The 144,179-nt window shown below is 35.2% G+C and overlaps 2 protein-coding genes across 5 annotated transcripts in view; both read right to left on the bottom strand.

Moving 5' to 3' along the window:
* LOC149555766 (uncharacterized) overlaps positions 1 to 5,229 on the bottom strand; it is a 5,420-nt gene extending 191 nt beyond the window's left edge. Inside the window, exons 1-2 of the mRNA XM_089829520.1 lie at positions 3,978 to 5,229; positions 1 to 3,780 (exon numbers count right to left, since the gene is read on the bottom strand). The exon at positions 1 to 3,780 is cut by the window's left edge and continues 191 nt beyond it. Of these exons, the coding sequence (XP_089685646.1) occupies positions 1 to 3,780; positions 3,978 to 5,229 (5,032 nt within the window). The remainder of the gene's footprint in view (positions 3,781 to 3,977) is intronic.
* Positions 5,230 to 41,548: 36,319 nt separating this feature from the next.
* Positions 41,549 to 119,489, bottom strand: LOC149555765 (alpha-soluble NSF attachment protein 2-like). 4 transcript variants are annotated; one of them, XM_089829917.1, is made up of 10 exons: positions 119,388 to 119,489; positions 101,228 to 101,382; positions 54,197 to 54,246; positions 54,024 to 54,096; positions 52,062 to 52,141; positions 51,662 to 51,813; positions 43,242 to 43,401; positions 43,056 to 43,103; positions 42,799 to 42,879; positions 41,549 to 42,017 (listed from the first exon to the last, which is right to left on the bottom strand). In XM_089829917.1, exons 2-10 carry the CDS (start codon positions 101,370 to 101,372, stop codon positions 41,937 to 41,939), a joined length of 870 nt encoding a protein of 289 aa, XP_089686043.1. In that variant the 5' UTR covers positions 101,373 to 101,382; positions 119,388 to 119,489; the 3' UTR covers positions 41,549 to 41,936. The 4 variants fall into 4 exon arrangements, with proteins under 4 accessions (XP_089686043.1, XP_089686045.1, XP_089686042.1 ...); XM_089829919.1 differs by lacking the exon at positions 119,388 to 119,489 and adding an exon at positions 119,011 to 119,221; XM_089829916.1 differs by lacking the exon at positions 119,388 to 119,489 and adding an exon at positions 117,130 to 117,264.
* Between the last annotated feature and the right edge of the window lie 24,690 nt (positions 119,490 to 144,179).

The following is a 144,179-nucleotide window of genomic DNA, read 5'->3' as shown; positions in this document are numbered from 1 at the left end:
CACTAATCTGTAAGATCTGTTGCACTATTAAAGACAATTGCCAACTAACATTCAAACTCTTCCTCTCAAGGAGAAGATTCACCAAAACCTGAGAATCAGATTCGCAAATCACCTTACGCCACCCAATGGCATACGCCCGCTTCAAAGCATAAAGAATAGCCAAACCTTCCATACTGTTAACAGTCTGCATTCCTTTATTGACTGAGAAAATAAAAGCCACCAAACCAGAAGAATCCCTACCAATCCCACCTATTCCAGCCGGCCCCGGATTTCCCCTGGACGAACCATCAGTATTAATTTTGAGAATGCCAGCAGGAGGAGCCATCCATTTCCCCATCCTTTGCACTTTTTGCTTCGTTTTTCTACCCCTCCTAACACAGGAAGACACTGGAGATATTCCTTTTATTCCGAGCCTATCAACCATCGCAGCATCATCACACTTAAGTGGCAACATTATCTCACTCTTAGCCAAGACTGTTTCCTGAATCATTCCCAAAATTCTATTCCAAACTTGATGAATTTCCAAAGTTTCTCCCCGGAAAATTCTACGATTACGTTCCAGCCAGACTTGCCATAGCAAAAAGATAGGCCCAGCGTACCAAACCTCTTGCAGGAAGGGGGCCATAGAAGGAGGCCTCCCCAAACTCATCCAAAAATCTGCCAGGGAGGAGGCATGAATGCATGGGTGTTTCCAAACATTCCACCAAAGATGCCATAACTGCAGGGTGAAAGAGCACCGGAAGAACAAATGAGAAGAGTCTTCCTCCTCGCTACTGCAAAGGACACATCTCGAAGGGCCTGAGAAACCCCTTTTGCGAATATTGTCCCAAGTCAGGCATCTGTTCCGGACCAGAGTCCAAATGAAATAGTTACATTTAGGCCAAGAAAACCTACTCCAAGCTTTCTTCCACCATGGAACCTCCTCCCCCACCAGCTGTTGGGAGAGCAACTCCTGATACCCGGAGGAAACAGTATAAGCACCCTTGGGATTAGGGGACCAAGCCAACACATCATCTCCCATCAGAGCACTACAACTTCTCCTAGAAAGAATGTACAGGAGCTCAGCACGCTCCACTTCAAAACCAGGAATAGGCCATTCCCTGGGGTTCTTCCAACTTGCCTCCACCAGTTGGCCATGAAGGGAAAAAGACTTAAAGTCTCGCACCCTTGACCAACCAGCATCACAAAATCTCTGAGCCAAAATGTGCAAATGAGGATATTGAGTGACAATGGGAGGATAGCCATCCCAAGCATCATACCAGAACTGTGCCTCTGAGCCACCTTTGCAAATCCAAAATAAGCCACCCTTAATAAGAGCAGCTCCTCTCTTGAGAGTATTCCAAATCATCGAACCTTTCCCACCCAAACTATACCGTGGGATATCTTTTTGAGGGATACCAGGAAGATACTTCTGAGTCAAAATTCTGGCCCAAACCTGGTCTTGTTCCACACACCAACGCCAAAATAATTTGGCAGCCAGGGCAGTACCAGTAAGTAGCGATTGTCGTAAACCAAGACCACCAAATTGTTTTGGTCTACAGACAACCTCCCATCTAACAAGGCTCCATTTAGTCGAAGATAAATTACCAGCCCACAAAAATTGTCTTGCAAGGGAGTCCAAGTCCTTGACAAAGCTCATCGGTGCCACCTGAACCATACTCCTATAAAGCGGAAGAGCCTGAATCATAGATTGAAGAAGCTGGACCCGACCAGCAAAGGAAAGCCAGCGGTGGGTCCAATGAGTAACTTTGACACGGAACTTGTCCAAAATATCCTGCCAGGATTCTCGAGACTGCCTACCCCTTGAGATCGGAATGCCAAGGTAGAGCAAAGGAAGACTTCCGATTTGGAATCTAAGAATACGAGTGATTCGCCTTTGGATAGAAAGCGGAGTGTTGAAGAAAAAAATGGATGATTTTCCTTCATTAATCAACTGTCCAGAAGCGGCCAGATAAACATCCAAAACCTTACGAATATTAGAAGCTTCACAGATGGTAGCCATGCCCATCAAAGCTGTATCATCCACAAACTGTAGGTGAGATTGCACAGGAAGACTTCCTCCCCATTGCCATCCCTGAAGGATGCCCCTTTCAACATTCTTTTTTATCAAATGACCCAAACCTTCAGCCAAAAGAAGAAACAAATAGGGAGAAAGGGGGTCACCTTGCCGTAATCCCCGAGAAGCAACAAAAAGATCAGAGTGTTCTCCATTAATCAAGACTGAAAAAGAGGTTGAATTCACACAACTCATAACCCACTGGATCCATTCCTCCGCAAAACCAAAAGCTCTCAAAACTTTTTGGAGAAATGACCAACAGACTCTATCATATGCCTTAGCCATATCCAGCTTAATGAACATTGCCTTATCTTTAGATTTGGCCATGGAATGAATAGTCTCAGTTGCCACGACCACACCATCCAATATCTGGCGGCCCGTCACAAATCCACTTTGTTCCTCAAAAATTAACAAGGGAAGCCACTTTTTTAATCTGTCGGCGATCAGCTTAGATATGATTTTATAAACAACATTGCAAAGGGAGATAGGGCGGAATTGACTTAACCGGTCAGCCCTTTCCCCTTTGGGAATGAGAGCAAGGAAGGTAGAGTTCAGGGCCCGAAGCATTTGCTTGTTCGTCTGAGATTCTTGAACAACTGCCAATAAATCTAACTTGATAATATCCCAAAATTCTTGGAAGAATTCAATCGGAAAGCCATCAGGACCCGGAGCTTTCCCTTTCTTCATCTGGAAAACAGTCCTCTCTAACTCCTCCAAAGATATGGCACTCATAAGATGCTCTTTCATTTCCAAAGAGACTAGAGAAGGGATACAAGAAAGGACTTGTGCCTCCTCAACTGAGACCCCCAGTTGTTCCTCCCTAAATAAAGAAGCAAAATATTGTACAGCTTCGCTGAAAATATCTTGAGATGAAGAGAGAACCTCACCACTATCAGTCACCAAAGTAGATATGAAATTACCATGACGCCTAGCCCTCACAGAATTGAAGAAGAAAGCAGTATTCTTATCACCTGCTTGAATCCAGTCAATCCTAGCTTTCTGTTTCCAATAGATTTCCTCTCTCAGCTCCCACTCCTCCAAGGTTTTCAGAGCACTAGCTTCTTCCCGCAATAAATACTCTGACACCCCATCCTCCCTAATCAACCTGGTAATATCATTCAACTTAGCTTGGGCCACATATTTTTCCTGAAACATATTTCCAAAGCTATACCTGTTCCATCGTTTAAGCTGATACTTGACATATTGAAGGAGTTTAGCAAAAATATACATAGCTGTACCAAAGGCAGGTCTGCCAACCCTCCACCACTCAGCCACACAACCATATAGATCTGGGTCCCTCAACCACATGAGCTGGAATTTAAAAGGAGACTTCTGAGGTGGCCGATTCGAAGAGATAGCTAACTTAATGGGCCAATGATCCGACCCTCTCCAATCTAATATCTCAGATTTGGATGACCACAATCCACCCACCCAAAAATAGGACACCATGAAACGGTCTAATCGTTCAGCAATGCAACTATCTCCTGTCCTTCTATTATTCCAGGTGAACTGGCCATTACTAGGCTTAATATCCACGAGATTGAGAGCCGAGATATTATCCCGTAGAAGCACAGAAGATGGCTCAAGTCTTGCAATACCCCCCCGTTTTTCAGAGAGATCCAAAATAGCATTAAAGTCACCAGCAATAATCCATGGCAGATAAGGAAAAAGGCCACGAACAAAATGAATATTATTCCATGTAAGAGTCTTACCTTGGAATTCAACTAGAGCATAAACATTGGAAAAAAGAACTGACTCACCCGACTCATGGCATAGAGAGACCAAGGATAAGGAGGACCTAAATTCTCCCCAATCATCTTAATCTTCTCTATGTCCTTCTTGCGCCCACCTTTGCCACTTTTCTCACAGACCCCCTTCTTGGCATCCTTCTAAAGAATACCCAAATGAGGAGAAGATTTACCACGCTTTTCCATTTCAGAGACAATGTTTCGGATTGGAAGGGCAGCCCCCACTTCTCCTTGACCCAAACCAGCATTTGATCCCAAAAGCACCTGAACCTCTGCCTGCCCCTCTGTGACCATAGGCATTGTGGGTTCCACCTGTGGAGCAAGTAGGGGAATGGTAGAACCAATCTCCAAGTCAGACTCCACACCAATATGGTCCATATTGGTAAGACCTGTAATGCCTTCATGCTGTCCCAATTCATCCAGGACCTCAAATCTGTTAAAGGTATCCTCCTCTTGTCTCTCCATCAGAGTTCTCTTCTGTCCTCTATTACGGTTCCTAGCCTTAACCTGAACAAAACCCTCAGCATCCTTACCCCCGCCAGAGGTTGGCTTCTTCCCCTTATCAACACTTGGAATGATGCGAGAAGGAGATGAAGGTTGCTGATCCATTGGTTTAGCCTTCGGACACCTACGCAGCAGGTGGTCGTACTCATGACACAGACGACATCGAAAAGGAAGGGTCTCATAATCCAACTGCTGCACCCAAGAATGTGAACCTGCATGCATCTCTATCGCATCTGGCAATGGTCTGCTCAAATCGAGCTCCACACAAATTCGAGCAAAGGTCATCACCCGCTTTCCCAGGGTTTGAGTTGAAGGCCCCACTGGTTTCCCCAACATCGATGCGAGCATATAAAGAACATCTTCCCGACAACACTCAATTGGAAATCTGGGAAGCCTAACCCACACTGGGACCCGATTTGGAAGCTCCTCAGAGGGGTTAAAACCTGCATGCCAAGGTTTGACGAATAGCCCAACCTGGTTGTAAAAATAGGGTCCGCCTTCAAAAACCCTATTCCGATCAGCCATGCAGGTGAATGTAACCATAAAAAAGTTATTTGCAAGCAGCGTGACCTCCATTTCCCCCTCTGGTTCCCAGACTCTTCGGGCCCAGTTCTCCAGAAATTGAAGGGATACTCTTAAGCCTAAGAATTTGCAATACAGCGAGTGCTTTGTATAATATTCGACGTCTTCCACAATCATTTCATATGGGATCAACAATTTAGGTCTTTCTTTGCATCGTTCAAGGCACCCGTTAATCTTCGTGATGCGAGATCCTCCAGACGGATTTGATTCTGTAGCCCCTGAGCTCTGAGAATATAGAACATTATCAAACATCCTTGCCCCTTGATTTGGCAGATGCATGTCCTCCACATCATGTAAAGTGGTATCAGGTGTAACCATAGATGGCTCACCCCGAGCCATGTCTTCGCAGACCTGGAATGGTCGTCGCTGTGGACCGCAGAACAGGCACCCCACGATTCAGTGCCCCACAGCCCGCAAGCAAATGAAAAATTCGGTCAACCTTCCAAAGACCCCCAATCCGCAACCAACCCTCCTCTACGCAGGCAAACAACCGTCCACCGCAGCTACACGCATAGAAAACAGAGGAACGAGCTAGGGCACGGCTGCCCTAGCTCGGCACCAAAACGCAGACGCACGCCATCCTCCACCACTGTTGACTCGTCAAAAATCTTCCTTAGAGGGCCTGGTTATCTTAGATTAATGTAACTAGTTAATTGTATTTTAGAAGAAGTTAACTTAGTAAACCTAGAATCCAACATATCTAACATTTAAGTTATAGAACTAACATAGTCAAACATCAGGTAGACCTAAACTAGAATTACTTAGTTGTTCAAACTTAGAACTAAAAGTTAACTAATTTCAAAAGATATAAATGTAAAATCTAGAGGACCAACCTAGTTGTTCAAATATATATACTAGAGTTAAGTTCCATCTCAACATCAAACCTAGAAAACGTGTTCAAATTAACTTAGTTGTTCAAACTAATGTTCAAATAGATGAGCTATACATTGTTGATATATATGTGTGTGTGTGTGTGTGTGTGTGTTTTAAAATGATCTAAAATTTTAAGTTGTTCAACTTAGATTTGGTTAAATAGTGCATATACACGATGGTACAATACCTATATGTTGTAAATTAAAACTTGATTATTTTTATTTAGGTTGTATGTATATGTGTACATATGTGCATGTGCAGATATATCTTTGTCATACTTGCATCTTAGCTTGATTTATAGACATACACATCTTTACATACATCATACATTATGACATCTAGTACTTGAGATGCACCTAGCTGCATCCTCAATGGAGGGTAGTGTTCACGGAGGGGGTGGTAGTGTTGAGTCTAGTACAACACGCAGAGTGACATCATCTATTGAGGAGAGAGCAGTTATTTAGAGATATCATTGTAAGGTTATCTCATTCTATTGAGGTCCTAGATTCTACACTCTTGACTTATACCACCCTCCCTAATAGGGAGTGACTTCTATCATATGATTCAAAAAATTGAATCATACAACCCATATGATGATATCAGCATTGAGTCTTTTTATTCTTCTCTTTCTCGCAATGTCACTTGAACTCTGAAGTATAGGTAGGTTGATATAGATGTCTCCACTACTTTGGTGAAGACCATGTTTCCCTTTTATATAAACATTAATAAGGGTTAGAGGTTACTGGCATATGAAGTGTATAAATGAGTTTGCTGCACCATTTATATATCCTCGCTAGATAGTTGCACATTAGAGATGGCCACATAAGGATCATTTCCCCCTATATTTATGCAAACATTTATTTACAAAATTTCATTTACACTATGATGTAGATTATACAAATTTTCTAGGTCATGTTGGGCAAGGCCTAGGTAGATTATTAGACATGTTTAGATTTGCGAACACCCATGCACCCATTTATAAATGGGAAATGGTGGGTCCAAACCTTTTGATTATGCCACAAGGTCTAGTGATGGCTGTTATAAGTTTGAGTGTTCTAGATGATATAGTTATGATTTAGATATATTTTATCATTTCCATAGTGGCTACACAGTTGTAGGAGATGTTGTTTGATCGATGTGGGAGATATATGTTGTGGTCTCATGGTACCATTTCAACAACTGCAACCTCTAGTATAGGACTTGATGATGCATACAAGATAACATACATACCTTCTCCACTAGAGGTTTGTTCTTTATCAGATATGGATGAATTGTGTCGTATGGCATCATATTTAGCTAGTGATCTTCTCGGTTCATATCAATCCTTATTGACATTCACAGGGATTCCTCTTAGTGGCATTGCTGGATACATCTACTACATTCTCTCACGTCCAATAGGATTATAGCGTTCACAGAGATAGGAGGATATTCATGCACCTTCTACAACACCTGCTCCTACTCAGGCCACTACAAAACCTCCTATAGTACCCCCCCTACTCATGGCCCTATAGTGCGTCCTACAACACCCCCCTCTACTCTAGCCCCTACAATACACTGATGTTTTTTTACCACTATGCTTACAAATGAGACAATCAATTTAGACACTAATCATGTTTTATCACTATACAATTCTAATATTAGTCAGATCGGCAGAGCATTACATGATGCTATAGTAAATATATATCTATGTTTAAGTTATTATTATTTTAATATACAATTATACTTATAGGTACTTGAGTTTAAATACATTTCATCTTCTTGAATCTCATCCTCTTCATGAACTTCAATATGTTGATTTAGCTTATGTTTTGTATGACCTTTCATTTTGTCATCTCTTATTCTATCATATTTCCTTAATCTAGCCTTTTTATGCCTGATTAAATGCTTTGATCTAATAAATATATTTTAATTTAAATTCCACTAAATAAAATTCAATGCTTCAATTTAGAGTACAAAAATAACTAGATGAAAAAAACATACCTTAAGGATGATCCTTTGTAATTTCCTTTCAACTCCATGAAAAAACTGATGAAAACTACTTCAAAAAATATTTATTTCCCAAACAATTGCTTAATTTTTTCGCTATTTATTTGATTTCCAAATTATGAGAAAAATACTCTTTTTTGATATGAAGTTGTCATGTAATCGCTGGCGGGTGTGTTAGGTCAGCTTGGGTTACGGTTGAAACCCTTTCAGTCATAATGGTTTCAGCCACAACTATCTATGTGGCATCTTATGTGGCAGCTACACAAGCAAAAACTGCAGTTTCTAAAAACCTCTCCCTTCCAAGGATTATTTCTCCATCTAAAATGAAGTTTCTCGAAAAAGTAAAAGTACCTTTTTGTAGAGCTTAGAGTCAAGATTATGGTCATATAAATTTTATAGTATTTTGAGTAGTTATAATATGTTATAATTTTTAAATATTACAAGTAGGTATTTTAAGATTCAGGAAGATGTCACTTCAAAAAAGGGAAAAATAGTAAATCGTGTTCAAAAACTTAAAATTTTATACGTACCTCTATAGGAGAGAGTGTTCTTCAAGAATATGTAATTTGTTTGCAAAAATATGTAGATTTTATGGAAAATTTTGGCAGGAAAAAAAGTTGTCAATTTCTAATAAGTTCAACTTTGAACACTTATAACTGAAAAAATATACATCAAAAATCAAATTTTTTATCCACTAGCTATACATGTCAACTATAACATAATACAAAATCAGAGCAAAATATTATTATTTGCATATATTTGTTTGGCGGGAATGAAACTCTATATTTTTAGCATTTAAAAAATAAATTAAATAGAATTTAAAAAAATTTAAATGCAAAAATTCTTTTTCAATTTTTTTTTTAAAGTACAGACATTAACTTCATCCAATTTTACACATTTCATCAGTTTACATCATCTTCAAATTCTAAACATAAATGCCACTTTTATGTTGTTAAAGTTGAACAATTTAAGTTACAATATCCTTTTCTTTATAAAAAGGTGACACAAGTTTGTGCTTTTACCCTCTAAAGATTATTTTCACTAGTATGTGTGACTCTTCTGGGTTGGCAAAAAATATGGCCACTATTTCAACTGGTTGTGTGATGTCCAGTCTATTGTGCACAATATGCAACAATTCATCAATCATAGATAGGTAAGTTATCTTATTCACTTCAAGGATTTCATCTTCTTTTAACAACTTACAACCAGTCACCATTAGGGTGCCCACCAGTTTTGTTTTCTCCATATTGAACATCTTCAAAATCTCCTTCACGTACTTTTCTTTCCCTATGATGATTCCTCCTTTCAATTGAGATAGTTGAAGTCCAACGAAGAATTTAGTCTCACTAATCATGGACAGTTCAAATTCTCTCTTCATGACTTCAAAAAAATTGACACTCGTCTTATCATCTCTTCCAAAGATGATATCATCTACAAATATGTCCAAATTGACAAACTAACTATCTTTAGTTTCTTTCTACAGATATATGTCATTGCTAGCACTTATTCTTAAAAACCCAATATTAATCAAGTATGAGTGTAGTCTCTCATACCATGCTCTAGGTGCCTATTTCAATCCATATAGGGCTTTAATCAGTTTGCACACTTAATTTTTACCTTCTTTGTTCTCAAACCCTTTCAATTATTCAATGTATAATTTAGACATTGATTTTGCATCCATTTGGTATGCTCTAAAGTTCTTGTATGTTGCAATTGCTAGGAGTACCCTGAATCCTTTCAATCTAGCTACTACTGCAAAGGTTTCTCCAGAGTCTATGCCTTCTTCTTGTGCATATCCTTTGCAAACAAGCCTAGCCTTATTTTTGGTCACTTCTACATCCTCGTTCATCTTGTTTTTGAACACCCACTTTGTTCAAATGACAATCTTATCTTCTAGTCGAGGCACCAAGGTCCATGTTTCATTATTTATTATTTGATCAATCTTTACCTCCATGGCCTTTCTCTAGTCTTCATCCTTGAGAGATTCCCTTTGTATCTTTGGGCTCCATGTATGAGAGAAAACATATTGTCTCTCTCAACTTTCTCATGATCATCTCTAGCATCTTTATCTTCAATGATCTGATTGGATGAGTGGTGTCTTCTTACATACTTTGCTAGCACTAGTTCTCCTTTAGGTGCTTTTGTTCTTTAATCTTTAGATTTAGCTATTTTTGCCTATTCCAATACAACTTATTGTATAGTGTGAACTTCTATTGGTACTCTTTCTATTGTATCATTCATTGGGATATATTCAAATTCTTTGTAGTCTTCTACTTTTTTCTTGATTCATTCTCTGTACTTCTAAGAGAAATCATCTACCTTCACATTGGTAGATTCCACAATCTTGTTTGGTCAGAGGTTTAGACATTGGTATGATTTTCTTTTGGTAGACTACCCCAAAAAGATATCTTCATCACTTTTTAGTGAAAACTTTCCTTGGTATTCAACTCTTTTGATGTAGCATTTGCTTCTGAGTACCTTGAAGTAACTAACATATGGTGAGTGACCAAACCAAAGTTCTTAGGGAGTCTTCTTTGTTCCCTTCTTCAGCTATACCCCATTCATGGTGTACATAGTTGTGCTAATAGTTTCTCTCCGATAGATTTTTGCAACATTAATTTGAATCATCAATGTTCTAGCATAATCTATGATTGTTTTGTTCCTTCTTTTACTAGCACCATTCTGTTATGGTGTCCTAGGAGCTGACATTTGTCTTGTGATTTTTTGCTCCTAATAGTAACTCTCAATTTCTTGTAAAGTGAACTCACCTCCCCTATCTAATCTCAATCATTTCAATGATCTATTGGTATCCCTTTCCATCTTTTCCCTATAGGATTTGAACATGTGAAAAGGTTTTTCTTCAAGTAAATAGTCCACATCATTCTAGAAAAATCATCGATAAACAACATAAAGTATCTACCACCAAATACACTCTTCATCCTCATAGGACCACACAAGCCAATATGAACTAGGTCTAAAACTCGTCCATAAGTAAATGACTTGCTAGAGAAACTAGAGGTTGCCAAATTTCCTAGATGATAGTCTTTATGCATAACATTTTCTAGTTTAGTAATAGGAGGCAAACCCCTTATGAAAATTTTCCTTCCTACCTTAACAATTCTTTCAAAGTTTACATGACATAATCTTCTATGTCACAACCAACTATTCTCATTGTTAGCTACCAAGCATTTATTTTTAGAAATATGAGGTAGAAAAGGCTACCACTTCTTTGTACTCCCGTAGATAAAAGGTTACTTGTCTTGTCAAATATTCTACAAGACCCTTTGTTAAATTCTAAAACTTATAACCTTTATCCCTTAGTTGAGCTATACTCTATTGGTTACATTTTAGACTTTCCACTAAATATACGTCTTCACAATTAGTGGATTCATTTGGGGCTACAATACCCTTACCTATTACTGTACATGGTGAGTTGTTGCCAAACTTTATCATTCCTCCATCATAGGCCTCCACCTCATGGAATTCACTCTTATCACCAAAAATGTGGTGAGAGAAATTGCTATCAATTATCTTGTTCTTTTGGATACTGGTGTTGGTTATTGAGACTTTTTTTTCCCTTTCTTATGTGATGGCAACAAAGGAATTTCACCCTCTTCCTCATCATCATCATTGGTTGACTCTTCATCACTCACACCCTCTTGGGAAATGTAGCATCACTTCTTCTCCTTCCCTTTGGAGTTTTCTCATTTTTTTATCAGTCTCCTTCTTAACATTCTTTGGACATCTAGCAATATAGTGTCATACCTTCTTGCAATTAAAGAATTTAAATGGAAGCTTTCTTATCTACCCCCCTTTCCCTTTGACTACTCTCTTTCTGAATAGAACCTCTAGCTCTTCTTGTTTGTCTTCTTCAGTGTAGAGATTCTTTAGTTCTCTATTGTATTTGGATGTGTTTTCCTCTTCCCTCTCTCTTTTGGTTGCAATCGGTGCAACTTAGGCTTTGACTACAGTTTCAACCTTAGGTTAATTGTTGGGATAGTTTCTTAGCTCAAACACAATGAGATTTTCTACCAAAGCATCAAGAGATACATCCATTTTGTCTATTATTCTTAGCTCCTACATGGTTGATATCCTTATGGCATACTTAGGTAGCAAGGTTCTTGGTATCTTTCTTACACATTAATCTTCTTGTAATGTGCCTCTAGCCACTCTAATGGTTAGCATCACATATTTCCCCAATTTTCCATGGGTTTTGACGTTCTATCCTTCCTACATCCTTGTGTCATCATATCTTCCTCTTAGGCTTACACCTTTATCCTTTTGGACATGTTTATCACCACCATAGATTATTTTGAGCTTTTACCACATCTCATATGTTGTTTCCAATTCTTCTATATATTTGTATTCAGAGTAAGACAAGGTATTGGCTAGAGCATCCATTGTGGTTGTGTGAGCTTCTTTCTCCTTTATCTAGTCTAGACTAAGTGGTGTAGCAAGTTCCACATATTTGACCTCTAAATGGGTCTAGTAAGCATCACTAAGAGTTCTCATATGCAATTGCATCTTTCTACACCATGAGCTATAGTTTTCCTTAGAAAACTTTGGTGCTTCTCTTTTAAACATCTTGATCTTTTCCCTAAGCTGTTAATCTCCTTACTTCAGAGGACATGGGATTTGATATCAATTGTTGGTCCAATCATAGGTTGGTATACTTTGGGGACGAGGGGATGAATTGGTATACTCTAGTAGTTTCAACTTTTCTTCTTTTGCCATGCTTCACACTATTCTACATGTTAGTGCTAGCTACAACTTAACTGGTTAGGATTAAGTAAAGAAAATAAATACAATCATAGCAACACATAACACAATATTTATCTTGTGAAAACCTAGGTATGGTAAAAACCATAGTGTGTGAATCTATCCTCACAAATCTTGCACTCACTTGAAGTGTGCCTAATTAAGAGCTTATTTTTGAATTTGAGAGTTGAATATTTAACAGAGTTATCTATTGATAATTTTTAAAGGGTACAATTTTTTGTAATGACCTCTAATAACTAATTCACCCCCCTCTCAATTATCCAACAATCTCTTTGTTTGGAAGAATGGTCTTTGATCTTCCTTTCTCTTTATGTTTTTTTGTTTATATTATCCAGTGCAATGTGTTGGGCATAATTCTTGGTGGGAAAGTTATCTTTTTGTTTCTCTCTAGGAACTAGAAGTATTGAGATTGACAACTGAAAGGATTGGAGAAAATAGTTTCATTGGAACCATGTGCAAGGATAACATTAAAATCCTCTTTAAAGAGAGTGTTTGACAAAGTAACAAACTTGACTTTTGGATGATCCAAGATATCATCAATAGGTGTACTCTTTTCATTTGAGGAAATAGCCTCATTCTTCTCTTAGTTAGACAAAGGGTGCTTATTAATTTCAACAATATATTCCTTCCTCAAAGGATTTACAAGCTCGCTTATCTCAATCATGACATTATAAGTTTTTTGAATAGTTTTCAAGGATGACCAATCCTTCCTTTTATGACCTTTGAGCTTAGAATCAAAGCAAGGTCCAATATTTCCAAGAAGCACAATTTTTCAATTGAAATTATTTTCTTCAATGTCAACAACGATCCTCTTAGGGAGTGGGGAGGGATCGGTACAATAGGTAAGCCATAATTTCAAACTGTGGATTTGATTATTTCAATCATTACTTTCAAAATAGATACGAAATAATTGTTGAAATAAAATAGAAGTAAATGCACAAATCAATCATAGAATCAACATACATAACACAATTGCTTTGGTATAATGGAAACCTTTTTTAGAAGGTGAAAACCATGGTGGGGATGGAACCTATGAACCTTTAATTTTAGTAAAAAAATATTCCATGTTAGGAGCTACAAGTACCCTTTCTAGGGGCTCACCCTATCTAGAGTGATTTGTACATTGTTAGCAATGCAAAAATATCTCTCGGGATATAATTTTTTTAAGTATTTAAAACTCCTTCTAAGATTCCACATTCTTAAAGGATTTGCATGAAGAGACTAGTTAAGGTCCACTGAGCTAAGGGATTTTCCTTGCTACAACTATTAGGAAACAACAAGTTAAATGATCTATCTATAGCAATGTTTGTCTATCATATCCTTTCTCCTCCATTCACTTTGTAGCTTCCCTCTGCTTAATCTTTTTTTCTCAACTTGATTGCACCCTCTATAATCATGAAATCTCTTACTGCAATATGCTTACCCTCATTATTTCCTTTTTAAATAACATCATTCAAATACTTAGTCTTTTTTTGCTTAATCTTTATCATCTATCAAATTACAAACTTGTTGCACTCATAACTTATTCATTTCACATATCCATGTATTCCTAACAAAGTTTCAATCACTGCCTTGATCAATATTAGGTTTTCTTTTGTGATTCCCTAGAATAGTCAAAATGTGCTTGACCTCCACAAGTTTCTTCTGGAATACTTACTTGGATCACACAATTGTCATCTCATAACTTATCCAACAATTAAGACATCATTATTCCTTCTATTCTGATTGCATCATTCATGTCAACCACCAACTGATAATCTACCACTGGAAGAATAAGAACTATTCTGCAATTACCTTTTGATACATAGAACCTTTCTCAATGGTCATCATATGCATTATGATTGTACACATGGTATGTATACACATCATAAAGTCACCACCTATGATGGTTCTAATTTATCTGTACAAAATCATGATTGCCACTAAAATATGCATCTTACTATTACTCCTCCTACATACTAGTTATGTCACTTAGTCATTTCCTACTCATTGATCACTAGTATTATGTCATTGATTGATCCTTCTTAATGTTGTGAATATGTTGTTATTAATTACAACCAAATACATCACCACATTTGACTACACTTCTCATCTCATCAATCTTCTCATGTAAATGCCAAAAATATCCCCCTTAACATTGACGAAAAAATTATATATTTGTTTTCTCCTTGTAGATGTAGTTTCTTCCCCTTTATGTTTGCATCCTTCTAGTTCACTTACTCAAATTACAAGTATTCTCTTCCTTGTAGTATTATCCACCTCATTTTCAAAAGTAGGTAGTACTACTTCTCCCCCTTTTGTCAACAATGACAAAGGTGACTTGTTATTTCCTTTCATGTGTAGGTACTCACAACCTGTCAAATACTTCTTCTTTTTTTCTTGGGTGACTCCACTGCTTCCTCCAATGACTTCTCCAAGTGTGGTGTAGTTACTATTTGTCTATGTAAGCTTGTTTCTAACTCTTCCATTGAATCCATAATGCTCCTGTCAGGTAAACCAAGTAGTCTTATAGCATTCCCAACACTTTGTTGCATGACCTCCATTGTAGGTGTTAGATAAGATTGCATTTCCTATAGGGCAATACTACTCTTTTCATGTTCAATTTGTATTTTATTTATCTAGTGGGTGATCAAGTTTACCTTTGTATTATACTCTATTTTTGAGCTTGAGATTGGATCAAATTTTTCAATCAAAGTGTTAAGTTCCTTTTGTGTCTCATTCTTACTCTTCTCCAAATTATATGTAAATTCTGATAGTTTTGACATTTTTATCAATAGTTATCCAACTTCTTTTAATGTGGTATTTAATTCATTAACCTATTATGAGAAAGTTACCCTATCTTTTTTAATTTTCTCCATCAGTTGTTTAGTCTTTTACTTCTCATAGTTATCTTCTTCCAACTTAATTGATGAGGTTTCTAATTTTGGAAGTTTTTGTGTAATTGTCTTGATAAATGTGTCCATTTGATAAATCATTTTTGCATCTATATTGCATCCAACATTAGGTAAAAATTCAACTAGAATGCCTCCAAATTCTCTCATAACTCTAGATTTATTCTTCTTTGCTCTCATTCTATCTCTTGTTTTCTTTCTCTCCAAGTTCTCAAAATACTCAAATAGCTTCTTAGGTTTTAGTTTTGTTATGTATCATCTTAAAATGGAATCACCCATTTTTTAAGACCTTTTAGCACTCGTCCCATATCAACTTCATGATCCATGGATGGATCCATGCCTAATGCACTCTTTCTCTTTTTTTCTTTTGATTTTCCCAATTTTGTCTACACTTCCTTTGAGACCTCTAGGAGCTCTTTCTAGGCCCTTCCCTAGGAATAGGTCAACCTCAAGTTGACCTATTCCAAGAAGAGGTGGATTTAGGGGCATAGGGCTCAAAGTGTCTTTAGATTCCAATTATTTAGTTTCCCTTTCTTATCATCTTGTATAGTTTTTTCTCCTAAAAACTACTATATAAGGAGGCTTGGAATATTCATTTTCACATCTAACTTCTAAGAAACTTCAAAAAATTCAAGATCACTTAAGGCATTTAAACATTCAAACATTGAAGCAAGCCTTCTTCAAAGCATTCTCAAGGATCCTTTGTGAGCATTTCCTCTTCAAGATCTAGCATTTTGTTGGCCATGAAGGAAGGAGATCTACATTAAGGCATTCACTTCCTTCTTCATTGATGCATATTTACATCCATGGTTCCATGATGTTGTTTTGGTAGATTCATTACAATTATAGAGATATCCTACATTCTACATACCAAACTCAACATCTACAACATACAACAAAACAAATCCTTATTGAAAAGCATTTTTACAAGCAAGATTAATATTTACATGTCTTATTTTGTTTACATACATTTACATTTCAATTCAATTTTGATTCCTCAATCTAGGGCTTGTCCAAGAAAATCCCTCATCCACCCAAAAACAAAAATCCAAATTTGTTTGTGCAGGAAAAGGGTAGCGAATTTGTTGTTGTAGATTTGGAAACTACTCTCCGAGACCTTTTAGAAAAAAGTTGAGTTGACTTGGTTATGTCGTCTTCAGAAGATGGTGACTTATGGAATGACATCTAGACACGTTTCCTGTAGGTCGACCTATTTTCTAGGTTCCTAGATTTTCCATTTCATTCAGGGATTCATAGACAAAATTTCAAAATCGGATCCAAATCCACACTGTTTGAAGAAAAAGTACACTTTCATCTACACATTTCAAGGTAAGTTCCTTATAATTCATTTCAATTCTTGGTTGGGTTGATTGCATACATTTGACATCTAGATCTACATTACATATCTCACTTAGTCAATTAATTCAATCTTGACTATACATTCACATATCACACACTAGACAAAGAGTATTTCCTTGCATCATATTCCTTTCCAAAATTATAATTCAGTATTTGCATCCTTTCCTTTACTTGGGTCTACTAATCTAATTTGAATTCAAGAAGGGGTTGTGTTTGAAAATTCACCTTTTCTCCACACACATATGTAATGCTTTTGTATGAAAAGTGGAGGCCTAGGTCCTATTTTACCCTCTTCTATTTTTAACCAAAACATTTTGGTGAACCCAAATTGTGCCTCTTTATTTTTGGAGTTAGATTATTTTATTTTGGGTGTTTACCTTCTTTTGGTGAGCTTGACCTCTTTCCTCTTCTTGTGGGTTTTTGAGTTAGATTTAGCTATATTTTGTGTTTGGTTAGCTCTTTCTTTTTATGCACCATCTTACATTGAATGTCATGTGGTTGGATCTCATTAGATATTCCCGATCTCCCCTTTTTATGAGATTAATTACATTAAGTATAGCCTATAACGTTCATATTAGGAGGTCGTAAATTCATGGACTCTTTTGATCATGATTCTTTTTTCCTTCCTAGGACCCATGATGACACTAATATTTTTCCTCATGATATGAATCCTATCACAAAGCGTAAAATTTCTTACTCATCCTATGATGAAGATGAATCCTTAAGATTATCTCCTTCTCAAGATGATAGGCTATCTCATGAGTTTTATAAATTGGAAAATTGGCTTGTGCAAGAGAACCAAAACCCCAATAGTGTTGTCATGACTGAGGCTATTAAGAATCTTATTAATCATGATGAAAATAACATATCTATCTTGTGTGGTATATCTCACCTTATTAATACTCATGCTAAGCCTTTGACATAATGTGCTTAAGACTTAGGATACACTCATTTGTCCACAATTGTGGAAGTCTTTATTCCTCTTCTTGTTAATCCTCCTAGTGTTCCTACGTATGTGCCACCTTTTATGATGACTTCTACCAAAGTCTCTGCTCCTCTAAGTGTTGGTCTTCCTAACCATTCACTTCTTATGAGTTCTCCTCATACTTCCATACCTTCTTTGTTACCTTCATATAATGTGATTCCTTTCACATATTCCAATCCCCTGCAGATTCCTACAAATATCTTTGCATTTTCCTTCTACTTCTTACAATTTTCCTAATGCATCCAATATGTCTCTGACATTATTCCATCTTCTAACCCCACCATTATAGCTTAGTTCAAACCATGTCAACTTTGCAACAACAAGTGGCTCAATTCACTCAATCTAAGTACAACATCCCTTTATGTGACATTGCTAATCCACTTTCCTTAGACATCCTTCATTTTGTTATACCACAACATGTTGAGACTCCTCATCTTGAGACTTACAATGGTAAGGGTTATCCATTTATTAATGTTAGGACTTTTCAAACTATTTGTATTGATTTTTCTCACAATTATAGGCTCATGGATAAGTTGTTTACAAGTACTTTTAGGGATAAAATCTTGCAATGGTATTGCTCTTTACCACCTTATTCTATTGATTCCTATTGAAGTTGATAAATGACCAACCCCACAACTCCCAAGAATCACCTACATGCAAATACCTATCACAAAAGAGAGAAGCAAAAAGCTATGGAGGTAAAAATTCCCAGATCCATAGATGAGACATTCTTGATGAGAAAAAAGAGATTGCTATAATCAAAAGTGAATGAATTATTACAAAGAGATAAATCCTTATAAAGGAGATCAAAACCCTAAAAGGTAACTAACCTAGATTGATAATAGTTAATAAAATAATTTATTATTATATGCCCAAAGTTTATCTTAAGCAAACTAGACATAATAAGTGGCTTAATAATTAAATCAATATATTTTAATTGATAAAAAAATACTTTATTACTCTAAAACCCACCTTAAGATAAACTTAGGAAGTAGCTAAAAACCTAGAAACTACTAATGAAAGTAAATTTGGGTCCCAACAACAAAGTCGGATGAGGTGCCCAAGCACAACCAAATCTTTGAAAGGAGGAAAAATAGAGACAACCACATGGGAAAACTCCTACTCCAAAAAGAGATGGAAATAACATAAAAAAGAACTAGTGAAGGACTGAAGATGCCTACAAACTAGGGAATGTCCCAGAAGATAGCTAAAAATCATGTAAAAGATACAAAGCTATGTCAAAAGTAGTTGATGGTCTGAAGAACCTCCATTGAAATAGAAACTAACTAGGTAGAGAAGACTATAATCTGCATGAGTTCTCTCAGAAGACACTACTTAAAACAGGAGGCAAATAAGGCAAACAATTGAACTTGAATATACAAATGGCTTAAAACACCAAAGCTTGAAGAGTTGATCAATTGAACATGGAAGGCTGGAACCAAAGTAGGAACAAAATGAAAAGTGTCTATATGGTAAATGATCCATCTCACCAAAATGCATAGGTATTCAACCAATGCATCCACCTAGTACATAGGAACATATGTTGAATACATAGCTCACTCCATCAAACCAATGAAGCATGAGAAACAACCAAAGAACCCCCCCTAATACAGACTAGGGTGAGAAGATAAGCAAGTGGAAAAGTTGGCCAAAAGAATTGCATGTCAAGGAACCATGATCAAGATGCACAAAAGAATACATATGTGTGTATTAAGGTGATCAATCTCAAACACGTCATGTAGCTAATGTCACGGAAGGGACACTCACTAGACAAAGGAAGATGGAAAATAGAGATAAAACATCAATCCTGATGGCACTTTAATCATAGTAGTGCATGTACAATAAGGTACAAGATACAGTGAATCCCAAAAATACAATAATCTGAGCAAGTGTCCTTAGATGACACTACTCGATTTGGAAGGCCAAACAAGGCAAAACTATTAAAATGAAAATACATATGCAATATGGAAATTTATCTCAATGTGTTTGTAATAATGCATACAAATAAGGTCTACATAGACCAAAAGAGACATAGGACTAATACAATAGATAGTACAAACTATGATGAATTATCTAAAGCAACAAAATCGATCTCTAGACCTAAAATAACCAAGATATCCACCTAAAAAAAAAAGAAAGAATAGAATATGTCTGGAGTAGAATTTGGAAAAAACAACTAGCAAGAGTATAAAAAGATGTTTCCAACAATATAAAGATTTCCCAAATCAAAGATCAGATGCTCAAGATATGTCTCTCGAAGTACAAAATAGAACCCCTCACTTTGACAGCAAAAACATGTACCATTCTGGAAAAATTTACCACTAAAAATTGTAACAATGTGTCTGGCACAAAATCATCTTTTCAACAATATCTCATTGGAGTTGGTATGCTAGAGATATGAGAAAAAAATGAAGGTAGGTCCAAACAGAGTCAGAATGACAAGTAGAGGTGAAATGCCTCGGTTTCTATGCCAACATACCTCAGTTTCCAGTGTATTGGTTTATGTGTCAAAGTGTCTGGGTTCTTGTGCCAATATGTCTTGATTTTGGTACCAACTCACCTCAATTTCTACTCAAATGTGCCTCAATTTCTATGCCAATATGCATAGAGCACCTCAATTTCCTTGCCAACTCACCTCAATTTATGTGCAAAGTTTTTTTATTTAAGTGCAAATATGCCTCAATTTTTGTGCCAACATGCATACAGTTCCTCGATTGTCATGCCAAAAATCTCAATTTGTGTGCTAGAAAAATTGTGATTTGTGTGCTAGAATGCATAGATCACCTCGATTTATGTGTCAAGGCCTTACGGAGAATTTTTTTTCCTTATTTGTAACAGTGTCCAAATTAGACATGCCTTGTATGGAAGTAGGGGTTTTTGGATGCTCTGAGCTCAATGACGATGTTTGTTTGGGCTCAAGGTGACGTGAAAATCAGTGACCCCCTAGTTTTAAAAAAATTCTCATGAAGAACCAAAACCATCTAGAAAAAAAAACACAGATTTGAAAGTCAAACCAAACCTCTCATAAATAGAACAAGGACAAGAAGTTCTAGAGCTCTAATACCATGTTGAAGTTGATGAAAGATCAACCCCACAGCTCCCAAGAATCACCCACATGCAAACACCTATCACAAAAGAGAGAAGCAAGAAGCTATGAAGGTTGGAATTCCAGATCCATGGATGATACATTTTTATGAGCAAAAAGAGAGATTGTTATAATAAAAAGTGAATGAATTATTACAAAGAGATTGATCCTTATAAAGGAGATCAAAACCCTAAAAGGTAACTAACTTGGGTTGCATGATAATAATTAATAAAAGAATTAATTACTATATGCCCAAAGTTTAGCTTAATCAAACTAGAGATAATAAGTGACTTAATAATAAAGCATTCTAAAAAAATTTAAAATGGTGAGAAGAGCAAAAAATGTGAAAAATGCAAATAAAGCAGATTTTCACAAAAAGGAAATTCATGCAAATACAATATATGTCCTTGACAAGGAAACCTCTATGAAAAGATTTTTTCCTAGAAGGGCAAAAACATTCATTTGGATCCCATTGAGTCAAGCATAAGGAAAACTGAAAGGACGACAGGCGCACCCCTACTTCCAATCAGTAACAGATTTGATGTACTTGCAAATGAAAATCTGAAGGTGGACACTTTTAGTGCCATGGTCAAATTACATGAAGCAAGTGATAGGAAGATCATCACATCAAATAAAAACCTATGCTTGACCTCCAAGGAAGACAATGGCTTGAAACAATTAATATCAAGCAAGAATAGGAGGAGACAGTCGTCTCATAAAACTACAAACAACATAATGGAGGTGGAAGAACACACAAATAGATAGAAGCATTTCTTTGGAAAAACAAGATATGCAAAAACACAAGTTAGGAAGTTAGATCTAACTCCACTCGCAATTAAATTTGGCAAAGATAGTACTCATGAGATACCTAAACCTCTCAAAATCTTAGAAGTTAGTTGTATACCACTAGGTCAAAACTAGTAGCAAGTACCACTAGGAAAGGAAGTTAGGGACTCCATGCAAAATTGAAAAGTATATGTTCTACCGCATAAAAAAATAAAGGAAAAGATATACAGTATAGAAAAGGATTGTCTCCTATTATGGAGATGACATCTAATCATGATTTATTTTCTAATATACTAATTATAAGTGACAAACATGTAGAAGAAAAATGGAAGGATTGTGTAGAGCTAGGCCTCTATGCATTTTGGAGCGGCCCAAGCAAGTATCTACCAAATCTATCTAAACGAAAATCAAAGATTGGCAAACAATAGGTAAATATCAATAATTTTTCAAAAATGTCACTTTTCATTCAATGCAAAAATAAGGAAATTGGGAATAGATTAATTTCAATTTCACCTGAAATTAAACATCTTCAGACTCTAATAAAAATTGGTAAATCCTTAGGGAACTTATTAGTTATTGAAGTTGATTATACTCAGGCCAACAATATAAAAATTTTAGTATAAATAGAGGAGGGGCAGGAGGAATCAATTAAAAAAAACAAAAAAACAAACAAATCCATCTACAAGTTAGAGTTTACAAAGTATGAAGGGGTAATAACATGAATCATCAAACCTAATTTGTATATTGATTATAAGACATCAAACATAAAAGAAACTCTCAACAACATAAGGTTGCATAAAAAAAAGGAAAGATCAAAGTAATAAAAAATCAACAAGGAAAAGAAAGCAGGGGACAAAAAGGGAAAGCAGGAAGGACATAAAATAGTAAAGGAAGATATCGGTCAAAATACTCAGCCAATAGACATAGAAGAACAAAGCACATAATAGAGAGCTAAGGGGGAAAACAAGGTAATAGAAAAAGGTATATAACACCTAAAAAATACCCATAACATAATTTCCAGACTAAAAGAATGCAAGGTTTGTCAAGTAAAGAAAAAAGCACTGGAAGAAATAGAGGAAAGTATACATGAACTAAATAAAATGACTCATGACATTTTATTACTTCAAAATGATATTGAAGACCAAGTTTTGATTAGTGAACAATATCATCATGAGCATGGGGATGAAATACTAAAAGAAGATAAAGACATGATAAAAGAAGGATTAACAGATTTAGAACTAAAAAGGAATAATATAGAAGAAGTATCAGGGGAAATCAAAATAATAGAAATGCAACACCAGCAAGTGAGTATCCAAGAGAATATAAGCAAAGAAAGAGAAATAATATTTAATTAACATCAAGCTTTAACAAACAAGTATGTAATGACGCAGAAGAGAAAAGAGAACAAAAGGATGGTGACAACATAATTCCATCATTGGATTCAACTCATTGGAGCAACATTACAATTCGAAACAAATCAAAGAAAATGACCTACAAATTTTGGCAGACACCAGCAGATGAGAAAGACATATTTGGAGAAGAATTAAACTTTGATCTAAGTGGATCAAATGGAAATTTGATCCCCCTAGAAGTAGCAACCATAATAGAAGATCAAGAGCAAGAGAACAAACCTGTGCATGCAGAAGGAAGCTCAGATGTGGAGCATATTGGAAATAATCAGCACCAAGAAGAATTTGGAATAATGAATAATTCAATCAAAATTTAGGAAACTGGGAGGGATGACAAAGAAACTAAACAAGAGAATAATGAAAAGGATAATGCATTAGTTGAGTAGATAATTAAATAATTAATAGATGGATGAAGATCAAGAGGAAGAAGTTAATTTAAATATCATTTAGAAAACCACAGATAATTTGGGATTATCCATAAATCAAGAAGGATTCAGTACCAAAAATGCGGTAAACAAAAAACAAAGAGAGGAAGGAAAACACTTGAGGAATTAAGAGAAGCAGATGGACAAGCAAAGAAACAGGAAAAGATATTTGAAGTTCTAAATATAGGAAAGGGGAAGAACCTTCCCAATGATCAATGAGGATCACAACATGGAATGTTAAGGGCCTGAATACCCCTAGCAAGCAATGATTTCTAAAATGCAATCTAAGCTTATTCCAATCATACATAATTATGACACAAGAAACTAAGTTAAATAAAGAAGAAGGAGATAACTTAGGTAAAAGACTACGTAAATGGAAAGTAGAAATGAAAGAATCAATTGGTGCTTCAAGAGGTACAGGAATCTTATGGAATTCACGAACTACAAACATCAATATTATCGAATCCAATAATAATTGGATGGGAAGCAAGGTATCCATTAATAGACATAATCTTCAGCTTATAATTGTTAATGTATATGGACCAATACAAACAACATATAAGAAGAAAGTATGGAATGAAATTAGTACATTCATGAGATTGTACCCTGATGTTAACATGATAATTGGTGGAGATTTTAATGTCATTTTGGACATAGAAGAGAAATTTGGAGGAGCTCAAATAATTACAAAGGCAGTGATAGAATTCAAGGATTGGGACAGGGAAAACAAGCTATTAGAAATTCCAACCAGTAATGGTATTTTTACCTGGAATAATAGAAGGAAAGATTTTAATTATATACAAGAGAAATTGGACAAATTCTTCTTCAGTGGAGAACTAGCAAAGTTGGACCTAAATGTAACAGCTAATATATAGCCAATAACAGGTTCATACCACTATTTGGTTAAAATAGAATTCATAGAACCTAAGAAACCAATTAGGAACCCATTTAAATGTGAGAAAATGTGGTTCTTAGATTAAAATTTCATGGAAAATATCAAGCAATGGTGGGTAGAAGGTAATTTCATAGGATCTAAGATGTATTATTTTGTATCAAAGTTAAAATTCCTCAAAGAAAAAATACTAAAATGGAATTAAAAACACTTTAACATCTTCAAAGATAAATTGGATACTAAAAAAAAAAAAAACTCAAAAATTTAAACAACAAGGTGATTAAAAATGGTATAGATAATGAGAAATTTAACAAAGAAAAGAACTACTAGCTAAGCAAGAAGAGATTTTAGCAAAAGAAGAGATTTTTTGGAGGGAAAAATCTAGGGGAAAATGGCTTGCAGAAGGAGACAAAAACACAAAATTCTTTTATAACACCACTATCCATGACAGATCTATCAATTCTATTACACAAATCAAGGATAGAAAAGGTAATTTGGTAGATGGCCCGACTAAAATAGCAGAAACTTTTGTTTTATACTATGAAAACTTACTCAACAACTATGATTTCTCTCATCGAAATATATAGGAAAAAGTGCTTAAAATATACCCAAATTGGTAACAAATGCTAATAATATAGCTTTGAATAAACCTTTCACTAAAGAAGAAATTATATTAGCTCTTTTCAAACTTAGCCCAGAGAAATCTCCAAGGTCGGATGGTTTCTAGGCATTTTTCTTCCAAAAATGTTGGGACATTTTGGGAGAAGAATTATGGAAGGCAATCAAAGCTGCTAAAAATGGAGGATCCATTTTAATCGAAATCAATCACACATTCTTAGCTTTAATTCCCAAAAAACTAGTAGTAGATTTACCTTCAGATTTTAGACCTATAGCGCTCTATAACACTATCTATAAAATCTACTCTAAAGCTTTGGCAAATAGAACTAAAGCCCTGCTACCTAAGATTATTCTAGAAGAACAAATTGGATTTGTCCCAGGTAGATCTATATTGGATGGAATATCCATAATTTAGGAAACTATTCATTCGGTCATCAACAATAAGGAAGCATGCATGTTTATGAAACTAGATATCCAAAAAGCTTATGATGTAGCAGACTGGAGATTTGTTTGCAAATGCCTAGAAGCCTTTGGTTTCTCTCGATTATGGATTAATAGTATTTTTAATTGTATATCCACACCTAAGATATCTTTGTTAACCAATGGTACCCTAGAAGGATCCTTCAATATCTCAAGAGGAATTTGGCAAGGGGAGCCTATTTCACCGTTCCTACTCATCATCATGGTTGAAGCCTTTGGAAGGTCTATCCAAAAACCCCAAGTAGAAGGCAAAATTAAAGGTATTACGGTGACAAATAATATCTCTAATATCACTCACCAACAATTTGATGATGACACCATTCTTCCTACTGTTAATACTAGGGAAGAAACTCAAGATTTTAAACAAATTATTCTTGATTACACTGTAGCTTTTGGTCAGAAAGTGAATGCAGAAAAGTTAGAAATCTTCTTTCTAAACACATTAGGAGACATTGAAGAATATATTTGTAATCAGATGGGATATAGGAAAGGTTGCTTCCCTTGTAAATATTTAGGGATCCATTTAGAAAAAGGAGTAAGGAATAAAAAAGGACAGGATAATATTCTAAATAGAATTGATAAACAAATAGAAACATGGAAAGGTAAATGGTTAACCAAAGAAGGTAGAGCAACTAGAATTAGATCTATCCTTTCTGCCATACCTACCTATCAAATTTCATGTCCACCTCTACCCAAAAATATTAACAAATATTTGGAAGGGAAACTTAGGAACTTCTTTTGTAGTGGAATAGAATATAAAAAGAAAAAAGCATTAATCGAATGGGAAAAGATTTTTCACCCGAAAGACCAAGAGGGATTGGCAATAAAAGATTTCAGTTGGCAAAACAAAGCACTGGGAGCAAAATTAGTATGGAGAATGTATCGAGAAAGGAAAAACAAATGGGCCAAAATTATCTATAAAAAGTATCTAAACCTAGAAGATTCATCTTCATTATAATTAGGAACCCTTTAGCAGGTTCTGAAACATAGAATTTCATTGTAAAATATCGGTCATTGATTAGCGAGTATTTAACTAGGAATCTGGGTAGAGGTGAAGAGGCTCACTTTTGGGAAGACCTTGGGCAACCTCCTCTCCTCAATTCAAACATCCCCATAAATTTCATTAATGAGCTTACCAACTTATGGGGCTCGAAGGTCTTAGATTACAAAACTATTAAAAAGATTGATGGGGTAGACATCTAGGAATGGAAACCCTTAGAGAATGTAGATATTTCTCCTATAGAAAATTTATATTTAGAAAATATTCTCAAAGATTGAATGGTGAACTATAAAATTCGGGAAGATAAACTTATATGGGGTGCATCCAAAGATGGATCATACAAAGTTAAGCTAGGATATACTATAATTATCAATTTGAATAGATGCGATAACCTTAGAATTCCAAGACCATTTTACCAAAATGGGTTTTGAAGGACCCTCTAGATGTTGTCTCTGTAAGGCAAACTCTGAGACTTTAGAGCACCTCCTCTTTGAGTGTCCTTTTGCTCAATAAGTTGGTATTGGCTTAAAAATAAGCTCAATTGGACTGCTCCACTTCCTATGGATTTAACCAATCACCTCTGTGGTTGGCCAACCAAGAACAAAAATAGTATTTATGACAAATTGTTGAATATTTCTCTTGCCATCCTGACATGGGAAATTTGGAAAGAGAGAAATAGACGTATCTTCAGTAACTCTGAAGTTAACATGGAATCCTTTCTAAATAAATTCAAAGCATTTATAATAGAAATTATAAATAGTTATCTAAGAAAAACAACAAAAATAGAAGGATCATTTTCTGAATGGGATGGGAAAATGAAAAAGAAGTGGGAACACTTTATAAATCCTCCATTATTATATGAGAGGAAGGATCTTAAAGCTAGGAAAGAATGTGCATGGGAAGCTCCCCCAAAAGGATGGATGAAATTAAACTTTGATGGAGCATCCAAAGGGAACCTAGGGAAGGCTGGAATAGGATGTATAGTTAGATTAGATTCTGGACAATGGAACATCAAAAGAGCCAAAATCCTAGGAATCGCTACAACATCATAACAAAATTAGAAGCCCGTCAAGAAGGACTACATCTAAGTTTAAAAAATAGAATCACAAGATTAATTATTGAAGAAGATTCACAAATAATCATCAATGCTATTAGGAATCGACAGACACTGAATTGGGTGATGAATTCCAAAGTAGAAAGTGTCTTAAGTTTAATAGATCAATTTGAAGAGACTGGATTTCAACATATCTATCATGAAGGTAATACAGAGGTAGATAAATTATCAAATAAAGGAGTTGAGGGAAAAGACTCCATTCATTTTTATTTTTTTTTATTTTTTTTTTCTGAATTCCAGTTAGACTCAATATATTATAGTCTAGCTTCCTTTTTTAAGATATATAAAGTATCAATACATGTTGTTAATCTTTAATAAGATTCAATTATAGTTTTAAATAAGTTTAATATATATTAGGTGTATATCTCAATTAGTTAAGATATTAAAATTAATTTTAAATAAGAAAGAATTTTAATAGAAATACAACTAACTCTAGTTAGGAGATTGGTATATTAAACTATAAACTTTGTTAGAAAATGATTATAAACCCACTCTCGGTTAAGCAAAAATATTATAAGATTAATGAATTATGATTACAAATTTCATCATTAATCAATAATATTGAGGGGAACTGAGAACAATCTAAATTTTTAACATTTATGTGTCTATAGAGCTTTCTACTCTACTTTTATAAATGAGGCATCACTCTCTCATTTCGCTAGATGTCACTTTCTCCTCATAGTTTAGAGTTAGGTAATTTAGCTAAAATAGAGTCTACTATTGTAATTTATCATGCCCTAGAGCCTAGGACTATGGCCTTTAGGGGCAATGTCAAACCAAAGAGGTGGAATAAGATTCTAAACCCTATGGATGATTTATCCAAGGTCATAGTGAGTAGAATCTTAGGTGAGCAAGTCTTTAATTATGACTACACTTGGCACATGAATAGCTCAATTATTGGGGCACGTATAGCCTATCTAGCTAGGGAAAACATAGGGCAGGTAGAGATCATTAACCTAAGCCACAATATCTTTGATCTTACCTTGTTAATGGGGTTAGAGCATGTGGTTTTAAGCATTAATCAACATCAAAGGATCCCATTACCAGGGATCTACATGGGTCATACACTAGGAAGTGTGGTTCAAGCCAAGGTATTTAAGCGTCCAATTCTGAAAATCATAGATAATGTCTTGTTCTACCAAGCTTGGCTGAAGATGGAGGCCAACATCAACTTTTTGTTGTGTTGGAGAGGGATTGTGGAGGACTAGAATGTGGAATGGCTCCAAAGCTACTTAAATCGTTACTTGGCATATATAGAGCTGAAGGTTGATTTGAACAATCTGGAAAATATGGAATTCATCCTCCCCAACTCTTTCAAATCCAGTAAAGAAAAGGCAACTTTCATTTTCCCTCTTGGATGCTTGATGTTTGATATCAAGGAAGCTTCAGAAATCATCATGGTTTGTGTTAAGAAGGATGAGGTCTAGTTCTTGTGTCATGGTGTTTTGCTCTCTAGTTTCTTTGTATCTTTTGGTTTAGGTTTGGGTGTATTGGAACTATGCTAGGGCCTCTGTTGGTTTCTATTTTTTAGTATATTGGTCATTATTTTTCTATTCATCCTGATATAGTCTAGGTTTATAAAGATTTTGGTATAATATATTATATATAGTTTGACCTTATAGCTTTGTTTCAGTTTTTAGATGCTCAAAGCTTTTATCTGGAGAAGCTCAAAGATTTTGATATTATGATTTATTCGTCTTGTGATGTTGGTTAGTTTTTTAGATGTTCGAGCTCCTAAACATCTCTGGGTACACTCGAATGGTTTATAATTTATGTCTTGGGTGCAGCTGTTTTGATTGATGAATATTTAATATGATCATTGGTTAATTTGAGTCTCATTTTCCAGTTTGTTTGAGGCTTTTCTGATTTTTTATCATGGTTTCTTCATATAGCTCTATATTATGATTTAATCTTTTAGTAAGGGGTGCTATGGGAATCTTAAACATATAATGTAAAGTAGAAAACTCACAGAATCATATATAAACAGAACTGATGAAAGATTAACATTTATTTGAATTGGAATTAATCTTGGTATATTCGGGTTGGGATCCTTTCCTTAGATCAGGTTAAAGATTAATACAATGTAGGCATAGCTTCAACAAGTCTCAATTTTGAGTACAAGGCTTCTTAATTAAAACTATCAAAAGAGGGAATCAGAATAAATTGCATAGCTATCAGACTTATTTAGAGACTATTAAGCTAAAGTTTAAAACATAGGTATACTAGCAAGACTATACATATAAATTAATCTTGTAAATAGTAATCATAACCATAAATTTAAGTAAAGAAACTTGAAGGATCTCAGGGGATATTAAATACAGCGAATATAATTTTGATATTATTAACTAAGAGATCTAACGTTATTTTGTTGAGTTGTAACATTGATCAACAGGTAAGCAAGGTGTAACCTATCTATCCAAAATTGCAGAAGGGTCCTATGCAAACTAGTAAAGTTTTGGATGCTTTTATCACCTTTCACCCTTCCTTTACATAGCAAATCAAGATTGTCATTGAGATCATTGCAACCCACAAAATCTAGAGGAGGAAGCTAAACATTTATATTGTATTTCATAGCAAAAATTAGAAAGTGAAAATTGGGGTATGCCCCTTTTAATAATGTAATAATAAAGGACTATAGTCTCAGGCAAGACTAGAGGTTTTCTTCTTTGTTCTTTCCTACCAATGCCCATTTGAACAAAGAAACTCTATTGTATTTTATTAATTTAATATAATCAAAGGCTTCAGTCATTTACCCATAATAATAATAATAAGTGACTTAATAATTAAATCAATATGATTTAATTAATAAGAAATACTTTATTACTGTAACAATTCCTTTAAAAAAATTACGAACTCTTTCATCCAACAATTTCAAAAAAAAATTGGTCCTCAATTTTTTTTGAATGATTTAATGCATTGCAAACAAAATGTTAAAGGAAAAGTTAATGACTTTATTGGCAAAATTAAACAATTGTATGTTCAAATATCTTATCTTGTGCTTGATCATGATATTCAACACATCTTTATTTCTAATTTGCAAATAGACGTTAGAGATAAGATCCTTCTTATTGAGTATACCTCATTTTCAAATCTCTATGCAATGCTTCACCATTACTAGTTACAAGTGAGCCAACTTGAGAGATCCACTCCAATGGATCGTGTTACTAGAAATAAGAGTGATGCCAATGTTAATCAAAAATAATTTTTCCAATCCTAATCACTTCATCAAAATCAACAAGTCAACCAACACTATTGTTGATCACATAACTACTACTTCCAAAGCTATGACGAATTTTTCCTTTGTGTATCATCCTAATCATAAGTACACTCCTTTATCAAAAGCTTTACATAATGTGATGAGTAAATTGATTCATGTAGGTATTCTTCAACTTCCTCCTATCTGTCCTATTGACACTAGAAAAATAATGCCTAAGTCATGTGATTCAAATGCTTTTTGCCAATACCATTGTCAATTGCGTCATGACACTCAAAATTGTTATGCTTTGAAAAATGTTATTCAAGACCTTATTGATTCCAATTCTATATCTATTGAATCATACATTAAAAAAAGGAATAAATATGTTGCACCTCCTAATCAAAAAGTACAAATCTACACTAATCCTTTTCCTTCACATTCAACAAATTTCATTAATTAGCCTTCTTCTCTTAACACTAACATTAGCTAAGATGATAAGGTAGAAGAAGCTAATTGTGTGGTTAATCATGTTGAGCCTCAACCTCAACCTCTAATTTCACCTTTTCATGAACCTACACATTCACCTCATATCACCTTTATCTAGTTTGATATGTTTGAAGCACCTAATGGTCCTCTTTACATTACTTATAGAGTTTCTCATATCCCTTCCCATGACATTTTGATTAATCCTTCTTTTTATGTGAATGTTATCACTAAAGAGAATCATTTCAACAAAAGGTTGCATAAAGATACGTGCGATACTTCTAGTGTTTGGATTTAAGCTTCTAATGATTTTTTGTATCACCCTCAAGGTTCTATCAATCTTCATGTCACTCTTGTCGGTAGAGTTGTCCATATTACCTTTGTTGTCATTCTTACTTCCAAAAATTCAAGTTAAGCTTGGTATTATCTAGCTCTCTTCCATGAAAGTTGTAGCTTCTCTCATTCATAAGTGCATCAAATTCCCCCATAATGAAGAATTAGTCACCATTAATCATTATCTTTGTAAACCTTCACATCCTCAAGATTTTATTAGGTTTGATTTTTATTGGCCATCTCTCCCTCAAAAATGACCTAATCATCCTAATCATGTTTTATCAATCCTATCAAATAAATAAGGTAGACAAGATTCTTGAGATTAGCCTTCCTAAGGTTGATCCTTTTTTTGTTATCTTACCAACCCCATATGTTCCTCCAACTACTATTTTAGAGCATGTTGTTGTTCCTTCTTTGGATCCTATGGCAGTTGATCTTAATTCTTCAAGTTTATTTCATAAAACCAATCATAATCAACATGCTCATAAGCATCACAAGAATCATCAAGCTATGGCTAAGGCTTGCACTCTTACTTCTCAAACTACATCTTCATCTCAACCTTTACCTTCCTTTGGTCAACCCATGCTTGAACCTTTGGAACAAGTCGGTCAAAGTAACAATATGTAAATGGGTAAACATGATGATTCTATTCATATTTTAGATTCTACTAATCTGGATGGAAGATACTCTTGATGCTAATTCTAATGCACATGTTAGTAGTGAAGATGAATATATTGATACGTATTCTGATTTGCCTAATATGTTTCCTATGCAAAGTTACACTCAGTTCTAGTGAAGAGCACAATGATTCCCACTAGAGTCCTTCCTTGGATCTGGTTGTGGTTCCTATCATGTTAGATATTCCTCTCACAAGTTGTCATCCTTCCCCTAACATTTCAGACTAAGATGGGAGGGTGGGTGGGGGGAGGGTGCGCATGCGAAACACTTGAAGTGGACTTCTCTACCATGGTATTCTTTGTGTTTCCATGCCTCTTTTCCCCAATATTATTCCTTTTGTTATAAGTTTTGTATAGATTATTTTACATGATCCTTGTTGTTCTGTTGGTGCAAGAGGATAAAGTAATCAAACATGTCATAAACATTATTCAATCTATATTTATCTTCTTCTATATGTCATTAAATGTTATGTTGTATACATGCTATTATTCGTACATATGCCCTTGTATAGTCATCTTGGTTGCTTACGACATGGTAGCACCACTTATTTTTGGTATCAGTGATGTCGACCCAAAAAAACTGTCTTCATCCATTGTGTTGTAGTTCTACTTCCTTTGGAGAATGATGATATTACATACTTGATATAATTTTATATATTATCATATGATCATACTAACCCAAAAGTTGGTAGATCCATCCATGCTCTCTTTTTGTCATGTGTTTATTTTTCTTGATGTGCTCCCTCTTAGGGGCATCTCATAGAAGAAACATTCTTAGTAGATGCATTTATGTGTCTACTGAAGATATTTCTCCCATAATTTGTTCACAATTTCTTTAACATGGTGGCATACACTTTACTCACTTACGCACACATACACACACACACACACACCCCACCCACACACACACGTTGACAGTTTGATTTGCCTTATTAAGCTATTGATAGTTCATGGGGTCTTTTATTGTTCTCTTTGGATCTCTCTTTGAATACTAATAGTCTAGGAGGCATGATCCTTTCTTTAGATCCTTTTTTAGATTTCTGATAGTTTGGGAAGTCTAGTCTTGTTTTTTATCCCTCAAGGACAAACACATCCTTATGCTTGGGTCAGTTTTTCGATTCTTCTTTTTGGGACATGGAGCTCCCTTAAGATGGATTGACTAGCATAACACGCACACTTGCTAGACCATTCAATTCATCTTCGATGGATTGACTAGCATGACACACGCTAGACAATTCAATGACATCTCTTCTTGTAGTACACCTTTTTCTTTTTTCCTTTTTCTTGTGTGGTTTACAGTAAAGCACATAAACCTTATTAGGTGAGAGACTACACCCCTTTTCATAAACACATTTATCTTATTGTGGTTTTAGATATGATGTAGACTAAAGTCCATTGGGGGCTTGATGGTTTCTTTGTCTCCTCAGTCATGGTAAGATCAACTCTTTTCTTTTGATATACTTGACCATGAGTTTGAGGCAACTAATACTCCCACTAAAGTGGGGGATAAATATACCATCTTAAAATGGAAGTGCCAATCTCTTAAGAATTCTTAGCACTCGTCCCATAGTGACTTCATGACCAATGGATGGATCTATTCTTAATGTGCTCTTTCTCCTGATTTCTTATGCTTTTCTTGATTCTATTTACACTTCCTTTTAGACTTCTGGGAGCTCTTTCTAGGCCCTTCCCTAGGAATAGATCAACCTCATTGAACTATTCCAGAATAGGTTGACCTTAGGTCAACCTATTCCAGAAAGAGGTCAACTAGGTTTACCTATTCCCCGTAGATTTAGGGTGTGGGGCCTAAAGTGTCTCGAGGTTCCAATTATTTAATTTCCTTTCCTAGTTGTCTTGTATTATTTTCCTGTCCATAAAATAGTATATAAGGAGGCTTGGGATGTTCAAATTCACAAATAACATCTAAGATACTTCAAAAAATTCAATAGCACTTAAGGCATTAAAGCATTTGTGAAATCAAGTCTTCTTCAAAGCATTGAAGGATCCTTTGTAAGCATTTCCTCATTAATATCTAGAATTTTGTTGTTAATCAATAAAGGAGATCATTGGAGCATTCATTATCTTCTTCATTGATGCACATTTACATCCAAGGCTCCATGATGTGGTTTTGGTAGATCCATTGCAATTGTGGAGATATCCAAAATTCTACATACCGAATTTTACATCTACAACATACAATAACATAAATCCTTATTGACAAGGGTTTTTGCAAGCAAGGTGAATATTTAGATTTATCATGCCTCCTTTACATACATTTAAATTTCAATTCAAGGTTGATTCATCAATCTAGGGCTTGACCAAGGCAATCCCTCATCGACCCAAAAAAAAAAAAATCCAAATTTTATGTGTGTAGGAACAAGATAACAAATTTGTGGTTGTAAATTTGGAAACTACTCCCCAAGACCTTTTGAAAAAAGTTGGGTTGACTTGGTAATAGGGTCCTGGGAAGATGGTGACTTCATGGAATGACATCTATACCCTTTTCCTTTAGGTTGATCTATTCCCAAAGCTTCAACAGGAGAAACCATTTCTCAATTTTTCTATTTCATTCAGGAGTCCACAAATAGAATTTTACAATTAGGTCTAGATCTACACTTTTTAGAGAAAAAGTATACTTTCTTCTACACATTTTAAGGTGAGTTACTTATCATTCATTTCAATTCTTATTTTTAACACAATTCCATATCTTAATTGGATTGATTGCATACATTTGACATCTAGATGTATATTACATATCGTATTTAGTCAATTAGTTCAATCTTGCATTTACATTCACATATCACATATAGGACAAAGAGTATTTCCTTGCATTGTATTCCTTTACACAATTATAATTTAGTATTTCCATTCCTTTTTTTACTTGGGTCTCGCTAATTTAATATGAATTCAAAAAGGGGTTGTGTTTGAAAGTTCTTCTCCCACACACATATTTAATGTTTTTATATGAAAAGTGAAGCAGGGTCCTATTTCACCCTCTTCTATTTTTCACTAAAACATGTGATGTCTACATTCTTAATGCTTCGTCATATCGTTCTTCTTCCTCATTTGTACTAATCTTAATAGGTTTACTTCTCTTCCCTTCACTGATGTTGCTAAAACTTAGTTTTTTAATCATTGTTACTGATTCCTTTACAATCTTAACACTTTTGTCTTTTGGCCTAGTCATCGATTGACTAGGTTGTATCCTAGGAGTGTGATCAACCTCTTCATATGGAATGTACTCTGTAATCATGTATCTTCACCAGTTTTTTATGTTTCCTGCTTGACCTAACATCGTGTAGGTGAATCATATTTGACTTGGCAATTTACTTTTGATGGAATATAGGTTGGGATAGGATTGGTTTTCCTATTCTTCCTTTACTGGTTATATTCTTTTCCTTTTTCTCCTTTTCAATTTCCTCTCATGTAGTTGCCATTTTTTCCCATGCTTCAACTATCCCATTTTGTACAGTTTAAGTATATTCCAGTGAGGTTCTTACAATTCTATTCTTGATTTTTATGTCTTACACATGAGCTTTAAATGTTATCTCAATATCTGCATGATCTAATTATGTAGATATTTCCACAAGTACTCTTTACATGATCTCTCTACCCATCTTGAATGTTGTTCTCCATCTATCGTCAACTAGCTTGCAAAGTTCTTTAGGTAATATGCCATAAATTTCACTTAGAGTTTTGCAAAATTTATGTATAAACCATATTACTACTTCTATTATCTTCCTTTTGTCCTCATCCTTGCATAACTCATAATATTCTAACATGTCATCCAATCTCCCATTCTCCCTTATGTCTTTGACAATGAGCTCCACATCAAGGTCTATGGTCTTGTTAATTGCTTTTGATTCTTCTTGTTTATTTTCTAGTTCAACTTCTTCTGCAACTTCTTTACTAGTTTCCTATTGTTTTCTCTTCCATTTCCTATCTTCAATAGCTTCTTGGTCTTTTGATTTTTTGGTTGATCTTCTCTTGGGTGGTCCACATGATTTTCCTTTTCCTTTTCTATGATAGGCCTTCTCTACTAAATATATTTTATATTCTTCTTTATCACCAGTCAACTCAATAGGAGTTGATTGTTAAGATTCTTCAATAGCGAAACTTAGTGTGCTTGGTTCTACACTACCAAAATTTTATGTTAACATTCTAATCATTCTTCTTGACTTCCTTTGAATCATAGGTTTATTTAATTACAACATAATTTTTGAAAATGTTTTTTCATATGTTTCAAAGCTTGGTCCTATAAGATCTATAGGTCTAGAATTCATTTGAATATTCTCTCACTATATTATCGTCTACTTCATAACCCATATAGGGTAACCAGAATGTTCTTGGTTGAACCAATTGTAAGATACAAGTATTAATGTCAACAAGAAAGCATATATCATCCTTGTTTTCCTCAACCACATTAGCAGGAATTATTTTTCTTTTGTGCATTTTGGAATGGAAATCTTTGAAATATATCCACGACACTAAAGAAATTGTCTCCTAACTCTCTAATGAGATCATTCATTTGTACCATTACTGGTTTATTAGGTGACCATTGAACAATACCTTTACTTGGAAAGAAATTTTGCAACTAGAAAAAGATACATACCAAGGTTGCTCCAAACTTGAATGATTGTTTCTTGTCCCTCTTCACTTTATCTTTGTTTGCTAAAAGTTGGCTTCTCAAGATTTTACATAGATCATATACTATAACTTCTTTCATCATTGAGTAGGTTGCATCAACGGCTTCACTGAGCAAATTGGTCAATCAACTAGATCGGTAAACTCTATAACACATCACCATGGTTGCATACTTTACTTCTTTGTCTTCAATACCACTGAATCTCATGGCTCATGAATCAGATTTGGCTTCGGTTTAGAATGTGACCAAATTTCTAATTTTCGCTCCTAGGGTATATAGTTCGTCAACAACACATAGTCCAATGGCTACATGAATAATATCATTAGTAATTTGTATGTACTATCCAACCACAAAATATCTTCATGAAGTCTTCTCAATACACATCGAAACGGTGAAATTTATTTGGTATGTCAACCACATGCAGAACCTTTCACTACTAAATGCTTGTACTCATTTATCATCCTATTATTCTTCAAATGCTTTGTTGATTTCCTCTACTCCCAATTCTTCAATCTTGCAGTGGATATACAACCTAACATCTTCTACCAATAATAGTTCAAGAGGTATCAAGGATAAGGCTCCTATCATATCAATCTCACTTGATTTCATTGGATATAGCTTAAATAATGGACAAGGTTTCTCAATCATGTCTAATAGGATAGGAGTATCCACTATATGTGTCATGATTCAATCTGGATATAAAATGTGTAACCTTATCATTGTTCACAGAGATACTTCAAGTTTCATTGGTTAGCATTCTTGAAAATGATTCTAATTCACAATCCACCCTTACATGGTATCAGTCACAATGTTCACAATGGATAGATCCATTGATGTATTCCAAGTTAGTAATGTGATGAATGTACTCACTTAACCCTTATTTATCCTTGAAAGTGGTCATTACACCTTTTCCAAGGGTAGACAATACTTTTCATTGATTTCTACTATTAGTCATTATACCCTTCTCTTCTGCCAGTTAAAGTGCAATACTTAAAATGCTATCACTTCGCAATTGTTCTTTACCTTGATAGCTTAGCTCACTATGATCCAAACATCGTATTACATCTCATTATGCATATTTATATGACTGCTCATAGTTATAGGGGATTGACAAATAGTGTTCCTTTAAGTTTTCCCCCAAGTCATATACCAACTTAGTTTGATGAAGAATCCATCACACTTAAGATTGATGGCTCCTGATATGCTATCTTGACTTCTTCCTTGCCACCTTCTTTCTTTATCCACTTCTTACTGTTTCTACATCAACAACCCTCTTTCCTTTATTATCCTCTAACCAATTGGGAGACTATTTATTGAATCTGTAGTCTCTTGTAATTGTCCAATCTTTTGATAGATAAAACACACCATACTAGTTGATTTCCAAGGGCCAACTTTACCTCTTATTGTTCTTATTCTACAATTGTCCATAATGTCCACATACTGAACAAGCGACAGAGAACTATCATTCCCTTGCAAGTGTGATCATCTGTCTGAATGGGGACTAGGGAACCTATGCTTTTGACATGTAGTCTTAAACTTTAGGACCATACTTGTTGCATGCATAAGTGTGATCATCAGCTCTACTTCCACCAAATCTACTGCTTATACTAGATCTACATTCATATGCCATATAACCAAAAAATTTATAACTATAGAAATGATCATTGTGTTTGCATTATGATGATATGGAAAATTCATTATTCATATGCTTGGTTCTCATTGATGGAAACTACCATTGTGGCAACTATGTTAGTGATAACTAAATCTCTATATGATGCGTAAGGTAGAACAAAGATAGGATATGATTGATGAATAAGACTATAGTCGGTGACTACAACAAACCAATTGGCAACATAAACAACACCTTCGCAATGGTCAAGATAGAAGAGAAATCAAGAGATGCTATCACATTCATAGAATCCAAATGATTATCTCATTGCATAGTTACAACCACAACTTGATTGGTTGACTAGTGTAAAAGAGTTTGAATTGTCACAAATGTCAAGCAAAGGAGAACACTTGAAGATAGAAGATTTGAGATCATCAAAAGAAATAGCACTAGTGATCCTATTGGTTGAAGTGATAATAAAGAATGAAGGATATGAGATATTGAGTTCACATCAGTTGGATTGTTGGATAAATATAAGGCAATATTAAATTAGAAGATAAAATATTTGTTGATCCTTGAATAATCTTATGACTATAGAGGGGTGCTCCTACTCCTACACCATACTTCCTGGAACAGACAAAACTCAAGTCCCTTTAAACATTTGTTGATCCTTGAATAATCTTATGACTATAGAGGGGTACTCCTACTCCTACACCATAGTCCTTGGAATAGATAAAACTCAAGTCCCTTGACTTTCCAACTATTGCAAACTATTTCCCTGTTTCAATATATATGCTCCATTCATCCAAGTGGCTTCTGAATCTGGGACTCCTGCCCACTTAATTAAATGTTCTTTGTAGGTACCTCTCTTGGTTTATTTCATCACTTTAGTATCCAAGATGTACATCAAATGAACTGGTTTGCTTGGGGTTAGGTCCTTAACCTATTCCAGAACATCTTCCTTAGTCTCTTCCATGTTAGCTTCATCTATATCAATAAGTTCTCTACAAGGAAATGGCTCTAGAACATTGAAGATGAGAGAAATTCCTAATCTTGGTGGCAACTCTATTTCATATACATTTGGCCCAAACTGGTGTACAATTCTACAAAGTCCTATCTTTTTCATTAGCAATTTGGTGGGTTGTCCTTCTAGAAATATTTCCTTCTCGAGGAAGGCCATGAAAAAACATCCTTCCTTGTATTGAACATCTCTCCTTTTAAGGTCTTCTTTCTCCTTATACTTGGAAACACTCTACTCCAATGTATCTCCTTCATGGCACTAGACAAGTCGTCACCTTGTATGCTTATCCTATCTTATCCTTGAATGTATATGAGTTCCAGCACCCCTCTAGGGTGGAATCCACAAACAACCTTAAAAGGACTCTTCCTTGTACTTCTATTGGTTTAATCTTTGAAAAAAAAATCTACTTGATTGATCACGAAATCTCATGCCATCCCATGTTTCTTAGTAAAAAATTTGAGGAGGTTTCCTATTATTTGTTCACAACTTTAATCTGACCATCAATTTGTGTATGATAGCCTGATGAGAAAGACAATTGGGTGCCAAGTACCTTCCACAATGTTCTCCAAAAATGGCCTACAAAATTGGAGTCTCTGTTAGTCACAATTGTGAGTGGTAACCAATGCATTCAGGCAACTTCCTTGAAGAAAATTCCTGCAACATAAGATCCATCATTTGTGCGTTTGCAACGCACAAAATGGACCATGTTACTAAATCCAATGGGCAAGAAATGAGAGTTCCATTTTCTTTGCCCTAATTGGCTGCCTACCTACTTAGTACAGGTCATATTCGTAAGAGTTACTTTTTCTTTTTCTCAACTCATCGAGTTAAGACCTACCAATCCTTTTCAATACAATATTTACTAAAATGGCCTCATATGCAGCATCTTGACCTTACATTGCTTTGCTCAGTAATTTTAATAATTCATCATGCATAAAAAAACAATCTGAACTCCTCAAGTTACTTCTATCCATATTTTTCACTAGAATATCTCTTAAAATGGTCTCAAGCATCAGTATGAGGTTCCATTGCTCAGTTAGTCATTCCATCTATTTATTCATCACAAAATATTCTTTTTTTGGGAAAGCATTTTTTACCTCAGAACTGTGATGAAAACTTGGTTCTGTTCATCTATATAGTGTGTCCCATAATTTATTGACAAATTATATCCTAAACTCAGTAATACACCACCACTTGATTAAAAAATCACTATGCATCAATCCCCTCATTAAAAGTTATTCTTAAGTAAATGTTGCATTGAAACTAGCATTTAAACCCATTGGGTCCACATTTTGAAAGACAATATATCATCACTCCAATAAAAAATTGCTATGCATCAATCTCCTCATTGAAAATAGCATTTAAAACCACATTTGAACGACCGTAGTCATTTAAATTTTTGTACTGCTCTAGTATATGATATAAAGGTCTCTCAAACTCTCTGGATCAAGCTCATAACAATGAGAAGATATACAAGTGAAAAAAAAATTACAACAAGCAAAAAAGCTTTGGCACATGGTTATGGATCCAAGTGCATGTAGTGTTCAATTTCTAACATCCAACAAGCAAACCCCCACTCTCCGAGCAAAAAATTGAACATTCAATCAATTACTGGATAATTAACGCCATATGTATACATTTCAAGCACTACAACACAACACAACACATTTTGATCTTAAATGCTGAAGAGATCATTCATATTAAAACTCAATTCAGTGTTGCGATAGCAAATACTACCCTCTGGATTTATTTATGTCACACTAGGTTTAGGCCCAATATGATATTGCATTTAGTACTCAAAATTAAATGTTTAAATAAAAATATTTATGGCCAATAAAATATTAAAAACAAATCAAACTTTTAAAGTTAGTACCATTGTGAACAACGAGTGTTCATACAGGAGGCAAATGAAAATGGTATCCAATTAGAAAAAACAGTCTCTTAAACTTCCAAATGCACTCAATCTCTCAAATCCAAGTACTCAAATTAACATGTACATTTGAACCGAAAAATTGTCTCAAGAATTAAATATGTTTTGAATAACTCAACTTGAGAATACACCTGCGACTATGATTAGTGGCAAAAGCCTTTTGAGCAATTCAGAATCCATGATTTTTCTCACATTATCTGGGTTTACAAAATTATGCACACAGCATGCAGAATCATTGCATTTATCATCAAAAACATTAACCACACCAGATTAACAAGTAAACATCTTCAATAAATGTGCTTCCCTGAATTGCCTTCCTCAACTCAACAGGGTAAATGGGATTAAAAGGCACAAATCTTGCATCACCAAAAACCTAACCACATAATATACAATCCAAGTGACTGTTCATTTACAATAAAAGCAAGAAAGTTATTCCACAACACCTCACACTCATCCTAGGCACTGCTGATTTAAGTAAGGTCATCCTCTTCAACTTCCTTTGCTTTCAATGCATTCTTCGCCCGGAGCAAAAGAGTTGTTTTCCATTGGTCCTGCTCACAAAACAAACATTAGAATTAGTCTATATAGCATGTAATATTATCGTCAATTCATTTAAAATTGTTTTAGTTCCACGGAAGCTACACAATCTTTCAATCCACAAAGGGCTGGTAAATCTTAAGCGATCATTTTCAGTCTGATGAAAAATCAAGTCAATTGTAAATTTTACAGTTGTTGTCAAAGACCTGTCCAATATATATAATATTAATTGCAGAGTAAATGGATATGCTTGTGATCAGTCCCTATAATGGATATTTGCTAGACCCTTTAACTAGTCATAATTAAACTTAATTTCAACCAATCAAAAGTGAGACTTTTTAATCTTTTTTGTTATTTTCAATTTTGATATTCAAAAAGTAGATGCACATTTTCTTAATAAAAGTTACAAAAATGCTATTGCAAAGTTCAGGATCTTATTACTTGCTACTTGAAGTAATAATTATCAATTTATGACAGCAAATTAGAAAAGTGTGCATAACCTATCATTTTTGTTGCACAACAGTTGTGTTATGTGTGCAGTTAGAAGTATAATATTCTTAAAATATATTGCAAGTATAATTAATATAGAACTGCTAGTTTCATTGATGTTCTTATACATATTATATTTAAAAAGATGCATATGTTTAATTGGAGGTGGCAAAACTATTAGTAAAATACCCGATGAAAAGTTGGGGATCTTATGCTCATTACATGTAGCACGGCTTTTCAATTTCAAACAAATAAAATACCACAATCAGCAATCAATATATTTATTAAAAGTAACAAGAAGCATACCAGTCGAGTCATACTGTCAAATTCCTTGACCACGTCAGTAAATTTTACTACATCCTCTTCATCAACCGAAACAGCTAAATCCTGAACAGAAAACAACCACCTTACATTTTTAGAGCTAATACGCAGGATTGATAATATTTCAGTATTACACTACCCATATGGAACTCAAAACACACTGATTGCATTCCCTGTTCCAATAAGTTTGATTTCAATGCTGTCTCAAAAAAGCCATTAGGCAGAATAGGAAAGAAACTTACAGAGAGGAACCTGCACTCTCGGGTGCCTGAAAATGTAGGATCAAGTTCCTGTGCATATCCATTCAACTCACAATTAGAAGGGTTTTCACATATCTTCACTTAAATTTACAAGCTATAAAAGATTTAAAATTATAACAATCAGTACCAATAAATTGCATTCAAAAGGTTAGTTCACATATGCTTTACCTGATATTTCTCTAGTGCATTGTTTATCGCCACAGTGTCACCTTTACAAATCAGACACAGGCCAGCACATAAAAGATAACCCTTAACACTATACTTCAGAAGATTGTTATTGATTGACTGTCTTGCAACATCTTCAAAAATTTGAACGGCCTTTGGGTACCTACAATATTGCAAACATAAAAATCAATTTTATTAAAATTTAAATAGCAGAGTAGACACAGCATAGTCTTTGCAGCTAGACAACTATTAATATTATAAAATGCAATGGATTTGGCTCAGTTCAATCCAAAACGTTTCACTGGTATGCACCTTTTGTGACACGTCCTTAGGCATCTATCATTTGATAAACAACATGCACGAATAAGATTACTCCGAAGGCATAGACTTTTTATTATTATAATAATTGTGAACTGGTCTACTAAAAAGGCCATATTTGGTGACTTGAGCTTATAACTCTTATAGAACCTCTTAGCTACTAGAGAATAGAATAACTAAAGCTTTGGGATTTCCAAGGGAAAACATTTTAGAATTCACTGTGTTTCACAATATTTTATTTCCAGAAAAAAATATGTGAAAACAAAATATTTTTGTCATAAACTGGTAGGATTTCTTTAAAAGAAACAACACCGATAGATGAGACAAATTGACAGTAAACAAACTACCAGCAGATAGCATTTCAATAGGTGAATTGCTTCACACGTATCACCAAATGTTTTTTCTTGAACAGAAAGCAAACATGCAACTTCAACAGATGAAGAATTATTTGACTAACAAGAGTTCTCTATAAAGACCTTTTAAAGTAGATGTCTAGGTAGGTTACTAAGCTCATAAATGATTCAATGACTCCATAAGATGTGGATTAAACTGTAATTTCGTACCAAGGGACTGAAACATGTGCGGGGATTATGGATTACCAAAGATGCAAAATCCTGTGGCCCTACTCAGTCTTATTGTGGACAAAATCAACTCCCCAACCTGCAAATATGGCAATTTATTTTGCTGAAGTTTGAACCATAGGTGATTGATAGAACTTCTTTCATCAAGGATTCCACTGATTTTGGCAATACCAGTGTTTCAACAAGTTGCTGAACAGGGAAAGAATGGAAATGTGAATTGACATAATTTGTGGGATGGCATAAAAAATATTGAGTTTTGAATTTGACAAGAAGCAATGTCTTAAATAAACTCAACAAACTAAATGCAGCTAAAATTTAAAATGTAGATGCTGTGTGTCTAATCTGCAATGACAATCCATTAGAATCTCCAGTTGGGAACACATCCCAATGGAACACTGGTGAAGACCATTTCAAGACAAGGAGAGAGACATTTCAGGCAGTTTTGATATTGCTTCACATTACAGCAAGATCACTTTACACAAGGCCATTAAGGTCATCAAGAATGTTGTGGATAGTAAGACCAGTAAAAGGGAAGAATCCCACTTACGATGGGTTTCAATTTCATAGACAGATTTATTAGCAACAGGAAGACAAGGCCATGGGCATTTTGTTTCCATGATTATCGCAAATTTCTTCGTCTACAAATTTTAAAAGAATGTGACTGAATCCTCTTATCTGAAAATAAAGCAACAGTGGTGTTTCCTGTTGAAGATTGCAGCTGTGATAGAGATCTTTATCTTTGATTTTATGAGATATACATATGTTTATTATGACCATGGTCTTCAGCTGAAAGACATATTTGTGATTATATCCAAGTATCATATAAAAATACGTCTTATGTCATGCGACGAGGAATGCCTATAGAAATGTGAAGTATTGAATATTTGGAGCTATGAAGGGTCTTGTATTTGGGATTTGAAGAGACCTTCATGTGTAAGATGAAGAATCTAATGCCATCTATTTATATGATTGCTTTGCATATTGCTTATGCTCTTTTATCGCTGTTTATCTCTATTTATGGGCCAAAAACATTAACATGGTATCAGAGCCAGGTTCATATCAGCAATAAAGGAGAATGTATAAAGCCAAGTGTGATTATTAAAGTTTTGGTAGTCGTGTGAGATTTTCAGCCTTTCCAGAATGTATATATATTATGCAGATCACTATCTTCTTCTCCTTGGTTTGAGCTCTTGTTTGTATGTCAAGTAAAATTGATGGTTCTCTGCTTTTGTAAAGCTGGGTGCTGATCTATGTATTTAGAACAATTCCTAGTTTTTGTTGCTGTGCATTTCTTATGGCTTTTTGGAAGGTAGAGAGACGCCTTTATTATTTGTCAATGCCCACCTACAACAGCATCAAGGGATCGGATGGCATTGCAAATGACATCCCAGCACAGAGATGTGCCTACTGGAGAACTATGGTGACAAGTGCTACGACATAAAGGGCTTCCCCAAGATCAAAGACTGGGAGGGCATCATGCACTGCATCAATGCCCACTACTATGCCTCCAAGACTGTAAAGCTATATCGTGTCAAGGTAGAGAGCCTGAAGCAGAGGTACAAGCTTGCGAACACTGAGCTGATAACCATGGCCCTGGTGGGATTTTTTTATTTGTTCACCAGAAACGAGAAGGTTGATGTCGTAAATGTCCAGATTCTGAGCAGACATTAATTGGGCATCCAAGTGGTAAAGTAATTTTGACCACTGCATGTGTTTTAACGGAACGGTTTAGATTCATGTTTATTGCTTTTATATATATATATATATATATATATATAAGGTTCGATGTTGAATCTTTAGTTGTGTTGAAGAAATATAAAACAGCGGTGGAATCGATCATTACAAATTTGTTGATCGAACGTATTTAGTTTGATTTAAAATATAATTGTTCATGCTTGAGAAGAACTAACAAGAACTAAAAATATCCATCATTGAGAAGGTCTTTGAAGCTGTTTGTTATCAGTTGAAATAAATTCCTTTTAAAGCTGGAAATGAAGGTTTTGTTCTTTGTTGCGAATCAGATAATTCTCCATTTTGTAAAGATTTCCAGTTTTGAGGGCTCAATTTCCAGGGTATATTTTTATTTATTGGACTGTGGTTCTTCTGAAATTGTTTCTTTGAGCTCAGACTATTTACCTATAAGTTATACTGAAATAGCCGTGTACAGGATTTAGAATTTGTATTTGTCTACGGCTCATCAGATCATTGGAGACTAAATTAAATCTGTTCAGCCACAGCATGGAAGGGAACAAAATCCATTAAAAGTTGGAACAAGATTATATGTTTATTATAACAGCAGTTTTTTATAAGCTTGTTGTGTAGGCATCTGTTCATTTTATTATTGTCTGTATGATATCATCTGCCGTTTCATACTGAACTATTGAAGTTCTGAAACTCGTAGAGCATCATAAGTTGGGAGTGTTGAATCAAGATGTAGCTGCTCTTCCTGTTGTTTTGTTGTCAGTTCATCACAGCAGTTGAATTTAGTTGGTTTCCGTTTATGTCTCTCTGTCTAAGTGAACTGCTGTTGTTGGGACTTGCTTACCGTTATTGAGTTTTGGTGCTCCAGCATTTTTGGTTAGTTCCGCTGTGGACAGTGCATTTGTAACTGCCGAGCAAGCTTAGCATGACTCTTTCATTCTCCTCTTCAAGTCAGAATAAGTGTGAATGATATTCACCATTGTGTGTAAGCTGTTATTAAAGGAAGCCATTTGTTCTGTTGGCATGGTTAAGCGATATCTCACGTGTCAGTTTTGAGCGAAAGAAACCTTCCTTCTTTTTTTGCAGCTATTGGTGTTTTCCGTCAGGTGATTTCATATGATAATAAAACAGTCTTCTCAGTATTATGTGGCCTTCTTTTTGGTTCAACGCCTTATACTACATGCATCAGGTTCCTTCACATCTATTTTTTTTGTTCTACAGGCATTGTAATTTTCTTGGGTAAATCCTGTTTCTGTGAGATACATCTTCAACCTTTTGCATTGGTTACTCTCCACCAATGAAATGTACTTGATGATGTTTACCTCAGAAACATTACTAGTCTTTAGCTGATGTTTTTTTTTGAGTAGTAGTTGGAAAGATGGTGGATATTATTTGCATACAGATCGTAGCCAAGGTAAAAGACACCTCTTGGCATGAGACTACCATGATTTAATTTCTGTGATGGCATTCATCATTTGCTGGCAGAAATGGACCTGCATTATTTTTTTCTGAGGTTGTCTAAGTTGAGTGTTATCCGTTGCATTATTTTATTTTTTTGATAGCTAAAATGCCATGAGGCCCAAGATTGTGTTTAGATTTAGAAATCAATCTCACTTGGGCACCAAAGATCAGAGATGGATAGGTATCCTTGGTGTAGCCCTTCCATAAATATCTCAGAGAAATTTAACCAAAATTAGTGTCTGTTTTTTTATTTCCAAATTTATAGCTTTACTCTTGATAATTCCTTGCAAATATAACCTGAAAATTAAACTTGGCTACCATCAAGTTGTTAGAACAAAAAAATGGAAGTTATCTCCTCTTAACTTAATTTTAAAATCAAATAGTATATAAGGAAAAGTTCTGAATAACCAAAAATAGGTCACTTATTAACATTAAACTATCAAGATATCAGCTAAATTGATCAATCATACAGCTTGCACATAGACATATAGAACCTATCAAAAGAAATTAATGGATCAAGTTTGAGGTCTTTCTTTTTCTTAATGCATTTAAGATAATTTGTGAGTCTCCTTCGATAACTAGTTTGTTAATACCTATCTCTCTACTTAGAGTCAAGTCTTCTATTAGGGCCTCTAATTCGGCTAAGTTATTAGACATTACTCCTAAAGGTTCGGCGTGTTTAGTTAGGCAAGATCCACTATCTGAACTAATAATACATCCTAAGCATGCTGGACCTGGATTACCTCTAGAGGCCCCATCAAAATTTAACTTTGAACATCCTATAGGAGGAAGTTCCCATTTACATTCCTTCCTAGCGATCTTGTTGGATTTTGTGTATACCATTAAAGGGTTAATTAGCTTAAACTTTAACCAATTTTTACACATATCTGCATCCTAGTCTGAAAAGGAACCTTGCTCCTTACATGAGTTTCTGAGATTATTGTTTTCTACCTCAATAATACAATCCTCCACTTTATTATAAAAGGGTGTTAGATCCATCTTTTCCTTACAAAAAACTATTTTCTTTACGTAATTCCCAAAGGAGTATAGAAGGGGATATTTTCCATTAATTACTATAAACCTTGAACAGCCATGTTTTGGCCAATTTTTTAAAAGATTTAAACATTGCATTATTTCTGAGTATATGAGGTGCAAAATTGTTTTAAAAAGGAGATCGAATAACTCCAAGGTTAAAGATGTAAGTTGTTGATCCACGTCACCGAGGAGAGAAGCGGTTGGGCATTTCAAGGTTGTGTTGGGTGTTCTGGAGACCAATACAGAAAATTTTGCCCCATTTGACAGCTGCTACAGTATATCCAGGTTGTTGCGGAATGGATTGAGGAGAATCTATATCATCTCAGTCTTAACAGGAAACTCCAACCGAGGTTGGAGAGGCAGATTTCATATAATGACTAATCTATTGACTTTGTTGCTAGCAAAGGAATGATTGACGCATTTGAAAGATACATATAGGCACTCTTGAAGTAATTTTATATCTTTAAATATGGATAATGAATTTTAGTTTATTTTAATTCATGTTACTACACTGGAGATAGTGCATGATTTTAGCATTGACCTATATATTTCTCTTCATGATAGTATAATTCTATGAACTTCTACTAATCTCTCCTAAAATGCTTTCAGGGCAAATAGAGAAGCAATAGGGTGATAAGAGATTGCAGCCTGAGCTGAGATTCTTGAAGAAGAGTCGAACCCAAATGCATGGAGCAACATTTGGTATGGAATCTTGAAGCTGGATCAGACATGAAAGAAGAGAATACTCTTAAATTGGGATCATGTGAAATCTTGCTGTATGCTGCTAGTATAAGCCTGAACGTGAGCTTCATGCTGAGTTATATGACTTCATGTGGAGTATTTTGGTGTGTTCTTTGTATGGGACTCATGGTGATCACTTGGTGTGAAATCATTGGGGTATTTTCAGTGTTACAATAAAAGCACATTTAAATTTGGTGTTGGTGTCATTCTTGACAATCTTTGTTGGTTTCGTGAATTTCAAGCTGGATACTTTGTGCTGGCACATGAGTAGGCTTGTGCACATCCTGACTGGTGATGGATACAAAATTCTTTGTGTTGTTACCAATGCATTTCAGATTAGTTACCTGAAAGTCGTGTAAGGTGACTTGACAATTCCAGGCTTGTTGCAAAGGTCCCAGGATGCACTATAGGAGCCCAGATTGGAGTAATGTACACAGTCCTATTAATGAGGTTGAATTTGACGAAGAGGATATTTGCCTAAGTCTAAAGTTCAGCATTGTCAAGACGTCGCCTGATTTGAGAGATTACATGAAAGATCAGGCAGGCTGTTGAAATGAACATGAGGACACTGCTTGTCACTGTGATCAATTTATTCTAAGAGGAGAAATTAAGATTCAGAGGGAACTTGTCCAGCAGAATCAACCAGCTCCTTGTGTGGTCAAACATTGGAATCAAGTCTGATTTATTGTGCTAATCAAAGAAGTGAGTTTTCTGTCCCTAATAAGAGGAAGTCTCAGCATTCAAATGGTCCCTTGAGAATAAGTTCTTCTCTGTGGGAGAAGTTTGAGGTAAAAGCCCTAGTTCCACCCTTTGCGAGTAGGTGCGGTGGACCACCCTCTATGAGTAGACATGGTGGAAATGCATTCTCCTTCTTCTCTAGGAAAAGTTTGAGGTGAAGGTCCTCATTCCACCCTCTGGGAATAGGTATGGTTGAAAATAATGTGTATGACTCCATTTTATGTGCTTATGAAGTAACTATGGTGGATTATGTTATGCTGAGATAACAGGTGTTATGTGAATTTATCATCTTTGGTTGCACTTATGGGATAGAGAGATCTTAGCTGCAATAGAGATCTTTATCTCTGATTTTATGAGATAGAAATATGTTTGCTGTGATCGTTATGGTCATCTTCAGCTGAAAGAGATATTTGTAATTATATTTAAGTATCATATAAAAAGACGTGTCATACGTCATGTGAAGAGGTATGCATATGGAAATATTTGGAAACATGAAAGGTCTTGTATTTGGGATTCGAAGAGACCTTTGTGTATAAGAAAAAAGTCTAATGCAATCTATCTATATGATTGCTTTGTGTACTGTTTATGCTCTTTTATTGCTGTTTATCTCTACTTCTGGACCAAAATCATTAACATTTCCTAGCAATGTGACTGATCGGACCTTGTAGATGAGATGCTAATGTACTTGGTCCCTTAATGCACAGTTGAATCACATTAAATTCTCAATGGCAATATAACAACACAATTTTCTCATATTTCTTCACATCATTGTTAGCCGTAAAGTGCTTATTTCAGTCTCTTGACAAGTTTAAACAAAAAATATTCGGATGTTAAAATTAGAGCCAACCCTCCCATCACAGAAAATCAGAATCCTGAGTAATTTGTTTGCTAGAATTCTTAGAATCTTAAACAATGCACAACTAAGGAATAATGAAAAACATCTCAAAAGGAAAAATATCAAGACGGGCAAATAAGAACCTATAATGAATTTTAAAATAAAAGGTAAATGGATTTCCAAGACCAACACTGACAAAAGAAGAAGCAGAGTTTCATAACACTGAAGCTAGTATAAAGAAACTTGACAGAATTTTGAGAATGACATTACAACATTCCTCAGACCTTACAAAACTACCAACTGCAAACTCATATTAAATTATCGGTTATATCATGTTCATGTAGCCCCACATCAGTGGCACTCGGCGATCTTTTCAATCAAAAATCAAGGAATAAAACACACACAATCATCATAGAAGCCAGAAATAATAGCAATAGTCAAACATAATGAAAATACCAAGATTCTTGCTTTGAATGATAGCTGCAAAGAAAGAGGAGTTAAGGAATCTATAAAGTGGGAAATAAATTAGAAATCTGAGTAGGGGCAATGGTTGAAAGTTTAATCATACCCAGATGATTAGAACCTGTATTTCATTGAACAAAACATGGTTAGTTATCATCTTAATTGCTGCAATGCCTTGAAGCTTGGTTATGGAAATTAATCTCACATCTCTTGGTTTAAATATTGATTTGATGATTTTCCCTGATGATGGATTCTATTGTGAGACAGTTACGCAAATTTCTCTAGACAGTTTGATTTCAAAACTTGGAATATTCCCATTATTTTTCTAAGTAATTGACATGAAGCAATCAGTTTTTCAATCTGTTCCCATGAAACTGCGATTTTAAATATACAGAAATTTCTACATATGAACTGAAAATAATAAATCTGTAAATCAAAGCCACAAAAACATCCAATTATATGTAGCCACTGCCCTGCAGTCATTTGAAGGCCCAAAAGTAAAAATGTGTTCCCAAAATTTTTAACAAATTTTTTCTTTCATGTTAACTTACTGTTCAAGCTGGGCTGCAAACTGTGCAACTTTAAGTTGGCATTGATTAGCTGTACTGGTAACTTCTTCACCTCGAAAGAGCTCCGCAGCTCGCTCAAAATATTCCAAAGCCAATTCCAAATTTTCTTCAGATTCGTATATTTCACCAATCTCCTGAAGAAAACAATATTTTGAATTTCAATAAAAGAACATTTGTCATTTACTGAAAATATGATCACAAAGATAGATATTCACAAAATGGCCATTCAACTCCTTCAATGAATTCCTATATGCATCCAACCAGGAAATTTGTAGTATTGACATGTCATCATAAGAATAGAATATTTAAAGTAGTTCACAGTCAGGCATTGCCAACCCCAAAAGATTAGGTCATCCCACAGCCAGCTCAAACATTAAATTACCTTGCAGTGTTTTGCAGCCATCGACAATCTTCCTATCTCCATGAAGAGATTAATAGCCAAACCTAAGCACCTAACAGCCTCTGCACAACATTAATCAGTAAATCAAAACCACTTCCCATCGAACAATTATAGCTGACACCTAGCAGTAATATAAACTAAAGAGATTCTACCACGCAGCAGAAGAGAGAGATTCTAGACTAATATCATGACAAGTAACACAAAGGAGATGAAGGCAGTTGATTGTAGACTAAAAGAAAATATGAAATATAATTCTTCTCTCTGCAATCCATCAAACCTAATATGAGAAATTCTATACAGTAGCATGTTTTTGGGGAAAATGAACAGTACTTTTCTCAATTGCTGAATACTGCAATTGAGAACCTTTAATTAGAAGTAAGAGAACAGCAGTTTGCCACATACAAGCTACATAGTGATAGGCCAAAATATCAGTTACAGAATTTGAACAATATTCTAAGCATAAAATAGAACCTTGACAGCAATGATCATGTTGTCTGACAGTAACTCAATAGCAGCAATAAAAAACTGTCACTCAGATGAGATGCGTTCGCCTCTAGAATATTCCTTGAATCGGATTAAAAAGTTACTCAAATGCATAGACTTCCCCTACAAGATATTGCTTGTATCAGATTAAAATACTATCACTCCAATAACCTACAATATCAGCCATGGGATGTTTTTTCGTGCTTTGTGCAGACATGTAATGATCACTAACAAATTCAAGGATCCTTCAGAGTTTCCTGCTGTCAAAAAACTAATTAAATTACAACATTCATCCCAATAACAGAATGCGATAATCCCGGAAGACAAACATGAGCTCCTCAGTTTCAAAAGAAAATACTATTTTATCTTGTATTGATTCCCTACTATCTCCTACAAATGAAATCAAGGAAAAAATAGTAAATGGTTATTGCAACATCAAAGACCTCTACTGGATTTCGACAATGGGTTAAAAGGTTGAATGAAAAATGTAGCTCTTTATGTGTGAGGTAATATTTGACCAACATTTACTCGTAGGCATGTAACTGAAACCATTTTCAGGTAAAACATTACCAGACGTATTATTGCATACAGAGATCCACTAATGAGAGTTTTCAAAGAAAACCATTACAAACAAATCAAAATGTAGAAAAAGAGAGGGCACTAGATGACTATATAGTATATATTAAGAACTTTCTATAACCGTACAACTTGGTGTAATAACTATTCAATACTTCATAACTAGGCATTCATGATTACACCCACAGAGGTCATACATTGCAAACTCATTAGTAATTACACAACTGACCAGCATGTTGGTTATGTGTTCATTATGTTGTATACTTTACATGTTCTACAGCCCATCACACCTAGTGGGGCCCATGGTTACCAATTGTTTTGTACTTGCTTGGTGGTTTTCTATGGTGATGAGCTTATAAATACTCAAACATGGCTCAGGGTTAAACACAAACAAGAAGTGTCTTAATAGACTTATATTGTGAAAAATTGAGTTGGCACAGTAAATTTTGGCTTTGTTGGTTTTTCTCCTGAAACAATTTACCAATGTAAAAATTATATAATATTGTGAGTGTGCCCTTGTGTTTTTTCAATTGCATTTAAGAATCTGTAAGCATTATTTCTCTTGCATACATCCATCAGTATTATTTTTCTTTAAAAGATACATACAAACAAAACAGTAGTCTATCAGTGAAAAGGATGTCAGTTACTTGACACTTGACAGCATACAGTAGTTTATTTATAGCCCAAGTCTTGAGGAGCCTACAAGGCCTTTTCCAAGTTGATGGGCCTTGCATTTTAAAGCTATGGCCTCCATCCCTTAAGCTAATTCCTAATTGTTGCATATTAAAGCTCTATCATTTTTGGCTGAGGGAGAGGACCTCGTATTGAACCCTCATTTTCCTTTCCAACAAAAAAATGAATGGATCAAAGACTTCAGAAATGAACCTTGGCTGTTGGTCTTTTTAAAGCAATTCGCTGCGTCCACATATGCTGATGCTGCCTCATGCTTACTCTCAAGCTGTAACAAGTACATGCAATATAAACAAGTTAAGACACTAACATGTTTTTGGAACTTTGCACATACCAAACAACCATTATATGTATTTTGTTCAGCAAACCTTTAAATGGCAGCTAGCAAGCTTGATATAAGCAGAAGCCGCTTTATCCCCTGTACCATCCAAAGAGCCATCAACATTAGGATTCATTCAAGGCCATACACTTAGTACAACTTACAGTTTAAATAAATTATTCATAAACTGTGTTTGTTTTCTCTAAGAAGTATATAAGATACATGAAGATATCTTCATAAAATCTGAAATGATGGGTGATGATACACTCGTGAAGAATTTCTTACAAATTCCCTTCAAATGAATGAAGCTTATTTAAAGCATATGTTACCTTACTTAACAGACTACATGATAATAAGAACATTCAATTTTGAATAGCTAACTTCCAACTATAGAAGAGATTGAATCCCAGCTCCTCACTGCTCATTCTAAGATTCAAATTTGGCAAAATGACTTGCACGAATGATTAACAAAGACAAATCCTTATCCAAATAACTACTTCTTGGGATTTTCTCATTATCAATCTACTTAAATTCTGGGCACAAACCAGGTTGACCAGAATATATACTACAATTAGTCTAGCTATTGGGCTAAACGCCAAAATCATGATATGATCAACCAAAAGTAACACAGTTAAGGTAGGCAATGAGAATGTTTTAATACATAGGGTTAATAAGTTACACAATAGATTTCTCCAATACAGTCTATTTAACTTTCTGAATCCAAATGTGATCTGGCAAACTACCCAGATATATATGCCCCCTTATATAAACTCTTGAATTCAATAATAATTCAATTTCAAAAGATCCCTTTCTAATTAAGTACTTCTGATATTCTGAACTTTGGTAAACTTATAATGATGATATCGTTTATTGTAGAATGAAAATCTCTCAACCTATGGACTAATATATATTTTTTAAATATTATGATCTTGTATCAGACAATTGATGTCTCAATTTATATGTGACGTTCAATTATATTCAAGTAATAGATATCTTTTATATTCAGATCTGCATAATATGATTCTTACTGATTTGATACGATTGAGTATCTGGTGCTGTCCTTGATCTAGCTATGCGAATTTATTACGAGGTAATTGGTAAATACTTGCTTGCTAATAACAGAGACCGAAAGGTCAATTTATACAAAAGAATGAGACGATGTTTCCTTAGGAAACAATCGTAAAGAATAGAAACATTCTACTCCAAAAAAAGCAAAAAACGAAAGCAAACTAAAGCTTAAGATATTTACAAGATAACCATTAACTAATAATAGACGTCTTATCTATTATTGTAATACCCTCCCTTAATGGTTAATCTATCTAACACACCAAGCTGTCCTCTGAATTTGACAAACTTATCAGGACCAAGAGGCTTGGTGAGAATGTCTGCAGTCTGATCTGTGGTAGGAACATACTGCAGATCTATAGTCCCGTCTTCAACCAGCTGTAATATGTAATGACAATGAACATCCACATGCTTGGTTCGTTCATGGAAGACTGGATTCCGTGCTAACTTGATAATGCCTTCGTTATCAACAAACAGAGTAGTCGGTTCTGCTGGTGACATCTGCATATCCCCAAGCATCCGACGAAGCCAGACAGCTTCACATCCTGCCTTAACAGTCCCTCTATATTCAGCCTCTCTAGAAGAGAGAGAAACTGCCTGCTGCTTCTTGCTGGTCCATGTGACTTCACCGGATCCCAAACTGAACATATATCCACAGGTTGACTTTTTATCATCAACAGAGCCTGCCCAATTTGAATCTGTGAACCCACTAAGTTTAGGATTAGAACTCCGAGAATACAGAAGTCCATAGTCAGAAGTGCCCTTCACATAACGAAGCACACGCTTTGCTGCCATCCAATGATCAGCCTTAGGAGCTGTCATAAAGCGTGAAATATAGCTGACTGCGAAGCTGATATCAGGCCTAGTAGCAGATAGGTAGATGAGGCTGCCTACTAGTTGCCTATACGTAGTATCATCAACGGAAGGAGAATCAGACTTGGCTGATAACTTGAGACCTTTCTCCATAGGTGTAGATGCAGGTTTGCAATCTTGCATTCGGAATTTGTCTAACAAGGCCCTGGCATATTTGGACTGAGAGATGAATATACCAGAAGATTGTTGCCAAACTTCAACACCTAAGCAATAATGCATGAGCCCAAGGTCAGTCATATCAAAAGACTGGCATAAGTGTTGTTTGATTCCCTGAATCAAAGATGCCGAACTGCCAGTGATGATCAGATCATCCACATAGATAACCAGAAGGATGATGTCACTGTCAGTAGTCTTGATGTACAGATTTGAGCCTGAAGAACTCCTCTTGAAGCCTTGATCACTGAGGTACGTATCAATCTTGATGTACCATGCCCGAGGGGCCTGCTTCAAACCATAGAGAGCTTTTACCAATCTGAGAACCTGATGGTCTTTACCAGCAACCTTGAAACCATGAGGCTGAGTCATGTAGACCTCTTCATGGAGATCACCATTCAGGAAAGCACTCTTTACGTCTATCCGATGGACCTTCCAGCCAAACTGTGCTGCCATGGCTAGGACTAATTTGATGGTGCTCATCTTTGCAGTAGGAGCAAAGGTCTCCTCATAATCAATGCCCTGACGCTGAGAAAAGCCCTTTGCCACTAAACGAGCTTTGTACTTATCCAAAGTACCATCTGATTTGTATTTGATTTTGTAGACCCATTCGCAACTAATGGGTTTCTTCCCTGGGGGAAGATCAGAAACGACCCAAGTGTTGTTCTTCAGCAGGCTCTAGTGTTCAGATTGCATGGCCTGTTCCCACTCTGGAATTCCTTTAGCCTCGGAATATGTTTGAGGTTCAAACACACTGTGAATGTTGGCCATAAGAGCAAAGTTAACAGAATCTGTAGTTTTGCTCTTTTTTCGAGCAGTTCTCCCATCAATGAGCTCATCATCATGAAGATCAGCAAGTGTCTTAGCCCACCACTTAGGCCGGAGAGGAGAATGACCAACAGTAGTACTAGGAGATGCTTGATCAGCAAGATCCTCATCAGAAGAATCTGGATCAAACTCAGGTGAAGCATCTTCAAAACGAGGTGATCCTGCAGGAGAAGCCAGAGGTGTCTGTACAAGTATCACTGGCATGTCATGTCCCCAATTTCTGCCCTTCCTTAGTGACAACATTTTTAGCAAGGTTGGTCTATTATTTGGTTCTCATAGGCCAGCAGAGCATAGAGGGAACCAACCCAGGGGATTTGAGAGTCATGCATGAGCTTCCCAAGTAGTTTGGAGCAGTAGACAACAGTTTCCTACAATTTAGGAGGGATTCCTAATTTGTAGGGATTGACTAGGAGTGGTCTAGGAGGCATTTGGAGACCTTGGTGAACATTTTGGAGACTTAGAGTGCATCTCCTATTTTTTAGGAGGAACTCCTAGTTCAGTGACAGTTCTCTCAGAGGTGCACACAGTAGGGGAGTCATTGGGACTCAATTTTGGTTGATTGGGGCTGTCTCCTACTTTTTAGGAGCATCCCTAGATTTTAGGGATGGACTGCCAGTTGACCCATCTTGTTCGGCATCAGCCACAGACAGGTGACAAGGTCAGATTCATGTTTGATTGGTCATTTTGGGCCTTTTGGGACCATTTGGGAAATATTTTAATATATTTAAATATTTCCTAAGTTGGTGATTAAATAAATTAAAATAAGGTTAATAATATAACCATTTTGGAGTAATAAGGGGATTTTGGCTTCAGTTGATCAGGTACACCTATGTGTTATAGCTCGTTGGAAAGGTTTCGAATTATTATACATGATTTTTACTATCTGTAGACTTTTTGGTGCCTTCAGCTATGGAATTTTAATAAAGTAATGTTTTTCCTATAGCATGGATGACTTTAATTGGGAAAATGTTATTTTATTATATTTTATTTAAAGGGCAAAGTGTAATTTCCCTTTAGGGTTCAATTTACAATTGGAAGGGGATATAAGGAGATGGAGACCTAATTCCTTATTATCTTTTGCATATTGAAAAACTTGTTTTTGTGAATTGGCTCTGAGAGAGCAATTCTTCATCTGGGACGCAAACTCCAGGTTTTGGATTGGCTGGGACGTAGCCCTCAGCAGTTATTGGCATTGGATTCTTCAGACAGCGTGCGTTGCTATCAGGGATAGAGTACACCATTCTTTATTGTGGATTCAGGTTGCAGATTTATGGTTTCAGCGTTACAGATTGATTCTTTCAGCTGGAACGTGATTCATTGCAGTCTTACGGCTGCCATTTGCAGCAGTTTGGCATCATTGTTGGATGTAAGCTCATTGGAACTGCATTGGATTTATTATTTGGCTTTATAAATCAGAAATCTGCTTGGTACAATTTATAGCAATTCTGATTTGGCTCTATGTTCTTATTTATTTTTAGTCTCCTCTCATGTTTATTGTTCATTATTCATTACTATTGTGAAAACTATCAAAAAGCACAAAACAAAAACAAAACCTTTTGCAACTTCTGTCTTATTCTCAAAGACCATCAAAGAAATCACAGGAAAATATAGTTTATTAATTTAAAAACTACAACAAATCAGCAAGGGCATCTATCAAGGATCTTTCATGGCATGACTGGAGCTGCAGGAGCTACCGGAGCCCTCCCATCAGGTGGACCTAATGGAAGTCGAACTCCCAAATCATGAATCTGCATAGGCTGGTTTGCTGGATCAGGAATAGGAGAAACAGGCATGAATGGTCCTCGCTGCTCATCAAAGACTACATTGCGGCTATATATGAGACGAGATGTCTCAACATCAATAAGGCGGTAGGCTTTGTGAAGACTGCTATATCCAGCAAGCATCAGTTTCTGACTTTTGGCATCCAACTTGGTGCGTGAAGCATTAGGGATCCAAACAAAAGCAAGAGAGCCAAAAACCTTCAGGTGACTGATTCTGGGCTTGCGACCTGACCAAGCCTCTTCCGGAGTTTTACCTTTGACCGCCACTGTGGGTGACCAGTTCAACAGATAAACTGTAGTGTTAATTGCTTCTGCCCAAAAACGCTTCGGAACATGTCTGTGTTTGAGCATGGAACGAGCCATCTCGGTGATTGTCCTGTTCCGACGTTCAACTACACTGTTCTGTTGTGGCGTGTGGGGTGTGGTGAACTGGCGTTGGATGCCATGTGTATCCAAGAAGCTGGAGAAAACATTAGAACAAAATTCCCCCCCATTGTCTGATCTAAGAGTAATAATAGATTTCCCAGACTCTTTTTCAACTAAGGGTTTAAACTTCTGAAATACAGTAAATGCATCGGATTTCTTTTTGAGGAAATACACCCACATTTTTCTACTGAAATCATCTACAAACAACAGAAAATACCTGTACCCAAGAACAGGAGGAGTGGCCATAGGGCCACAGATATCAGCATGAACAAGCTGAAGTACCTGAGAAGCTCGCCAAGAATCGTCACTGGGGAAAGGTGTGCGATGTTGCTTCCCAGCCTGACATGCGTCACAAACTCCAAGGTGCTGAATTTGAATCTCTGGCAAACCAAGAACAAGCTCATCCCGAGCAAGTTGTGAGAGATAATGCACATTTAAGTGCCCATATCGCTGATGCCAAAGTGTGCTGATGGAAGATCGCCGAGCAGCCATAGCTAAGTCCTGAGAATCACCAGAATTAGTAAGTCTACAAAGACCATGATCCTCAAGACCAACTGCAACAATAGACTTAGTTGCCGATCAATGATGGTGCACTGATGTGAACTGAAGGTGACTGCCAAGTGTGGAGAATGTCGCAGCAACTGACTGACCGAGAGTAGATTTAGTTCCATCCCTGGAACGTAGTACACATCAAGGAATATGAGCTTCCTCCCAACAGACTGAATTTGAATGTTGCCTTTACCAACAACCGTGTACTCTTCTCCACCACCAAAGATAACAGAATCTGAATAAGGCTAGTAGTCAGTAAACCAGTCTCTGCGGTGAGTGAAATGTCGAGAGGCACCTGAATCAATGTACCAGGCAAATGACTACACATGATCTGCAGGTCTTTTAGCCATGAAGGCGTAAAAGGCAGATTTCGCCTACTTAGTGTGCTCTGCACTGTTCGCTTTGGGTTGCGACCCTGATTGCTTAGACTGGGCAGCTAAGCGTTTCCGACATTCAACCTTCATGTGACCATACTTGTAGCAGTAGTTGCATTGAATGTTCTTTCTGGTACCATCGGATGCTGGAGCAGAAGACTTCTGCTGAGATGGTTGCTGAAATTTGCCCTTATCCTTCTGAAAGGATTCCGCAGCAAAGGCTTGCTCAGTGGAGGTGGAACTGGAGCTGCTACCAAACTGTTGTTTCCATCGATCTTGCTGAAGCAGCAGGGTGCAGAGATCAGTGAACTTTAGATCAACACCAATAAATGTGATGTTGAGAGTCTCGATAAAATGCTCATAGGATTTTGGTAAACTCCGAAGAGTGATTACCACAATATCCTCTTCCTCCATCTTGCGACCGATGGCAAGTAACTGATCAACGGATTTCCTGAATCCGATTCAGGTGGGCCTGGAGCGAGGTGCGCTCATCCATGACAATAGAAAACAGAGTGTTTTTCAGAAAGAAGGCTCTGCTCTTGTCGGAAGTCTCATGAAGACTTTTTAGATGTGTCCAGATTTCGGCAGCTGTCTTGCCGGATGGAATCTGAGAAAGCTGGTCATCAGCTACGGATAGTTTGAGAAGCATCACTACCTCTCGATTGTTCAGATCCCATGTATCTTGATTAGGACCTAGAGAAGTCAGACGCTGCGTAACACCCAGAACAAGTTGGTCGATGTTTTGATATTCGAAGATTGCGATGATGCGCTACTTCCAGGTTCCATAATTGCGACCATTGAATTTGGAATTATGTTCGAGCAGAATATTTGTCAGAGATGCCATGGCATGTTTTTCAATGAAAAATTGTGAAAATCTATGAAGGCACGTTCTTCGAGGCAAAAATACGAAATACCCAAAAGAATCAGAGAATGACTCAGAAGAGAGCTTGAAAAACCCAAAAAGGAATCTACTGTCGTTTTCTGGATCCGCTGGCTCGAAAATCGAAGCACCCAGAAAAAACGGACGACGACCCAGTTGAGCTCTCGAAAAACCCACCAAGAATTTGCAAACAAAATATTTTTTCGACCCCAAAAATTAGGGTTTCGAGCAAAAACCCTAGTCGGCGGATTTGAAGGTCAAATTTGCAAAAAAATGGTGGTTTTCATAGTTGACCAATACTGGAAGGAGGTCATGGCAATATGGCGGAGGAAAAACGCAGACAAACTCAAAAAACCGACGCCTTGAGGTCACGCGAACAGGGAAAACAACCATGAAACTACAGATGTCGGACCTCCAAAAAATCGCGAGTTTGCAGTCAAAACACAGGGTTTTTTTTAATGTTTGAAGGACGCCTGTGAATTTTAGATGCGGGCCGACCATACACAGACCTCCAAAAAATGCATTTTTCCAGTCATGAAGTCGTGATTTGCAGAGGAGTTCGGTCAAAAGAAATCGCGATTTGCATATACCAATCACAAATGGTAAAAAATGGCCACGATTTCCATGCGATTTGCAGACCCTAATTCGGGAATTTCTCCAAGCAGAAAACCCTAGGCGGGTTTTGGAGAAATTAGCTGAAATAATTTTGGAAAAATTTAAACAAATAATTTCAAGAAGAAATTATAAATTTTTTCGAAAAAATTTAAGTATTTAGCTCTGATACCATATTATGAGGTAATTGGTAAATACTTGCTTGCTAATAACAGAGACCGAAAGGTCAATTTATACAAAAGAATGAGACGATGTTTCCTTAGGAAACGATCATAAAGAATAGAAACATTCTATTCCAGAGAAAGCAAAAAACGAAAGCAAACTAAAGCTTAAGATATTTACAAGATAACCATTAACTAATAATAGACGTCTTATCTATTATTGTAATAGAATTATGCTATGATTATACTTGGTAAGGATACATACTCCCATATTATAAAAATTGATTCCGCAACAAAAATATATTTATATTCAATTTTATCGATTAATACTAACAATAATCTTGGTCAAGAGGTAATTGTTTGCAGGCTAAATTAAACTGGAATTCAAACAAGAAGGCAAAGCAGCAAATAGAACACTGATTGAAGGGAAAATACACAGGTTGTCAAAAGAAGGATAGATGAAGAAGTAAGTAAATATTGTGTAAACAGTAAAAAAGGAAAAATTTTCACAATTACATTATATATAGGTGAATGTCCCTATATTATTGTTTGTATCTATGGTGAATGTTTCTGGACTCTTTTCTTTCCTACCAGTGCCCATTTGAATGGAGGAACAATGTAAAAACCTTATTAATTATTAATAAAAATTATTGGCCTCAGCCTTTTACCAACCAAAATAATAATAATATATTTATATTCAGTTCAATTCTGATGTCTTTCTTAGGATTAGTCTCAGAATGCAATCCTTGATCTTCGATAGTTTCCTAATCAATCTGATCATATGATAGTAATGACCTCTTCGAATACAGAATATCGAAAAGATTTTATATTCTTTTCATTCCTTTCCTCCTTGTTACTTTAAATCTCTAGACTTGATTGACGAGTCCTCAACTTATGCAAACACTGCCTAAAAATATAGTTTAATCTTTAGTAATCCATATATAGATGGGAAAGTATCTGGTTTCTTCATCAGAGTGTTTCCAAAAACAGCGTCTAGTCATATCGAGGTAGGTTTTGTAATTAGAGATGAATTCATATTGAACTTCAAAATGCATGCTCTTAAACCAGGAGAACATTATGGTCACTTCATTTTCATCTACATTTTTCTTGATCAGGTGCATGTGTACCCACATTTCAAACTGTTCTCTGGACTTCTTTCAAAGTGAGGGGATCGAAGCGCCATATAAGAATACTCTTCTTCGAGGCAGTCCAATACTCTGGAAGACAGATGGTTCAGATGTTTTTGGGAGCTTGATATCATCTATATGCATATATTGGCGTCTCCAATCAAATTTTCCTTTGGTATCTGTTGATTGGATTATAAATTGCTCCGTATACCACTTCCGGCAGTATTCACGTATATTTTATCTGCTGGTTAGTCACCATTTATTATTTTGCAGACTCTATGAATTTGGATTGTTTTTTACCCTGTTTGAATCCTCTTTTATACCCACACAGGATGGGGAAAAGAAACAACTCTACAGTCGTACTGCAGTTTGATCCATTCGTAAGGTTTGGTATCAACTAATTGTATAATATAATATTGAAATATGATAATATAGGATTTTTATATTATTTTTATTGAATCTTACTTCAACAAAGGATATCACCTATTACTTATTATCTAATCTTTCTACAGTGAAGTCTTAATGGATTTTCTCTATTTGCCATTTTGTCTCTTAGGGGCTTCACAAAAGGGGTGTTGAATAGATGAAGATATTGCAACATGGCTTCAACTAGGGGATATGACAGTTCTCCCCTCCAAAAAATTGCTTGTCCTCAAGCAATGATGATTTCATTGTAGTCCTCTTCAAGGCTAGGACATATTTTGTTAATTCATTTGTGAATTGTCCTGATAGTAAAATCCAATAGCACTATTGAATTTGAATACATGCCTTTAATGTAGCATATCCCATCTTTTACTCCATTCTATTTATCCAAAAATAAAATGATACATGGAGTGTGCACTTGAAACACGTATGAAGACACGAAGCATAAATGAAGCATACACATAGATGCATGCAAAAACAGAGTATACACATTAATGCATGAAGACACAGAGCATATATAAAGTATACACACAATACACACATTGTTAGATTCCTTGACTAAGCCCTGCAATTTGCAATTTGCAAAAGCTAGGGCTAGAGAAATGATTCACAAGATTTAATACTTCATTATGATTTTGACTATGAACCCAGCAACCACAAAGTGAACATAGTACATACATATGTATATATAAGTCTCAAAGAAGAATTAAGTCATGATAAGTTAGTCCAAGCCAATCCCATACTAAGCCCAAGAGAAAAACTTTGGTCCCCTTGGCCTCAAGTATTAGGCATCCATGTGAGGTGTTCTACTTAGCAAGGTTCTTGTTTTGTTTATCTATTTATGCCTCAACATGTTAGGAATAATAGGGAATCATAGTGGGTCCTTGACCAACCTAAGCCCAAAAGCAAAACTTTGCACCTCTTGGCCTTGGTGGCAGAACTTAAGCCTCCACCAAGGTGGCCTACTTAGATGGCAATCATAACCCTCTTATCTTCAATTCTCAAGAAAAAAATTGTAATGGAGTACTTAATTTGCCCATCGTAAGCCCAAGAGCGGAACTATTGACTCTTTGACCTAGATGGCAGAATAATGGCATCCATCAAGGTGGCCTACTTAGATGGCAACCTTAATCCTCTTCGTATGTCCAACCTAAGCCCAAGAGCAGAACTTTGGCCCTCTTGGCCTTGATGGTAGAGCTTTGGCATCTATCAGGGTGGCCTACTTAGATGGCAATCTTACCCTTCTTAGTTTGTCCTACCTAAGCCCAAGAGCAGGACTTTGACCCTCTTGGCCTTGGCAGAACTTTGGCATCCATCAAGGTGGTCTATCTAGATAGCAATCTTACCCCTCTCAATTTTTCCAACCTTAGCCAAACAGCAGGACTTTGACTGTCTTGGCCTTGATGGCAGAACTTTGGCATCCATCGAGGTGGTCTACTTAGATGGCAAACTTATCTTTCTTACTTTCATCTCTTATGGTAAGAATGGTATGGGATAAATAGTGAGATTCTCAGATTGTCCAATCTAAGCCTGAGTGGGACTTTGCCTTTCCTGGCCTTGATGGCAGAACTTTGGCATCCATTAAGGTTGTCTACTCAGATTGCAATCTTAATCCTCTTACCTACATCTCTCCACAGTTCATTTCAACCACAAGAGGCAAATATACCTAATCAAGACCATTTTCATCTCTTGCAGTAATCAATTCATCATAATGTCCCTCACGCTGGCAGGAACATGCTCTGATACCACTTGTATTGTCACCTTATATAAACTCTTGAATTCAGTGATAAATTATAATTCAATTTCAAAAGATCCCTCTCTAATTGAGTACTTCATTATTCTAACATTTTGCTAGACTTATCTTTAAGATGCTATAATCTTGTATCAGACAATTGGTGTCTCAATTTATATGTGACGTTCAATTAATTTCATGTAATTGATATTTTTTATATTCAGATCTGCCACATATGATTCTTACTGATTTGATATGATGGAGTATCTGTTGATGTCCCTGATCTAGCTCTGGGAATTGTGCTGTGATTATGTCTGATATGGATACTCTGATATTATATAAATTGATTCAGCAACAATAATAAATATATATTCAGTTCATTTCTGATATCTGTCTTAAAGAATATCAAATAGATTTTATATTCTTTTAAATCCTTTCCTCCTTGTTCCTTTGACTTTTTAGACTTCATCGAATAGTCCTTTATCTATGCAACCGTTGCCCAGAAATATATTTCAATCTTCAGTAATCCACTTTTAGATGGGAAAGTGCTTGATTTATACTTCAGAATGTTTCCACAAACATCCTCTAGTCATATCATAGTTATAGGACTCTGAGTCCAGAGTCAAGACCAGAGAAACACAGGTCTTTTGGCCTCTGGAGTCTGACTCGACCTAGTCAGACCATGTCCGGGCTGCCTCACCGAGTACCAAGCCTAAGACTCGATCGTGGCAGACGGGCGTTAAAGTGGAAACAAAAAAATTATTGTTTTGCTCTGACTTTTTAGGTTTTTAGGTTTTCCTCAAACACGAAAAACAACATCCTTTCATTTCCAAACACAATAAAGAGAGGAAATAATGGATTAGGCTACTCTAAGCCTTAGTCTTCTAGGCTCAAGCTTTTATTTTGGTCTATGTTTTGAACTATCAATTCCACGGATGTCATATTCCATGATTACTGTAGACATTTGAAGATACTATTGTGATATATATTTCTAATGTCATTTTTAGTTTGACTTATTTCCCAATTGTACTTATGTGATCAATGTAAACGTGTTTATGTGTGCAAAGTAGCTTCTATTAATCTCAATTATTGTGTATTTGATATTAATTTATTTAATGATGCATGAAAAAGTTATAAATCCTTCTAAATCTTTGACTTTTCTTGGGTTTTTCAATTTGCTGAAATTTTGCCAAGTGCTATGGAATTCACGTCCGAGTCAAAAATCAGCTTTTAGAGCCGGTGGCGAGTCTAATTCTTGTAACTATATCATAGTTACAAAACTCTGCGAGTCCTGGGTCAAGTCCATAAAAATTGGTCATTTGGCCTTTGGACTCGGACTCGACCAAGTCAGACGAAGTTTGGGCTGACTGGCCAAGTTATCTTGACTCGGCTAACTCCCCGAGTACCAAGCCCAAGAGCGGCTGCTGCAAACAAATGATGAAGTTTTAAAAAACCATTATTTCATTACCAGACTCCATCAAAAGATGATCAGAAGGTTCCAATACTCGAGAGGAAATTTCTGCAAAAAGGCACACAATGAAACAGGTGGTGATCTTACAGACCAACTCAAAGTTCCAAAGGCCTCCTGGATGGCAGGTGATGCTCATTGGCCTGGTACTTGGATATCTGCTAGCAGAGATCATTCCAAAGAAGATTATGCAGGAATTAGTGAGTTAATGCTGGCTCCTCCCAGCTCAAAATCTCTAATGGGCTCTAATGGGTAGCTCTGAAGCAGAAAATTCGATTGATACAACAAATGTAGATATTAGACTGTCAATGCTAGTTGTAGTCAAAAGAAAGTTAATGAATTCTCTGGTTTACACTTTACACCAGTGCTATCATGTCTAATGGGCCATCATTCTCAATCTAGACTGTGGTCATTATGTTTACAGCGCTTTTCCTTTGAGAGAGGCAATGTGCTTCATGATGGATGAAGGTGGAGACAGAGATTTGTTATGTTTAATTTCCCCAGAGTTTTGAAGTAGTGGACCCAAATAACAGGTATGCCAATCACAACACCGTGATGAACTACAAGGCCCAATGTATGTAGGAATGGGTTGTGTCTTCAGGAGGATTGCTCTCTATGGATTTGATCTCTGCAGGCCACTGAACATGGAGGCTGTTTTGGTGTGGGGAAAAAAAAAGTTGACTTTAAATCCCTGTGGTTCTAATAAGTCCAAGGGCAAAGTTACACCATCAAGTGATGCTTCAAACAATGAAGAAGAGGAAGATCTACAGCATTAGCTCGTCCAAATTGAAGAATTGCTGCAAAAGGAATCGAGAGAAGACACTCATTTCTGGAAACAATTCCAAACACAGTGGACTAGACCCCAGTCCAGTACTTTGACTAAGAATCTGATTCGGATTAAGGTCAAGAAGGAAAGTCCGAAACTCTCAGCAGCAGCAGCAGAGCAGGCCGATTCACCGATCATTGAAGTCATCAGAAACAATTCAGACATGATTGCAATCTTGAAGCAAGATATCTTCCATGATTGGGAACACATGAGAAGGTTATGCTTCCATTACAGAGGGAGCAGCTAGAGGATCTTCTTCAGTTGACATCTGAGGATTTTGGTCATGTTGGTTCAGAGGGAGTGGACCATGTCAAATAGTTTCTCCAGTGATCATGTATAACTATAAATCCATTTGGACCATGACTTCTCGAGCTTCATTCATGAGACGGAAGTTGCATCAGTGAGATATGATAATCAATTTTCTCTTTGGGAGATTGTAGCAGTCAGAGGACTGTGATTCATGTGATGGAGTCCAATGTATGAAGGACTTAAGGCGTTTATGTTGACACATAGGTCAAGAAATTCTCGGATAGATAGCCAGATGGCCGATATTTTCACCAAGCCCAGCGCCACAGTAAAGTTCGTGCATTTTCAAGACAAGCTTGGAATTGTGGAGAACGAAGCCCTTGCTAAGAATGAGTCTCAATATCGATGATTTCTAGTGGTGTACTTTAATGCATTCTTCTTTGTGAGAGAAGTTAATGCACTCTTCTCTATGAGAGAGAAGCTTGAGGTGCAAGCCCTTGTTAATGCATTCTTCTCTGTGAGAGAGAAGTTTGTGGTGAAAGCCCTTAGACCACCCTGTGGGAGTAGCCAAGGTGGATATCATGTTAAGAGACTCCATGACTTACCACTTGTGTTTATTCACCTTATGGGTGTAGCCGTGGTGAATGTCATGATGAGATGACACCATCACGTTTAATGATTCCATGATGAGCACTTGCGTTTATTTGCATTTCCATTCATGGGAGTAGCCATGACGGACTCACCCTCTACGAGTAGTCATGGTGGATACAAAACTTGGATATTGAGAATGATTCCTCACTTGCTAAGATGGAGTGTTGATGTTATTAAAACTATGGTCAAATTCCTTCAAGCCAACATAGATAATATAAATGTTAGATTGGCCTATCAACCTTAGACATACATGCCAATTTATTTTGTATGAGCAATTTGTTAATAATTAACAATCTCTAAATTAATGGGGCCCAATTATAAGAGTGGCAACCCTTGGTGACAAGGCCCCACTAATTGGAATAAAGGAAGATTTTATATTCCTCTCTTGGCATCCATTAATACCCCATCGAACACCTACAACAAATCAAATAATATGTTAATACACATTATTTAGAAGAGAAATGCTTGGAGGAGACGATGGTCATATATCACCTATGATTGGGAGGCCAACAATAATTTGTGTCATTACCCAGGGTTAAATGAGCACGCCAAATAACATTCTAAGCCTTAGTCTTCCAGGCTCTAGCTTTCATTTTGGTACATGTTTTGCGCTTTCAATTCCATGATTATTGTGGACATTTGACTATAACATTATTTGTAACGTATATTTCTAATGTGTTATTTAGGTTAACTTATTTCCTTAAAAAATTCCAGAAGTAGGTTGACTTATGTGATTAAATTAAACTAGTGTATGTGTGCAAAGTAACTTCTATTAATTTTAATTATTGAGTAATTGATGTTATTTTATTAAATGATGAATGAAACAGTCAAAAAGTCTTTCAATTTCTTGGGTTTTTCAATTTGCCGAGTTCTTGTCGTGTTTTTATCAAGTCAAAGTCCAAGTCAAAAATTAGCTTTTCAATTTTGAGGCGAAACTGAGTCTTGTAACTATGTCGTAGTTTCAAGACTCTGTGAGTCCCAGAGATTACTTTAGCGGCGAATCTTTGCCATTTGGCAATCCCGTCTCATGGGTCGATCGTCATTTGGCAAATAGCACATGCAACGTAGGTCAACCGCATTGCTGGAAATTTATCAGATTTGGGTCCAATGCCCGAGGTAGTCACCCATTAGTTATCACATGATTGGTCAAAAATATCGGTCCAATCACCAATGCAATATACATTTATTTTAAACATTTTGCCATTCTTTGCATGTTGTTTCTTATTGGCCCACGTTCTTTCGCTATTACTACAACCAAATAATTTTCCATTGGATTGGGCGTCACCTACCATTTTCCCGATGTGTGTCGACCACCAGCCCCATTTAGCCAACTGTTTCCTACTGTGGACTTGCATAGGAAGGTGCATTTCGCACTACATTTGACATTCCCACGTAATTCGCCAACCTAAATTAAACTATAATATATCATTATTCTACACAATTCGCTCTTTTCTGGTCTGGAGACTGGCATTTCTTATTGCTGCCGAAGTTTCAGAGTGCTGGGTGCATTGCCCATCGACTCGTGGACCCTAGTTTTCATAAAAGGCAAGTGATTTTAAAAAAAAATTATGTCGAAAGTGGTACTACCGTACTGGTACAGTGGCACTGGTTTATTTTTTAGTTTTACTATCCAGTGTCCACTGGTGATTGGACATCTCACATGCTAAGATACCCTATAGGTTTGCGAATTATATTGGGTAGTACTGTAGACTGTAGTACCGTAGCAATAGTACCCTTTTTTGGAGAATGAATCATATTATTGTTATTATATGTAGTCTAAGTAGTCTACTGTCATTGCTCACAGTCTTTGAGTCGTGTCACTGTTTGAGTCTTTTGTTCAATAACTAAGTTGATATATTTTTTGCAGCCTTTATCGGTTTGCAATGTAAAACAAGAAGGGTAACAGGAGTTCCAGTAGGATCCCTGAAAGCGAAGAGAGGCCACCATTACCAAAACGCAGAACCATAGCGGCATATTTTGGTGGTGGAAATGTTGGCAACCTACAAGATTCACAAGTTAGATCTCTAGTGTTTATTGAAAAGGGAGATTCATCACAAGTTGGAGACTCAGACCATATCGAAGAAGTTCAAGTTAGTGAATCTGATGTCTTAGTTGAGGACGAACTTGGACACAATTTGGAGGCACTTCCCCTGAGTAGGGAGTCACAAGCTGATATTATAGAGTTGGAGTTGGTCCTGGACCAGTTGGGTGAAAAAACCAAAAGTGATTCCATAAATCATGTTCATGCACAAAAGGGGAAAAGAAAATTGGGATCAAAGAAAGATCGATCTCGTTGGGATCTATCCAAAAGGAATTTTCAATTAGAATGGGTAGAAAAGTACTGGTCCATTGAACCAGTGGCCAATCCAATTGATGGTGAACCACCTGTTGAATGTAGATGTAAGATTTGCATAGAGATAACAAAGAAAAAGAGGTTGCAGCTTAAACTTGATACCACAGAAAAGCATGTCAATAAAATTTACAAAAAAGAAACTATAGATGGAGTTGAAAAATCCGTGCTAACTTGGAAAACAAAGGATAGCTGTCTGCATATCAGGGACGCCCAAATATACGAGTTACACCAGCAATTACGGGAGAAGCGTTCTATAGTAAAAGGTTCCATTGAAGATTTCATTGGGAAAGCAATGGAAGTGCAAAATATGGGAAAAGTAGTTCAATTAAGTGTGGTCTTTTATATTTTAAGTAGAGGACATCCTATGACGGACTACCCTTCAATTACTGCCTTATTGCACTTTTTCAAAGTTCGAAACAATATGAACAGTCATTGGTCGGTAAACAACAGGTGGGAATGGGCTAAATGTCTTGCACAGGTTGAGAAATAAGATATGAGGGAAAAAACTAAAACACTCAAATTTCATTGCATTGTCTCTAGATAAAGTTACAACAATTGATAATACTTCCTGGGTGTGCATGCATGTTTATACTGTAAACGATCTTTGTCGTCAACCCTTTCTACTATCTGTTGCTAAATTCAATTGTAGTGCGACAGCTGAAAATTTATACGAATTATTAAAGACTACTCTAATTGAATGTGGAGGTTTGGATAACATGGAGATTGCCAAAAACTTGGGGTGTGTTGGAGCGGATGGAGCTTCAGTTATGCAAGGTCATAAAGGCAGTCTTTGCAAAAAAATCAAGAATGATTTGGCATCCTGCGCTATTCTCATTCATTGCATGGCCCTTCGAATGAATTTTGCTTTTGAAATTGTCAACGATTTTGGTTGTGTAAGTAAAGTGGAATCTCTAATCAAAGAGATTTACCAATACTTTTGTCGAAGTCCAAAACGAGTCTGGGAATTTCAACACTTTGCTCAAGGACTTACTGATGGGAGGAAGCTTCTTAAAAACAATGATACCAGATGGATCTCTTTGGATGGACCAACGCAACGAGTAATCTCTGAATATCTATCATTGCTTGGACTAATCCACTTGTGTGCAAGACAAATTCCCTCGGCTATATTCAAGTCTAACTAATGTTAAGATACTCTTAACTTTAGCAACTATTCTTCCCATGCTACAGGACATGAAAAGTATTATAAAAAAAGGTTCAACAAAGAGCTATGTACATTGCAAAATATAATAAGCTAAATAAAATGACATGTAATAGCCTGGATACTCTGTATCAATTACTACCATTACATGAATCAAAGTTTGCAAAGTGGATAGAAATCACAAATTTGAACAATCCTGAGAACTTTTTACATATTGGTGCAAACAATGAGGTATATGCCAGGGTACGTGGAGTTGACATACCAATACAGTACTATGCCCGCATCAACCCTAACATAGTAAGAAGCGAAGTTGAATCAAAAACAGAGAAGGTATTTTCACGAGTTACAAGTGAAGACTTCAAGAAGATCAAAGACTCTGTGCTTGACTCTATCAAACAAGTGTGCTACAATCTTTCGTTTGAAATTAGATTTAGATTCCCTCCAGAGGAACTGCTCGAAGCAATGTCAATTGTTTTTCCACAATATTGGTCTCTAAACTGTCTGACTGATTTTTGAAGAAGGATGACAACTTTGATTCGGCATTTTTGCAAACCTAAAGTAATCAATGAAGTAACTATAAATGGAATTTTAAATGAATCTCGATTGAGAGATCAATCATATTCTTTTGCAAACATAATGAGGGAACAATATGATCTTATGAAGAACCCAAATGAAGAGGGAGCGGTAACAAAGCTTTGGAAAAACCTTGGTGAGAGCAATCAGTTGAGAGAGTCAATACCAGAATATTTCAAGCGTACCGATTTATATATGACAATGATATTGGGTGCAATGGAGGATGAGAGAGTTTTTAGTATTTTAGGCTTCCTGAAGTCAAAGGTTAGAAACAAATTAGGCAAAATTTTGGATAATTGTTTGAAGCTCTATAATTCTTGGTATGAGGTAGATAGTTTCCCTTATGACAGGGCTCTCAGCATTTGGAGAAACCAATGTCAACGAAGAGGGATTGCCAACATTAAACCCAAGTGGCAGTGGCAATGGCAATGGTTCATGTCCTTATATTGGAAGCAATGAAAATGATGTTGACTTTGGCATGCATACTCACGCTGACACTGAATCTGAAGAAAACATAACAAACAAAGAAATGTTATATGCAATAAATGAGGAGGATTATGATGCTACTGATGCTAAGCTGGTCCAGACGGAGTGGCAACTATAGAAACTTCTCAACTTCAAGTTCTAACTTCTGCGTGAGTCAAGTAGTAGGCTACTAGCTCTGATCTAAGACTATCTATTAATTAATTATGTTTGTAGAAGTTAATTTATAGCCTTCATTTAATGTCCTTTTATAGATGCTTAAATTTTTTTTTTAATATTGATGGTACAAACTTACATGTTGAGATATTCATTGAAACTAGTTATTACTTTGAGTCTACACATGTTGAGATTTTCATTGATTGTATTTTTTAAACATGTTGAAATTTTCATTGATTCTAGTTTGAATACAATAGTACATATTATTAAGATAATATCTTATACTTTCTATAATAGTCAACTACTGTCTGTAGTCCGTCTTTCAGTCTTAGATAGGAATGTTTCCTATACCATCTCTTTTTTCTTCAGTCCAGATAGGAATGTTTCCTATCCTGTCTCTAGTTTTGTTTCTAATTTTGTCTTCAATCTACGTTGTTTCTTTTAGAAACAACGTCCTTGTAATTCTTTATAAGGAACACATTTGTTCCTCTGTTAATAAATCAATCATCTGGAAATCCGTTAATCTACCAACTCTTCTTGAATCTTGTAACATGGTATCAGAGCTATTACTTAAATTTTTTCGAAAAAATTTATAATTTCTTCATGAAATTATTTGTTTAAATTTTTTCAAAATTATTTCTGTTGAATTTCTCTAAAACCCGCTTAGGGTTTTCGGCCTAGAGAAATTCCCGAACTCAGGTCTGCCTGTGTTTGTTCAGCACACTCTAGCCCCATTAGTCCATGCACATCGATCCTTGAAGAAAAATCTGCCATTTTTTATCAAGAAATCTTAAGTTTTTTCAAACTTTTTTCAGCTAGGGCCCTTTTTTTTCGAAACCCTAATTTTTGGGGTCAAAAAAATATTTTGTTTGTTGATTCTTGGTGGGTTTTTCGAGAGCTCAACTGGATTGTCATCCGTTTTCTCTGGGTGCCTCGATTTTTGTGCCTCGATTTTCAAGCCAGCAGATCCAAAAAACAACAGCAAATTCCTTTTGGGTTTTTCGAGCTCTCTTCTAGGTCATTCTCTAATTCTTCTGGGTCTTTCGTATTTTTGCCTCGAAGAACGTGCCTTCACAGATTTTCACAATTTTTCATTGAAAAACGTGCCATGGCATCTCTGACAAATATTCTGCTCGAACATAATTCCAAATTCAATGGTCGCAATTATGGAACCTGAAAGCAGCGCATCATTGCAATCTTTGAATATCGAAACACCGATCAACTTGTTCCAGGTGTTAAGCAGCGTCCGACTTCTCCACTTCCTGATCAAGGCGAAGCTGCATTTTTCGCCTTCTAAATTTGTTTCTATTTTTTTGGGGTTTGTTGATTTTCTCCTCAAAAATCATTTCAAGTTGTATGTAATACGCAAGGTTGCGTGAGATACTGGGTTTTACCATTTTTTCCACAAAAACGAAGTTTTGTAGTTGCAACCTATTTTGAGTCATAGCAATCTTCTGACAAAGCTTCTTGGTTTCAGCATTCTGTAGATCCAGGGAGGGTCTCAGTTATCACAGAATGTTCCGACATCTGTACGTTGACCATTAAGGGAGGGTATTAAGATAATATCTTATACTTTCTATAATAGTCAACTACTTGTCTGTAGTCCGTCTTTCAGTCTAGATAGGAATGTTTCCTTTCCCGTCTCTTTTTTCTTCAGTCCAGATAGGAATGTTTCCTATTCTGTCTCTAGTTTTGTTTCTAATTTCGTCTTCAGTCTACGTTGTTTCTTTTAGAAACAACGTCCTTGTAATTCTTTATAAGGAACACATTTGTTCCTCTGTTAATAAATCAATCATCCGAAAATCCGTTAATCTGCCAACTCTTCTTGAATCTTGTAACACATATTGAACTTGAGATTTTCATTCATTCTAGGTTTTTAGACATTTTTACTTATAGATTTTCATTGATTCTAGTTTTTTTTTTAAATTGTAACATAATGCATTTAACAGAATAAGCTCTTTTAAAAAAATTGTATTATAATTTATAATTATAAATCAGTCTGTAACATAATACATTTAACAATTAGAAGCAATTACAACCCTTTGCAAATGATTCAATGTCAAATTGAAATGACCCTGAATTCCCTTTTGCAGATACAAGGGAGCAACAATAGCTATAGATCGGTTTGTAATTGTATATATAATCAGATTATTATTATATAATACATTATGTGTGTACAATCATATTGCCAATTGTACAATTTTTTCAAGTAGGAGTAAGGAAATTTTTTCCATCTGCTTTGCGTAATAATAGTATGCCAGTGCCTAGCTGTCCAACTATCCTGATATGCTGGCTCTTGATTCTTGTAACAATTAACATTAAAAAAAATTGAAATTAAATCCAAAATTGGAAATTAAAGAGCAACAAGTAACAAAACGATTATAGTACTATCACTTACTAAGTTGTTACTTCTTAGTGCTATCAGCTATGATTGCCACTAATAGCAACAGTAACAGTTTGAGAAGATGACCCAGCTCCAATGAAGTTCTTTAGGGCACTCCATTCTGCATCATTTGGAAGCTCCATTTCTTTGAAGTTGTCACTAAATAGTTGTAACCTCATCAACAATGAATACTTCAAAGAGATAGTTTTACATGAATCGAGGAATTTATCTATAACTGCATTCATTGTTAATAGTGGTTTGATGCAACTTGCAATTCTTTCTGGAGTGGTTTCCTCAAGCAAGTTGCCTAAATAAGAATTCATGGTGTTCTGCAACTTTTTCATGTAATCTTCTTTTCCAATGAATCTGCCCTCTAAGTTAGTTGGATTTGGTAATCTAACATTTAGCAAGTTCAATATGCTGTGATTCATCTTCATCAAGTCTTTGGAAGCAGAGTTGAGAGCTTGATCTATTTTCATTACTTGTTCACAATTGTGACAGATAGCAAAGGACATTATAGAGGCATCCAAGCAATTGTTTATTCCAGATTTGCCAAATCCTTGTCACTGGATCTCCGTACTTTACTCAAAATTTGGTTAGCATAATTTTTTAAGGAATTGTTGAAGATTCCACGTTTAGCCTTAATATCTTTTTTAACATTTTCAAAGAGAAATTTGAGATTGCTATTTAAATCAAGCCATTCAAACAAATTATCACTGTTCTTCATTATTTTGTCCCAATTTTCTTGTTTGATAAGCTTAATTGTGTTTATTATATTATCCTTCACATGATGGTCTTCAGAAGATGTCGTTCTATTTTGTGCAATTACTTTCTCCATCTTTTTCTTCATTTCAGACATCTCTTTTTCATTCTTTTTTTGTATCTCCTCTAGGTGCTTTTGCCAATTAGTTGCTCTTCCTCTCATCCTCCAATTTCTTTTTCAAATCTTGGATTGTATTTGCAATAGTTACCTCTTTTTTCATCTCATCCTCGAGTTCCCTTTTCAAATCATAGATTGTCTTTGCAGTGGACTCCTTTTTCTTCGCATTGTCCAATTCCTTCTTCAAATCATGGAGTGTTTGAGTAGACTCCTCTTTCTTCGCATTCTCCAATTCCTTCTTCAGATGTAGGATTTCTTTGTAGTTGACTCCTCTTTTTTCTTTGCATTCTCCAATTCCCTCCTCATATGGTGGATTGTTTTACTGCTTGCAGTAGCACTAGACTCTATTTTCTTCACATTCTCCAATTCCTTCTTCAAATCAAGGATTGTTTTTGCAGTTGAATCCTCTTTGTTTTTCATATTCTCCAATTGCTTCTTCAAATTGTGGATTGTGTTTGCACTAAACTCCTCTTTTTACTTTTCATTCCCCAATTCCTTCTACAAATTATAAATTATCCTTGCCTTAGACTCCCCTTTTTTCTTTTCATTCTCTAATTCAATCTTCAAATTATTATTTTCCTTGATAGCAGAGTCCAGGTCAATTTTCAAGTTATTATTGACCTGTGCACTACTCTCTACAGACTTGAACAATTGTGTAGTAGAAGCTTTCCATGCTGAATTCTTTTTTGGCACTCATCCAATTCTTTAGTCAAATTTTGCACTTGTTCATTCATCTTTTCTTGCTGGACAATTACCTCTATCGGAGAAGAATTCTTTATCTTGTTTTGCAATTCTTTGAACCTATTGTCTGCTGCTTTCTCCTTGGCCTTCACATTATCAAGATCTGCCTATAACTTTTCTATTTGCTTTGTAAGCCTTTTGTTCTCTCTTTGCTTTCAGAAGTGTTGAGTAGACCATTTTGTTGCTCTCTTTTGATAGATTGGTTTTGTCAATATTTTTCACTTTTGACAAATCCATTTGAAGACTGGTAACTTGTACATCATTACGATTTATTATATTTTCTAGTGGATTATTATCTCTACCCAAGGGCATAACAGCCATGAAGTTTATCATTTCCTTGTTTGGATCATATGTTGGAGATATTCTATTAGTAGATACCTGACATTCAGCAACTGCATCACTTTTCAAAGTCTTCATAATTTGCCTATTTCTTTCACTTGTCTGTTCAAACTTTGATGCAAACTCGTATAAACTAAACTCTGAGTTTGCTGATACAATTAAGTGTTTGAAAGGTGCATTATCAGTTGTATTGTTATATGCTCCTCCAACTCCAGTTAAACTTACTCCACCTACAATTGTTTTTTGAGGATTGCCAACAAACTGAAGATGGCCCATTCCAAATCCTAGCATTTTAGGACTATTTTCAGGGTTTTTTTACAAAAGCTATAGGTGCATACATTGGTGAAGTAACTGCTGAGATTTCTTAAGGTCTAATTTGTCATAACTTTTTGCTTTTTTGCACAAGGTTCATCCATGCCACTGCCAGTGCCAGTGTCAATGTCAATGCTAGTGGGATCAACTACAACTGAATTTGAAGATTTAACAAATAATGTGTTGGGATGACCTTCAGAAGCAAAAATATAATGTGTTTTGCCCTTTCTAGGTGAATTATTTTCAATCTCATCGGAGAGTCCAATGATTGGTTTACTTCCTCTTTCAGGTGGGTCTGGTATTGGAACTGGAACTAGATTCCAAATCCCTTTACCACTTGCACCAATGGGCCCTATACCTGCATAACCCATTTATTGTATCATAGTTGCCCCTTTACCATACGTTTGTTTAGTAGAATCACCCAATTGAAGATTAACAATATGTCTACCCCCGATTGACCTGGGAACTTGAATACCTTGAATGTCGACATCAGAAACGAGGTTCTTCTGTCTTTCAATATCACTCTCGCTGCAACTACCAAAATCATATAATACAGTTGGATGCTCTTTATTCCAATAATCATTGAAAAGTTTATCCTCCTCAATTTCCTCAAAACCTGCTGATGTCATTGGTTCACCCAAATTTTGACTCATTTTCCAAATATCAATCCTCTTGGTTTGACACCACAATTCAGCTGCGCATGCCTCTTTAATTTCTTTTGACATAGACCTCTTAGAAGGTTGAGATGCTTTCTTGTAGAAATTTAAGTATGTCAGAGGCTCTGATTTGTGTTACTCTGATATGTGCAATGTCATAATTTGGGGTGACAATTCTTGCATTGAAATATTATTCTCTGTTGCATGTTTCTCCATCTCTTTCTTAACCTCATCCCACGAATCCTTGTTTTTTACTTTTCTATCAATGGCATCTTCTGATGTTGATATTTGCTCGTAGAGTTCCCATTGGCAATAAGTTTTGTTTTTATTATGTTCAGTGGATCATAATTCCAGTGACTAACAAAATCAAAGCCAAAAAAAGTTACCAATTCATTTGCCACTTTAAAAGCCTCTCTCTCAACTGTGAGGCCTCCAATTGCGAAAGGCAAGGAAGGAAATATCATTTTCTTTTGTTGTCCAGTGAAAAGTTCTTCTGCCGTACATATTCCAGTGCAAAAACCCTTTCTGTAACATGCATTGGAAGTTTGCAAGGTTCAATTGTTGAACCGTAAAACCTTAAGACAGTGTACTCTTCCATGAAGAACCAGTCAGCCAATTGAATCTGACTTCCCAGTTGAATGCAATCTTTACAAGACACAGGCAATCTAGGCATCGTAGTGCCTGTGATTTTTTAGTAAATAGGTGCCAAAAACAAGTCTACAAAATGGTGGTAGTTTTTATTGTTAGCAGTCATCCTCGTCTTATGTGTCCACTCATATACTAGACTTGAAGTCTCTAATTTCTTCTGGGTTTTCTCATCAAACTTATAAACCTCAATATCAAGCTTGTTATTTTCTGTCTCAAATATTGGGCGATGCTTTGCTAAAATAAGGTAGCACAAGTAACTTGTGAACCTAAATGTCTTCGTCTTGCCTATAGTTGTACTTTGTTTAATCATTAGTAATTGTTGTTGAATAGATTCAACAATGTGCTGAACAAAATTATATCTTAAATCTACCTTCTCAGCTAACTGACCTCGACAATGGATATTATAAATCATTTCAAGAACACTTGCCCCCACTTCCTTGTTACTGTCCAGTCCCAGACAAAATGATAACAAAGAAATAGTACTCTGAACCCATGACACAAAAATATCATACTAATAAGGAGGCTTATGGTTTATGTCCAGTGTAACACTAGTAAAGGACTCTGGGTTTATTAAACTCTTAATATATGAATTTTGAAAAACTCTTTCCAATTTGTCATAAGTTTGTGCTAGTTTATTCAAGTCAATGCGCTCGTTAAAGCTTTCTAGTTTAAACCCTAGCCCTAGGTCTAGTAGAGTGAAAAATTCACTCTCGATTATAGATAAATTTCCTCTTGAGTGTTTTGGTTTACAATTGCCTTTCTATTTTCATCATAATTCTGAGCACATAGCATTATAATTTCAAGGCAAGAGCATACTTCAGGTACAGCAAGGTTTGTTAATCCAGTAACCAAAGCAGCTAGTTTATTTGTATCTGCACAAATATTGTTGTTATATTTGTAATAAATTCTCCCCCCCTGTAGATCTTTCCACTTATTAAATAATGAATGTCTAATACCCATGATTCCAAAGTCTCCATGGATAATAGGATCAAAAATATCATGACACTCATCGGTGAAACCTGGGGTTTGTAGCACTTGCCTGAGTTCTTTAATGTCTTTCTTTTCCTTTATGCTTGCACTCATACGGGAGGTTTTTGACTTTGTTTTGCCCATGCCTGCTACTGGTTATTACACAAAATTCTTCTTCAAGCCCTATTTTAAAAAATTGTAAAGTGTAAACCTAAGACAATTAAAATCAAGATTTTTATTGCTGCAAATTGCAATGGAAAAAAAAATTTAAAACTTAAATACCCGTAATCGAGATTTGATAATTGGTGTTGTCCTCTGATACTCAAATTTCACACTTTCAGAATTCAGTCTTCAGAACACAAAATGGAATTTTGCCAGTCTTGAAAAGTTGAAATTTGATAACCTATCGTATCGGATTCTTGACTTGCAGAACTTTCAACTTCAAACTCTAAAAACATAGAAGGTTAATAGTTAAAAGTTAAAACGAAAGTACTAAGTAATTAATGGTTTTAGGTACTTTACTAATAGTATGTACAATGTACATGTAAACGACATAAAGATTCAATAATGTAATTCTGTACATAACTATAATAATAAAAAGTAAAAATTTATTCCATTAATATATATTTGAATTTTGAAATTTGTTCAATGTTCATTTTAAATAAATTAATTAGTAAAAATCAAACTTAATTATCAATATGATTTTCGGGTCAATTTGTGGAATGCTATTGTTGTTGTCAAGAGTCATCTAAAATCGTGACACTTGTCAAGGACATGTGTCACAATTCCGGATGTTTCTTGACAATAGCAATGGCGGACCCAAAATTTACACGAAGTTCATCTTGAGTCATTGTCGTTGGCATTGATCTGTCTTTTATTTAACAATCGTGGCATCGCCAAGTCAGGATTAAGTAATAATTTTTTTAAAAGACTAAACAGAATTATTAATAATATTAACCGAATCTTAATATTTAATTGAGCTTTGCAATGACCAAAGACGTGTCACAATTGCAAATGAATCTAGGCACATGAGAAAACATTCCCCAAATCGTCTCGAAATTCATCTCGAGCCGTTGATCTTTCTTTTAGTCAACGATCAGGATTTCAAGTAGAATCTTCGAGTGCACGTGTCATGATTTCGAGTTAATTTAATTATTTATATAAAATATTTTATATATATATAATATAATTTATAATTATTATTATAATAGTTATAATATAATATAAATAAAAGATTTTATTTTCTAGTATATAAATGATTTTTTTTCTATCATAAACTTTTTATTGTAAAGATGATATGAAAAATTCAATGAAGATATATTAAATTTTATAAAATAAGATTGATGCAAAATATGAAACAATTGCCACATAGTCGCTTAGTACTTGCTTTAGTTTTTATATAAATCTAATTTAAATTTAATAAATTTATTATAATATATAAAATATTTTAATTAATAAAAATGTTATATAATTATTTTTTTGTAATGATGTTAATTTAAATTTAAATTTTATTTATAAATATAATCATTGATATATATGTTCTATTACAAATAATTATATTATATGTTCAATTATATTATAAATAATTATAATATAAAAATAATAATAATAAATCTTAAATGATTATATAATATAAGTAATATTATATTATAATTTATAAAAAAAATACATTATTAAAATATAAAATATAAACCAATGCACTGACATTAAAAAAATAGAAATATTAACATTAATGAATCATATTGAAAATGAAATATTTAGCTCTTATATCCGGGCAATATAAGAGGTAAATGAATTCATCCAATCATAACTTAGAAAAATATTTTATAAAAAATTTTAAGTTAAAATTTTTACATCTATGTTATGTAATATATTAGTTTGATAAAAGAAATTACAATGATTTATTCTTACTCATAAAAACATGAAACAAATTTAATCACTAGTTAAAGTCTAAAATCTCAAATGTATCACAATAGTACTTAGCCCTAAGCCTACCGAAAAGTACTAATAATAAATTATAATAACAATAGTTTAATTCAAATAAAATAATTAAATTTTAAAAATATAATTACAAATGTTATATTTTTATTCATATTTATTATTTAGTTTCAAAATTAAAATGTAATATAATTTAATTATTTATAAATTACTAACATATATTGATAATTGTTTATAAACATAATTATTAATAATATTAACCGAGTCCTGACACTTAACTGAACTTTGAAATGACCGAACACGTGTCACGATTATGAATGAATCTAGGCACATGGGAAAATATTCCCCAAATTGGCCTAAAATTCATCTCGAACCATCGATCTTTCTTTTAGTCAACAGTCGAGATCTCGCATAGGATCTTCGAGTACATATGTCTTGATTTCAGGTAGAAATAGAATTTAACTTCAATCATTTAAAATTTGGCCCGAAATGGAGCCACGGTCATTGAAAATAATTTAAATAGCATATTAATTGATATAGAGAAAAATATTGAAATAAATATTGTTAAAAAAATTGTTATTAATTATTATTATTATATTTTTAAGTTTACTATGTCAAAATCATGACGTTAATTAATTATTTACATAAAATATTATATATATATAATATTTTTTTATATATATAATATAATTTATAATTATTATTATAATTATTATGATATAATATAAATAAAAGATTTTATTTTCTATTATAGAAATGATTTTCTTTTCTATCATAAACTTTTTATTGTAAAGATGATATGAAAAATTCAATGAAGATATATTAAATTTTATAAAATAAATTGGTGTAAGATATGAAATAATAATGATAATAATTTAATGTAAATAAAATAATTAAAATTTAGAAATATAATTACAAATGCTATATTTTTATTCATATTTATTATTTAGTTTCAAAATTAAATGTAATATAGTTTAATTATCTATAAATTATTAACATATATTGAAAATTGTGATAATTGTTTATAAACTATTCTTCATCATTTAAAATATTTTATAATGAAAAAAAGTTAGGTGACAAGATAGGTATGAAATAAAAAATTGACACATAAATTATCAAAATTTTATTTAACTTTGTTAAGGTTATAATCTTTAATTTTTCTTACAATCCACTCTTATCACTCCATTTGTTTTAACCAATCAAATTAAAGAAAAATAGTTTTAGAAATTACAAAACTTTTAATTGGATTATTTTCTATTGAATAAAACTTTATAACTATTAACAGTTAATTATTTTAAACAAAGTCACAAACTAACATTTCAATAGTGCATTGAGAATCGAGATGCCAAAAAAACAGGAAGTTGGAACAACGATTTCAAAAAGCCAAAAACTATTGTTTTTATTGATTATATTTTAAAATGTACAAAGCATAGATATTCAAAATAGCTAATTAAATCAGCTTGGTTTTACTATTTCGTAATTTACATTAAAGGGCAAGGCCCAATCCAAAGAAAAAATAGATATCTTAAAAACATTTCTTTGCCCTAGGACAAAGCCGCAACGGTTAAGGAAACAAGATTTAAGAAATAGGGAACAGGGAACCAGGGAACAGGGAGGTTGGAAGCATCAACGGGTTGAGGGGCCGAGGGCTTGAAGCATTCAATCAAAAAGGTCTTCAAGTCCATCCGCGAGGAATCTATTGGAGAAGATGACGTCCAGCCATGTGAAGTCGGCCTCGTTGACGTCGTTCAACAACAATCATTTTTGTAGAAAATCCCTTCCAAGCCACGCCCACTTCCAATGGCAAGTCAATTGTTGTTCGTTCATGCCAAGCATGAAAGGATGCTTTTGTATAATGCTCCCTATGCCTTGCTCCCAGCACTTGTCTGCTACGTCTGCAAAAGGGATGCCAATGCCCGGCCCCGGTACCTACTCAGCCAATACAAGAATTTTGACATCATATTCTAAAAATGTATGCAAAATCATCAAAATGTTTATTTGACTACCTCCAAGGTCGAGAAGAGACGCGAGGAAGCGAGAGGTAATATCCGTGGACACAAAGTACCTCTTATTGTTTCTTAAGAATTCATAGCCGAGGACCATGAATATAGCATGGCGGATAAAAGGACTTTGGGTATTTGGCTTGCAAACCATGGCAAGGACATCGTCAAAAATCCTGCCCAAAAAAGGCTTTTGCAGAGTCACTGTAGTGCATTTCAAGCGAATTGGTGTATCCATGACTAAGATTCAAAAAACTCCGCAAACCAAATTCAAATTGAAGAATTTGAGAAATGATAATGAAAGAGGAATTGAAGAGGCTATTTAATGGTAGTTGCATTAAATTCTTTGGTGTTCGCGATCTTTCATATCTTATTTTTTCGTATTCCTATTAATTTTCAAGTGTGCGAAATGCCAAAATGTACTAGCATTAATGTTGGATAGTCGAAAGTGCCTGACATTGAGTAAATTCCAGTCAGAGATTACTGTGCAAAACTTTCCACGTGTCTCCATTCCAAAGAATTTCATGCGACCCTAGATCTTTTGAAGCGAGTGGCCTCGAAATGCAACTTTTGTTGTTGATCTCTAATTAATCAACGATTAATAAAACTATTGTATTTACTATTAACAATACGAAAGTGACGGTAGCCGACTTGGTAATAGTGACACTGACGTAACGACATTACAACATTATTAATAATAGAGTTAAGACAATGCACAAGTTGAAACTTGAAGTGACTACTCAATAGTCAGTACAGTCATTAGCCAATACACATGCAAATTCGCTTTCAGATTAAACAATTTTTCAGTTTACCACTAAAGATTAGCCAAGACTATTATTATTCATTTTCCTACAAAACAAGTAATTCGCCTCTGACATTATTAATTCATTTTTGGCAAGGGAAAAAATAGCCATTATTTATTTACATGTCAGCAAGAAAAAACATTAATTCGCCACAATTAAAATGATTTTTGCTATGGCAAGGAAAAAATCGCCAACATATAATATTCTATTTTCCTATATGGAACAAAAAAATTGCCCTCAACATTAAAATTTTCCTGTCCACAAAATGTTGGATTCGCCAACATTTTAGGCATTTTTTAGGGAGGGGTTTCTTAAAGTTATCACTAGTGAGTCCTGGTAGGTCTCTGAGTTCAAGGTCAAGTCCAAAGAACCACTCTTTTGGCCTCTAAACTCTAACTCGACAAAGTTAGACAAAGTTTAGGCTGACTTGCTGAGTCCCAAGTCCAAGACTCAGTTGCCGCGAACAAACTGTAAAGTTTCTTACCGGATTTCAATATGAGGTTGACTGATCCGCAACTTTGTTTGCAAGTTTAAACACTAATGTCAATGAATTTGATTTGTTTCAAAAATTGTATATGTTACTACAAAAATAACAGAGATAACAAAGATGTTCTTGAACTTGTGATGCTTACAATCCTTTGATATGCTTGCATTAATTGGTTTTGATGCCTTGCAATATCAGGCAGATGAAGTATATATAAAACAAGAAGGGGTGTGAGAGTTCTCTATATGGAGACATGACCATTCACTATCACACCTATTCAGTGTTTGTTATTGTACCCCTTCAAGGTTAGTTAGACTTAAGACAAGTCTAAACATATAATGCTGATCATAATGAACTCGATTTACATGCAGCCCGATAATGATATTTATTCAGATCGATTATGATCTTAAATCAAAGGGATCAGATTATATTACGATCATGACAGAGATATGATCTCAAATAAAATATATATGTGTTCAATTGGTTTCAACTACATCGATCATTTGCAGAATGGCATATAATATAATGACATTATGTGTGTGTGTGTGTGTGTGTATGTGTGTGTGTGTGTATGTATGTATATATATATCAGTATGTATATATATATATATATATATCTTTGATCACAGTGATTGTCAGACTAAAGCTACATGCTTTAACATTCCCTCTTAGCGAGGGAAGATAAAGTGCATATATATAAGTTCTCCTTATTTGAAAAGTGATATCACCTAGATAGTGATATACTCAAGAAAATCAAGTCTCGTAATATTCTTTCTAGTTATGGTGTGTACATAGAGATCAAGTCTCATGATATCTACCATAAGAGATCATGGTATATCAATAAATATTATGTCACATAATATCCACCATGATAACAATGAACATACTGATCTTCTACAGATATCACGTCACATGATATCTATCAATATGTCCTTTTAACTGTCATGACTTGTCCATGAATATCAAGTCACATGATATTCATCATGATAGTAATCTAATAATTATAAAGTCGTCGCCTTATAATGTGAGTCAACATTTCATTATAAAAGATTGTCATCTTTTAACAATGTACATAGGGTAGGCCCATAAGTCATAGAGACATGTATAACAAAAGAGTTTACACTTTAAACATCTTTATTAAAAATAATACAAATTTACAAAGTTGAGACTCAATCTCATAAACTTACATTTCAACCATACCAAGTATCTTTCTGAAATGACTAACCTTCACTTTAGGAAGCAGCTTGGTGAGAATGTCAGTTGTTTGATCACCTGTATTAGTATATTCCAACTAAATAGCGTAAGGGATTTCTATATGCTTGGATCTATCATGAAATATCGGATTCACGGACAGCTTGATACAAATTTGGTTATCAAAATGAATAGTGGTAGGCTTCAGAGGCTCACAGAAAAAACTAGAAAGCAATGTTCGAAGCCACACTGCTTCTCTTGCTCCCATTGCTGCTACAATGTACTCTGCCTCAGTAGAACTCTAAGTAACTGAAGCTTGCTTTCTGCAAATCCATGAGATCATAGCTGATCCTAAACTGAAACAACATCCTGATGTGTTTTTTTGGTCTTTTACACTTCCAAACCAATCAAAATCTGTTATATCCATGCAACTCCAAGATGGTATTCTCATATTTAAGTTCATACCCAATATTGATATGCTTCAAAGCAATAAGATGTATTTCACGAGGTTCACACATGAACTAACTTAATGCATTTACAGCATAGCAGATATCTAGTTGACTTTTCACAAGATACATCAGAGACCCAATTATCTGTCTGTATAAAGTGCGATCAATTAGTCTGGATTTAGCACTTGCTTCCTTTAACTTGTGTAATTAGGTTTCCATAGGTGTTGACATAGGTCGACAGTTCCACATTCGGAATCTTTTCAGAATATCGACAGTATACTTCTTTTGATGTAGGAAGATATTCTCAAACTTCTGATGAACTTCCAATCCAAGGAAGTAATGAAGAATCCGTAAGTCCTTCATGTCAAATTCAAAATTCAATTCTTTTCTACACTGATTAATGAGATGGTCTTCTCCTGTAATCAAAAGGTCATCAACATGAAGGATTAGAACCAACATATCACCTTTAGTTACTTTAAAGTAAAGATTTGGATCAGCATCATTCTTGGTGAATCCAAGACTTAATAGATATTTATCAATCCTTTCATACCAGGCTCAAGGTGCCTATTTGAGTCCATAAAGAGCCCTTTTCAATTTACATACATAAGAGGCAACATCATAAGTCACAAATCCTTCTGGTTGTTCCAAGTATACTTCTTCCTTAATTGTTCCATTTAGAAAAGCAGTTTTTACATCCATTTGACAAATTTTCCAACCTTTAGCTACTACAATGGCTATTACAGTTCTAAATGAGGTATACCTGACAACAGGTGCAAAAGTTTCTTCAAAGTCAATTCCTTCCTTTTGAGAGAATCCTCTAGCCACAAAACGAGCTTTATGTTTTTCAATGCTACCATCTGCAGCATACTTAACTTTGAAGAACCATTTGGATGAAACAACAGATTTTCCTTTAAGTCTAGGAACTATATCCCAAACATCATTTATTATTATAGACTGATATTCTCCACCATTGCATCTTTCCAAACTTGATGTTTAAGAGCTTTAAAAGCATTAGAAGGTTCAGAGTTTGGAATCTCACACATGAATGAATTGTATGTTAATTTTTGAGGTCTTCTGCTTTCTCTGAACGTCCCTGAAGGTTTTACAAATTCATCTCCTTCCTCTATAATTTTTCTTGCCCAAAGTGGCCTATTAGAATTATTGTCAAGACTCTCTTCTTGAGTCTCATGAAGTACCTCATTTTCATTTTAAGCCTCTTCAAGATACTCCCTCTAAATCTCGGAGCAGCAGCCTCTTTTACGGAACAGAATAAGTCATCTGTATCTAGTTCATCTAAATTTTTGGCACTTTGGAAAGCAATGTCTTCTTCAAAGATGACATCTCTGCAAAGTTCTATTTGTTTCTGTTTAGGTATGTAAATTATGTAACCCTTTGCTGTTTCATTAAAACCAATAAGAATTCCTTTCCTTCCAGTAGGTTCTAACTTAGAACTTTTCTCCTTAGGTACATGAACATACATAGGACATCCAAATATCCTTAAATGGCTAATGTCAGGTTTCATACCTAAAAATGTTTTTTCAGGAGTTTTGTTGTCCAAATGTGAGTGAGGACATCTATTTTGAATATAGAGTGTTGTATTAGATGCTTCAACCCAAAATGACATACTCAAGTTTTGATCATATATCATAGCCCTAGCAACTTCTACAATGGTTCTATTTTTCCTTTCAGCAACTCCATTATGTTGAGGGTTGTAAGGAACTGTAAACTCCCTTTTAATCCCAGCAAGTTTGCAGAATTCTTTAAATATTTCACAAGTGTATTTTTTCTCATTATTTGTTCTTAGAATTTTAACTTCCTTTTCTAAGGAGTTTCCAGTGATAGTTTTGAATTCTTCAAATTTAGAAAGCATCTCTTCAAATTCTTTGCACTTAAGGAAGTATATCCATGTCTTCCTTGACAAATCATCAACAAATATCACATAGTACAAGAACCCTCCTATGGATGGTGTAGACATGGGTCCACATAGGTCAGAGTACACTAGTTCTAATACATCTTTAGTTTTGCTCAAACTATGCGGAAATGACTTTTTTGAGTTTTTCCCCAAGGCACAACCTTTGCATACTTCATTCTGAATTTGACTTAATTTGGGCATTCTAGTTACCAACTTCCCCATAGATGTTAGAGCACGAAAGTTGATATGACCTAATTTTCTATGCCAGATTTCATTTGAATCTGAAGTCTCATGAACAAGTGCAAGATTTGTCTTAGTGCAAAGTTCATATAATAGTGCTTGTCTTACTCCTATTGTTTAAGCCTTCTTTATAGTTGAATTTTTTGCCCATGCTAGTACTTTGCCTTCCATGAATGTAATTCTATAACCATCGTCTTCAAGTGCTGATATAGATATTAAATTTCTTTTAATACCTGGCACATATAGAACTCCAGAAAGCTAAATAGATTTTCCGGATTTTAATTTGATAGTGTAGGTCCCAATTCCTTTTACGGAATGTGCAAAATCATCCCCATTTGTAACTTCTTCATTTGTTTCTATTTGCATGCTTTCTAGGTTATTTTGATATCCATTGATTTGTCTTGAAGATCCACTGTCAATTATCCAAGTGTTGGACTTGGTTAATATTTAATTGGACAAGGCTGAGTAGAAGGCATATTTCTCATAATATGTTTCTAAGACTTTGGTTTTTTGTAGTTTCATTTTATGGGTCATCGTTTGATTTATCAATTTTGGCCAAATGATGCTTGAAGTTTTGATCGATCAAAACAATTTAGTGCATAATGTCCATATTGATCACATCTGAAACATCGAATTTTAGTTTTGATTGTCCTTTTCCATGAACGTTTCTTTTCCTTTTGGTGTTCTTCTTCTTACTCTTCTTATGAGAGTTGGTGTTAAGAACATGAATGTCTTCATCTAAGGTTTTATGTTTTCCTTAAACCATTAATCTCGACTCTTCTGGAAGACAATCAAATCTTAATTGATCTAGTTTTGGAATTTTATATCTTGCACTTATACCTTGTATAAATGATTCCCAAGAGTTTGGTAGTCCTCCTAATGCTATCAGGGATAGCTCTTGGTTGTCAATCTCATCACTGATTGAAGATAATTGATCTCTCAATTCTGTGATTCAATTGATCTCTCAATTCTGTGATTCTCATGAAGAAGGTGTTTAATGTCTCTCCTTTATTCATACCGATATTATTCATTTGCCTTTTAAGAGCAAGTTTTCTATCACTGTTATTTACTATGAATGCATTTTCAAGAGCTTTAAACATATGATATGTTGTTGCATATTTTGCCACAATTGGCACTATGTGATCTCGAACAGCATCCACTATTATTTTCATGGCCTTCTCATTATTCTTGATCCATAGAGTTTTCTCTGGATCATTTTTAGGTTCTTTCTCTTCTTCTTTTGCAAAGGATTCTAAATTTTTTCTCTTTCAATAACATCATTATACGAAGTTTCCAGGATTTGAAGTTGTCAACACTTGTAAGGGGGTGTTCAAATCTTAACATGTTTGTCATCTTGAAGAATAATGAGAGACTGCAACTTACTGTGAAATCTGATTTCTTAAACTTAATGAGATCTCTCCTTAACAAGGCTCTGATACCATGTAAAGTTTCTTACCAGATTTCAATATGAGGCTAACTGATGCACAACTTTATTTGCAAGTTTAAACACTGATGTCAATGAATTTGATTTGCTTCAGAAGTTGTATATGTTACTACAGAAAATAATAGAGATAACAAAGATGTTCCTGAACTTGTGATGCTTACAATCCTTTGATATGCTTGCATTAATTGATTTCGATGCCTTGCAATATCGGGCAGATCAAGTATATATAAAACAAGGAGGGGTGTGCGAGTGAATGGGCATGTCTCTGTATGGAGACATGACCCTTCACTGTCACACCTATTCAGTGTTTGTTATCATACCCGTTCAAGGTTAGTTTGACTTAACACAAGTTTAAACATATATTGTTGATCATAATGAACTCAACTCACTTGCAGCTAGATAATGATATTTATTCAGATCGATTATGATCTTAAAACAAAGGGATCGGATTATGTTATGATCATGACAAAGATATGATCTCAGATAAAATATATATATATATATATGTCCAATCGGTTTCAACTACATTGATCATTTGCAGAATGACAGATAAAGACATTATATCTATATATATATATATATATATATATATCTTTGATCACAGTCATTGTTAGACTGAAGCTACATAACACATGTTAAAAGTGAAAATAAAAAACATTTTTTTAATTGTTTTGCTCTAACATTTTATGTTTTTGGGTTCTCATCAAACACAAAAAGCAACATTCTTTCAAGTTTTAATCTTTTAGACTTCTCCAAGTGGGGTCAACCGGTCACTAATATAGGCTACTCTAAGCCTTAATCTTCTAGGCTCTAGCTTTTATTTTGATATATGTTTTGAGCTTTCAATTCCATGGATTTCATATTCCATTAATATTATAGACATTTGATAGTAACACTGTTTATAATATAGATATAGATATATGTTTCTAATGTGTTATTTAGTAACTTATTTCCTTTAGAAATTTGCATTTATGCTTATGTGATCAATTAAACTTGTGTATGTGTGCAAAGTAGCTTTTGTTAATCTCAATTACTGCGTATTTGATGTTGATTTATTATAAAAAGCATGAAAATGTTTTAAATCCTTTAAAATCTTTAAATTTCATGGGTTGACTCCAAGTTTGTGTCAAAAATCAGTTTTTCAAGTCTTAGGTGAGTCCACATCTTGTAACTATGACTCATATCGAGAGAAGTTCTGTAACTAAAGATGAATTAATATTGAGCTCCAAAATGCATGCGCTGAAACCAAGAGAACATATCGGTCATTTCATTGTCGTTACATCTATCTCAAGCAATTGTTTGTGTACACGCATTTCAAAACGTTCTCTAGACTTCTTTCAATATGAGGGGATCAAAGCGCCATACAAGAATAATCTTCTTCGAGGCAGTATGACCTTGCGGTAACTCTAGAGGCACGGATGGTTTAGATATTTTTGGGAACTTAATTTCATCCCTATGTGTTTTTTAAATAAAAAGCGAACAAATCTAGGGGGTCGGCCCTTACAAGCAAAAAGCTGGTAACCAACACATTACCAGCAATGTCCAAAAACAAACAAAAAACTAACTAAAGCCTCAAACAAGTTCCTTCAACTAGTAATTAAACAGCATAATACTATGAACAACTAAACTAAAAAGTCCAGAAGATCTAATACTATGGAAGTTCAACAAGATAACTGTTGGCATAACAAACCAACCCCAAGTCTTAAATATAGCTGGATACCAGCAAAACCAGAAACAGCAGATAAACTTAAAAGTCTTGGATCCGAGGATCCCATTAAACTAAAAAGCTCAATTTTCTTTTTTCTCCTTCCCCTTCACTACCAGCAGAATCCGAGACCAACCATCAACAAGGAATTTGAAGAGCAACTTATGGTCCTCCATATCCATTCCCGTATCCTCCTTTCCCTGTGCCAGGAGCTGGAGAGTGGTGGCCGCGGCGTGGGTGACTTTGAGATTAAATTTAGAGAAGGTAAAGAACCCTTCCTCTAAAACTTTAACCCTCTTCTCCAATTTGGCATACTGCTCCACCTTCTCCTCTGTCTCTTCCTTGGTTTCTGTTTCCACCTTCTTTGCTTCCTCCTTGGTTTCTGAACCTGAATTTTTTCCTGCAAAACCTTTGGATTAGTAAAAACTTTAGAATTATCCTTGACTGGGGATGAGATAGTTATGGGGGAAGTATCCATTTTACTGCTTTCTTCACAGAAGGTTATGGGCTGGAGGGAGAAGCTTACGAACACATTGTGATCTCCGTGGTATCAATATTACCAACAGAAACCTGAGTTTGCACATTATCAACAGAATTATCTTCTGAATTCATACTTCTTTCCACCCCCTCCTTTCCTTCTTCTTCTTCCTCCTCCCTTTCTTCTTTATTATTTTCCGAGCTTTCCTCCTCAACCTCCTCCAACCTGTATCTGTTGGATTTCTACTTATGCCTTGCCTGGGATTGGGCGAGTCTACCAGATCTCCTCCTTGCCTTACCACCAGCCTCCTCCTCTGAATCCTCTTCATCCACCTCAACGGGTTTTTCAACTTTTATCTTTTTATTACCCTTTTGTTCCACAGCTATATTAGGTTTTTTCTTTTTCTTGTTTTCCCGGCAAGGTGAGGGGCGGGGGGTGTGAATTTTAGTATCAGCACTAGTGCTCGGGGGTGAATTCTGGCAGTGGCACTGGTTGTCAACCACCACCACCCTCGGGGGACACAGGGCAAGGTGAAACTGGTAGAGGTAGAAAATTAGGCCTTGATGTATTATAGGATAGTTTTGCCCTTTACTTCTCTTTTCCCTAATATCTGCTACCATATCCTCAAGAGAATGCAGAAGATAAAATGGGATAGAAATGAAATCCCTATTTCCAAAATGATTTAACAAAGGGAAATGGTAGTAGTAACAGACACCAAACTTGCCCTCCAGCATCAAATACCTCATGAGAACCAAGCACACATCATCCCATGGGTCTGGCAGTTTGTCCCTTTTAAACCCTCCTCTATATCGCACCGACTCCTCACCTTCCGCAAAGAAATTATTCATGCTGGCCTCATTTGTAGTTTTAGTGACCTTTCTCCATTTTTTCCCTTTCATTGAAAGGCCAGTCGCAATGGCAATCACTTCCTCCGTCACTTGGAAGGTGATTCCATTAATGGTGACCTTGCGGTCATTCCACCCATTAACAAATTGGAGGGCGCAATTCTCATCGGACCTCGCCATCGACTGCATGTACGGTAGAAAACCCCCTTCTTTCAGCAGAAACTAAGTGGCCATCCTATCTTTGAAATTCTCTATCTTCGTGGGCTCCAGCCTGTTTAGGTCCCCACCCATTTCGATTCCGCCAATTTTCGCCTCCCCTTCTTCAATAATGTGCATTTGAACTTCCTTTCCTGTGATATCTCTGCAACTACTATTCGCCTTAAGCCCTTTAACAATAAACCAAAGGATTTTCCAGACCCGTGCTTGAGAAGTTTCAAAATCCCATGCAATTTCATTATGGGAATCGTGATTGTATAGCATCATAATTTTCACACCCCGAAAATCTCTTACAGTTTGATAAATGATATCTTTCATACTTTTAATTAGGGAGTAATTTGAAATCCGTGATGTGTTACCATAATTATGAAATGACATCCCTCTTAATTTGCATTCACTCATTTTTTTGTTTGCACGGCCACGTCTTCTCATTTCCAATAGACCTTTGTTAAATTTAGCGAGCTTCATCACATAATTGCCAAAATTGGTCTGGACTCTAAATTTAATAATCATAATTAAATAATATTCCTACCTCTTTCCTTGGTTATCAATGACTTAATATCATCATTGAGATCAACCATATTCTTCTAGCACATGATTGTTGTTGTTTTAAACCCCATAGCAGCCGCCGCGTCTGCCACCTTATTTCCCTCCCTATAAATGTGCTGCAGATGGACACTATCCATCCCTTCTATAATTTGCTTAATATCCATAATGATATTTTGAATATTCCATCCTGGTTGGGAGGCACCCTTGACCATGTCAATGATTAATTTGGAGTCCCCCTCAATTATTATTTCCTTAATTTGCATTTCCCTAATCAGCAGAAGGCCCCAAAATAATGCCATTGCTTCAGCCATATTATTGCTTCCATTTCCGACTTTCCCAGCATAAACCAACAGCACATCACCATTCCTGTCCCACAACGCTCCTCTCGCCGCTCCTATACCTCCTTTAGCAGCACCATCAAAACTCAGTTTATAATGTGAAAGAGTAGGTGGTCTCCATTTTGTTTGCTGTCTCTTCATCATTTTTGAGTTATCAAATAAGAAAAAATCCTCATGACAGCCCCAATTCTCAGCAATTAATCCTTCTTGTCTACTTGGTTCCTCCTTTGGCATCTTACATATAGCCACTCTTAAATTTTCCTTCAACAATTTCTCCATTATTCCAAAGACCACCTTTTACTCTCCTCCCTAAATATTCTATTATTTCTTTCCTTCCATATGTGCTAGCATGCATATGGTGGAACAATCTTCCATAGCAAATTCAATCTAGGGTGAACAAAGGGACAGCTCCAATTCTCCACAAATTGTCCCAGATTGTTTTTCATAACCCAGTTCGACCCAAATCTCCTCTAATCTCCCCTAGACTCTATTCCAAATCTCTAAGGCAAACTGGCAATCCAGAAATAGGTGAGTAATGGTTTCCTCCTTTTCCTTGCAGAGACAGCAACGGTTTGTTATATAAAAGCCTCTTCTTTTCAAATTATTCAATGTTAGAATTTTGCCATGCTGAGCTGTCCACCAAAAGAAATTAATTTTAGGAATAAGGTTACTAATCCAAACCTTACTCCACAATTGCGGGCAAGGATCTTTGCTAAAAAGGTGTAAGTCGGCCGATTTAACAATAAAGCTACCACTTGGGGTTAAATCCCAAGCCGTAGTATCCTCCTAGAATAGTATAGGGAGTCTCTGTTCCCCAATCAACTCTTCTAATTCCTTGAGCAGTTGAATGTCCTCTTGGGAGTAAGTTTCCTTATAAAGCTTCCTCCACTTCCTCCCCTAATCAATATAATCTCCAACTTTACTTCCCACATCTTCTTTGAGCAACTCCATTAACCTTCTAAATTTGCTGAAAGCCAACGATTTCCCTCCCATCCACTTGTCTTCCCAAAATCTAATATTGGAACCATTTCCCAAATCCACCTTGTCCCTTCTCTTAATAATCCTCTACTTCTGACTATATTCATCCAGTTTTTAGACCCTCCTGGGAGGTCATTATTAAATAGATTCCAATTTAAAGGGAAATTTGACAAATATTTAGCTTTCATAACATTACCCCAATTCGTATTGTCTTCTCCCAATCTCCAGCCAATCTTCGTAAGTAGAGCCTTGTTAAGGTCTCTAAGTCTTCTTACTCCCAACCCCCCCTTATTCTTTGGTTTGCACACCTCCTCCCATTTGACTAAACTCACTTTATTTTTCTCCTCTGTCCCTGACCAGAGGAAGTTCCTTTGTATCTTTTCAATCTTCTCCGCCATGTTTTGATTAATTTTGAATAGGGACAGGAAATAAATGGGAATACCCTGGAGAGCAGCTAAAAGCAACTGTAGTTTTCCAGCATTGCTTAGTATCTTCCCTTTCCATCCTGCAAGTTTCCTCTGAATTCTCTCCACTATCGTGTTCCAGAATTCATTAGTCACTTCTTTAGTGGTTAGTAGTAATCCAAGATAAGTATCTGAGAGGTTGGTTGATTGGCATTCCAAAATATTTCTTATCTTCCTTTGTAATGAGGCATTAGTATTAAAGAAATATATCTTACTCTTATGATAATTGACTTGCTGACCTGAGCTTTCTTCATAATTGTGTAGTATAGTCTTCCAAGCTTGAGCCTCTATAATTGAAGATTCTCCAAATAGGAATGTGTCATCAACAAATTGTTGTAGGACTTCAGTATCCGCTGTAGTAGCAGGCTTAACCCCTTTAACACAACCAGCATTCACAAGTTTATAAAAAGACCTCCCTAGAACTTCAGCAATCATAATGAAGAGGTAGGAGGAAAGTGGATCACCTTGCCTTAGTCCTTTCTCCGCTCCAAAGTTGCCCCAAGGAGAACCATTTAGGAGTTGGTCCATCCATCATTTTGATCAGGTTTATTACTTTGTTACTAAACACCACTCTCTCGAGCACCTCATAAAAGAAATCCCACTTAACCTTATCATAAGCCTTGGAGATATCCAATTTGAATGCCATCCCCGGTTTTTTGTTTTCTCCATTGAGTGAATAACCTCATGTGTGGTTATAGTCGCATCTAGAATCTGTTTTCCCGGAACAAATCCCTTTTGTGGACTACCAATTATTCTTTCCAAAAAAGGCTTTATTCTGTTCACCAAGACTTTAGCAAATATCTTATAAATAGTGTTACATAAAATGATAGGTCTAAAATCCAGCAAGCTCATTGGTGTGGGGATTTTAGGCACTAATGCAATAAAGGTCTTATTGATCCTTTTTAGCATCTTTCCAATTCTGAAAAATCTCTAGTAGCCTAGAACAACTCAAATTTAACAACCTCCCAGAGGGGAACCCATCCAGACCCGGAGCCTTATAAGCTTTCATATAGAACACCGCACATTTCACCTCCTCCTACGTGATATTGCCAAGCATGTGATTATTCTCCTCCATTCCTAGTACCTGTGGAATCATATTAATCAAACTTATTCTGATCACCGGATTCACAGCTTTATTGTCCTTGACATAGGCCTTACTAAAGTATTCCACCGCATGTTTTCCCATCTCCTCCTGATCCTTAAAGATCCTTCCCCCTTCCCCATCAAGCCTATTAATAGTATTTCTTCTTTTATGGTTAGAGGCTGACCTGTGAAGGAAGTAGTGTTCTTATCCCCTTCCTTAAGCCATTGAACTCTTGATCTTTGTTTCCAAAAAATTTCCTCCCTCAAGAGAATATCCTTCCAGTTTTTTCCATACTCCTCTTCCTGAGTTACATTGTCCAAGTTGATCCCTTTTGCAATCTCCCCTTGGAGATTTTTAAGCTTTTCCTCCACGTCACCTTTAGTTTTGAACAAGTCACCAAATAAATCCTTAGCCCAACTCTTCACATTCCTCCTTATGTTGTCAAGTTTTTGGGTTAGTCTGTACATTGCAATACCATCTATCCTTATATTCCACCAGTCTTGAACTCTATCTTTGAATTCTAGGTGAGATTGCCACATTATTTCATATCTGAATGGTTTCGGCCCACTTTTCAATCCGTCCTCCCACAGGTAGATTATTGGGGAATGATTTGAAGCAGTTCTAGTAAGATTCTCGAGATGAGAGTTCCCAAGTCTATTCCAGTTCCCTGTTACCAATAACCTATCCAATCTAACCTGGATAAGGTCCTTTCCCTTTCTATTGTTAGTCCAAGTATAAGGGTTCCCTCTTAGTTCCACATCTATAAAATCCATTTTGCTCATAAATTCATTAAGGTTTTGCAAGCTTTTTGGGCAGTCCCTGTTTCCACCCAATTTCTCCGAGTGATACAGGGGGGTATTAAAATCTCCCATACACATCATTTGTTTATCCTTCATAGTTTCAGTAATCCTAGCCAATTTATCATACGTTTCCTTCCTTCCTAATCTGCTATTAGAAGCATATATATTGATCAGCCCCCAACAATGAGTGCTAGAATGGAAATCAATAAATATAAAAATTGTATCCTTCCAAACCTTAGTTCCCTTCATGGAGTTCGCATTCCACATAGTAGCAATACCCCCCGAGGCACCATCAGCATCCCTATGTAGATACTCAGCACTCGGCCAAATATGACTAACTATTTTATCAAAACTAGCACTAGACATTTTAGTTTCTTGTATTAAAACACAATCAACTTTTTCCTAAAATACATATTGTTTCAGAGCATATTGCTTTTGGGGGTTATTTAACCCCCTCAAATTCCAAGAGAGGAATTTCATTTCTTACCTCTCTCTAGTAACTGTCTCCAGCGTAAGTTGCTTACCACAGGCCACATCCCTTGATGTTTGCTTTGTCCTGGTTGCTCTGCTAGAAGGTCTTCCAGCTGTCCCACAGGCTCCTACATCTGGTTTTTTTCCCCCCCTCCTCTTCTTTTTCTGAACCTCCCATTCCCCATTATCCTCATCATGTAATGAGGTAGGGCTAAGCTCCTTATCAGCCTTATCTATGCTTTCCATCACTTTTGTTGCGATCTCCGCTGGGGAAGCTTTAACCATTGTTAATGGGGTACACACTCTCTCCTGAGTATCTCCTCCTGCAGCCGTAATTTCCTACTAGCCCTCACCTCCTTGAATTGTTGGGGAGCCAGGATGAGGGTGGGAAATCTCAATTTCGCCTTCCTCCAGCAAAGTCCCATCCCCAAGCTCCCCCATGGGTGAACCCACGAGTTCCTCTAACTCCCTTCTAAAGGGGTATTCATCCATTTTTTCTTTTTCCTCCAAAGCTTTCCCCTCCCTAGGGCTATTTTTTGTTCGGGGAGGAAAGCACTGGGGGAATCTCCTTAGAATGAATCTCTGCGACCTGTTTTGAGGCATCAGAAGATTCTCCCAATTTTTCCATCACAATCCCTGGAGAGCCCTCCTTCTGTTTGTCCTTCTGCATTTGGACCTTGCAATCCACAATAAGATGTCCAAAGTGACCACATTTTTTGGCAGAACAGGCCCGCATTCTCATATTCTATAGGCTGGACTTTCTCTCCCCATTTAGTTTTCAGTGTAACTACAGTGGGGAGTGCACGAATCAAGGCTACATTCACACAGAACCTTGCATAAACCAGCCATGTTATTTGCATAGTCACCTTGTCCACCGCGACAAAATGACCAAAAGAATTCCCCACCCATCTTAGGATCTTATCATCCCGAAATTCCAGGGGCAAACCAGGTAATCTAACCCAAATTGGGGCAAGTTTGTTCAACTCTGCACTTGCATCAAAGCCTGGATGCCATTTTGTGAAGGCAAGACAATGCTTCCGATAATACCAAGTACCAAAGAGAATGAGGTTGATATCCTCCTCCTAGATGAACTTAAAAAAAAAGAGGTCGCTAGGCATCGCAAAGACACCAACACTGCCCCTGACCTTCCATTTCTGACTGACCCATTTACGCACCATCTCAATTGTAGGTCGAAATGCCACAAATCTGCCAACAACACACAGTTTAAGACCAGAAGTCACATTGCCCACCAAAAAATCTGGGAGGGAGATCACAGGGCCATCTTGACCATGGGAAATCTTGGGATCCTCCGAAGGGACTTTAGTCTTCAAGGGGCCAACAAGCGCATTCTTCCAACCCGAGAGGGTTTCATCTGCCAGCTTCTGACCACCCTTCAGGGGACAACCAGCAGGGCCTCCACTATCCAAAGCAGCAGTGTCAGAAATCCCATCAACCCCAATGGTCCCACAACCATCCAACTTGTCCTCCAAATCCCTGCAAACCGCAAGCACAAGTTGCAAGTCCGGGCAAGAAGGCGGATCCAGAGGCACAGGGCCCGCCATCAACCAAATTAAATATTCAAATTCAAAGTTGAGCGGTAAAGTTGCAGAGCAGTGATCTTGGCGTCTCCAATCAATTCTTTCTTTGCTATCTGCTGAGTGGATTATGAATGCTGACTGTGTTTTTTGTGTTGACTCTACATATGAATTGCTCCATATACCACTCCCAAGCAGCATTCACATATATTTTATCTTCTGGCTAGCCACCATTTATTGCTTCTATCGCAGACTATATGAATTTGGTGTTGCTTGGGTTGCAGGTACCAATCACGCCCTGGGTTATTTTCTTTTTCCCTGCTTGAATCCTCCTTTATACCCACATGGAATGGGGTAAAGAAATGAGTCTGTGGTTGTATCCCTTTGCCCATATTGAGTCCCCAGGTCAATCCATTTACAAGGTCTGGTATTTACATTTATAAATATATTTATACATTTGGTATATATATTATAATATAGATCAGATCTATATTAGAATAATACATTATATATCAAGTAATTGTATATTATAATATTTATATTATGATAATATAGAATATTTGTATTATTTTATATTTTAAATTATTATTTATTTAATTGTTTTTGAAATATTAATTAGCTAATTTATTTATATATCACTTATTATTATTTTTTTTGAATCTTATTTCAAAAAAATGATATCACCTATTATTTCTTATTTAATCTTTCTATGGTGTAGTCTAGTCTTAATCTATTTTCTTTTTTTTCCGATTTTGTCTCTTAGGGACTTCACGAAATGGGTGGGAAATAGATGAAAATATCTCAACAGTGCTTCAACTAGGGGAGATTACATTCATTTTCTCTTCCTTGAGCTTAATGATCCAGTTTTCCTTGGCATTAGAATTTGAGGAACTCATTCCCCTTTCTTGGCTATATGTACCAGTTTCTTGACAGGGGCGACAGCTTCTTGCTTTATATTTCTATGCTTATGTTCTAACTTCTTCCCCTTTGTGGGCCTGTCTAGAACTTTCTATTGTAAACTGCTGTAATGTTGATGTCAATATCATTTGTTTCTTGCATCCAATCAAAGAAGTAGAACATGTAATAGGTGTCTTCTCATTCTATGCTATGATATACACAATATTCAGACAAAAAAAAAAATTATCAGATGCCAGCTTGATTAGAAATTGCCATTTCTTTCTTACATTAAAACAAAGGAGTAACACGTAAAAGACGTCTTCTCATTCCATACTACAAAATTCACAGATTGCAGACAAAATGTTTTTCTCAGATGCCTGCTTGATTTTAAAGTCCCCCATACAAGGAGTTATAAAGTAAAGTGCACCTTACAGGATTTTGCAATCTTAAATGAGTTGCCAGCCTTTTCATAGAGTTCTGCAGCATCATCATATTTAGAACCAAAAATAGTCCATCCTTGGATCTTTTTATCAGCCTTCTTTTCAAATTCAAATCCCTTAGCTTCTTGCTCTGCCATTTCCTAAAACCTGTGAACAAAAAATAAATATAATTTGAAAATTGCATCTTAAATCACACAATACAAATAACAGAAAACTTCAAGCCATTATGAGATTACAATTCAAAAGGCAAAGTCATTACCAATTTGCATCTCCAAAAGAACAATCTCTGAAAGTAATCACATAAGCAAAAAAAATCTCCACCAACAACAGAACTTGCAAAACAATAAAATGTAAAATTGTAGAATTCAAAATAGAAAATGTAAAATTAAATATAAATCTGGATTGCAGAGAAAGAGATTATTTCTGCTCATATGTTTCAAAGAATATGAATGCTAAAGCACTGCCCCATGTGCAGAAGCATCTCAAAGTTGGGGAAATCAGCATCAAAATTGAAATTCTTTTTATTTGTGTTCATGAATAAAGACTATAGGATCTTATATAACAAAAAATCTTGAAGATTTCATTTTCTAACTATTTAGAATATTATTATTTATTTCTCATGTAATTCGACTCTTGTCTCTTGTGAAATGAATCTTAACAAGTTATGATGCCTCTTCAATGAAAGGGTTGCATATGACAGCAACTATGACATGTCATAGCTGGGTAGATTAAGCCAAGTGTAAGATCGTTGAAACTTGAAACATCAATTGCATATTGAAGAATGTGCCCCCACGGATATTTTTAGCCAATGGATGATATTCGCTTTGGTGACAGAGGTTCACTCTTGACATGATGCAAATTCCAATTTAGCTCCCTACTAGAAACATAAATTATTTTTAAAACTTGAAAATTGAGGGAGTTAGCTTGTAAAGAAAGGATGGGCAAAGCGTGAGACAAGAAGCTCAATCATGGAGACCAAAGATTGTGAACATGTGATTTGTTGCATGTGTTGGATTAATATGATGTTGAATGCGTGAAACTGTTGTTTTATAAAGGAACTGTAAAATATTTCACAGAATCTTGGGACCATGTTGTTGGGTAAAAATCTAAAGCTTTGTGTTGTAAATGTTGGCTTATGTAATTTGATCCCAAGAAAAAAAAAGATTTTATTATCTTGTTTATCATAAAACATTGATTAAAAATTTAACCCCATGGTGCTTCGCTTGATCAATTGTCCCACGCACATCTGAGCAAAAAAATAATTAATTTTTTTTAAATCAATATACATGTGAATCAGGAAAGAGGCTCAAGGGTGAAAAGCCCAATATAGTTCGTTTCTTAAAAATAGGAATTCCTTCACCATATAAACATTGATCACCGTGTATTGCTCCAATTTAATTTAATTATAACAAAATAGTTAAGAGAATCGTACTAATGTGCAGATGAGAGTGACTCGAGAGTTAAGATGCCTCCTGAAAAAATAGCTAGATGAATTCTGGCAAGACAGGTAAGATTATCTTTTATGAACAGAATAGTTGCTAGACTAAGGAAATATGGGAAGAAAACATGAGGAATTTGATAGACCAAGGATACATGTTCTTTGTAAATCAACAATAAGATGAGGTAGAGGAAGAATGTCTTTTCAAGGACATAAAACTGATACTGGGTGATAAGGTGTGTGAATCTAAGCCAAAGATACTCAAAGAAGGTTTGGGTGCATGTGCAACTCAAACAGTGTTAGCAACAAAGGAAGGTGGGTTCGGAGGTGACAACGAAACTATTGATTACTTGTTTAAATCCATCATGCAAATTTAGTTGAGACTGGAGGAATGTCTTGCACATAAAGCAAAGAAGCAAGATCATTTTTCTGAGGTCAGATGATATACAGAAGCAATATGGATTGCAGACATAAGATTGGATGGTTTACAGAAGCAATATGGATGCGAGGAGCCACAGGTAGAGGGCAATGCTTGATAATTGAAGGGACTTTACAAGAAAGGGAATGGAGAACAAACAACTGTTGGATGTTGTAATGTCCCCTTTTTGAGATTGCCCAATTTTGCTCTAGAAGCACAGATTCCTTTTAAAATAAGAATTGTAGGACATTTAAAAATGTAACTTGATCACTAAAAATGCCTTTTTAGGTCTTGCAATCACCAAATAAGGGACACACACATGCGCGCGCGCACACACACACACACACAATACAATTAGTTGTTAGTGTAATATAATCCACCTTAAGCTTTATGGTTTGATAATTTAAGAGACATACAATTCTAAACTAGTGATGAGACAACAATAACCAATGCATATTTGGACTTTAGGAATCCTACTCATAGTATTTAAATTCCATATAGATTACCCCTCACACGTTAGTGTCTTTGTATGATGTAACCTGATGTAACCTATGCCCATTCTACTGCAGGCTTTACCTAGTGCCTTTGTATAATGTAGCACAGTCCATTCAACTACGGGTCATACCTACTTTGTGCAGTACTCATCTATTAAGTACTCTAAATTATTACGCTTTGATGAGTATACATATAAATCATTTTAGGATCAAAGAGACAATAATAACAATTACATGCAAATATAACCAATATCACAAAGGAATAAAATATGCAAAAATGAACAGAAGACACAAATATTTAACGTTGTTCACCCAATCCCTGGGCTACGTCCACCAAACAGCAAGTCCAATATAATTATCCAGTGATTTCATCCTGATTACTGAAATGACCCTGACAGGTTATTGCTTTCTCCAGCACCAAAAAATACTAAAACTTCAAAGGTTTGACATTTCGTCAAACAATTAGCAATCGAGCTCTGATACCACTGAAATAGCCCTAAGAGTGATAATCACTAATGAAACAATAATAGACTATTTAACAGATGAGCTAGCTGTAACAGATTTAATAGATCATGATTGACATTATTAATATTCAGAACCAGTACTCCTTATTCCTAATAATAATCTTGTTTGAGAAAATAACAATTTGGGTACAAAAATTACAAAGGTTAAATGAATTACTTGTAACCCTTGATAGCCAGAGAAATATTAACCCAAACCTTATATGAAATGCTTGTTACTAGTCTGCTCTTATCTGCCCATGAAGTTCGCATCTCCCATCCTGACCTGAAATCTGATACTCAGAATTTCAAATACTGAAGAAGCTCAGTCCCGTGAGTTGCTAATAACCCTTCACGAAATGCTGCCGGCGGTTATCCAAATCGTGTTCAGGAATTCGCCCTTTTCCACACATCAGTACCCGTTGTCTATCACAGCGGAAACGGTGGTAGGCGGGCCTGGAGTCTCCTTTATCCGCCCACAGTCTGTTCCTCGCGGACTGCTCGCTCTGCGTTTTTTTAAAATGCCTATCCGGTCATGGACCAAGCCGACAGGGTGCGGATATAGCCCAATATCGCCAAGCCATCGGGGTGCAGATCAATTTACCCGCAAATCCGACCAAGCGTGGGGCTCCTAACAAATTTCCATCTCTGGCGGCGAACTATACTGGTCTGCGATTAATTTCCCAGACTCCTGATGCAATGGCGAATGTTGGTCTTGATTGCTTGCTGGAACGGAAGACAGAGTTTGCTATTGCCAAGTCCGTTAGCTCTTAAAGCGTCACTTAGGTGACACCTTCAGCCCGACCCGTAAGTGGTCTGCAACAGTCGGGGAAAATCCTTAGCGGATGCCCTAATTCCGCAGTTCGTGCTGTTACCAACTGTGGCAAGGGGGTGCAAAAACTTTGTAACAGACAGTCTTTCGAAAGTGCTCCTGCTGAAATTCCTCAGACCGGGCCCTAGAGCTGATAAAATCTGGCCACGCTAAACCCTTCAATCCGACTCCCTGAGCTGATGCATTCCACGAAACATATACTTCAAACTGCTTCTACAATTTCCACAAATGATTCCGAGTCTCTGCGACTACTAAATGGCTTGGGCTAGCTTATATGTAAACCTTGGTTCCCCTTCCGCGACTTAGCCGTTCCCTTGGCTCTGATATGAAGAAAGTTCTTACAAACCTGGTTCTCTTCCTTCATGCAATTTTTTAATTGCTAACGGTCTCTATTAAACTGAATCCTTAAATCTGATGTCAAACAATTTCCTGCAATAATTTGTGGAGATGGCGATAATTTCCACTCTAGCTAATCCTCCAATGATTAATGATGCATGAATCTCAAATGCTGGCCTTAGACCTCCGATTACTATCTTGATGAAATGACTGAATGTCACCTCCAATCTGCAATAATTCAGATGATATTCCACACCCTCAAAATTGCGTACCTATTGAGAGTTATCGTTCTCAATGGCCAACTGTGACAATTGCGAAAACCCTAGGTTCCACAATGCACCTGTGATTGAATCACAACATGAAATCAAAAGAGAGATAAACAACTGCCTACCTTGAATGGAGCCCCGGGGTGCCTATTTATTCTTTTCCCTCCATCTTCTCCAGAGACTTCTAGAACATTTTTGATCTTATCCCTCAAGTGACTTTATTAAATATTTTCCAAGTCACTTTATTAAATACAAGGTTATCTTTTAATATTATGTATTTAATTAAAATAATTAATTAGTCGTCCTTGGACAACCAGATTAATTAAATTAATTAAATCGAACTGTCACCAAAAAATTGGGGACATGACAATTACAATCTACAATCCATTGCAACTCAATACTGCCACAAGAACCTACTAATTCATCATACATTATAAAATCCCTAACCCTAAGGCATTCTATACAAGGTTTATGCCGCTTACTAAATTAGGGCTAGAATATTTCGTCCAATAGAAAATTAACTCCCAACACCTTTTACATAGTAAATTTGCTATCAGCTTCGGGGGCGCTGCCCCTGAACCCGACCTATATTGCAACTGGGAGCACACCAAGGGCATGATCCCAAAACCCTGCCTTGGGCGTTACCCCCAAACCCCTATAGAAAAACTGGGGGGAAGCTGCGCTGAACGAGGTGGAGGAAATTAATCTGAGTCTGATTAGGCTCCACATACAACAAATCATGCCCAAACCATAACAGACTTAGGGTGGTAATGTAGTGCATATATCAGGAAGAGTGTGTGTGTGTATAAAATTAAGCAATAATCTGCAGTCACAGATTATATATATATAATGTGTGAGTGTGTGTGTGTATAACATAAATGTTTAAATTCTAAAATGAAATAAAATTGATTATCACTATCTTATAAGTTTTTGCTGTTAATATATGCCATAGCAATATGTATTTACAAATGTTATTCCCATGCTCATTGTGTCTATCATCTACATGATGGTATTTGTAATTTAGTTGATGATGAATAGTACAGTCATATATGTCCTTTGCTAATGGTTCAATCTGTTCCCTATGATTCCAGCAATTCGTAAAGAGATAATCCAGTGGGTTGTTCGATGATGCTTAATGAATGCTACTGAATATTTCTTAATATCTTGCCATACAATGGATGTCTCCAAAGGGCATGTCCGTTGGCTTACCTGAGTAATCGGTTTGATATACAGATTAGTCACCTTGTAATCGCATGTACTAATTATTAAATCCTTCACAATGCCATTGGTATACCTCTTAATAGTTCTCTTTGGTACTAAATGTCTATCATAAATCATGCTGCAGTATTATCATTGCTGCCACAATATGGATGACTCTTCATAATAACATTGACTCTAATATTAGCATGCCCTTAGTTTATCATTAATCTTTATGTAAATGTTGATGATGGAATTACTATCATGCCTTTCACAATCACAATCTATATTTGCCAGACTCAATGCCCAAGAGCTCGCACAATAAATTGGATACGTATAAAGGCAATAGTCATAATTATAGTTTAAACTTTATGCCCAATATTAATGAATATTTCACGTCACTGAACTCCACTGCAGAATATGTGATATAATAATTGGCCCTTGCTACACTTATGTCAAATACATATAATTACAGCCAATGGTCTGAAAATCTCTGTTGAAATGCAAAGGAACTCAATAGTGAATTCTTATGCCACCACACACTTACCAGAGGATAGATTGATAGACTCCCGAGTTGAACTCCACACCAAAGATATTTAGAGACATAATTGATATCTTCAGAATATAATATTATGATTGTCAATTAATATCATGGTCCTATACGGCAATTCTTCTTTGGGAAAATCTTCAAATGGCTATTAGCTCTCAGAAATAGAATTTTGTCCATGGTGGTTTATCTTTAATTGACATTACTATTTACTTTATCATGTATGTTCTTCATCTCATATCACTGCTTATTCTCCATCTATGATCTTTGATGTATTAGCTCAATTTTTCTCTTGAGATTATATTGTATTAAATTTATTATTTATTAATTTACTTTTATAGTTTTAATTTTATTATTATTTCTTATTAAATCATGTTTCAGAAAGGAAACATCATAGATGTGACCAATGTTTTGGTGAACAAAGATCCATTAAAATTTTGAAAGTTGGAATGGTAGAATAAGCTTGGAAGAGGAAGACAATATTACAAAGTAACTGGTAAATAATTGAATGCATATTAACAAAGAATAAAACGATCTTATAGAAATTACATGAGCGATGTTTCTAAAAAGAAAAGTGCAAATAATAGAAAAGATTTATTATACAAAATATCTACAATATCTAGAAGTGGCCATTAAATATAGAAACAATATAACTAAGGTGTTATAATTCTACTACCCTCCCTTGATGGTCAACTTGTCAGCAACACCAAGCTGCAAATATAACTAAGTTGTTATAATTCTAATACCCTCCCTTGATGATCAACTTATCAACGACACCATGCTGCCCCTTGAATTTGACAAACTTCTCTAGAAGCAAGAACTTGGTGAGAATATCAGCAGTTTGGTCCATTGTAATAACAATTTGCAAATCCATGGATCCATCTTCAAGCTGTTGGCGGATGAAATGACAATGAATGTCAATATGCTTGATTTGTAATGGAAGACTAGATTTTTGGCAAGTTTGAGCATGCCTTGACTATCAAAGAAGAGTGCCAAAGATATATGGATGTCAGAAAGCACCCTTCAAAGCAAAATCACTTCACAACCTGCTTTTATGGTTGCCTAAAATTCAGATTCGGTGAAGGAAAGAGCTATTGCCTACTGCTTCTTATTGGTCCAAGTGATAGCACATGTGCCCAACCTAAAGACATATCTGGAAGTCGACTTTTTGTCATCAACAAAGCCTTCCCGGTCCAAGTGTATGCAACCGATAATCGAGGACCTTTGGATTGTCCATAAAGGATATCAAAGTGCAGTGTACCTTTGAAATAGCGCAAGATTCACTTCGTTGTTGCCCAATGATCTCAAGTGGGAGTTGTCATGAAGCAAGATATGTAACCCACTGCAAAGTTGAGATCAGGTCTAGTGATGATGAGATAGTTCAAGATGCACCTAGTTGCCTATATGTGAATTCATTCTCAACTGGTGAACCAAATTTTGCTGACAATTATAAACCAAAATCCATAGGTGTGATGCAAGTTTGCAGTCCTACATTTTGAATTTGTCTAACAAAGTCAGTGCATACTTAGATTGGGAGATAAAGATGTCATGCAACACCTACCAAACTATAACATCCAGATTTCCCGAGTCTTAACTAACAACTAACATTGCTTGAATCCATAACTAGAGGAGAAAGATGAAATGGCCCTTGTTCCTCATCAAAAACCACATCACAACTGAAGATGAGACAACTACTCTCAATGTAAACTAATAAGTAAGCTTTGTGATTATCACTATAGCCGGTTAGGATGAGTTTTTGGCTCCTGGCATCTATCATGGTGCAGTTAGCATTAGGAATCTAGAAAAAAGAAGTGGAGCCAAAAACTTTAAGATGAATGATTTTGGGCTTACAATCTAACCAAGCCTCTTCCAGAGTATTCTTCTTGACATCCAATGTAGGAGAGTGGGTGAGAAAATAAACAACAATGTGAACTACTTTTCAGCCCAAAATTTCTTTCGAACACTCTTGTATTTAAGCATAGACAAGCCACTTCGGTATTTATGTGGTTTCTACACTCAACGACAGCATCTTGTTGAGGATTGTAGGATGTTAATTAGCGCTTTATGCCATGCTCATAGAAATGGGATAAGTCAGTATAATAGAATTCTCCCCCATTATCTGTTATAAGAGCAACAATATGTTGTCCAGACTCTTTTTCTACAAAAGCTTTGAACATTTGAAACAAAACAAGCACCTATAATTTTTATAAGGAAATACACTCACATTATATGACTGAAATCATTAACGTAAAGTAAAAAATACCTAGTCCCAGTGACAAAAGGAGTAGCCATAGATCCACAGATATCAGCATGGATCAGTTGTAATGTGTTAGCTCTCCAAGAGTTGCCATCTAAAAGTGGAATGCACTGTTGCTTCCCAGCCCAACATGTTCCACAAACTCCAAGGTTTTGGATCTGAATCTCTAGTAGACTAATGACGAGATTTCTCGAACAAGCTAAGAAAGATGGTGCCCATTTAAGTGTTTGTATACCTCATACCAAAAGTGTACTAATAGAGGTGCAATGGTTGTCATAGCAAACTCCTTACAATCACCAAAGCCAAGAAGTCTAAATAGACCATGATCCTCAAGACCCAACAACAATAGACTGAGTCTCTCGATAAAAGATATTGCACTGATGTGAACTAAAGGTTACATCTAGCCGAGGGGAACATCTCAAAATCTGATTGAATACAAGAAGGTTGACTTTCATTCCTGGAAAATAGTACACATCAAGAAAAATGGGCTTCATTCCTCTAGAGTATATCTATATATTGCCTTTCCCCACAATAGTGTACCAATAGCTAAATTCAAGAATGGCAGGAAATTTGTGAGCCAATCCCCAAAATGAGTGAAGTAGCAGAAGGCACCTGAATCAATACATCAAGCAAAGGATTTTACTTGATCTGCAGGTCTTTTAGGCATGAAGTTGTAAAAGGCAAACTCACCCTCCACTATGTGCTCTACAACATGTGCTAGAGGCTGTGAACCAGATTGCTTGGCTTTAGCAACGTGTTTACTACAATTCAACTTCGTATGACCAAAATTGTGTCAGTAGTTGCACTGAATATTCTTCTTCTTTGGACCTTCTTAAGACAGAGCATAGGGATTTTGCTGATAAGATTGAAAGAATCTGATAGTTGCTTGTGGATTTAGTTGAGAAGGCTAATGTGTTTGAAGATGAATTGATACTACTATGGAATTGTTGTTTCTAGAGATCTTGTTGTAGAAGCATTATGCAAAAGATTGAAAAATGAAACATCAAAATGAGTGGAAGCAATGTTGAAAGTTTCAAAAAAATGCTCATGGGAAGATGGGAGACTCTTCAAGGTGATCACCACCATGTCTTCTTCCATTTCACATCCAATGGTTTCCAAGTGATCTCAAATGCCTTAGATTTTATTAAGATGATCTCGCAAGAAACTTGGTCATCAATCATGATTGTGAAAAACAAGTTCTACAAGGCCAATCCCAGCTATTTTCAAAAAGTAAAAATTATGTCGGATTAAGGCACAACACCTAGTGAAGGTTTTGCAAACAAGGTTGCAATTAGAGTGGGTTTAACCATGAAGGATTAGGATAGGTGACCTCCCGGTAAGTACTGGTGCTTCACCTCTATGAGCATCACCTAGATCCAACGAGTGCTAAGTGTCCCATCCATTCTCATGAGAGATGAGTTTGTGTGAACAACTATTCATGAAACATGGGTCAATGAGTTTAATTCAAAAACTACATAGTTGAATCCTGATAGCAATATCACAATTTGAATTGCTGTGGAAAATATCTCCTACTTATCAAATCATAAATTTTCTTCAAAAAAAAGAGATCACTCTAATGCCATATTACAAAGCAATTGGCAAATAATTGAATGCATATTAACAAAAAACAAAATGTTCTTATAGAAATCACATGAGAAATGTTTCCAAAAAGAAACATGCAAACAATAAAAAGAATCTATTATACAAAATATCTACAACATCTGGAAGTGACCACTAAATATAGAAACAAAATAACTAAGGAGATATTATTCTAGTAGACAGGATATAGCCTAGCCAAAAGCTCAAAGTGGTCAAACAAGGGTATTTTTTATAAGAACTTGCACCCAATGACGGGTAGCGTTGAGGTTTATACAAGCTAAAAGAGTGGTTCTAAGTTCTAACACTCGGCTCTTAACTCAATTATTTGATGTAGGACTGTCTCAAGATTTAGACAATTACAATTTACAAAAAATGGTATTTGTTTATGTTCACAAATAAGAACTGTGAGATCCCATGACATAAAAAATATCAAGGATTTTCATTTTGATTATTCTTACATATTATATCATTGAGTTATCAAGAATCTATTGTATTTTGAATAGGAAACCCTATCTGGCTATTTTCAATTGTTGGATAACATTCCCCTTGGACAGGGCTTATACTTTTACCATGCATGCAATTTCTAATTCAGTTCCCAAGTGGAGAGGAAAACTACATATGATGTTTGACAATTGAATGAGAGGTACTTCCAAACAAAGGAGAGGTAAAAACCAAAAGTTGCAAGTTGCATGGAAGGCCAAGTGTGGAAACTAGATGTTATCAGCATTTGGATTTTGTCCCATTTACTGGAATAAAGTGCATTGCATGTCTGTCCAATGTTTTTATTTACAATGGATACTATCAAAATTTCCCTAAAACCTTGGGTGCATATTGTTAGATAAAATTTTAATGTCTAGTGGTGCCAACGTTTGAAATGGTTTATGTAATTTAAACCAAAAAATGGATATAATACATTGTTTAAGTTTGGCATTCACAGATGTAGATTTGTTGTACTCTCGAAAGAGAATGTCTGTTTTAATGCAGAATTGAAGCATGTCTGACTATCTTGTGTACTGAATCAAATCCAACTACAGTTTAAAATACTTGTGTTACCAAAGATCTTAATCGTTGCATGTATTAGTATTGAGATGTTGAATCCTTTCTGGGTGTCTTCAGTGTTAGCTAAAAGCACAAAGCTGTCATTCATTTGGCCCCTACCCTTGACCCAATCACGCTCAAACATTAAAAACCAGCATAAAAATCACCTTGAACTACAACCTAACTCTGGAAGGAAAACAAAGAAATCAAAATGTATTGCTAATTCCATGCAAATCCAAACAACTGGACACTTTAGGCAAACAAACAAATAAAGGAACTGGTTCCCTAACAATTACTAACATCAAACTAAGCATGAAATTGCAAAGAATCAAGGACTACTTAGTCTCGTAGAATAACTGCTGACTTAAAAGAGTGTACATTCTTCATCATTATAAAAGACAAGATCAGCAATGAGATCTCACACCCACTCAACTTCAGAGGATTATCACTTCCCCTTATAACCTCCCACAGTTAGTTTTCACTAAAGTAATGATTGCTATAATATAGAATACAATTTAGGCTTGGAGCGAACCAATGTTCCACACACACAAATTCTCAGCCCTCCAATAGCCATTGCCAGCCCCATCCCTAGTGGTGTTTCCAAGATTGTACGAAAGTTCAGAATTGCAGAACATCCCCAAAATGGCACAATACAAGGAAATATCTGAAAAATGTCTAGTCATCCTAGAGACAGCTGGGAACATTTAAGATGTCCCTCAACAGTATAGTGATGTCCAAGTGTACCAATAGTAAAAACTGTAAAAGCACATTTTTACCTGTTCTTACAAAAATATTGCTATAGTGCTGCTCCAATCCACATTTTAATAACCCTAAAATTCTTTCAAAACCATGATTTAATTTTGTAAAGGAAAAAAACAATACCATAGGTTTGGAAACTGAATTTAATTTAGGGTTTTGCTTTTTTCTCACAAAATGCTACCAAACATATTAAAAACATGTATCTGCTTTCAGAAACTGTCTTTGTGAATGAGTTTGTGTTTTGCTGCTGCTTACTCAGCCCCCTGCCTGTAAAATAATCCTATTATAAGTTATAAACAATGAAACTCATCTGCAGTAGCCTTGGCATTTGTGGGTATCTGCCGAAGTCATCTTCGTCTATAGCAGCATCTTAATTTACAGAAGATATCAGAGAATCTGGTTTTAGCTGTGCAAGTCTCTCTACTTTTGATTTTAGGTCCTTTAATTTCTAATATAAAAATAATTTATCAGTTAAACAATTGAAAATCATATTAAAAAAGAGGCAAAACTTAAAAGCCCATTGAATGATGCTTAAATGGTTTCATTTAACTATAAATATTATATATATTCTAGAAATCCACATGACAACCCCTCCGTGCATGCGCACACACACACACATATGAATAAATCCCCAAAAAATGGTCTCAGTACTACCATCCCTGAAACCTGTCCCTGCCATACCTGTCCCCAAAAGCTTGTGGAACATAGCTGTGAATATACCTGTTGAATGATTGTTACACTTAAAAACAATCACTCAGAATAAGATTGGGTTCAAAAAAATTATAAATAAAACCTAAATATCTTGCTTCTATTATTCAAAATAAACCCAGTATGTACATTTTATTGCAAATGTGCAACATTTTACTAAAACAGATTAACAAAGGAGTGATATGACAATATTTGTTCAAAGACCAAAGTGGTAGCAACACAGGTTGCCTCAATTCAGAATGGTTTCTTTTTTGGATTAGTGAGAGTTTTCTGTAATTCTTTTGTTTTGTAAAAATCAAAGCCCTTTTTCTCTTCCAATCATGTTTGTTATGTATGAGCATTTGCCTGATGGGAAGGGGTGTAGAAAGACGAGGAGTATCAGCAGAAGCAGTTGGCAATAAAGAGGAGTAAAGTCAGCATATGGGAGTAAATGAGCAAGATTTGAAGTGCCATATATTTTAGGAGAGGTTCTGTTGTGATTGGCCAAATTGTTATGAGATTTATACAAGATGTAGAATCATACAAATGGCTACTGCTGTAAAACCAGTCAGGTAATTTCAAAATACATGTTTGTGTAAGTCTCTGATTAAGAGAAATCAATGCAGAACAGCATTGCCCGAATGTGGGAAGCTGTCTGCACACAAAGGATATCCACTCATTTAAAATATATGAACATCCAAAGTGTTTTCTTTGCAACCATAGAGCTAATGCGCAAAACCAATAAACCATGGAATGGTGGAGCACAAGCAATGGGCTGGAGAGAGAGCATAATGGCTCAAGAAGGCACGTCCACTTTCAGTAGAAAGTTTTTAACGTAGATTAGTTTATAAAATTTACTATTTGTGACAATAACAAGTTATAAGTAGCAGATAGATAAAAAGCCTATAGCTGGCTCATACATTTCTGAGCTAGCCTGGAAGATTCAACTTAATTTACATAACATTTGGTTGGACATTGTCTCCAAAAATACCATGAAGCATTTTACTTAGCTCTTATGGATTTTATATTGACTCATTTAGATAATTTTCCTGAATAATTTCTGTCAAGTTCGCTACTTTTTAATGGCATAAATTGTTTTGAAAAACTTTGCCAAAATGAGTGAAACAGCATCATAAAACATCCCTACACAGGATTTTATAGCAGCTCTCACGTTTTGTCAAAATTAAAAAAATTCTCACTTCAGTTCAATGAAAAGACATTTTTCAAAGCCTGAAGAACAATCATTTTGTAACAAGGTGCCTTGATGGTTTCCAACAGCTTTATTAACATACTTTGATTGAGGGAATTCAGTCCAATTTAGAAGATCAGTGCTTTCAGATAACTTGTCAAGACCTTTTGAGATCCCAAAAGAGTCACCCGAGCCGCATGTTCTGGTGGTCCAGTGGATATGAGTCGTGACCACTTGGATCTACCAGTTTGAGGGAACAGAAACCAACAGGAGATTAGTTAATAACTTCCAGTATTATTGTGCTCATTACGAGCTCAAAGACTGCATCAGTTATTTTGTAACAGAAGATTTTCTATCAAGGTTTATTCTGAAAGAAGACCAGTGTTGTTGATTCAAAAGGCATATTTCTATTTTAGGAATTTGATGAGGTAAAGTACTATCTAAGAAGTTGTCTGGTTAGGTAAAGACCCAGCTAAAAGTTCTTCAGGATGACCCATACCAACTGAAGATTAGCAGAATTATTCTGTGAGGTAAGTTCTACTTAATAAACAACTGTTCCAGTTTCCACCCAGAGCAGTAATTGAGATGAGGACAAGTCCCACCTGAGAATGTATTGTGGTTTGCTGCTATTGAAGTGATTGTTGTTTGGCAAGGTTCAATCCTGCTAAGTAAACAGCAAATGCGGTTTGGCCATTTCCACTACTAACTGTAAGTAGGCTGAAATAAGGCTTTGTCCCCCCTTCGCACATTCAGTTGTTTCTCTCCCAATATTAGAATTGTATGTATCAACTACTATAAAGGAGTGTTAGATGTGGTGAACAATGTTCAAAAGATGGATGTTTAGGGAAGTGTTGAAAAATGAAAAAGACCAACTTCAGAAAAGAGGTTGGGTGTGAATAGATTTGTTTGAGTGATTCTTACAGCCATCAACATGGGATTAGATTGAGAGACATTAGAAATAGGATCATATATATTGTATAAATATCTCTCATGCAATTTATCCAAAATATATCTAAGTATATGTATAGTATTGCAAAATCACAACAATATCTTCACATAGAATAATATTTTTAAAAACTTTATTCAAGCATGTTACTACGTTAGAAATAATATTTACAACCACCATTAATTGGGCACATAACCAATATCTATTGACAATAATGAATTAGGGAGGGCGAATAATGTCCAAGATCTTCCTCAAGATGCAATGCAGTGTGCCCCAAAAGTCCAGAGTATGTTGAGGAAAACCAATAAAAGTTAACATCTGGCTCGGGAAGTGGACAATTTCTTTTCTATGATAATGCATCAAAGGCAACCCAGGCATAGCAGGTGTCATGGGATCATGTCTCAGATGGGAAAATTCGCCTCAAGTATACTTTTTGTCTTGGGACCACTTCCAAACATGACTGAAGGCCAACCACTTGAACTTTCTTCTAATAACAACTGAACAAGGAATCAAAGAGTTGGAAATTTAATGCTGTCAAGTATTTACATTGTAACTTTGTCTCTACAAATACTTTGTGATGTGCATCAACATTATAAGGGAAGATTTTTAAAAGTTCAGATTTGAAACACATTCAAAGATTCCTTGATAAAGAAGTGTACTTTAAGGGATCAAATTACACAAAGAATCAGTCCGCATATGGTACATTCCAGAATAAGATTCCAAGAATTACCGCTGATTATGGCTGGATCTCAATTTCTGAAATTTTCAATGGCCAAAATGAAGCTTCTAAATTAGATACTAGCAAATTTTACATTAATGACCATTTTGCAAAACTGCAACAACTGGCTGATCCAGCTTTTGCATTTCATGAATCAAGATTAATATTATTTTATTTTCTTTAATAAAGGGCATAGGAATAAATCAAATAATAGAAGAAAACTACTTTAAAGTGTTTTGAGCTTGAATGCAATAATAGAGATGTCATCAAGTTGTAAAAGAATAAAGAAAGCATGCTGAACTTCGAACTGTATGAAGGAAAAATCTAATGATTTATCACCAAATCTAACAAATCAATTTCAATCAAAAAAATAGAACTTTTATATGTACATGAAAAAATTGCATCTTTTAAACTTGTAGCTTTCTTTTCATTCCAAGAACTTGCCCTTGATTGCTACAAATTTAAAAGTTTGATTGGAACCGATGAATGTGATTAAAAAATAACGCTGTGGATAAGGTAATTGGCTAAAGCAAGATGATAACAAACACGTAACATTTTGTAAAACAGAGCATTAGCATTAGGAAGCTAGGGCTAGAACAACAAAAATCAAGAAGGCCCAAAAAGATTGAAGAAAACTATGATGCATTATTCAAATGAACTTAAGGAGAAAAACCAGAATGTAATACAAGTACTGACTGAGCAATGCAATTTTCCAGCAGGAATCACTGCATATAAGAGAATTGATCGTTGTTCAGACTAAAGTCTTCATTGACTGGTGCAATCAGACAGTCTGTCATAACCCATGCAGTGACCAGTTGCACCATGCAATGACTGTATCTACATCACACAGAAAAATGTAATAAAGAATCAACAGTACACAACAAAAAAAGGGGAACATAGACCAAAAAAGAAGATAGCAAGCATTATTGACACAATCAGGTGCAATGCCTTCAATCATCCTCTTAAGAAGACAATGAACACAGAAGGACAAAAGACACTTCGTGAAAAGAAAAATTGATAAATCAAGTACCAAAAACTAAGTTTTTGCATTCATATTAATGTTACAATCTCAAAAAGTTCTATAACACCTCTCAAGCATTGAACTATAAACATGTAAGTTGGTAAACATAATTAGGTCCATCAAGATCACTCCAGGAGGCTTTGAATTTTTTTCCTTCTCAAAATTGAAAAGCATTCTTGTTTCATCAAAATCATTTGGATAATAACTAAGGTCAGAGGGATAAACTATTTGCGAAAAATTGCACCAGGCTCAAACCCAACTTCAACCTGTGTGACTGTTTTAGGAAAATGCTCACAGTAAGAAAGGAAACCAGGAAAACCCTATAAGATCCGAAGGTCTTCACCAATTATACCACAACCACTCACCATGGTTTTTCTAATTTCTAGAACTGAAAACCAAGCAAATCGGATGCAAATAAAGCACAGACAGATCCAGAAAGCAATCTAGACCACCATCAAAGGTTTTGAGTCAAGAGGAATGATGTAGGCTAAACCAGAGTCATATGCAATATTTACAATACAGCCAAATTGTGGTCTGCTAATTCAAAGCATCTATGATTAGATGCGATAAGGCCAATCAATAACCATTGCTCTGGAACTACCTTTAAGAACTCCCTATCTGTGTCGTGTAAGCTTCTGGTCACCTGTGACCCGATATATAAATTTTAAACATCCATGAGCCAATGGCTTGTTGGTTAAAGCATGTTAGTACATTATGGGTGACCGGACAACAAGTCATCACAAGGAACATCTGATATAATCTAGGATATGCTAAGCAGCCATCTACCATCTGCAGAAATAAGAAGTTTATGGTCAAATTCTAAATTGCTACATAGATGCCCAAAGGGTTGTGGTGGAATTATAAAAGAAATGGCTTTGATATAAAGGGACTTTAGTTCAATTTGCCACAAATAATGTGTCTACGACTAGGTCTTCTTCCTTTAGTGGATAGAGGATATCCAATAATTTCTTTTTTACGCAGTTTTTTATCCACCAAATCTTTCTCTTGCAAAATCATGATGTACAGTTGAACGAAATGCAATGAAATTACAAAGCCATTGAATTTCATATTTGGAGTTCCAGATGATAATGACTTTCGGCAAAATGACAAATCCAACAGACTAGGTTTTGCCTCCAAATATGGGTAGAACACCATATCCGAAATTATTGCTGCCATATAAAAATGAAGGTAATGTATCGGCTCTAACTCAAATGAAATGGCATACCAAACAGACAAGGAAGAGATATGCCTCATTCGTTGCATCCAAAACTACGGGTTACCCTGCAAGGAGTCTCAAGAGAAGTTGACAGAGTAATATAGAACAAATTTTTCACAAAACTATGCAAACTCTCTAACATGATAGAGATGGCATTATATTATTTAATTCCAAAAAAGAATAGTACAGATGAAATTCAATGATTAAATAGTGCTTTATTTTTATAACATGTATCCATTTGATGGCCTTATGCCACAGAATTCCAATCAAGTTACGAGAAACCAGACGAAGTCAGCTTTTGGAAAAAATAAACTTACAAGGAGAAACTCCAATTCGTTGCACAATAAACAAATTCCTACCATAAAACAATCATCGGAATATTCCTTTCCTTTATTTCATTTTGATAACCCATTCTAGATTGACATAAAATGCCTACATAAGGGTTTGCGGATCTATTATGGACTCGATCCAACTTAATGGCATCTAATTTTCCTGAAATGATTGATCAAAAGAAGACCCAAATTGCTTCAACTTTCCAACATTTTGTTCCATCATTTAGTGAACCTAATGCGAGTGCCATAATTGGGTTTTTTCTTTCTTTCCACAATTTTTTGGGCGAAAAAAACTACAGCACATTTGAAACGCGTTAATTTCTAAAATTTCAATAATTTTAGTGAGAGAAACAAAAACTTACTTAACCCGATCGATTCGAGCAAATCCCTTATAAATCCAACAAAAAATATCTGCAGCTGCGAGCGTGCATACAATTTTTTCACAAAATGACGGGAATGTGCTTACCAAATTTATTTTTTCGGGTGTTATGTTTGGACTTTGTTTTTAACTTCTAGATCGCAGGGAAGGGCCGTGGAAGGTTGATCTAGGGATGAATTGCGAAAGTAAAACTTATTGTTGTTTTTCAGTCGGCTGCCGTTGGATGGGTTGATCGGACGGTTGAATAAGATTTCAGACAAATTGTGGGGCGAACTCCTCATTGCACAAAACTACACGCACTTTCGGTGAGCGTGTATTCTAAATTTCCACAGGGAATATTTGTAGTAATATTATAATAATTAATTATTTTGGGTTAGAAGAAGTATATTCTCCCCCAACTGGTAAGGAATATGCTTAAGTCTTGTGTCCTAGATTTAAAGTAGTTATATTATAACTAGCATTTGTATTAAAAGGAGGTGCAATAGTTCTGCGCTATACATATATACAGGTGACATTATCTTTATTTTGTACATATATTTCATAATCTTAATTAAAAGTTGGGAACTTCAACTCTACTCTTTATTGAGTTGTAAATGCTAACCCTAACTTCAATAAAACTATCATCATGACTCCAACCTTTAATCTTGCAATTCATATAAATGGGTCATTTTTAGGGGTAATTTATATTTGTGAACTTGTATTCAATTATCGCCCTCTCAACCTTTAACAGGTTATTTTCAAGTTTTCATATAAACTCCTTTAATTAGAGTTGTTTAATTGTGGACTATGAACGATAAAGTTCACAAAATAAACCCTGTCAACTGATTAGCATGCACCTTCAATTCTAGATATATAAAACCAACAATTTTCTTTCCAAGTAATGAAGACCATTTGTTCGTGATTGAGATTGTGATTCATGATTGAATGGGCTCTTATGTAATATTGTTCTTGTTGAAACCCATTCTAATACTTTTGTATGAATGATACACTTATTTGTAAGTGTTGATCTCTAAGCCTAAGTTGCCTATTACTGTCTAACACTTAAGTCATTTCCAAGGCAGTGTTGGACAGTTATCACTGCGACTAAGTCATCCAGACAAGGTCAAGCTACAAAGAAGGTGTTTATTTGTCATCACATGCCGAGTAAGTCAAAGGTTATCAAGCACCCCAATTGAGATCAAGCAAGCATATAAGTTGAGTAACACAGTTGAGATTGAGCAAGTAGAAAGTTAGTTGTTGTCAAGTGAACAGAATATGTTGAGCGAGTAGAAGTCGAGTGATAGCATGAATGTTAGTTATGATTGAGTGTCACAACATTCAAGTGTCGAGTAAATCAATATTGGCATATGAGTTTGTAATTACACAAACACTTATGTAAAACATTTTAGCCTACCTCTACACGAAATTTCAAGATTGTAGAGACAATTAAGGATGAGATTATGTATTTTGCTAGATGACACTAATCCTTAGACAAGCAGATTAACCAGTCAGAATATCAGAATGGAAAACGTCAAAAAGATGAAATATGGATCATTGATCCTAATCTAGAACTGTCTAGGATTATATATTTAAGAAGGGTTCCTACCCTAGGATCAGAATGATGAGTGCGTATGTGAATGGAAGCGAAGTGAAGGAGTGAGCAAGCTAAGTATAGAGAAAAGGAAGTCTAAGTCTAAAAGGAGTTCAAACAGTGCAACTAGAGCAGTGAAGGACAAAAAAGAGATATCAGATAAGGAGATCAGATTGAGATTTTGAAGAGAGGACATTCGTAATAAGCTTTCAGAGTGGGTTAGATAGTAAATTAGTTTTAACATATTGAGTCAGCACAAATCTCTTAACAAAGTGGTTCTAACAAATCTATTTCAAATCTCTTAACAGGGTCCTTACTTTTTTATAAGTGTAAAATCCTTTAACAAGGTAGGACCTAACAATCTTAAACGCTCTTAACAAAGTAGACCCCTCACAGGGTAAATCATTTGATATGACCAAAATTATAACCCTAACAAGTTAACTTTGTTGTTGCAACAGTGAAGATTTGTTGGTTTCATTCCCAGCCAGCTTTTACCTTCATATTGAAATGTTTATGGGTAACCAAAATCAATGTGCTATGTGTTGATGATTTTCATGGATGTCATGCTTAGATAGATTTCATTTCAACATTACATGTTTATGTTTATATGGTATAAGATCTTAGATATGAGATGGATTAGGTGTGAAATCCTTATTCATCCCTGCCCTCAGTATCTTATTTCCCATTAAGATTTCCAACAATTGGTATCAGAGCTCAATTCTCTTAAAAAGTCTAACAACTTAAGAGGATCAAATCTTAAAGATGGAGGAATACAAGATGGGAAAAATCATTGAGAACTAAATGATTGAAATCCATATCATATTGCAACAACTCGAGGGAGCAAAACAAGAGTTGAGGAAGCCTTTGAAGAAAATGAAAGAAATGGTCATTCTAGCAAAATGATGCACTATATAAGGAAGTTGATACATAAGGATTGCTTAATAATGGGAATATCGATGACAATGATGCAGCAATCATAGATATACTGGTGAAAAATAGAATTATGAACAAATAAGTCAAAGAACTCGAGAGAGAACAAGAAATTCAATCAATAAGATTATGTGAAGTGATTGAACAAAAGAAGAAAGTAGAAGAAGATAGAGTCATGGCTGAAGAAGACAAAAGACAAATGGTTGCCAAACTTGAAGAAAGATCATTTGAGGTGCAGAAGCTCACAAACAATCAATTGGACATGATGAACCAATTGCTAATTACAAATCAGGAGCTGAACAGAAGGGACATGGAGATCACAAATCTAAGATTACAAAGTGACCAACTAAGAAATGAGTTAAGGTCTGAGAAAAAACTACTAGAAAGAATGAACAAACTAAGTAAAGCTATCAGATACTTTGAAGAACTAATGAGATCACCAAGGTCATCCAGTGACACTTGTGGTCTAGGATATGACAAGAACTCTTCATCTACTGAGGATGGAGAGTCATCAAATAATGGAGAGCAAAGAAATGCAAAATCCAAAGGAAAATCTACTTGTCATCATTGTGGTAAACTTGGACACACTGCTAACATATGTAGGAGCAAAAATGGTATGTAAAACCCTAAACCTAAGTTTATTGATAATTGTTTTAATTGCAAGAAGCAAGGACACCAAGCACATGACTGCAAATCAAAGAAAAGTGATGCACCCACTACACCTAGATTTGAAGGACATTGTTATAACTATCAAAAATATGGACATAAAGCTCATGAATGTAGATCCAAGGCAAAATATAACTAGACGTCTGAAAAGCAAACACATGCACCTAAGCAAGGTAACTCTTATAATTGGGATTACAACACATGGTATAATTTTTATTATTGTGGAGAATATGGGCACATTCCATAGAATTGCATAAAGACACATTTTAGAGGTAACTATGAGAAATGACTGAATGGAAACCTAGTTTATTTTGGTTCTCTTAAGGTTGGACATGTTAGTAAGAACTGTAAGACCTGAGCACCAGCACCAAACAATGGAAATGACAAAAGGAAAGGGAAAGTCAAGGTAAAGAAAACATGGAAAGAGATAGTGGAAGCTGGAACTAGAGGAGAAAGCAAAGCTAAGATCACCAAATCCAATGGATTAGGTGATCACACCTCATCTAATTGAACAAAAGAAGGTATGTAAGGGACTGTACACTTAATGAAATATCATACATCAGTTCCTAACAAGTAAATGGTTAAAAGTCCATATCAACATGAATCAAGATGCATTGGGACAAATCCAAGTGAAGTATTGGGTAATGAAACATGTTTTACTGTCAAGTGTCGATCATTAGTAATTTAGTCTGTATTGACTGAGTATTACACTTACAATGACTGAGCTAATGTATTAGCCAAGAGAATTAGTATTAACCGAGCAAGGTTATAGCAACCAAGTATTTTACAAGAGGCGCACAAGACCGAGATAGTTGTTGTGCACCTACTAGAGTACAACTACATTTATTACAGACCTAATTGGAAAAATCGAAGGTATATATCAAATTTGGGCATTCATTTTTACTTTACCAAGAGACTTTGAGTGCACAAGCGATTTAGGCGAATTTAGCGACAAAGCGAGCGAATCACTATGTGTCATTGGCAATTTGATAGAATTTAGTATGTATAACTTTTTATTGAGCTAGTTGTTTTCTAAGGTTGTCAAATTAAAGTGTTGAAGTTGATGAAATATCAACCCCACATCTCCCAAGAATCACCTGCATGCAAACAACTATCACAAAAAGAGAGAAGCAAAAGCTATGGAGGCTAGAATTCGTAGATCCTTAGATGAGACATTCTTGATGAGCAAAAAGAGAGATTGTTATTATCAAAAGTTAATGAATGTTTTTACAAAGAGAGATCAATCCTTATAAAGGAGATCAAAAGCCTAAGAGGAATCTAACCTAGGTTGCATGATAATAATTAATAAAAGAATTAATTATTATATGCCCAAGGTTTAGCTTAAGTAAACTAGAGATAACAAGTGACTCAATAATTAAATCAATATGAATTAATTAATAATAATAAACTTTAACACCCTCCCTTAAGATATACTTAGAGGGTAGCTAAAAACCTAGAAACTACTACTGGAAGTAACTTTGGGTCCCGACAACAAGGCCTGATGAGGTACCCAAGCAAAACCAAAGCTTTGAAAAGAGGAGAAATAGAGAAAACCAAATGGGAAAAACCCTACTCCAAAAAGAAATGGAAATAATGCTAAAAAGAACTAGTGAAGGATTAAAGAAGCCTCCAAACTAGGGAATGTCCCAGAAGATAGAAACAAACGACGATCATGAAGAACACCACTTAAGCATGAACCTGCAAACACTATCAAACTGTTGATCTGAAGAACCTCCACTGCATAAAACATGATCAAGTAGAGAAGACTAAGTCTAAAAAGTTGATCAATCAAAGATGGAATGTATCTGAACATGGCTTCAAAAAACAAGAATGAAAGAATGTCTATATGGTAAATGATCCATCTCACTGAAGTGCATAGGAATCCAGCCACTGCAATCGCCTAGTACATAGGATCAAATACTAAACACATAGCTCACTCCATCGAACCAAGAAAGTAGTAGAACCAAAATAACCCCCCTATAATGTCGAGAGGTAAGACATGAATATTGAAATTGAATGTAATATCTCATGCAAAAAGAAGAACCAGGAACATCGAGAGTACAAAAGAAGTACAAACACCTATAATGACATGTGTCATTGACACATCTTGAGGCTAATGTCATGGAAGGAACACTTAGTTGACAAAGGAAGATAGCGAATATGGCCAACATGAAACCCCCTAAGGCACTTTATAATGTAGTGCGAGTACAACAAAACACAAAGATGTGCAAGATCCTGAAATGCAATAGAATGGCACTTTATCTCAATGTGTTTGCAAAAATACTACAAAAGAATGTCAACAAAGATCAAAAGAAACATAAGATTGATACAAGAGATAATACAACCCATACAAAATCAACTAAAGCAATAAAATCAATCTCTGAACTAAAACAAACAAGATATCCACCATAGTGCAACAAAACAAAAAACTGAATGGATGTGCCTGGAGCAGAATCTGGAAAATAGAACGTCTGAAGATATGTCTCCCATAGTGCAAAATAAAACCTATGACTTTGACTACATAAACTAGCAACCAAGCAATAGCAAAAGTCCAAATAAACTACACCATCACGATGGGCTCAGAATTAACTTTTTGACGATATCTTGTTTGTGAAAAATGGAGTACGGATGAGCAAGTTATGGCCAAAAAACCATAGGGAGGTCAAAAAAGTGTTGGAAGGACACAATAAAAAATCACCACCTTGGGAACTGTGCCCACCAACACTAGAAATTACCCCAAGAGATGTGATAGTTCATACTAGAAACTACCTTGGCAAGTGTTTAGGTTTTGTACCAAAATTGCATTGGGAAGCGTGTTAACTCTACATTAGAAACTATCTTATTTTTGTGCCATAAATCTCTTTTTTTTTGTACAAGAAAACATCAATTTTTGTGCCAGAAAATCACAATTTTTGTGCCAAAAAACCTTGATTTAAGTGTTAAAACCTCGATTTACATACCAAAAATCTTAATTTTTGTGCAAAAAAATCATAAAATCATCGCCTCGGTAAACATGCCCAATCTAGAAGCAATTTTATTTTGCCTCAGATTCCAATTGTGTCCAAATTGGACAAATTTTGTATGAAAATAAGGGTTTTTGGGCGCTTTGAACTCAATAGTGAGGTCCGTTTGGGCTCAAAGTACACCGAAAAAAAGGTGACCCCCCATATCCAATGTTAAAAAAATTATGAAAAATGAAACCTTCTGAAAGAAAAAAACACATATTTGAAAGCCAAGCCAAACCTCTCATAAATAGAACAGGGGCAAGAAGATCTGGAGCTTTGGTACCATGTTGAAGTTGATGAAAGGTCAACCTCATAGCTCCCAAGAATCACCTACATGCAAACACCTATCATAGAAAAAGAGAAGCAAAAGCTATGGAGGCTGGAATTCCCAAATCCATAGATGAGACATTCTTGATGAGAAAAAGAGAGATTGTTATTATCAAAAGTGAATGAATGTTTTTACAAAGAGAGATCAATCCTTATAAAGGAGATTAAAACTCTAATAGGAATGTAACCTAGGTTGCATGATAATAATTAATAAAAGAAATAATTATTATATGCCCAAAGTTTAGCTTAAGTAAATTATAGATAATAAGTGACTTAATAATTAAATCAATATGAATTAATTAATAAGAAAAAACTTTATTACTCTAACAAAAAGTTTGTTTCAAAACCCTAGTTTGAAATGGCATCATCTGCATCTGCAATTGCAAGTGAAATTTTGAAGGAGAGGAATGCACAAATTGTGAGGAACGATCAATGTCCCCCACCTAATTTCAAGGATTGTTCAAATTTTGAAGCAATAGAAGATGAAAATGGTGCTCTATCCAATTTTATCAAAGGTTCTAACAATTTAAGATGTACGAACTTGTTATATGAGAAAAATCAGATAAGTTAGAGATTTTGAACTGAAAACAACTTGTGAGAAGCTATGTGATAATGGAGTAGTAAAGAATGAACATAAGATTATTGCGAAGAAAGGGCTTATCTATGCCTTAGGTTTTCTGCAAGTCTTCAAAGCAGAATGGATAAAGATTTTGTTGAGTCGTATTCATGATCTAAAGGTATGGTTAGAAGGTGGGCCAATTAAGACCAACAATGCCATCATGCATAGAGTAACAAGATACCCCACCCTGGATAAACCAAAGACAACAAGATGCGCAACAAGAAATGAAGTTGAAAAATCAAGAAAAGGTAAATGGAACAGTCGAGGTATGTCAATCGATGCAATTGATGTCCCTGTTGTTGAATTTGTAGTACAAGTGATTATACATAAGATTTATCAATCAAGCCGACTGAATAGTGTGTGATGCATTACAGTGGACCTAGGTTACAAAATTGTCAAAAAGGATCATAGTTATGATCTTGTCAAGTTGCAACTACAATAATTGACAAAGAAACTTGGAGCTATAAGGAAAGCGAAGAATACATCATGTAAGTTTGGCTCCTTGTTAATTTGTATAGTTTGCTATGTACAAAACTCATTTCCTACAATCAACACAATAGCATGGGATACGAGTAGGCTAGCTATGGAGCAAATAAATGACTTGATACGTTAACTAGGATAAAATTTTGAGGTGATTATGGATAACTATTTTGAGGAATTCAAGAATAAAATGAGAAATGGTATGAGGATTCCTAAATCCATTGTAGATAAGTATTTTGATGATATATGTTTCATGGTAGACACAAATTTTGTTTATGCCCAAGCTATACTACCTAGAGTTGTGTGGTTAAGGCCAATGCCTTATGAGGTAAATGTTGATGAAGTCACAATAGCAGCAACTACACTTTTGTTAGAGGATATTGACGTGAATGTCGAGACATTCAGTACATATGACATAATAAAGGATCAAATGAATATAGAGACAAGAAAGCCCAAGAAAGATAAGAAAATAATGAAGATAATCAAAGGTCTTGATGACAAAGATGATGAAGGGGAAGGATATGAACATGCAACTAAAGCCAAGGAATCTAAAGGAAAAGAGATAGTTGTTGCCGAGCCTAAGGCAATAAAGCACAAGAAAATAATAATTGTTGATCCAAAGGTTAAAGAAGATCTCAATAAAGGTGTGCAAAAGGTTGTCACACACCAAGAGTCGAAAAGTAGAATACTAATGAGATCCAAGATAACTCAACCCTCGACTGCTAAACCAAAGAAAGTCCAACGAAGAGAAAACCAACCAGTTCACCAAGCATAACCTACCTAAGAGGCCGAAGAGAAAACTAGTTGTAACACAAGACGAAGAAGATGATGAAGAAACAGAGTTTGACGATCTAAGAAAAAATTAGATCGTGTTAAGACTTCCTCCAATGACTGTGGACAAGCTATGTCAAGGGATTGGTGAATTAGTGAGTTTGATAGGATTCGAAGACATTAATTTTGATTCTTTAAGTAAAGAAGACCAAGAGAAGCTTGAAAAGGCTATGATAGTTATGATGATACAATTCAAATCTACAACTATAGAGTTAGGACAAGGTATTCCTAAAAATTTGTATAACAAAGTTGATGCTAAGTGGAAGTGGGCATTATCCATTGAAAGACAGATCTAGGAGACCATGTTAGCACAAAAAATGCCAGATTTAGGGAAGACACATATGTTTATAGCCCTGAAAGATTTTGCAAAGAATTTTATGCTTGAGGAGAGGGCTTATAAAATTCTGATGAATAAATCTCATGAAGTTGAGCAAGAGAGCATAAATATATGGAAGGAAGCCTTTGAGTTGCCCATTCCATTGGCTGATAAAGGAGACAAGGAAGGAGAAGAAAGAGGTGAAGAAGTTAAGGAAGAAGACGATAATTCAGTAGAAGTTAGAAAACTTTTAGAGGAAATTAGGCAATTGGTAGAAGGGTGTAAACAACAAGATGTTGTCACAATTAAGGACATTCTTGATTCATCCCCACAGGATTAGAATATTTTGATTAGAGAAGACCTAAAAGATGTTGAATCAGATACATCTCTACCAAGAACCAATACGATATTACTACAAATAAAGGATTATCCAAGGATTGAAAGTGCCAAAACTGATAGTTTTCATGTTACATCAATTATTCTTGATACAAGTGTCGAGAAACAAGGCAAGGCTATAATTATGTTTCCACTATTTACTTGTATCCCAATGGGCCATACAATTGAGAAGGTTGAAGAAGAGAAAGAAAAAGAAACAAAAAAAGAAGATGTGAAATTCAAAGAACAAGAGGCTACACAAGCTCTTATACAATTGTCAAGTGTCAAGTCAGCTGAGATACTAACTACTAAACCTGAACAACAGTTTATGTCTACTCAACAAGAGCATAAACAAGTATCTACATTTATTGAAAAGAGTAAACAGTTGCAGATATCACTATCCAGTGATACAACTTCTCGATCTCAAATAGTGGTACAATTAGATGAGATGATAGAAGAGTCAATAAGTCTCAATGAGGTAATCACTTTACCCATGTATGACTTAAATAATTTGACATTGGAACAAATGCAAGAGTTGCAAACTTTGTTGAGTCATAAGGCAAAGCAAGAACAACTAAGAAGATAACACAAAAAGAAGTAGGTATTACATAACATTAAAAACATTTTTGTTGATGCATTTGGAATCATTGATGTTAATAGTCAACATCCAATTTTGGATCAGTTAGTGTACATGATTGATAAAGTTCAAACAGATGATATTGAGACCAATGATAAATTGATGCAATGGTCTAAGAGAAAGTTCGAGCACAAAGTTTTGGAGAAAGTCTCTAGGGAACTTGTAAACAAACAAGTAGAGATTTGTAATCTAGTCAAACATCTGGAGGAAATTTTGAAGATTATTCATTCTTTATATATGAAGCTTTGTGATGTTGAGTTTTCACATTGGAGAATCAATGATTGATATGCTTTCAACAGATATGAAGGCATGTTCACATTCATTGGGCAAGAACGCAAGTTCAAGCTCACCTTCATGTAATAAGTTGACATTTGGTCAACGGTGGTTAGCTAAGTTACTAACTAGAGACAGTGGCATAAGGAACAACTTGATTTATATTCAATTAATGTTAGTACCACATTTGGAGATCATTCCAAAGGAATTATCTATAACTCAAAGTCTATTGAAGAAAGACACACATTTTCAAGTGTTGAGAGCTTAATTGATCTAGCTGTCGAGCTAGAGATTTATATTCAAGTCATGGTATCCACAAGAGACAAATGAAATAAAGGACTTGGATTTTTTTTGGCTACTCATCAAACATTTTTTGATAAGTACAAGATAAGCCCTACAAACCCCAAGCCATAAGTGACAAAAACATGAGGAAAATATCTACATACAACAAGGGAGAAATATCTATAAATAATAAGGGAAGGAGAAATATAGAAGATGATGGAAATCAGAAAAAAAAAATTATCAAATGGAACAACATCAAATATTTTAGACATGTATATATTGTATAGAGAGATTAAGTTTTTTTTTGCAAGCTGAGTTGCAGTCTCTGTTGAAATCTGATTGAAAAAGAGGGAGATTTTTGAAGAAGATTATGTGTTTCAATCATTGTTTTGTCATTGATGTCAAACTTGCTATTTGTTGGTAAGATAATTTCTTATAAGATTCAAGTACTATCACTTAGTTGATTGACGAGGAGGATTTGATCAATAAGATGTAACAAAACACCTAGAGGAAAGATTGAGTTATGATTATGTAATGAAGTGCAAGGATTAGTTAAAACAATGATGACATGATGTATTGATGATCTACTTAAGGTTACAAAATGGTTGGCTACACTTAGAAAGTTTAGAAGAATAAGTTAAAATAGAGTTTATCTGCCAAGCTTGACCGAGTGGACAGTAGGTGCTAAGCAAAGTTAGTGCAAGCCTAGCAAAAAGTTAGTTGCAGCCAAGTAAAAGCAAATCCTAGTGGATGTCGAGCAAGATAGTTAATGTCAAGTAAAGTTTAGTTGATGTCGAGCACCAATAAAATTTAGTTGATGCCAAGTGATTTTATAGTTGATGTCGAGTAACGTAGTATGTGCCAAGCATCAGAAGGTTGATAATGTCGAGCTGTTGCATTATGATAGAGATCAAAGATTCGTCAAATCTAAGCCAACAAGTTTGTTTTCTTGAAACATGTGAACCAAGAGGAAGATAAGTTTGATGATTTGGTGGCACAAAATTTGTTGTAAACCATTTTTGGGCAATTCAAATGGATTCTAAGAGAAGTTTCTAGAATAGACAAGATATGGGGTAGATACATTGTATCCTACCTAATCCATCCAAAACCCTAATTTAGATGATGGATAACGAGTGGGAAAATATTCTAATTTCCTATTTATAGGAATGTCTGGTCATGAAGCAAAGAGAGTAGAGAGGTTGGTGTCATGTGCAAAAACCTAAGGAAGAGAAGGAATTAAGGGTTTTGCTTCATCAAATGACCTGAGAGAAGAGTCTACAATGCCATATTAAGTAAGAAGGCTTAAGGAGATGTATGCTTGAAGGGTGAACAAGTTGTCAGAGCTGCAAAGTATGAAAGCCAAGCAGAATTGAGTGCTGAACAGAGATTTGTAATCTGCAAGTGAAGTTGTAAGTTGTATTAGATCAAAGCTCTATTGTTACTCTCTAACAATTGTATCAGTCTTGGGTAAATCCTTTGGATTAAGGTAGACCTAACAGTCATTGGAAAATCCTTTAACAGAGTGGCATTCCAAGTGAATGGCCTAAAGTCCTCTAGCAAGGCTCGCTTTTAACATGGTGATTGAAATCCCTTAACCGGGTCACATTTAACAGTGTGCATTAAAACCTTTAACAGGGTTGACCTTTCACATGGCATCACTTTAGAAGAGTGAAAAAGGAGTAGCACGTTACTTGTGTTTTTTCCCAAATTAGGTTTCCACATAAATCATTATGTCAAGTGTGCTAATGAAGTGTTGTGTTTCATGCTTTACATTTTTGCAAATTGATTTGACAGTAACATAAAAGTTATAGTAAATACACAATGGATGCATGCATGGGTATGAATGTTTTATGGGTTCACTAAATTTTGAAAAAGTTTTATTTATACATCTAGACCTTAAATAACTGATTCACCACACCTGCCACCCCCCCCCCCCCCCCCCCCCCCCCCCCCTCGCTTCTCAGTTATTCTAAAGTAATTCCAACAGTCTCAAGGGGAGTATTATTTTTGCATGGAAAGTTAAGTCATGATAAATTATTTTTTCCACTAATGTCAAAGGGGGAGATTGTTGATCTCTAAGCCTAAGTTTCCTATTAGTGTCTAACACTTTGTCATTTACAAGGCAGCATTGGAAAATCATCACCTGTGACCAAGCCATACAAATAAGACCAAGCTACAAAGAATTTGTTTATTTGTCATCACATGCCAAGCAATTCAAAGGTTGTCGAGCACCCTAGTTGAGACCGAGCAAGCATATAAGTTGAGTAACATAGTTGAGACTAAGCAAGTAGAAAGTTAGTTATTGCTAAGTGAACATAATATGTTGAGAGAGTAGAAGTTGAGTGACAACATGCATGTTAGTTATGATCGAGCGCTAGAACATTCAAGTGCCGAGTAAACAAGTATTGTCATATGAGTTTGTAATTGCACAAACACTTATATAAATCATTTTAGCCAACCTCTACATGACGTTTAAAGATTGTAGAGACAATTAAGGAAGAGATTACATATTTTGTCAGATGACATTAATCCCTAGACAAGTAGATTAAACAATCAAAAAATCAGAATGGAAAATGACAAAAGGATGAAATATGTATCATTGATTCTAATCTAGAACTTTCGAGGATTATCTATTTAAGAAGGGTTCTTACCTTAGGATTAGAACAATGAGCGTGTATGTGAATAGAAGAAAAGTGAAGGAGTGAACAAGCTAAGTATAGAGCAAAGGAAGGCTAAGTCTAAAAGTAGTTCAAATAGTGCAACCAGAGCAGTGAAGGACATAACAGAGATATCAGATTGAGATTTTGAAGAGAGGAGACCCATAATAAGATTTCAATGCAAATTGAAGGGTCAAGTACTAAATTAGTTTTAACATATTGAGTCAGGAAAAATATCTTAACATAGTGTTTATAACATACCTATTTCAAATCTCTTAACAAAGTCCTTACTTTATTGTAAGTGTAAAATCCTTTAACATGGTAAGACCTAACAATCTTAAACATTTTTAACAGAGTAGAACTCTCACAGGGTAGATCAGTTGATATGATCAAAATTGTAACCCTAACAAGTTAACTTTGTTGTTGCAACAATGTAGACTTATGGGTTTCATCTCCACCCCAGTTTCACCTTCATATTGAAGTGTTTCTGGGTAATCAAAATCATTGTGTTATGTGTTGATGATTTTCATGGATGTCATGCTTAGATAGATTTCCTTTCAACATTACATGTTTATGTTTATATGGTATAAGATCTCAGATATGAGATGGATTAGGTGTGAATTGTTTTATCAGAGAAAAGTATTATAGATCCTGATTCACCCCTGTCTCAGTATCTTGTTTCCCATTAAGATTTCCAACAGTAAGAACATAATTTTATTATATTTTATATTCTTCTATATGAATATTTTCTCTTTAGATTTTGTAGAATAATGCAACTTCTAATGCCTGGGGCCACCATATTTTCACTATAGTATTTTTAGTAGGAACCTTTTTCCCTTCTAGTGGAAGATTGTCCAAATTTACAAGCAATTTTTTTTTCTTTTTCTGAGATAAGTTATTTTTGGAGTTTGGAATTGAAAAAAGATAATGATGCAAATGTCGTTATCATGGGTTATGCTACAAGAATGATCAAGTGATTGACATATCTGAAAAGAATTCATTCCACATAGTTCACTCCTGGTTGATTTACCCCAAATGACTTAAAGCTCATACACTAATACTTGATTCCTAAGTTAAAAATACTAAATAGTCAAAGTTGATTTATTTTTTCACTCTTAATTTTTCCTCAATTTTTCTATTTGTGTATTTAATGGTGGTCCAATATCATCAACTTACCCAACTCTTCTCCAATCTTAAGCAAAAGTACAAATCCATTAACATCAACACAAAGAATCTTATCATTTGAGCCACTTATTTATAAGTCAACAAATCTCTATTGGACACGTTAACAAAAGAGCCCTGTGAAAGTTAGTCACCCATTAATGGAACCATCACAATCCAATGCATCTATCTGTTCTCCAATTTGAACTCAATAGGGGAAGAGACCCAATAGCTATCGAGGGTGTGAATGACCACTTTGGTATTTGTTATAGACCCCCTCTAGTTACCACTTTTAAAAAGCTCCAAAAAATGATAGCTCATGCATTAAAATTCAATCACAAATGTATTATAGTCAATTTTTTTTAGCTTTCTTGGTTATTGATTGGTCCATTTGTGCAAAAAGTACTATTTTTCTGGTGAGCGACTATTGGGGGTGAACATAACGAGTTTGGGGTGAAAATTTTAAAATGGCACTTTTAGACCACCTTGCACTATATGACTTCTATGAAGAGCTCCGTAAATGTGAAAAAGATGAAAGGTTAGCTTTAAGCTCTTCAGTCGCCGGCGAAGACTCTTCGAAAAAGTTGTCAAATTTCAACATATGAATTAGGAGTTCTAGGTGCATGAAGTTATCCTAGGAAGCTACTAGATCTCTTACCCTATACCTACTTGATGTATTTGAACTCCCTTCCCCCACCCCCCAAACATCATCCTTTACACCATACAATTTTTGCAAGTAAAATTATTTCAAATTATTCTATGCACTTGACTTCTTGCATACTCTTAGAAGGTTTGTTATTTAGCTCTATTGTGGTGTTTTTGAAATGTGTCATCCTTGATAGGCCATGAATATGAACCTCCCCAATAGCCCAAATCCAAAAAGGTTTAAAAAAAAAACTTTCTCTTGTAGGGGAGACAACCAAGTAGCAACCCATGCTAACTTCACACACCTACAACTCCTAATTTGTATGATGAAATTTGCCTTTTTTTTGGGAAAATCTTCATAAGTGAGTGAAGATCTTAAATCTAACCTTTCATCTTTTCTACATAGATAGAGCTCTTTGTAGAATTTGTAGAGTGCGAGGTGGTCTAAAAGTGTCATTTAAAAACCTTCGCCTAGAACCCGCTAGTGAGACCCCCCAATGACCACTACCTTTTAATCCAATATATATGTGTGAGTGAGTGTGTGTGTGTGTGTGTGTGTGTGTGTGTGTGTGTGTGTGTGTGTGTGTGTGTGTGTAATCCATCCAATTACTGATAGCTTTTATGTAAATGAATTTTCACTTTATAATGTGAACCCATACACTAGGTAGAAAATGTGGTGAAGGGGTCGTTTTAATTAAAACACTTTGTCCCTAACATTAATCAAAACCCCATCTTATTACACCCATCTGTGCACCCCACTTAACCACCACTGACCCTAAACATGTGCACCTTGACACATTTCCATGTTCACCAAATGCCACATTAATACTAAGGTGAAATAATCCTAAATTAGTTCACTTTCATTGTGTAGAAGTCACTCACAAAGCTCCCACCAATGCCTCATGCCACCTTTATCTATACCATTTCTCTCAACCTTGTTCTTCTTTTGTATTTGAGGTGAAAAATCATGAAGTAGAAATATCTAGTTGTTATTTATCATTCACTTATTATTTCCATGATTTTCCTGTGGTTTTCTATAAGGACTGCCCCTACAATACAAATGCCACATCAACAATCCTTGTAATATGCAAAAAAATCAACTAGAGTCAAAGTCTTTTGAATATTGACCAGTCAACTTTAGTTGTTTAACTATCATTAACGTTAATAGAAATGATACATATACATAAATGCTCAAATTTAAAAGAAACTGTAAATTCATTACCAAATTACTAATACCAGATACTAGGTGGTATAACCATGATGACCAAGTTGAAAAGAGCTCCGGAACCTGTCTAAGAACACAAGGGCGAGAATATTGTAGGAGTGCTTTACCACCCTACCATGAAGCTGTTAAGCTTCCCCAAAATCTTTCTTGACATGAAAGATACCCAGCCCGACAATGGAGAGTCTAAACAAGTAAAACTTAGAAGAGTAATGGAATTGTGTTACACAAATAATGTCAGAACATTCATCAGACAACAAGATAACAAGGCGACATTTTCTTAGTTATCACTTTAACATTACAATCCCATCTCCATCATTTATAAAAATAAAACATAACATGGTTTATCCAACCTTGAGTTTCATATACTCTTCAAGATACAAGGATTACCAACAATTCTCTATTGACACATGTTATAAATATCCTTATATTAAACCAATAACATAGCTAACAATAGAACTGTTTTTGCATCAATTAATATGCCTAGCATGTTATCCCCAAAAATGACAAGATTGGATTATTGATATCCACAATTATATCAAGTAAATCACATATGCATTACATATTTTATCCAAACACTCAACCTTAATTACAACATGAAAGTGGAAACAAATATAATGTATTCATTTCCTACCCTTTCTTAATAGTTCACATACAACACCCTTCTACACAATGTTAGGACATAATTTTGAAAGATGTTAATGCAAGTAAATCTTCTCTTGAGCAGTTTCATATAAAAACAAATTGAACTCCTCTAATAAAATTATCTCATCTAATCATTCTTCAAAATGAAATAGTAATTTTAGAAAATTACAATACCAATCAAATTTAGAAAGGCACAATTTAACCTACTAATGTGAAAAACAATTAAATATTATAACGAAAGCAAATAAAGCTATATCAGACTTCTTAGTCACATCCAATGCACTAAGACATAAAAAAATAAATAGTTAAATTCTGATAGCAATATCACAATTTGACTTGTTGTGGAAATTATCTCCTACTTATCAACTCAACAATTAAATTTGTAGATTTTGTTAAGAAAAGAAAAAGGAAATCTGGATCCATATGATTAATATGAAACTCATGCATAATCAAATCCAAAAACAACTTCTTACAAATCTACAGTTTTAAAAACCTGATGGCATTAGATAAAAGTTAACCAACCAATGGCCTTTCCTTCAAAAGTTCAATAAATACCTTCATTGTGGTGCTAAAATGGGGCCTTGCAATGATTACAACAATGGATTCCTTCATCTCTCTCATACTGATAGTGAGGTCTACAGAGAGGGGAACCACAGTCATTTGCATGCTAAAAAAGGGCTCACCATTTGCACCATTTCCAGTAGTATCTTCACAAACTTGGCAGCATATCTCATAAACATTCATTTCAATTGTTAGGGTGGTTGGCTCAAATATGTGTGGTCTGATTGAGTAGTTGTTTGGTGAGCTTTAACCTTTAGAAGGTAATCTATTACATTGTTTTCTTGAGGTCCCACTGAATAAGTAGAGTACCTATTTTATCAGATGTATCTTATTTGAACTTCTGGAAAAGAACATTTTTTGTTACAGTCCAAAATGCTCTTATAATCTCTAGCTTTTGATATATGGGAAGAATGTATTACAATGCCTAAAACGTGACATTCTAATAAATATTTGATAATACAATGATTAGTGTTGACACATCTACTGACCAGACATAATAGGGTTTTCAAAGGGCTCCAGGTTTAGACGCACTTAATATTGACAAAAATATGGGTGAAGCTTTTGGGCCATGGCACTCCAACTTACCCAATCATAAGGTATCTAAATATTTTATTAGAACTACAACCTATTATACAACAAACTACTAGAATTTGTAATGAGTTTCTAAGGCAATAGTAGACTGTGATTGAGATATTATGGCTAGAAGACGTGTAACAACAGCCTATTCCAAGAAATAATATACAATGCACTTGAAGCAATACCCAAAATTTCAAACTTAAACATTTAAGCTATTAAGGAAAGAACCTGAAAAATTTTTTGGTAACTGAATTCTGCCTTGGTGCACTCCAGACTTCTTCCCTCTTCCAATGATGTCCCCAAGAATCCCTCTTTCAAGTGCTCTGACAGGCCCGTCCCAATTTGCTAATCCAAATGCCAATCTAATAGTTATTAAATATAGTTTTATGGATTTCTTTATCCCCTAATGATGCAGTGCCAATCGCAAAAAACCAGGGCATTAGAATTTCATCAAACTAGGTGCCAAAATAAGTACAAGCGCTGGGAAACTATGTCGCTTAGTCACAGAATATGGGTCTGCGAAATGCCCAAGAAGATGGCGCTAAAAGAAGTTATACACCAGTTTTCATGGAAAGATTGATGCCTAGGGCAAGATTCTGGGGCACCTGAATCAGAGCCAAATCACACAATTTGAACAAGCAATTCGAACTGTCGATCCTCTCTGCATAACTGAATTGTTCCATTTATAACTTCTTGTTTTGTTTTTTGATCGTATGACTGACCTAATTCCATATATCCAGAAAGAATGATAACCATTTCTAATCTTTAATTATAATTATAATATTTGTTCATTTTTTTCATCTACGTGGAAATGTGATGCCGATTATTCGATGAATTTGTTTTTGGTTGTGACATCTTCATTGCACGTGTTATTGGTTTCATCGTGAGATGATTGCATGTAATGTGATAGAAAGAAACAATTAGAGGAAATAGTAAAGGAAAAATGTAGAATCTCAATTTAATCATTGGTTTCTATTGTGCTTTTGTGAATGTTTGAAGTATCTTGCATATTTCAATAGAAATATGGAGTTTTGTTTGTGTTGATCAATTTTTTTGATATAGTTAATGAATTCATAGCTCTTAGTATGTTTCAATCATTTTTTAAGGTTATATTTCAGATAATAATGTTAATCAAGAAAATCATTAGAGGAAAAGGGAAATGAAAAAATGTGGTTTCAATTGGTTTTGAAAAAAAAAGATGAAATGTTAAAGGGATTATTTTAAATGTTAATTGATTTGTAGCTAAGGATTTTTAGTCATTGAATGTTCAATGATACAAACAAATAATTAGTCAAAATGGTTAAGTAATTGTGTACATTTTTGATATAATCTTTGATTTGTGTTGTTCTTTTTTTATTCTCCACAATTTGTTTAGTTATCGAGTTTAAAATGGGGTTTTGTATGTGTTTGCCATTTTTCTCTTTATACTTACCCTTTTTGTGTTCTACTGACAAACTATTTGTTTCGTATAAGGGGTTTTTTGAGGGTTTTGGGTTGAGAAGTTATAGGAAAGTTTTTGAAACAAGGAAATAATGAGAGGAGAAATCACGAAGTAGCAACATCTCAATGTTATTTATCATTCACTTATTGTCTTCATGATTTTCCTACAATTTTTTTGTTTTATTTTTTTGGTTTCACCATGAAACGATTGCATGTAATGTGAAAGAAACTAATAATTAGAGGAAACGGTAAAGAAATAGTATAGAATGTCAATATATTCATTGCTTTATGTTGTGTTTTTAGCAAATATTTGAAGTATTTTGCAGGTTTCGATAAAAATGTGGGGTTTTGTCTGTGTTTATCATTTTCTTCAACATAGTAGTTATAATCATTGGTTTTAGTGTTTCAATCATTTTTTAAGGTTTTGTTGCAGGTAATAATGTATGAAGGAAATTATTAGAGGAAAAGGGAAATGGAAAAATGGTGTCTCAATTGGTTTTGCAAAAAATAGATGAAGTGTAAAGGGATTCTTTTAAATGATATTTGATTTGCTGTTAAGGGTTTTTAATGGCTTAAGGGTTTTTAATCATTGAGAGTAAGGATTTCTAATGATTTAAGGAATTTTAATCATTGAATTTACAATGATACAAACAAATAATTAGTCGAAGGTCAAGTAATTGTCTACATTGTTGAAATAATCTTTGGTTGTTGTTCTACTTTTGTGATCCAATCTTTCCATATTTTTATGTTTCAATCTTCCCATCTTCAAATCCTTTCATGCAATGTGATAGAAATAATTAATTAGAGGAAATGGTAAAGAAATAGTGTACATTTTGTATTTAATCATTACTTGGTTTTGTACTATTTGTGTAACTCTATAATTTCTTCCGCTCTTGATTAAAAATATGGGAATATCTCTATGATCATCATTGTCTTCCACATACTATTATTTTGAAAACTACAACACCCACTCATGCTTCTTGTCACCCTCGTTTGAAATACTTACCTTACCTGTGAACTTTCTTAATTTGTCATTCATTTTTGGACACCCTGAATATACTCATTTGCATACCTCTATTTGACTTCACTATCCCATTCAAGTAACTACATGCATTATTAGGTTGTCATCAATGTATGTATTCTTCAATTGACATTGATTGTGTGCATTGTTAAGTTGACATTGACTATTTGAATTATTGAGTTGATATTGGTCGTATGCATTATAAATTTGACATTAAATATATTATTTTTTAAGTTGATATTGACTGTATGCATAATTATAAAGTTGACATCAACAATATGATTATTTAAGTTAACATTGACTGCATGCATTCCTTAAGGTACCATTATGTATAAGCAATTTTTAGTTTGCATCCACTATATACATGTGTATAAGAATGCATCTATTCTTCAACTCACATGCATTGTATGCATTACTCTAGTTTTCAATCTACTGCTTTCCAATCTTCACCTAACATTCTTTCCATATGAAGTTTACATTGACTTGATGTGCCCCTAAATCTATGTAAAGTGTCAAGAATTTCTGTCCCCAATTAAGTGATAACCTTCATTTTGGAGTCGTTCAATAACTATTTTAGTTGATTTTTTTTTCTATTACCTGTATGTTTCACTTATTTAAGCCAACTTCTTTTAAATATCTATATTAATGGAAGGAAACTTGTGATAGAAATGAGATTCATAGAAGGATCTTTTATAGAGGACTTTGCATTAGCTTCTTTGATCCCAAATCAAGGCCCTTATTTTCCATATCCTCTTTGTATCACACAGATTATTTTTAATAAGGAAAAGGGAGGCTTTGACATTATAGAAACCCCTGTAGGGAATGATTTGGAGGAAATAAGAGTAGTGCCCTCACTACTCTCAATTACAGTGGGAACAATTATCTATGTAGATTAGGGAGGGGAGGCTTCAAGATTCATCATGAATGCCCCCCTTTCATTCCATTTGGAGTTGGAGATAGTTGTAGACAAAACAAGGGGTGAGGAAAGTGAGTAAAGTTCCAGGAAAGATCTTAGCAAAAATGTGTGGGTATAAACCATAGAGAAAGGGAGTAGGGACTCTAAAAAGGATAAACCTCAGAAAGACTTAACAATAATACATAAAGAGAAATAAAGTTGCATAAAAATGAAACAAGTCAAAGGAGAGAAGAAAAGGATTATAGAGGAGCCTAGATAATGACATAGATATCCAAGAGGAATCATTTTTTTTGTCAAGCCCATCAAATGAGGAATCTGATAGCCAAGCCAGAGTTGAGGAGGAGGTTAGCATAATTTTTGAGCATTAACATGTGTTTGTAGTTAATGAACCAATGAATGAGTTTTTGGATGAAATTTATGATGAGGAAGAATTACCAAGATAGAAGGAACTATTGATCAAGGAAATTATGGAAGGTGATGATCTGATGGAGAAAGTGGAAGTCCGACAATTGCTAGTAGAACAAGAAGATCAAGAATAGATGGGAATCTCCATGACTCAACCAAGTAAGAATAATCCTAATTGTGTAAAAATAAATAAAAAGAGGGGAAGAAAACCCATACAATAACTAAGAATGAGGGATGGATGTGCTCATGGTCAATCCAAATCAACTAATATCTTTAATGCAGAGAAGGGGAAGATCCTTCTCAAGTCACTATGAATATCCTAACTTGGAATGTTATGCATCTAAACATCCTTAACAAGCAACGGATCTTAAAACGTTGCATATCAAAAACAAAAGTAGAACTCATTTTATTACAAGAAATGAAGCTAGATAGGAATGATCAGGAAAGCTTAAGAAATAATCTAGGATTTAGGGAGATATGGAGATCTCTTGCTAGGAGAGCCTTAAGAGGTTTAGCTTTCATACGGGACCCAAGGTTTCTAACTATAACATATTTAGAAGATCATGAAAATTGGAGTTGTGGTTTAGTAAGAAGCTCCCAAATAAAGTTGAGCTTCTAGATTTTTAATATGCATGACCCTATTCAAAATATTAAAATTAAAGTATGGAAAGAGATAGAAGAAAAATTCATTGATTATAAAGGAGAGATTTTAATCACAGGAGGGGATTTTAATATAATAACTAAGGTATTTGGGTGGAACTCAGAAACTCCCTAAATAGTAGTGGATTTCTTTGTGATCATCATTGTCTTCCACATACTATTATTCAAAAAACTGCAACACCCATTCATGCTTCCTATCACCCTCCTTTCCAGTACTTACCTTACTTGTGAACTTTCTTAATTTGTCATTCATTTGTTGGACACCCTAAATATACTCATTTGTATACCTCTATTTGAATTCATTTCCCAACTCAAGTAGCTACATGCATTATGAGGTTGTCATCAATGTATGTATTCTTCAATTGACATTGACTCTATGCATTGTTACATTGATATTGACACTTTGAATTGTTATCTTGGTATTGGTTGTATGCATTGTAAATTTGACATTAAATATATGTTTTATTAAATTAATATTGACTGTATGTATTGTAAAGTTGACATTAACAGTACAATTTATTAAGTTGGCATTAACTGCATGCATTCCTTGAGGTACCATTACCTATAACCATTTTTCAGTTGCATCCACTATATGCATGTGTAAAATAATGCATCTATTCTTCAACTCACATGTATTGTATGCATTACTCTAGTTTTCAATCTACTACTTTCCATTCTTCACCTAATATTCTTTCCATAAAAAGTTTACATTGACTTGATTTGCCCTTGAATCTATGTATAGTGTTAAGAATTGTTGTCCACGTAGTTATGTGATAACCTTTATTTTGCAGTCATTCAATAATTATTTTTGTTGAATTGTGTCTTCTATTATCTATGTGTGTCAATTATTTAAGTCAATTTCTTTTAAAAATCTGCACTAACGAAAGGTCACTCATGATAAAACTGAGATTTCAAGAAGGATCTTTCATAAAGGACCTTGCATTAGCTTCTTCGATCCCAAAGCAAGGCCCTTATTTTCTATATCCTCCTTGTATCACACAGATTATCCTTAATAGGGAAAAGAGAGGCTTTGACATTATAGAAACCCCTATGGGGGATGATTTGGAAGAGGGGGAAATAAGAGGAGTAGTGCCCTTAATACCCTTAGTTATAGTGGGCACGGTTATCTATGTATATCAAGGACAAGAGGCTTCAACATTCATCATGAATGCCCCACTCTCATCCTAGTTGGAGTTGGAGATAGTTGTAGACAAAACAAGGGGTGAGGAAAGTTCCAAGAAATATCTTAGAAAAAATGTGGGGCTATAAATTATAGAGAAAGGGAGTAGGGACTCTAAAAGGGATGAACCCGATTAAGACTTAACAATAATACTCAATGAGGAAGAAAATGGCATAAAAAATGAAACAAGTCAAAGGAGAGAGGAAAATGATTATGGAGGAGGGGATCACTTGGATAATGACATAGATATCCAAGAGGAATCATTTTTTCCATCAATCCCTTCAAATGAGGAAACTGACAACCAAGCTAGAGTTGAGGAAGAGGTTAGCATCATTTCTGATCATTAATGTGAGTTCCTAGTTAATTAACTAATGAATGAATTTGTGGATGAAATTTGTGATGAGGAAAAAATACTAAGATAGAAGGAACTATTGATGAAGAAAATTATGGAAGGTATGGAGAGATGGAAGTCAAACAATTGCTAGCAGAATAAGAAGATCAAGAACTAAATGATCAAGAATAGACAGGGATAGCCATGACTCAACCAAGTAACAACAATCCTAATTATGCAAAAATAAATAAAAAGAGGAGAAGAAAACCCCTACAATAACTGGGAATGAGGGATGGATGTGCTTACAATCAATCCAAATTAATTGATATCTTTAGTGCAGTGAAGGGGAAGATCCTTCCCAACTCACCATGAATTTCCTAAGTTGAAATGTTAGGGGTCTAAACACCCCTAAGAAGCAACAAATCTTAAAGTGTTGGATATAAAAAACAAAAGAATAACTCATTTGATTACAAGAAATGAAGCTAGATAGGAATGATCAAGAAGGTTTAAGAAATAATCCAGGATTTAGGTAGCTATGGAGATCTGCAACTAGGGGAGCCTTAGGAGGTGGGTGATCCCATAATAATGGGTTCCACTTTTTGACCAATTTTGACACTGAAATCAATATTTTTGAAACAAACCTTAGATTCAAGTGACTATATTTCTAAAACTATGAATAATTTCAAGATGATGTAAACTAGTGATTTCTAGTACTCTGTTCCTATTTTCTAACCATATTTTTTATTTTATTTTTTAAAAAAATTTAAGTCAATTTTTTCTTCTCCTTCGAAAAGTGGTACATATTAAAATTCAATATTTTTAAAGAGTGACAGTCCATTTGACACACATAACTTTTTTTTTAGAAAAGATAATGAGGTAATTCTTTCGGTGTTGGATTTGTAACATCAATATCTAGAGGATGCATTTGGTTTGATTCAATTTGGTTGAATATTGTATAGTTTATGAAGTTTTGAAGTGACATCAATCATAATTCAGACATGCGTTCCTTTTGACACAGATAACTTGAACTCAATTTATCATAAA

Source organism: Cupressus sempervirens, chromosome 5 (genome assembly GCF_028749045.1).
Source record: "Cupressus sempervirens isolate cs-2001-9-10 chromosome 5, ASM2874904v1, whole genome shotgun sequence".
NCBI classification, from domain to species: domain Eukaryota; kingdom Viridiplantae; phylum Streptophyta; class Pinopsida; order Cupressales; family Cupressaceae; genus Cupressus; species Cupressus sempervirens.
The sequence above is the reverse complement of the archived record's forward strand: the minus strand, read 5'-3'. Positions and strand labels throughout refer to the sequence as shown.

What these genes read in the sequence shown, in the direction of transcription:
- LOC149555765 (XM_089829917.1), bottom strand. Translation starts at nt 101,372, where the DNA reads ATGGCAGAGCAAGAAGCTAAGGGATTTGAATTTGAAAAGAAGGCTGAT. An exon ending in ATTTAAGATTGCAAAATCCT is followed by an intron (nt 54,247 to 101,227) that starts GTAAGGTGCACT and finishes TGGATGGTACAG; the next exon opens with GGGATAAAGCGGCTTCTGCT. An exon ending in TAAAAAGACCAACAGCCAAG is followed by an intron (nt 52,142 to 54,023) that starts GTTCATTTCTGA and finishes AATGTTGTGCAG; the next exon opens with AGGCTGTTAGGTGCTTAGGT.